This window comes from Periplaneta americana, chromosome 2 (assembly GCF_040183065.1).
Source record: "Periplaneta americana isolate PAMFEO1 chromosome 2, P.americana_PAMFEO1_priV1, whole genome shotgun sequence".
Taxonomy (NCBI): domain Eukaryota; kingdom Metazoa; phylum Arthropoda; class Insecta; order Blattodea; family Blattidae; genus Periplaneta; species Periplaneta americana.
This window is the reverse complement of record NC_091118.1, coordinates 176,320,669-176,464,847: the sequence shown is the minus strand read 5'-3', so window position 1 is coordinate 176,464,847 and position 144,179 is coordinate 176,320,669. Positions and strand designations below refer to the sequence as shown.

General features: G+C 36.2%; 1 non-coding gene across 1 annotated transcript; it reads right to left on the bottom strand.

The window, feature by feature from the left end:
* Positions 1-32,667: 32,667 nt before the first annotated feature.
* TRNAT-CGU (transfer RNA threonine (anticodon CGU)) lies at positions 32,668-32,740 on the bottom strand. The gene has a single exon. It is a non-coding gene; the product is annotated as a tRNA-Thr (tRNA).
* Positions 32,741-144,179: the final 111,439 nt, after the last annotated feature.

Genomic DNA, 144,179 nt, shown 5'->3' with positions numbered 1-144,179 from the left:
GAATGCTGCTTTTAGTTTGGTGGATGAAATACTAAATTCATTAAATTCGAAACTACATGTAGGTGGGATTTTTTGTGACTTGGCTAAAGCATTTGATTGTGTAGACCATAGTATATTAGTAAAAAAATTGAAGCTTTATGGTATTAAAGATGAGATGTTGGGTTGGTTTACATCGTACTTATCAAATAGAAAACAAAAAGTAGAAATAAATGTACCAAATAGTCATAAAGTTACTTATTCAGAATTTAGAAATATTAAACATGGTGTTCCGCAGGGGTCAATTTTAGGTCCATTGTTGTTTCTAGTTTATATTAATGATTTAGCCTTGACCATAAACAATTTATCTAAAGTAATTTTATTTGCAGATGATACAAGTGTAATTATTTCAAGCAAACAATACGATCATTTTATAAACACTTCTAATACAGTGCTGAATCTAATGAATGAATGGTTCCATGCAAATAAACTAGCACTTAATGTTGATAAAACCAGTGCAGTCAAATTTAGTACACACAATAGTGCTCAGGTTTCCTACAGTATTCGATTAAATGGAACTCATCTCAAAGAATCTATAAGCACAAAGTTTCTTGGTTTAGAATTGGATAATCACTTGAACTGGAAAACGCATATAGAATGTATTACTCGTAAATTGAGCTCTGCCTGTTATGCATTAAGATCCTTATCTACTATTGGTGATATAAACTTACTTAAAATGTCATACTTTGCATATTTTCACTCTGTAATGAAATATGGATTAATATTCTGGGGTAACTCGTCTGAAGCTAAACACGTTTTTGTTTTACAAAAGAAAGCTATAAGAATAATGGCCGGTGTGCATGAAAGGACCTCATGTAAAAATATTTTCCGAAACTTAGAAATCTTGACTTTACCTTGTGAATACATTCTTTCCCTAATGATGCTGTATATTAAGAACCAAGATAAATTCAGTACTAATCAAGACATTCATCATTTTAATACAAGACATAAATCAGATCTTCATCTACCCTCTGTTAGTCTAAGCTGTTTTAAAAAAGGAGTTCGCTATTCATGTATAACAGTCTTCAATGCACTGCCTAATAATCTTAAAGATTTGAAGAACAACGAGAAAAGGTTCAGAAAAGAATTAACCAAATTTCTACATACTCATACCTTCTACACAATTGATGAATTGTTTATGCTTGTGAATTGAATTATTCTACTTAAATGACATGTACAATTTTATATAGCTCAACTAAAATATGTTTTTATATTGACTTAATCTGTTTACTATGTATTGTATTTTTTGTTTAGCATAACTGATGAATTGTATGTACTGTATACGTCAACTGATGAATTGTTTAAGCTTATAAATTGAATTAATCTACTTCATATGAATTGTATAGCTTAACGAAAATAAGTTTGTAAATTGAACTAATTTGATGGTATATGTTTGTATAGTTTGGCTGATGAATTGTATATGTTCTTAAAATGATTACTAGTCTGTGTAGCTCTACTGATGAATTGTATATAGACCTACTGTAAATTGAATGGTAATATGTATAGCTCAACTGATGAATTGTTTATGATTATAAATTGAATTAATCTACTTGATATTAATTGCACAAATTTGTATAGCTTAATGAAAGTATGCTACTTTGTATTGTACATATTTGTATAGTTTTGGCCGATGAATTGTATATGCTTTAAATTGAATAGTAATCTATATAGCTCTACTGATAAATTGTTTGTGTTTGTAATTTGAAGTAGTTTGCATGATATGTATTATCAATTTCTGTATATCACAACTGGTTGAATTGTTTATACCTTAAATTTAATTAAATTGTTTTGTATTATAATATAGCTCAACTTATGAATGATCGTTTGCGTTTGTAAATTTAATAATCTGATTGGCTATGTATTGTATACTTTTAGTAGAGCCATCGATGTAGCTCAGTCGGCAGACTCGCTGGGCTGCTGTTCCGGAGCTGCGTTCGGGCTTGGGTTGGATCCCCCTTTGGACTTTGGTTTCTTCCGAGGTTTTCCACAGCCGTGGGACTGAAGCCGGATGGTCTATGGCGAGTCCTTGGCATCAACACCTTTGATTGATTACCCCCTTTGATTTGATTACCTGGTTGGGTTTTTCCGAGGTTTCCCCCACCGAAAATGGCAAATGCCGGGTAATATTTTGGCGAATCCTCGGACCTCATTTCATCTCACTACATCTCGCCAAAATGTAAAAAAAAAAAAAAAAAAAAAAATCAATTTTCTTAGTTCAGTGCAAAGATAATCTACATGTTTATCCCGAAGTAAGTTTTAGTCCATTACAGGCCTAATGTCTAAATATTTCAACTGTTCACATGTAAAAATTTTAGGACTTAGGCAAGCATTAATAACTACTAAATTAGTTAGGCCAAATAGAAATGATGGGGACGAAATTCAAATACAAACCGCTGAGCCATTCATACCCGAACCCACACTTTCTGAAGTCGAAATTGCGATAGAAAAGCTGAAAAATTAGAAGTATCCATGTATTGATCCCGGTTGTTATTGACCCAAAGGTACGTTTTGAAAAAAGCGATAAGAAGAGAAGAGAAGTAGATCGCAAAAACGAGACATACACCTTAGAAGAAAAACACAATATACCTGAAAATCCCTGGGAGGTGATTGGATATTGTTTGGAGTGCTTGGTTTCACTCCTGATGAGCAGCCTAAACCTACGGATTTTTTAAAACAGTCGCGGAGTCAGAATTTTGAGATATGGAGAAACTTACAACATCGTGATGGAGAGGTGTCACAATTTTCCAAACGGTCAAACTAAATCTTCTGGAATACTACTAAAAATTCTTTTCATCTTCTCAATGGACGAATGTCATAAAAATGAACTCCAACGTTTTTCCTATCCGCAGCCTCCCTCTTAGAAGCCAAGATCCCCGCCATTGCAACGAGAATGAAACTCTCCCTCATATTCTTGGTTTCTGTCTCAAAGGGGAGCTATTAAGAAATAGTAAGCACCACATGGTAAGGAATGACACTGCCAAATGCTTCAGAAAATTGAAAAATTTTAAATCTATGAAGAAGTACCGTGTAAGAAGATTCCAATAAACGTGCTTATATCATTGAAATCGACAGACAGATTAACATTGGCTTTGTTATTGACCCAAAGGTACGTTTTGAAAAACATGATGAGAAGAGAAGAGAAGTAGATCGTAAAAAAAAGGCATATAGCTTACGTTAGAAGAAAAACACAATTTATCTGAAAATCGCTGAGAGGTGATTGGATATTGTTTGGAGTGCGTAGAGCTATTTGAAATTCTTTCGCAAATTTTTTCCTTAGGTTTCATATTGATACAACAAATCTTCAGGATATATCTATAACAATTTTAAAATCTTCTTTGTTAATTTTAAATCACCGATTCAATGGTTTTATACAATAATAAATAGATAATTCGCCTTTAGGGATTACTGTTAAAAGAAAAGAAAAAAAGAAAAATGTGTAGAAATATTGTTTTTCTTTTTGTATATGTAGGCCCACAAAGAAATTAATTATGCGGCTGTAACTCTACTCCTCGTTATAGGACAGCTATCCCTTTCCGAATTTCTCTCTCTCCCTCTCTCTCTCTCTCTCTCTCTCTCTCTCCCTCTTTCTCTTTCTCTTTCTCTCTGTCTATCAAATACTTTCTGCAGGTTGAACTTAACGCTAATACTTCGTATGTATTATTTTCGGTCACAATATTAATTTTGTCATATATTCCTTTACTGTCGCTCAGAATTACCATAATGCTTTTGATAATTTCCATCTTATACCACTATACAAATACAATGTAGAAACTACGGTCTAAATCCTTCACTTTCCGTGCGAAGAAGAGGCGGTGTAACAGTTTGAATAAATAGTCATTTAATCAATGAAGCCTGTTCGTCGACACCGTTGAGTTTGTAGATCTGCTTGTGGCTCATAGCAGATACATTTCAAATTGAATATCTTTCATCAAGTTCCTGCAGCGGATTAATCATAGCCCCTCTCTTTCGTCTTCATGTCGGCCACAATGGAATCGACTCATTAACGGAAAATCGAACGCCTGCGTGCGAACTTCCCCACCGCGTGTTGCTGCTGAATACTATTCCAAATAACGGCGAAGTATCGGATTTTGAATCATTAAGGATGTTTCTTCAAACTGGCGGAGATAAGACGGCTCTGCAACTCTGCCTAATCCCTATCAGTGTAGTGCCACACAAACTCAAGGCTTTAAATCTCTCAGCGCTTCTGGTATTAATTTCCTTCTATTTAACTGAAAGCCTATTAATGTCGCCTTGATGATTATTTCTTTTTGTATGTAATCTTATTCCTTCGTATTCTTCTATTTTCATTTTATCACAACATTTCACTCTAGCATACTTTCACTTCTATTATTTTAATAATAATAATAATAATAATAATAATAATAATAATGATAATAATAATAATAATAATAATAATGATGATGATGATAATAATAATAATAATAATAATAATAATAATGGTTTATTAAACTGGCTTTCTCTAACACTCAACTAGGAGTAAAACTGTGATACAAAAGACACTACAAATTTACAAAGTACAGCACACACACGGAACTAAAGTAGATAATCATAACATAACGTAAACAACAAGTCAATAGAAATCAGACATAATATATAATAATATTAAACTACCCCCTATCGATGGTAGCCCTTACGGACTCGGTATATCCTCAAAAAAGTATTATATATATGTAAACATAGATTTTAAATTTTAAAGAAGGGAAACAAAGAAAAGGGCGTGACAAATCACAATTGATATTAATGTGGCACCATGTGATTAATTAGGATTTGGCAGAATTTTTTTAACACAATTATCACAATGTCATCCCTCAGAGATGTTGGCAGAACAAACTGCCGTCGAAATTCTTCGAAAAAAAACTAGTATAGTCCCTCGAGCACCTATGAGCAAGCCTAATACCTCAACGTGAATTAAGGCATATTTCAGCTTGAAATAGTTGACTGTAGGCTCATAGATCGACTTCTTCTCAAGGTGGACCTCGGCTGACTGATGACATTCGACTTCAAAACGTATCGTGGGGCCCACAATGATGCCCTGTTTAGTGTCAGCATTGTACTCTAAAATATCTACTCGTCTCGTTGACCCATTTTCAGCTAGACAGGAGATTTCATCTTCTACTATCTAGCCCTTATTTCTTAATGCGGCAGCAAATTTGGATCTTACAAGATGGTGTCTAGAGTTCCTCAAAAGCAATCCCTGTTCACATAATCCCAAGACGTGTGCTAAAGTTTCAATCTCCGGGCAACCATGTCTGCACCGGGTACCATCGAGGCTAGATATCCATTCACTAGTCGAAAGTCCTTTCTTGTTTGCAATCCAACTGTTGGCGGCTGTTACTTCGCTATACATCTCAACACCTTTTCTCCGTCCTGAAAGGGTCTTCCATGATTCATATTCACGACCTCGCAATTCTTCTCGAAAATTTCGAATTGTAGCTTTAGTAAAGTCTTCGGGAGAATAAAGGCAGAGGGAATCACGACAATTTGAGTTCGACATCTGACTGTCTCATCATGTTAACATGCGGATTATCTGCTCTGATTAATGATAGACAGATATTACAATGTTGAAGAAAAGCTTCCCACGATGCGCGTATTAACTGAAGTCCTTTTAACATTTTTACTAGCGTATAGTATGCTATTTGGAATATCAGCCGGGAGGAAAAGCATTTCTTTAACAGAGCTTCGAAGGATCTTATCAACGTCTTCCAAAAACCTTCGCGATAATTTATGTAAGGGACCCATTTGCAGGGGATATATGAGCTTGGGCCAGATATATTGATTAACAATATCAAGTTTTTGATCAGGTCGCAACATAGGTGTCGAAAGGAAGGAAAAGGTATAAGAAATGTAACTTACTTACTTACAAATGGCTTTTAAGGAACCTGAAGGTTCATTGCCGCCCTCACATAAGCCCGCCATCGGTCCCTATCCTGTGCAAGATTAATCCAGTCTCTTCATCATACCTCACCTCCCTCAAATTCATTTTAATATTATCCTCCCATCTACGTCTCGGCCTCCCTAAAGGTCTTTTTCCCTCCGGTCTCCCAATTAACACTCTATATGCATTTCTGGATTCGCCCATACGTGCTACATGCCCTGCCCATCTCAGACGTCTGGATTTTATGTTCCTAATTATGTCAGGTGAAGGATACAATGCGTGCAGTTCTGTGTTGTGAAACTTTCTCTATTCTCCTGTAACTTCATCCCGCTTAGCCCCAAATATTTTCCTAAGCACCTTATTTTCAAACACCCTTAACCTATGTTCCTCTCTCAGAGTGAGAGTCCAAGTTTCACAACCATACAGAACAACCGAAATGTGAACAATAAGTCAAAATAAATGAGACATACAAAGTATAAAAATATGAGATAATAATAATAATAATAATAATAACAAAATAGTGAAGTATAAAGCTTACAATGAACTCATTATTTTTAGGTACGCACAGTAAGGAAAATTATGATTATAGGCCTAAGTAGCTAAAGTTATCACATTGTAGCTATAACATTATCGGGAAATATGACGAAAACAGAAACAGATAAAATAAGATAAATATCACTAGAATAAAAAAAAATGTAGTGAATACGTGGAAACATGCAATACAACACTTGTCATAACAGTAACTCAGCTTGGCAACTCGTCACAAGACAATTTTCTAACATGGATTTGAAAGATTTCAAGGTTCGGCAGCCCTTGACTTCAGGCGGCAGGAGTTCCAGTGACGAGAGGTAGCAACAGTGAAAGATGAGGAATACAAAGATGATGTGTGAAGTGGAATTTCTAGCGTGTTATCGCGTTTTGATCGAGTATTAATATTGTGATAGTGAGAGCGAGTATGAAAACGGGCAAATAAATAAGAGGGGGATGAAGTGTGCATAATTCGATATAAGAGAGAAATCGAGTGCAGATTTTAATTATTACTCATTAGTACTTTCCTTTCTTCGCTATTTAATTTCGTAGTTACCTACAGTATTAATAGGACAGTCATTTTTATCCAACATTTATTTCAATTCCTTACTCTCTCTCAATACTTTTCTTTATTTCCCGTTTTCTAACAATTTTCTTCCGTTTCTTTTCTCTTCTTGTTTTTACCCTTTTCAATTCTTCCACAGTTCTTTATTCCTACAACAGTTGCCTTCATATTATTATTTTTTCTGGATTTTTCGCTGCCTGTTAACTTCATGGAAATATTCTCGCCCCATCTATTCCAGCTCACAGTCAGGTGTGATGTAACACGTAGCGTTAATCTCTCTCGTTCCACTTCATTTGGTCCAGTGTTAGGGAACAATAGACTCGCACGAAGTTGACAAACTATTACACAATGGCGATTTGTCCACTGCTATTTATCTGATAGCTATTAGCGGTTTTGCGTGGAGAGAGTGGAAGGGTTTGTCGAATTTAACCTCTTCAAAGGGTTCACTGAAGTGAGCAAGTTGGCAGTCAGTGACATACCCATATAGCTAGAATATTCATCACGCAAATATTCGCACTTCTCTTTAACTCGTACAATATTAAATTATTATTATTATTATTATTATTATTATTATTATTATTATTATTATTAAGCATATATGCATGTACTGTACACATATTAATGCTTCCTAGTACCTGAAGGTTATTATATTTCAGTTGGAAGAAGATGAACGAGAAAAATAAATAGGGGAGACTCGGCTAAATCCGCAATATTAGGAAGTAAATATATATTTTAATCAAAATGTTTATTGAAAAATATTATCAAGGTATTTAGACATGGACGAAATCTTTCATTACCAAATGAAATAAAGAGACCTATTAAAATGCAAATATATTTAGTTGTACATACTGTACATTACAGCTGAAAAAGAACTCGGGTAATTCCGCAACATTGCGGACAAATCCGCAATAGGACTTGGCTAATTCCGCAGTTGTAAATAATTATGAAATACGTACATTATGAAAGTAAAGGCTGGTTCACAATAAACCGGTAACGGAAACGACAACGAGAACGAGAACGAGAATATTGTTAAAATAAATGTATTTAAATGTGAGCATTCACAATTCACTGTTGTGAATACTCACATTTAAATACATTTATTTTAACAATATTCCCGTTCTCGTTGTTTCCGTTACCGGTTAATTGTGAACCAGCCTTAACATAAAAGGAACAATTTATATGTAACAATGCTCACTTTCTTCAAAGCTGTGTAGAAAAACACGAAAAACAGCCAACTTTCGATGTTTCACTGTATTGCCGACAGAGGTGTCGACCAATTTCTTTGATTTTTTCTATAGCACTGCAGAGGACATGCCTACTGTTGACAGCCTCTCAAAACTTACGTTCACGCTATTGCAAAGCCGCAGTAAAATCATATATGCACTACTGCGGAATTAGCCGAGTTTCCCCTAAATTACTATTCTCAGAAAATAACAATAAAAGAAGAACGAAATAGAAGACCAATAACAGATTAAGAAGACAGGGACAGAAAGGGACAAAATAAAACCGAGAGAAAGGAAACGGAGGAAAACAGGAAGGAATAGGAACGGAAGAGTTTAGAAACAGTTGAAGAGAATGAAAATAAATAGATAATTAAAGCGGAAACAAAGTGGAAACAGACACAATTAATACAGAATAGAAAGAGGGAATGAAATTAAAGGAAGAATGCAAAAAGAAGAGAATGGGGAATATAAGATATAGGAAAGAAGGGGAAGAAAAGGGAAGTAGAGGAAAATTTAGGAAAATAAAGGTAGCCTAAATGGTAAAAGAAGAAGAAAAGAGGGAAACTTGGTGGAAGAATAGAAGAGTGGAAAAGAAGGAGAAAGATTAAGATTGAAAAAAGCAGAAGAAACAGTGGAAGAAAAAAACAGAGATGAAAATAACCAGAGAAAAAAATAAAGAAGAAAAGGAAGTAAAGTAAAAACGAAAGAAAAAGTAGAAATAATGAGGAAAAAAAGATAAGATATAGAAAAGAGAAAGAAAAAACGAAAGAAGAAAGAGAAGAGAAGATGGAGAGGAAAAAGTTAAAAGAAAAGCTCGACAAAGAAAATGAAGACAAAAGGCGGACAGAAGACTAAAGAAAATCGGACTAAATAGGGAAAAATAGAGAAAATAAAATTGAGAGATAAGAGGGAAAGAAGACGGGGATAAAAAGAAGTGTGAAAGAAAAGTAGGTAGAGAAAAACGATAGAAAATAAGAAAAAAACTATAGAAAGCTATTAACGATTTAAAAGGAAGGAAGACTGTATTAATAAAATAGAGCTGGAGTAGAAGACAAGATAAATAAAAGGAAGAATAAAAACGATAGCAACTAGGCACAAAATGAAAGAGTGATAGAATAAAAGTAAGATAAAAGAACAAGATAAAGAAGGCAAAGGGAATAGAGAATTATAGAAAGAATTATAGTATGGGAAAGAAAAATGAAAGAAGAATTTTAAACAATTAAATATGTAATAGGCCTGAGGAAAGAGAAGAAATCAGGCACGAAGAAACAAACTACGATTTAAAATTGTATAGAATGGAAGTCGACTGCATACTATGCTTTAACTTCGACGTATCTTCAATCTGCGTTACCTGTCCATACGAAGCAACACAGAATCTTCCTACTCTCGATCCTGGGGAAATGTACACACTCTTTCCTCGGCAATCCCGTTCCCTCTATAACAGAAAATGGCCGACGACATTTGCCTCGGCAAAGCTTGTGTCCTGGTGAATGCTCTGCATATCTTCCACTATGTTAATTCCTTAAGGGAAGGTTTAGGACTGAAACACTTTAATCCAATTAAATTTGTCTCTTGTTTTCTGAATCAGAATATATTTTGATAAATAATAAACATAAATATTAGGCAATAGAGCTTCAAACACTTGGGTTGTACTATGAGCAGTAACATGAGCTGCTGCCAAGAAATCAAAAGGAGAATAGCAATGGCAAAGCAAGCTTTTAATAGAAAAAGGAGCATCTTCTGCGGACCTCAGGAGGAAGAATTAAGGCAGAGACTAGTGAAGTGTTTTGTGTGTAGTGTAGCATTGTATGGGGGGGGGGGGGCAGAAACATGGACATTACGACGAAGTGAAGAGAAGCGAATAGAAGCATTTGAAATGTGGATATGGAGAAGGATGGAGCGTGTGAAGTGAACGGACAGAATGAGAAATGAAGCTGTGTTGGAAAGAGTGGATGAAGAAAGAGTGATGCTGAAACTGATCAGAAAGAGGAAAAGGAATTGGGTGGGTAACTGGTTGAGGAAAAAGTGCCTTCTGAAGGATGCACTGAAAGAAATGCTGAACGGGAGAAGAGTTCGGGACAGAAGAAGATATCAGATGATAGAAGACATTAAGATATATGGATCATATGAGGAGACAAAGAGGAAGGCAGAAAATAGGAAAGACTGGAGATTAATTAATTAATTAATTAATTCATTTTATTCCATAGATCTTACATGAGCAATGAAGCTTTAAGATGTGGAACAAGTCAAACATTTTACAATATTATAATTACAATTTTTACAATTTAGTAATTTTCTACAATTTTTACAATTTTGTGCAATTTTTTTATAATATTTTGGCGAGATGTAGTGAGATGAGGTGAGGTCCGAGGATTCGCCAAAATATTACCTGGCATTTGTCTTTTGTAATAAAATAAGTATATATAAATTTCAATCGTAAGACAGATTGAAATGTATATATACTTATTTTATTATATTACTAGGCATATCTGAAAATATAAAAATGAATTGTAAAAAAATTGCCTTTTGGTTGGGGAAAACCTCGGAAAAACCCAACCAGGTAATCAAATCAAAGGGGGGTGATCAAATCAAAGGGGTTGATGCCATAGACTCGCCATAGACCATCCGGCTTCAGTCCCTCGGCTGTGGAAAACCTCGGAAGAAACCAAAGACAAATGCTGAGTTTGCAGTGAAAGACATGGCCTTGGGCAGAACACTATGATTGAATAAATAAATATTAGTCAATTAGCAACATGATAAAGAAACTCAATTGTTACGAAATTTGTAGCACTAAGACGTATAATGAGGAAGTATATGTCATCTTCGTGATACTAACATTTTTGTCTCTCATGAAGATGGAGGGGACACCTAACTTAGAAAAATCAGACGTTTCGATATCTTTCACATGCTGCACAAAATCAAGAACCGCACACCAAATAAAACATAGGCATGATAAGCTGCCTCATATTCTGAACCGCTTTCATTATGGCACGACAGAATACAGATAAGTGTGTGAAACGAAGACAAAAGAATGGCGCTCTAGTTTCAGCCTTAGAATGATTGGCTCATCAGCACGACACAGGGGAGCCACCGTTCTTTGTTACTACTAATTCTCATCAGCGTCTTTTTCCTGCATCAAAGAGCTCACAAGAGAAAGAATGAACGCTGAGTATGTTCGTGCAAGGGCATGAGGTAATGCTTCATGTAACAGTAACAGTATCGATTACGCAATGCTACTTTTTCATAACAGAAATACAGATTCTTATGCTAGAGTTGACGTCTGCAAACTGAGGTTATGGAAGGAAACTAATGACAAAGATTAATAGAAAACGACTCAGTGGCAATTTGCAAATTTAAGATCTACAATAGGGTTTACATACACAGTATCGGAAAAAGATCTTTGCAACTTATGGTTGGGTTTAATAATGGAGTCATATGAGAAAATATGGCATTTTTGGACAAAAAATCTTTTCTTCTGTAAATCGTACCTAACACCCTACTCTACACGTTTTCAAAGTTTCAAGGGCGTAAGACGATTCGAAACCCTCCTAATGATGTCATAATTAAAGTTTCACGCTCTTGAAGTATCAACTTTAAAGTAATCTTCTCCGCTATAATATTTTGTGTAGCCTATTTCTCTTCATTCGAATCATAAAGGCTTCTATAATTTTGTAATTAAGAAACTGATTTTTTTTTTTGTATATTCACTATATTATGCTTAGTAATTTTGTTCGTGATTTTTTCTAACTCTTCAGATTTCAGAAGAAAAATATATACACGGTGTTTCAGAACTACTTTGACAAACCTTGGAGGCATGTTCCCCCCCCCCCAAAAAAACAAGAAAAAAGTTCATATAAACATATGTCCGAAAATCCTTAGTTTTTTAGTTATCAATGAAGGAACGTAATGAAACATCTGTTAGATATTGTCAGCTTGGTAGCAAGTGTTGCAACTTTAATCAAGTAAGAAACGCATAACAATGAAAGTGAAAGGAAGATGAGAACATTTTGAATATTTGTTATGAGTTTCTGAATTTATTAAAGTTGCAACACTTGCTACCAAGCTGACTACGTCTAATAGATGTTTCATTATGTTATTTCATTAATAACCAAGAAAATATGGATTTATATGAACTTTTTCCTTATTTTGGTGTAAGGAACATGCCCCCAAGGTTTAGCAAAGTATTTTTAAAACACCCTGTATGTGGCACACTCAAATAATATTTAAAATGTTGGAGGGTGTTTCACAAATTGTTTGTTATTTGTAATTTGGAATTATTTAAAAAATGAATACACAGTTCGCTTCCTAACATAGCAGTGATACTGTACAAAATATTCAGATTGGTTGAGGAGTAGAATTTTGAAAATTGGTCTCCTTTAAAAAGTTGAATAAGTGGAAAAAAATAAGTATATGATGAAACTAAAATATTGATAACAGTATTAGGTTACTAAGATACAGATATATACTAAATATGAAAGCTATCTTAAAAAAGAGTCCCATAAGGCAGTTCAATAAAGATCTAGAACGCGGCACAACAGAACACCACGGTTAAGACCGACCATTCGTGCATAGTCTGAAGAAGAAATGGCCAATAGAAATGCTGAACGTAAGAAAGTTTAAAGAATAATAATAATAATAATAATAATAATGATTTATTTAACCTGGCAGAGTTAAGGCCATACGGCCTTCTCTAACACTCAACCAGGAACCAAGAACTTATACTTACAAGTTACAAATCACACAGCAAATTACCTAAGATGATTCAGTCAGTTGTTCATTAGGAGTTTGCAGTCGGCATGTCTCAGCGTTTGAATCAAGACGATACATTTTTGAGAAAAAAATCAAATTTAGGGGAGTAATGGGTACAGTGAGACACAAAATATTAAGACATATGTATGCAAGTGATAATTCAAGTATTTTTAAAATCAAGTGCAATAGAAATAGACATTAAGACATGGAGTATAATAATACATAAAAATGTTAATAGATAGAGGACATAATATACAACACGTGGTTGTCAAAAAAATGCAAATGTCTCACTGTTCCCATTCAGGAGGGTAGAGTGAGACACCATTGACATGACATGACATGACATGACATGATTTACATTTATTTCAAAAGAAAGGAAAGCTTGCTGTCTCTTTATCTTGACATGTTCTGTAGGCTTATTTAGAATCATTTTGATGTCTGACTTCGAAACCATTGAAACATCTGGAACATTTGGAAAAGTGAATTTTCCACGACATTTAAAACTTCTGTGAAAAAATTAAATGAATTTTTGGTGAGAACAAAGCTTATAATTATAAGAATTTAATGTAATTCTTTATTATTTTTTAACATTTTCTTAAATTTTGTAAATAATTTTTTATTTATGAAACCATTAAAATGTAATGTATCCATTGTTTTAAGCTACAGTTCCTAAATTAGTTACTAGTATGTTCATTTTTAATGTTAGTTACTCGTAAATGTAATATAATTACAGTTTGTTCTTGCAAATCATTGGTACATGGGAACAGTGAGACGTCTCAGTGTACCCTTCAATGGCATGTCTCACTGTTCCCTTTACGTATAGTTCATTTAAAAATGACGCCATCACTTCAAAATTAAAACAAGAAAGACGAAACTTTGCCAAACGTAATCTCAAATACCACAGTATTAGGTAACAAAACATTCATATTTATATCTCATTTGTATATCCAATATAACCTTCATTAAACACAAGCCAAAATTTTACTTCTAGAGTGAAAAATTACGAATTATTTTTTCATCACTCACCTTTATAACTAGGATCAAATCGAGTATGAAAATACTGTTACTTCACTCATGCAACATGCAACTCCACTGTTACTAAAATCTCAACATCAAAATTTACCATCTAATAAAAAAAAATGTCTCACTGTTCTCCCTGTCTTACTATACCCACTTCTCCCCTACTGGTGATGCAACTTTTCATGTGACACGGAAGGTTAATAAACAAAATATCTTAATCTTGGAGTGGAAAAATCCTAATTCCACTGGGGAGCACATGAGAAACAGTTCGAAAGTTAATATGTGTTAAGTTGTGTTACACAAACAATCGTAAATGCCAACGTTTACCTGGATATTCCCCAAAACTTCGTCTATCTGCAGCTAGAAGGACTGGAATATACTATACGTCAATAACATGGCGTCCTGCCATACTGGGCGATAACGTTCGTGATTTTCTGAACGAGGTAGTCCCAAATCGATCGGTGGATCGGCCGTGGTGGTGCTATCAATTAGCCACAGATATCATCTGACATAAGACAATGCGACGTTCCCTGTGTTTTTTTTTCAATTATCACGTTCACAATGGTATTCTGCTAGCTGACTTGGAATAGTTTAAGAAAAGGATCACAGCAATTATTGCCGAAATTGATGCGGACATGCTGTACTGTACAGGAAAGTAACTGAAATATCTTCTAGAAATTTTATGTGCAATGAATGGAGCACATGTCGAATGTTTGTAATTGCAAATAAAAACTTTGAAGTATGAGTTTTTAACAATATTGTAAATTTAGATAGCATTATAAATATTCTATGAGCACTCAAAGCTGTAAAGATATTTTTGGACATCCGGTATAATATTTAAAAACGTTCTAACATTTACATCAAAGTAAAATTTAAACCACTGATTTTAAATCCATTAATAGAAGTGTTCGATAAGACTCTCCTCTTCCTCAACTACTTTAGTGTAATATTATGTACCTATCTCATCTTTTGTATCCACGAGTCCTACAATATTCACAGTAAATGGTGAAATCAGTATCCAAATAGAGAATACATAATCATCATAAAAACTAAAATAGATATAGGCCTACTGTCTTCGCAGCTATAAATTCGTTACTCATCTCAGAGGACAACATCCAGAAATGAAAACATTACTTAAATATTTTTATAGAACGTAACAATAAGGATATTTCAGTACAAAAATCAAAATTAATGGCATATCAAGATCAACATTCTGAGCGAAGCAAAATTTACATTGGTAGGCTATATAAATTCAGAAAAAGTTAGCCCAACAAATTTAAATTGTTATATACTACCTACGCGAACAAGAAACAGACATAGATAGGAGTCACGACGGCTCTAATATCACATCACATGTTCTGTGATGTCATGTTCATGTCATATCATATATCACACCATATCATATGATATATGATATGATATATGATATAATATACGATATGATATGATATATGATACGATACGAGATACGATGCATATGATATGATACGAGACATGATATGATACGAGACATGATATGATATGATATGATATGATATATGATACGATACGAGATATGACATGATATGATACGAGACATGATATGATATATGATATGATATGATATATGATATGATATGATATATGATATGATATATGATACGATACGATACGAGATATGACATATGATACGAGACATATGATATGATATATGATACGATACGATACGAAATATGTTATATGGCATATGATATGATACGAGACATGATATAATATGATATATGATACGATACGAGATATGATATATATGATATGATATGATATGATATGATATGATATATGATATGATATGATATGATATGATATGATATGATATGATATATGATATGATATGATATGATATGATATGATATGATATGATATATGAAGAGTCCACTGCAAGAATGATGGATGTCATTTGGAATGCATTTTGCAGGAGAAGCAATTGAAAGTTTGAAATGCTTAGCACTCAAAGCTTAACTGAGATTTTCCGATCATTACTGGACAATGACTATCAGTGTTAATGCCATATAACTCTGTATGTACATTCTATATGTCTTAAGCTATGCATTGACAGTCTTGATTCATTTTCGACAAGAAAGTGACATCCATCATTCTTGCAGTGGATTCTTCATATGATATATGATATGATATATGACATATGATATGATACATGATATGATATGATGACATATGATACGATACGATGCGAGATATGATATATGACATATGATATATGATATGATATGAAATGAAATGATATGATATATGATATGATATGATATGATATGATATGGTATGATACATGATTTGATATATTATAATATATTACCTATATTATACCACTTTTATTATGCTATGATGAACTGTGTTATTACAACAATAAAAAATGCAAGTATGTTACATTTCCTACGAAAAATCAAAGTTAATGTCACAAATTTTCAGTTATGAGGCAGAAGAACTAGGCAGAAGAACCTAACGGGATTGTGTGTCTCAAACAATTCTGATCAGTATGGAACTCCCTCCGAGTGTAAGTCTGACTTTGAATTCACTGGAGCCACTAACAACCACAGTAGTAATTATGAGCGGTCATTGTGATGTTAATCCTACTCAAGGAATAATTAACTTTTGAGATGGCTTGGTTCCACGGCCATCTGAAGATTTATCAGAGTGCGTGGTAATTTAGGCAGAGTAGAGGAGTGACCGCAGCCCTGTGGCTGGATCAGGTATGCAGATCGAGCTGCCCTACCCTCTTGGCAATTAAAATGACGTCCGAAGAGCTGTGGCATTGGAATTCATCTTTAAAGAATACCTTGTTATAGCGGTAGTAGGTCACCAGGTAGACAAAAACCATTATAAAATAGTGCTTAATAACCAAGGGCGCACACATGTTGTAGGATACGCGACATTATTCTGAAGAACGCATTTAATAAACACAGAGAGCAAAATAACTTTTTTTGAAAACTGTTGTTGATGGTGAAAGGTGGAAAAGGTGAAACACAGGTGAAAAGTGGGTGAAAGTACGCGCCACCTTGGTATTATCGCCACAATAGCTCTTACGTTTAGCGCCGGGAATCCTTTAATACTCAAGTTTATACTGCTCACTGCGTGTTTGTCATTTTACTCGTGTGTTTCTTACTCGCCGAGCCAAATGTAGTTAGGGGAAGGTCTTCCAGTACCGGACACTTAAGCCTTTTCAACAACTATGGAAAATTTAAGTGACTGATTACAATAATTGTATTTCAAATATGATCAATTGACTTTTACCATGACAGTCTCCAGGAATTTAATGACCTACGTTAAGAAAATTACAGAGACAATTAAAGTTAAACAATCTTGATATTACAGTACCTATAGCAAAGAAAATGGGTCCCAGTATCGGACATACAGTAAATACCATGTATCTTACAATTTAAAACAAATATAAGGAATTAAAAAGAAGGAATCATTAGCATGAAAGTATTTTGAATCGAAAGTGTACATTTCTGATACCAAAACAATCCCCTGCCACACTACTAGAAGACACTGATTAGTGGGACGATCGGATTAACTGACAATGATCACATACAAAGCAATCAATGTTATCTGAATCGGTACAGCCAAAATGCGTCCAATTTGCACATAAAGTTCACCTTATCTAGCATTCATCGCTTGCTTCCAAACAGATTATGCATTCTATTTCATCTTATGCTATTCAAATCACACACACATGTAAAATAATTTTTATGAAAATTCACACACTAAAAAGAATTCGAAATTTCCTTTCGTTGGTTCTTAAGAAGATTTTGATGCCTCATTTTGATTACTGTGACACTCTCTACACTGACCTTAACATGAGACTGACAGACAGACTACAGTGTGTTCATAATGCATGTGTTCGATTTATTTGCAACGTCCGTAGATTTGACCGTATCACACCTTCACTAAATATGCTGTCCTGGGTCCGTCTCAAGGAGCGAAGAACTATTCACTCTCTCACGTTACTCTTCAATATTCTCCAAAACTCTAACCCTAGGTACTTAGCTTCTCGTTTTCAACATTTGTACCCATATCACGAAATAAGTACTCTCTCACAACACCATACCACACTCTCCATTCATAAACACAGAACATCCTTCTACTCTCATCTTTTACCGTCTCTGCAGCCCATCTCTGGAACTCTCTACCACAACATATCAGAGACTGTCGGATATTGTCTATTTTCAAAAATAAACTAAAATTGCACTTTTTCAATTCTGATTCCTTTCAGTTATAAGCCCTTTTCTCTGGGATAGTTTTGTAAAAATATATAAATACCTTTTTTCTTCCTTTCCCCTTTTTGTTCTCTTGATGACCAGATGAATTTATTATCATACCCTTTTTATTGTGAATTTTATTTAATTTTCGTATTCTTTTCTTTTTTATTATTTTAGTACATTCCATTTTGTTATAACCTATACTTCCTTACGTTTTTCATATTAATTATTTGTACCAAATGAGTTGCTTTTACTATATTTCAATGTATTTTACTTCTTTTCTATTATGGTATTATTTTCATGTTGTTTAGTGTCGATTTATTATGCTATTATCAATATTTTTTGTAATATGTTAGTATTCTGGTCTTTAACTTTCTGTTAAATATTTCACTGATTGTATACTTTGTGATCTGGTAGAGTGTAAGAGAAGGCCCTATGGCCTTAACTCTGCTAGTATAAATAAATAATTATTATTATTAAAGTCGATAGTTCTCATTAAGATTCCATTTTCTTTGCCAGATTTGCACTGTACTAATTGAATTCCCTGATTTTAGTTTCTTAACTGTGTCTCCTAAGGTACATGAGGAGTTACCTTTCAGACAGTGATCCCCTCTTCCGTAACTTTCGTATTATTCCCTTCCCATTTGCCTCTCTTATCATTTTCCACGTCAGAACAAAAGCCTTGAAATAAGAAATAGGCTATGAAATCTTACCCTTAATGAAATTCTTTTTTCCGGCACTGGGGGAACAGATGCTGTCCGATTGACAATACTTTTTTTTTAAATTTGATTCCAAATACTTAATGAGTTAATAATGAAAAACTGAACTTGTGGACCTTACAGGCCCCTTCGTTGGTATTGCTAGGGTTAATAATGACCTCTTTGAAATTCGTAAATTCTTTTCAATCATTTCCTATTCGGCATTTTATTTTTATATTTGTTGACCAAACATGAAAGAGTCTTGCTACGCTTACCTACAATATTCAGAAGTTATTGCACCCAATAATATAATACTACTACTACTACTACTACTACTACTACTACTACTACTACTACTACTACTACTACTACTACTACTAATAATAATAATAATAAAAGTAATAATAATAATAAAATTAATAATAATAATAAAATTAATAATAAAAATAAAATTAATAATAATAATAAAATTAATAATAATAATAATAATAATAATAATAATAATAATAATAATAATAATAATAATATTGAGGTCATTTGGATCAAAATAAATTTGCTTCAATTTTTAGTCGACACCTGATATCTACAAAAATAGTTTTAACTCATGTTTAAGTGAACAACATGTCACACTATCACAGTCTGAGACAAATATAAGGCAAGAAAAATATATCCATTTTGTAGGAAAAGGAAAAAAGGAAGGTGTATTTATATGTAGAAATAGAGTAAGGGTCAGCTGTTTTTATAGCTAGAAACACTATTACTTTAAAATTGAAACACAGCAAACTGTGTAAAGAAAAACAACCATTAGATTAACAAATTACTTTACACCCTAGAAGCTATGATACTGTATAGACAGGTGGGCGGAAGGAGCAATATGCATTACTGTAATCAAGATGTACACCGACCGACGTTGAAGGTGGGTGATAAATTGCCTGATACATTTAAGTTGTATGCTAGGTTCCAGACTTGGGTCGCTGTTGAATTCACAGCAGTTATTATTGCTGCCTGCCTCAAGTAGATTTGTGGGAAGCCATTAGCGCCGGCACAATTTAGCGGCCGTGACTTGCTAGATGTCTTGTGACTGCTCAATCCCACACCGACTCGTCAGCATTCCCGCCTGCTTTGCATAGGTCACTGCGGCAGCCTTTCAATTGCTGCTCTGGTAGGGGAACAGCGGCACTCGGTCCAAACTCAGACACTGGATAGTTATAATATACGATGCGACACGATATGATATGATATAATACGATATGATATGATATGATATGATATGATATGATATGATATGATATATGATATGATATATGATAATATGATATGATAAGATATATGGTATGATATGATACGATACGATATGATATATGATATGACATATGATAATATGATATGATATATGATATGAAATGATATGATATATGATAATATGATATATGATAATATGATATGATATATGATATGATATGATTCGATACGATATGATATATGATAATATGATATGATATGATACGATATGATATGATATATGATATGAAGTCCACACCTGTGGAGTAACGCTCAGCGCGTCTGGCCGCGAAACCAGGTGGCCCGGGTTCGATTCCCGGTCGGGGCAAGTTACCTGGTTGAGGTTTTTTCCGGGGTTTTCCCTCAACCCATTATGAGCAAATGCTGGGTAACTTTCGGTGCTGGATCCCGGACTCATTTCACCGGCATTATCACCTTCATCTCATTCAGACGCTAAATAACCTAAGATGTTGATAAAGCGTCGTAAAATAACCTACTAAAATAAAAAAATATATGATATGAAATGATATGATATATGATAAATGATATGATATGATATATGATAGTATGATATGATATGATACGATATGATATGATATATGATATGAAGTGATATGATATATGATATGATATGATATATGATATGATATGATATATGATATGTTATGATATGATATGATATGATATGATATGATATGATATGATATATGATATGAAGTGATATGATATATGATATGATATGATATGTATATGATATATGGTGCACACCTGTGGAGTAACGGTTAGCGCGTCTGGCCGAGAAGTCAGCTGCCCCGGGTTCGATTCCCGGTCGGGGCAAGTTACCTGGTTGAGGTTTTTTCGGAGTTTTCCCTCAACCCAACATGAGCAAATGCTGGGTCACTTTGAATGTTGGACCCCGAACTCATTTCACCGGCATTATCACCTTCATCTCATTCAGACGCTAAATAACCTAAGATGTTGATGAAGCGTCGTAAAATAAGGTACTAAAATAAAAATATGATATATTCCATGATATGATATGATACGATATATGATATGATATGATATGATATGATATGATATGATATGATATGATATGATATGATATGATATGATATATGATAAAAATAAAAATTAAAATATGGCTTATTTAATGACGCTCGCAACTGCAGATGTTATATCAGCGTCGCCGGTATGCCGGAATTTTGTCGCGCAGGAGTTCTTTTACATGCCAGTGATTCTACTGACATGAGCGTGTCGCATTTAAATACACTTAATGCCATCGACCTGGGCCGGGATCAAACCCGCAACCTCGAGCACAGAAGGCCAGCGATATGATATGATAAATGATATGGTACGATATATGATATACGATATGATACACTGTAATATAATATAATATAATATAATATAATATAATATAATATAATATAATATAATATAATATAATATAATATAATATAATATAATAACACATGAGATGTACTATAAGCAATAATATGAGCTGCAGCCAGGAAGTCAAAAGGAGGATAGCAATGGCAAAGGGAGCTTTTAATAGAAAAAGAAGCATCTTCTGCGGTTCTCTGGAAAAAGACCTAAGGATGAGACTAGGAAGTGCTTTGTGTGGAGTGTATCACTGTATGGGGGCAGAAACATAGACGTTACGACGAAGTGAAGAGGAGCGACTAGAAACATTTGAAATGTGGAATGGAGAAGAATGGAACGTGTGAAATGGATAGACAGAAAAAGAAACGAAGCTGTGTCGGAAAGAGTGGATGAAGAAAGAATAACGTTGAAACTGATCAGGAAGAGAAAAAAGAATTGGCTGAGAAGAAACAGCCTATTGAAGGATGCACTGGAAGGAATGGTGAACGGAAGAAGGGTTCGGGGCAGAAGGAGATATCGGATGATAGACAACATTAAGATATATGGATCGTATGCGGAGACAAAGAGGAAGGCAAAAAGTAGGAACGATTGGAGAATGCTGGTTTGCAGTGAACGACCTGCCCTTGTTTTATTTATGTGACAATAAAAATAAGTAACATATTTATGAAAGAGATCTTATCACTCCTTTTTACGCCCATCACTGATCTTAAAAAACGCATTTCTGCTGCTTGTAGTTTACTCTTGTTCTTCGAAGTTAATACCCGATTTTCACTTCCATATAGACCGGTTCTCATGGCCATTATTTTATAAAATATTGTTTGCGTATGCATTATTGTTTTACCTTTTGAAGTTCTTTTAATAGTACCACACATATGATTAAAACTTTCTAATTTATTGCTTATATCAACCTCGTCGTAATATTACATGTGGCAGCCTAAAAATGATATGTATTAACTTGCTCAATCGGCTGATTTTTCAGTATTAATTTTGACCTAACTGGCCATGTTACTGATTATGATTATATTAAACTTATGCAGGCTTTTATGGAGAGTACCTTCATTTTATAAAATAATGACTTGATCATCGGCAAATAGTAAGGCTTTTAATAATGTTTTTCTTATTAAAATCGTTACGAATATTAAAAAAAAAACAACTGTCCATTCCGAGTGCGTACAGAATCTTCAATATATAAATTAAACAATACACGATACAGATTACAGTCCTGTTTAACTCCAATTACTTATAATAATATTTCTCCTTTAGTTGTTTTAATGCATATTTTTAAGCTTGATACATATTTCTGATAATCTCAATTAAATGATGTGGTATGGCTTCATCATCCATAATATTCCATAATTATATGTGTTTCTCTATGAATTTCCGAAGTATGAAGAAATTATCTGTGCAAGATCTACCCTTTCTAAATCCTGATTGTTCTTCCAGGAATAGGTTCTATTATTTTCTGTAATCTATTTGTTATAATTTTCGTATATATTTTATATCCTTCCTTTAGAAGGCTGATGCCCCTATAACTTTGGCATTTGCTTCTATCTCCCTTTTCCTAAATAGCCACTTGGCTTCTTTCCACTAATCAGAAATTTGTCTTTGCTTTCAACATAGGTTTATAAAGTTTAAATAAATATCTATCAAGCACTTTTATAGAGAAATACATTAGGCCTATTAATTCGATATTAATATCATCTACGCCTGGGCTTTTCTTATTCTTACTTTTGTCTTATGCTAGTTTTAATTGTCAAAATTCTATTTTCAAATTCATCAAAAGACACTTGTTTTAAATTCTATGGCTGCTATTCATAGACATTTCGCAGCACGCGCTACGAGCGTACTAAGCTAGCCCCGGCTATCCACTGGTTACTTGTACAGAATTCAAATCATATCCTACCGCTAACACTGGTTTATGAATACGAAAAACGCTGATAATCCACCGAAAGCCCGCGCTAAAACTGTCTATGAATATGGCCCTTTGAGACTTTTTTTTTATCTACGATATATTGTTTAAAGCAATCCAGCTATTCTAAATCTGTTATTAATTGTATACTAGCTGTATCTCTTTGTCCTTTATTTTTAAGTGTTTTAAAATTTTATAAGACAGATTATTCATATAACCTCGTCAAGGAATCATCTAGCTTCATTACAATGTTTCACCATAAAACGCTGCGCTGATTAACTATTTTCCTTTTAACTATAACGTAACTAATAAAAAGTTACAGTGCTTAATCATTCGTCCTACTCACCAGATCTATCTGAATTTAAATATTAATATAATAGAGAACTAATAACAAAATTATATAATTATAAGGCAGCAGTGAACTTCAGTTTTTTAATATAACAATATTTCAATGTAACTATAATTTGTTATATTAAACATCTGCTTGTAAGAAACTTACCACTGAAGGGACGTCTTCAATGCGAGGCGGAGACGACAACCTGGAATGGATAAGCATAACACTGTAAAGCTCATAAACTCACTTGATCTCACAGACAACATAATCATATATAAACATATATAGATAGCTTAAATAGGATTCAGTCGCTTGATACCCTTGTTTGCTCAAGCGAAGTTAGCGGAGAGTATTGGTAATCCTCCTTCTCTTTAGAGCAAAATAGAGGCGTGAACACAGCTCAGTCAGTTGAAATTGTCTCGCCAATGGGAACTAGAATTTTATCAATCTCACATTGTATGATATTCCTGGTGAAAAATCTGAAAATGTATTAGGTTTTCCTTCAAGTATTCTTGTTTCCTCTGCTATTATGATTCCATCTTTGCTCCACTGCTGCCGTGTATACTCATTTGGTCAACTTTTCTGAATAACCATAGTACCGTGAGATCAAAGAAGGCAATATAATACTGCATCAGCTCTAAAACTACAGTATAATATGATGCAAATAATATTTTTAAGATTCGTAGTATACAAAGTGACTGTGGAGCAGATTTTCTTCGAGTGCGTTTTTGTTTTTCATTCATTCTTATAACAGTTCATTACCGCTGAATGAATTCTGCAATTAGAAAGGGATGATGTAATTTATAAAATATAATTAAAACTGCCAATACAACTGGTACTGCTACTGCTACTACTAAAATAATAAATGTAATACTACTAATAAAATAATAATAACAATAATAATACATTAATAAAACAATAACAACACTAATAAAATAATAATAACGCTAATAAAATAATAACACTAATAAAATAATAATAATAATAATAATAATGAGAACGGAACCAGTGTAACTCAAGCGGCAGCGCGTTTGTCTGCTGATACGGAGCTATGCTCGGGCGTGGGTCCGATTCCCACTTGGATTGATTATTTGGATGAGTTTCTTCCAAGATTTTCACTAACTCTAAGGCAGGGGTCGCTGGGGCTAGAGTCTCTTACCCGCGGAAAACGCAGTGCACTAGGGTGCACTCCGTAGCTGATAGCGGGTATGCTCTCTCTCTCTCCCTGTTGCACGACGGTGCACACCGGACAGCACCGCATACCCTTTGCACATTTCAGCGAGTGCTGACGACCACTGCTCTAAGGTGAATGCCAGTTAATAATATGGCGAATCCTCGGCGTTATCTCGCCAAATACCATCTCGCTATCACCAATTATATCTACATTAAATAAAACAGTATTAGGTACATTACTTCTGATTGAGGTTCTGGCTGATATGTACATCTATTTTCAGCCAGTACCGGTACATTTCACTTGACGATATGTGTCAGAGGAAGAACAATTGTTTGTGTATATCTGATTAATGGAATATGTAACTAGTCACCGATGTATGCAATGGAGTGGGAAAGGAACTGGCCACCCTACCCCACTATCTGCTGGCCTAGTTGCCTCATGAGTGATGCCTTGTTGATGTCACTTGTGGGGTCTTCGGACTGTTCACTAAACAACAACAGTAACAGTTACAACGTCGTTAAATAAGAAATAAAAAATTCTCTTGGATCAGGACCCATGCCCAATTTTGATTCTGTATTAAATTTTATGAATGTATCTAAATGTTCTATGAAATATCTGTAAATGGCAGGTTTATTACCAAGCTATGAATGATCGGCATTGTGCCTCAGTGGGGGTTGGAACACCCGACCCATTCTGAAGATGAGTTATGGGGCCCCAGAGCCGTCCTGAACGAAGTGGTCAATAGGAATCCCCTACATTTATGCCGGGAATCGTGCTTCTATCTATGAGGCCCTAGATAGCAAAGCTGGGATGAAATGCATCACTGACCTAAAGTTTGGAAGCGGTTGTGCTGCACTTCTGTACTTGAGACATGCCCTTATAACATGATACTTAGACACTTTACAAACAGCGCAACGCGATTCGGATTAGATTGCAACTTAAATACTGTCAATGGCGAACCTCTCACAAACGATACTGAATACCTCAACAGAATGCAAGGAGTTCATAACGCGACTCGAACTAGTCGCATCCAAAACTGATTTGCCGGGCTGATTTGTAACCGCGCTGTGCCTGTGAAAATTGCATTATCAAACCGTTCTTACAGAATTAATATCATGGGCTGTTGCTTCTAAGTATAGTATACTCCAAAAACTATATTGAAATAGATATAACTAGAGTCGACGGCAATTCGGAAGGCAGTTGTCTGAGTCGAGAGAGACAGATAGAGAGAGCAAGGCAGTGTACAACATTGCCACACCGTACTTCACGAGCACGTGCAATACAAATAGCACAGAAGAGAATTTAAATTATCAAAGGACAATAATGACCTTAGCCGTTGATTACTGTAAGCATGACGCCAAACAAACCCTCTTTCCTTCACTAACAATATTCTTTGCACGGTTCTCAATCCCACACCACATGCTTCTGCAGTCGTTTCTTGCATGTTGGCAACGTTGCTGCCAGCATCAAGATGGCCGGCAGCGTTCTGCTCGTTAATGTTTTTAAAATAATTATACACCTTAAACACTATTTTCCGCTTCTGTCTGTACAATACTTGTCTTTTTACAGTCTCTTTTTCCATTTATTTACCTTACATACACACAGTAAATGTTAGTTTTACTTATTCAATGTATTGAAACACTCGCACGTGAACAAACATACTCGGGAAGTGCTTGTTATAGACTGATTCCGATTGGTTCTACTGTACAAGCTTGGGACGTCATATACCAGAAATGCTACGGCGCATATAGAAGCTAACCGCCTTCCGAAATGCCGTCTAGTCTAGTATAATAGAACTTTACTAATTCAGAGTTCAGAATAATTGTGACAACTTTTTCTGCAAATCAAGCTTTCTGGTATAGCCTAACTCCCTGCAAAGTTGATTTGAATAATTTCGAGGGAAAAATTGTCCCGGGGCAGGGCATCGAACCCGGGACCTTTGGTTAAACGTACCAACGCTCTACCAACTGAGCTACCCGGAAACTCTACCAGACATCGATCCAATTTTTCCCTCTATATCCACAGACCACAAAGTGGGCTGACAACCGCCAAGCAACCAACATTGAGTGCACACTAACTCTGTGTGATTTAAATTGTGGTTTTCTGTTAACGAACAGTGACGTGTATTATGCAAATCAAGCTTTCAGGTATAACTCCCTGTAAATTTGATTTGAATAATTTCGAGGGAAAAATTGTTCCGAGGCCGGGCATCGAACCCGGGACCTTTGGTTAAACGTGCCTCCGCTCTACCAACTGAGCTACCCGGGAACTCTACCAGACACCGATCTTTTTTTCTTTTTACACAAGATACATTGAATGTGAAAGTAAATGCAAAGTGTAAAAAATATGGTGATAAATTCCAATTATCCAACATAAAATTCATTTAGATAAGTGGTTGAATTTGTGGACTGTAACCCGAACTAACAGAAATTTTATCTTGCTTTAAAAGAAATGCATAAAGAACAGCAGCTCAAACATGCAACACTATCTCTTTTTTTTTTAATCACAGTCTGAAAATTTCAAAGTTAGTATTTCCTGGACAGCAATTGACTTACAATTAAGAACTTCAAACTCTTTCGTTTTTCAATAATTAACGTTTTTTTTTTCATATATTTGTAAAAACTAATTACAATATGTACAGTAGTGGAAAAAACCGGACCGACGGAATAATCAAAGTCCCCGAAATGAGCCACTGCGCATGCCACGCCCGCATTCACAAGACAGTGAGTAATCTATTGAAATTTTGTAAGTTCGACTGCTGACGTTAACCATTTCAAAAGCCATTAGAAAATAAGCTGGTAAAATTCATGTTCTGGGAATAATAATTAAGTTAATTAAGTAGTAAAATATCGTTGCAATCGAAAAGTATTGGGAATAAATTTGAATAAGGAACAAAAAATAAGTTTCCTTCCCAGGCAGGATTCGAACCACGAAAGTCTTTAGTTACCAGCCTTTCGTGGCTCTGGACTGAACAAGGCTCTGAAATCAGCTACAAGGGTCGGTCCGGTTTTTTTTGCCACTACTGTACTTTCTGTGCAGTAATTGACTTCTACTAAAAAATTCATTCTTTTTCTAATTGTGCCGTCTTTCGAATGTTAAAAAAAACTGACGATTAAATACAAGTTTGTAATGAAACAACAATATCGTTACTTTTTTCACTTGTCGAAATAATCCTGTTCTAGAAAATCTGAGAAAAATGTTACTATTTTCCCACTACACGCCAAATAGTGAACAAACACACTGGCAACGCACATAACCTACAACAATAATTTACAAAAATAACATTGATATTGCTTTCCACTGTTAACTATTTGCCCTCAAGGCGAATTACTGCGCATTGATACACATAACACAGTCCATTCAATAATTGCTAACAGATTAAGGGAACATGGTGAATATGAAGTATAACAGGAAGTTCAATGTCTTTCTACGGAAGGATCTACACGGCGTGCTGACATCATAATAATTGACCGAGATAAAAAAAAACTGGTCTCATTCTTGACCCCACTGTAAGGTTCGAAATTAATGAAGATCAACAAAAGCAGGTACATGAAGAGAAACGCGCTATTTACCTTCCATGCTGTGATGATCTCAGTCATAAATATAATATTCAAGATTGGAATGTCATTGGAATGTTTGGTGCGACAGGAACAATTCCCAAATGTACATTGGAGATCCTCAGAAAATTAAAGGTTCCTGAAAAGACACTTCAGACAATTGCATCAACCATTTTAAAATCTTCATTGCACATCATCAATCACCATCTCTATTCATCTTTATAATATTCAATGTATATTATTTATTTTCAATAAATTTTTATCATTTTGATAGCTACCACATCTTGTCGTAGAATATTATTTTTTTAAAATTTCATTGTGTATTTTTTAACATTAGTTTGCATTTTATTTTTTGTTCATTTGAATTGATTAGGATGCCGATATTTTAAATCCAAGATTTGGACGGCTATCATTTCGATTATGTATGTAACAAGCAGAAACACTTTTCAAGACAACTTACTAAAGTCGCGACGCTGTAATTTCCGGCGTGACTCCTCCTCTTTGCTTACGTCTTAGAAAGTCAAAGCTCTATAAATTCTAGGTAGGTAATATCGTTCGCCATTTTTGTTCTTTCGTTGCCGAGCTACCAGACGAGGGATCTATTTGCCACACCGTTAAGCATTATCATGTCGTAGCTCCTATGATAATAAATCAAACGCACTGTAATTCAGCAAATAATTGAGCGGCAAATAACGTCCCTGTGTGTTTTCTGCGGACGCTAACGAAAGAGCCAAAATGGCGGGCGATTATATTAAGTATTTATCCAGCCTTAGGAAATGCTTTACATCTTCATCAGCGAATCACAAGACGCACACGTTTAAATGTAGCCGACCTGCAACGTGATTGGCTGCCGGAAATTAGAGCGACGGGACTATAACACTTACAGCAATCCTATTTTTACACTTAAAATTCGTAAACTTTCCTATTACAATATACTGCTTACGCATGCAGTGCGATATCACATTCACCGACTTCAAAGCATTAATGGGAACAGATCTGGCGGCAACAGAATTGTTGCTGGAACGGTAAAAACTGCGAGAATTCAAAATGTCTAACTTCATGAATCTGTCCGACTTCACCCGCTTCTGCCGGTACCATTGGAAATAGAACAAGATAATAGGGGGAAAGAAAAAAAGGAAAATATAAAAATAAATAAGTAAATCTTCACTTCTTTGTTGAAAATCGAAACTGAGACCGTTGCATTTTGTAGCAGGGAACTCTACAACTTGATGTAGAGTGGGAGACAGATATAATTAATTTAGCTAGAAGTTTCCCCCCCTCTTTCGCTCTATATTTGTGTAACAGCACGGTTCTCATAAAGAGAACAGATGCCCTTGCGAGTTGGTTTATATGGTGCTGTTATGTTTCGTTAGTAAATTTTAATCGTGCCTTGCTAAATTACCGCCGGAACAATAAAAAAACTTTTTGCAATAAAAGTCGAATGTGATAATAAAATACACGTTTTATGTTCTATATACGTTTTTGGCGAAACAGTTTGCCGTTTAGGAGAAAAATTCGAACGTTTGTTATAAAGGTTTTTCACTCCTGCATGTGAGTATGAATGTGTGCAGCTATAATGTAATCAAACGCAAAATACTTTCATTAGTTTTTAGATATGTTGGTAGGATAATTCCCGTTTACAAGAAAATATTTGACGAATTGTTCTGAAAGAATAAATTCTCTGATCATTAATTAAAAATTTGTTAGCATTTCTGTCGTTAATAAATTGCGATTTATATTGTTATGTTATCTATATTTCGTTCTAATCCCCCCAAAATGAAATGAATATTCCTTATTCCTCATATACAGAGCGGATTGTAACATCTGCATCAAAATGAAACTGGTGATAGATCATGAGGAGAGATTTGAGAAATCGAAATAAGTTTTTTCTCTAACATTCACCGTTTTAGAGAAAATTGATATGTTTCTATGAAGCATTTGGCAACATCACGGCTGCTGCAATAACTCTAAGCAAGCACGACCTACACTCCTTACCTTCCCCTTCCCCTCCCCCTCCCCCTCTGCTGTTCTTAGTCCGTAACACGATGTGTGCTGCGTTGAAAGATTTATTTCAACGATTTTCGCTATTATTAAATTTAAATTCATGGGTAAACGGTTTAATTTGCAAAAAAAGATTCAAGACATTAAGGTTCAGATTATTTTCACCTATCTGCTTGTATAGCAATCAGCTATTTGAATAATGTCGGGGGAAAAATTGTTCCGGGGCCGGGTATCGAACCCGGGACCTTTGGTTAAACGTACCAACGCTCTCCCACTGAGCTACCCGGGAACTCTACCCGACACCGATCCAATTTTTCCCTCTATATTCACAGACCTCAAAGTGGGCTGACAACCGTCAAGCAACCAACATTTGAGTGCACACTAACTCTGTGTGACTTTAAATTGTGGTTTTCTGTTACGTACAGTGACGTGTATTATGCAAATTAAGCTTTCAGGAATAACTCCCTGTAAAGTTAATTTGAATAATTTCGGGGGAAAAATTGTTCCGGGGACGGGTATAGAACCCGGGACCTTTGGTTAAACGTACCAACGCTCTCCCACCGAGCTACCCGGGAACTCTACCCGACACCGATCCAATCTTTCCCTCTATATCCACAGACCTCAAAGTGGGCTGACAACCGTCAAGCAACCAATTTTTCCCCCGAAATTATTCAAATTAACTTTACAGGGAGTTATTCCTGAAAGCTTAATTTGCAATCAGCTATTTGTCTCGGGCCATGACCGCAATAGAGCGCTGCAAACATTGGAAAAGACTATTTTCTTCCTGCTTAACGGTGCTTCATCGAAGGAAGAGCATAATTAAAGTTTTTTATATTTAACATGTATAATCACCTCTCAAATTTTGGTGCAGAGATTACCATCCACCCCGTATAGGTCGTGAATTCGTGATCTTCTTCCTTTTACTGTGTTATAGCATACGTACGGTTAAAGATTCTCGATATGGTTCATTTTTAACTCAGTCATTTTCCTCATAAAATTTAAGTGAATGTCAATCATAAATAAAACATTATTAGCCAGTTGTATGGCATTAAAATAATTTTTATTTTTAGCAATACAAATAATGGTCGGTACTTACAGATCCCTAGAGGTTTTTGGAATTAATTTTCGTCAATCCTCTGGAGATAAATACAAGTTCTTATTTCAAAACAGGAAATTGAATTACATATTAACGTTTCAGCCGGTATTGTATTTACCCTACCGTGAAATATTGAAATATAATAAGTTAAAATGCATTGCGGAAATAAATACCTTCGTTACGATTTTTTGGTATAAAATGAAAGGTTATAACAGCGCTGCATATTCAAGCCTGGAAGGGTTGAAGCACGCGGCGCGCGGTTCAACTTTCTTCTCCTACTCGAACACACCGGAAGAGGGATATCAGTGCAAAGGTTGTCAATGCATACATTAAGTAGAAGGGCGATACATAGAATAAGGAGGAAACATATTGTCCTTAATATGTGGAAAACATTGCATTATTAAGAAATGAAGTATTCATAGGTACTAAATGGAAATGATTCAACACAAATTAAAGCTCTTCCATTGTTCCCATTTCCCAAATCGAGGAAATTTGCCTCCAGAGTTGCAGCTAAAATTAATTTATCTTTCGCATACTGCACTTCTGTAATCCATATAGGTATTACGACAAGGACTTCTTTAGTTTTTACAATTTCTTAAAAGCTATCTACTGTGTCCGGGAATTCATGAATTTGTAGGGAATATTATTATGATTTTCACTAGGACATATATATCGGTAGTAGCTCGATCGGTTAAGGCGCTTGTCTGTTGATCCGGAGTTGCGCTCGGGCGCGGGTTCGATTCCCGCTTGGGCCGATGATCTGGTTGGGTTTTTTTCCGAGATTTTCCCCAACCGTAAGGCAAATGCCAGGTAATCTATGCGAACCCTCGGCCTCATCTCGCCAAATATCATCTCGCTATCACCAATCCCATCGACGATAAATAACCTCGTAGTTGATACAGCGTCGTTAAATAACCAAGTATACACCGGTAGACAATTAATATTTGAGGAGAAAAATTCGCTCCGGCGCCGGGGATCGAACCCGGGTTCTTGGTTTTACGTACCAAGCGCTCTGACCACTGAACTACGCCGAATTCAATCCACAGCACCGGATCGAATCCTCCTCCTTCAATGTTTCCCTTTTGGCCTGACTCCAAGTTAGGCATATATGTTGACGTTTATGTCCAAGTCAACTGCCATTATACCAGGGGCGCACTCAGCGGAGTGACTTGTTTGGCCGGGATTCCGCAGTTAAGCGCACAGTAATCTGTACAGAATATGCACTGCTAGCTATGAAAATATTAAAGATTTATTTATTTATTTATTTATTTATTTAATGTATTTGTCCTACAGAAAAATCTCTGTAATATTAATTGACCCGGGTTCGATCCCCGACGACGGAACGAATTTTTCTCCTCAAATATTAATTGTCAATTAATATTACAGCGATTATTTTGTAGGTCAAATAAATAAATAAATAAATAAATAAATAAATAAATAAATAAATAAATAAATAAATAATCTTTAATATTTTAATAGGCTATATACCGGTAGGTTTTCATGAACCTACGAAAGCCAAAATTAAAGACCAAGAAGCTATTCGATCATGATAAACGTCCTATGGTTAGATTTGCTTATTTAAATAACATTTTGCGAGATGTATTAAGGGTAATATGACGCGGAAATCGAAGAAGAGATTCTGGCAACATTTTATTTTATTAGGTTTATTTTCGCATAAGAGTATTTCTATTATGACGACAATGATGTAACATTCCAGCAGTTTCGAAGGCTTATATGCAAACACAGTTATTTTTCAATTATTCAATTCGTATTGTAATGTACAAGGGACATTTTGTTGGTTATTGAAAATCGTAGGCCTACATATTAGGCCTATATAACATTTTCTGCTGTGAAATAATTGTATTGCATTTATTAAAAATATGTAAACAAAAATAGAGATAAAGAATTATGTACTACATCTCAACTTCATAATGATAATTTTATTCACCTTTGTATTTTGATCACTCCTATTTGTACAGCATAAGCAGTATACTGTAGCTAGGATGCACGCGAAAGAATCGAAGCTCGTTCGCGTGCCGTTTCTTATGCAACCCTGGGTTATAATGTAATTTATTAGAGATTCTTTAAACAAGAGATGTAACGAATTACAATTTCAGCGAATAATGGTTTTCCTGCGGTGTAGCTAGAAAGTAAATTTGAGTTAAGCCTAAGGTATGGTATGGTATGGACTGCAAGAAAGTATGGTAAGGGCTAATATGATATGATATATTTCGTCACAGCACTTCTTTACATGTAATGGTGTACCTCACATTTCTGTATCCGGCGCCACCATTAACATATTATTACAATAACACATTATTTGCAGTACACGTCTACACAAATACTCCCAATTACACTATGTACCTTTTTGTTACTTGGTCCATCTCCCTTTCAGTATTTCTCCTACATTTCATTTGCTATTCTCTATTTGTTCATTAATTCTAATATACAATATATAATATTATATACTCTTTTCACGCCCCCTTTTTCCTCTAACTACTATTCACTAAAATCTCAATTTCAATTTTTCTCTATAAATTATCATATTGAATTATTTGTCCTATTTGTTCTTTGACCTTTTCTCATATCTTTCTCTTATATTCATTTACTGTTCCAATGTTCAAATGTTAGTACTAATTTTATGCTGTCACTTGTTCACTTCTCTTAACGCTTTCTCACTATTTTCACTCATTCCTAATTGCGCTCACTTTCACTTTCTCACTATTACACTTACACCTAATTCTTTCTCACTATTCTCACTTCCTATAATACTTATATTTTATTCTACACATCTGCTTATACACTTTTTCTCTCTCCTATACTTCTCGATCTTTTCCAGTTTCACTTTACTTGCACTTTTTGATCACAGCCCCACATTTTTTTAAAAAACATATCAAATATCTCTGTTATATCCTCAAGTGTCGCAGGTTCTGACCTTTCTTTACTGTTCGTCTCTGCCTTATTTCTGTCTCTTTCTTTCTACTTATTTCTTCTTCCTCTTTAATTCCCCCCCCCCCCACGCTTTCACTTTCACCTACTAGATTTCCACTTACACTTGCACCCTTATTCTTTACACTACTTTCTTCCCTATCACTTCCTGACTCTTGGATCCTCTTTTTATCACCCCTCGCCTTTTTTCTAGCTCCCGTGTTTCTTGTTCCGGTAAGGGCTAACAGGTACATATTGACATAAAATCCAACTGGGACTTGGACCACTCATGTGGGCCCCTTGAAGCAACCAAACATTTTTCAATTTAGAGAGATATTCCCAGCAAACCTTGCCTAACGACTGTTAGAGTTAGACTGTATACGAATACGAAAGGTATTACTCATTTGTTTATTTAATATTTATTTAATTTCGCCTAATTCTGTTTACAAAAATTACTAAAATCTAGAACTTGCTTCTCAGGAAATCCTCTTGATCTACTGTATAGTTAGCGAAGCTGGCTCGTAACTAGAAGTTTCGGGTTCGATTCCCGACTCTATACATCCGTTTTTTTTACAAAACAATTTCCTTTATGCACTGAGAAAAAACTTTTTTGCTCACTTAGCATGACTAATAATAACAAGATGCCTTGAATTCATTAGTTATTTTAAATTACAAGGGTTGGATAAAAAGTTATGGCAACACCAGCGAATAGGGATTATAAAGAATGGACACTGAGCGAATTTTCCTGTGTTTTGTTTCTCTGTGCGCCAGCGGCTAGTTCCACTTTCAAGCGCTAGAGGTAGTGTAATCGAGCATACGCTAAGATAATTAATTGAGAATAGAGTTAAGGCACAGGATCCAAACATCGCCTACCTTATTGCATAATCCAGTAACGCTTTGCTTCAAATAAATTAAAGTTAACAGCTTTTCCTTATTTCTCAGTGACAAACTATAATAATATTTTATATTTCAGATATCATAAATTATATTATAAAATAATATAATACATTATAAAATTAAGTATCAAATTCGTTTAATATTTGTATATAATATAATACAGGTAGCCTATATGGTTTTACTTCTCGTAAGAGTTTTGTTTTTCCATTTTCAGCGCTATCAAATCATTACATATTTTAATTGTTGTTGGGGTCAACGTCTGAACTCTCATTATAAAGGAGCACTAGAGTCTAGACATTACAGTTATTGAAGGATTTATTATTTTATGGATCCAATTTATTTTATTTGAGTACATAATGTACCTAGATGTATTAATTATATGTGTTATATTTCCGCTGTGTCGACTGCTAGCTGGTGTGATGTCAGCGCCAACTCTAGGGAGAAAGCAGAATCTGACGCTCTAGCTGGCTTGAAGGTCATTGAAATCGGTCCGGCTACATCAAAGGTACCGACGCGAAGTGTCCATTCTTTATAATCCCTATTCGCTGGCAACACCGTTGTCACATGCCGATGGTGCATTCGAGAGCTTCCAGCTGTGCGGGCATGAACAAAGGCTGTTAGATGAGTTAGTGCATCCAGCAGCGACAGTACTCTGTCAATCTACTGCAGTGTGTTTACTTTCATAGGGATAGTGCGAGCGCCCTAAGACCGTGTTCACAAAACTAGAGCAACGTTCCTGCATCAAAATTGATGTGGCACGAGATCGTAGTGCACAAGAATGTTTTCAGGGACTGCGTGAAGCATCACCACCTTCGTCCAGCGATCAGAAGAAAACGACGACACTTGGTGGTACAGAACCCCATCATTCTTCATGATAATGCAAGGAGTCACACCGCTGCTGCTGTCAAGGACCTCTTGCGCCGCTGGGAATGGGAAATTCTGGAACATCCTCCGTAGTCACCCGATATGATCCATGCGATTACGATCTCTTCGTCAACATGAAAGAACCACTGTGAAGACCCGGTACAATACCAGAGATGAACTTATCTGTGCTATAGAGCAGTCAATACGGAACATCAACAAAGATGGACGCGCTGATGGTGTACGACGCCTTCCAAACATTTGACAAAAGGTGATTGAAGGTACGTAAATGTTGTACCCCTGTGAATAAAGTCACCTCAGAAATACCGAACTGTTGCCATTCCTTTTTATCCAACCTTTTGTATTTGCACGATGCTCGTGTTTTCTGCGTTGTTTTGACGAAGATCACACATGCCGCTTAAAGTACTTACCGTCCGTACTTTAAAACTGACAGCGCTGCTCTTATAATATCTATTTATTTATTTATTTATTTATTTATTTATTTATTCTGGTAGACTTAAGGCCTTGAGGCCTTCTCTTCCACACTACCAGAAGTAAACTACATAATGAAACAATGATAAAAATAGGAAAGTCATACTTAAATATAAAAATAATTTCTTGACTATTTATTTGAATATACATTTTCTTGAACCCTATTTTACCCGAAAGTACATTAGGGTTATAGTTATAGCCTGAGTTTATATTATTATAATGAGAATTCATTTGACGTGGGTAACCCAGTCTTGCTACTTAAAATTAACACATATCTACTACAATAATTTGAATTATTTACAGGTTCTTAAATTAATTACATATAAAATTACATTGATGTGGGTAACCCAGTCTTGCTACTTAAAATTAACATTTATATATACTACAATAATTTGAATTGTTTACAAGTTCTTAAATATATTACATATAGACTTACATTGATTTGGGTTACCCAGTCTTTCTATTTACAATTAACAATTATATATACTACAATAATTTGAATTATTTACAAGTTCTTAAATATATTACATATAAAATTACAAAACTCTTTATAGCAGCACGTTTTTGTGAAGAAATTGAATAGTGGTTTGTCATATATTATATTACAAAAATGTAAATGTCCGACCAAAATAAATCTTTTGTTTTCGAACACTGGTCAATGAAACAGAAGGTGATCCACAGTCTGCTCTTCCTCACAGATACATAAATAGCCATTGTCCTTATGCAATTTAAATCGTTCTAGGTAAGCCCCAAATTTCCCATGACCCGATAAAAATTGTGTTAATATAAAATCCGGTATAATTTGGTTGCTATTTAAGCGGGTGTCGACGCTAGGAAAGAAGATTTCTCTCGTAATTGAACCCTTTGTACTGCACAGCCACTGATTGTTCCACCTATTTATTATATGCTTATTTATTTTTCTTTTTGCATATGAATAAGGACATAGACTATAGCTCAAATTTAAGTTCGAAACTGCAGCACTGTGGTTCAGGACTACAATACGAGTTTTCACTCACCCAAAACCGCAACATACTAAAATTTCTTGACTAATGAGCTCTGTAAAGTATTTTGGAGGCTACAATTCCGATTAATTTTGTGAAATATCTGTCGACAATTGAGTACCTCCGTGGAAAAAGTTTCGATGTAATATGTTGCCAAAGTGTTCCATCCACGGAGGTACTCAATTTCAGCAAATAAGTAATGATTATAGTTTTCATTACGGCCAGTTACATGCAAGACGTCTCAGTGACAACTGAAGCTTTAGAGGAAATGAGAAGGGAGTCAAAGGCAGATTGGATAGGAAAGCCAAGTAGACTGCAGGCAGAAATAGACGTCAATTGGATTAGAAATTCTAGAGAGCGGGAGCGGAGCGTGGCTCTGGATACCAATTGTAGCGGGTAAGAATCCAAGTGGAAGTCAAGCAAGAACGCGTATTGTGCTAAAATATGAACACGAAATGTCTCTCTGAAAATCTCCTCTATCTCTCTTTTCCCGTCATTCGATGGTTTCTTTACCTTTATCTGGGTTTATTCTAAATCAAATTTTATATATCGATCTGGCAGCATCATGCCTTCAGAACCAATTCCACTGCAGCGTTTTAATTTTTTAGTCCTTCAAATTGAGAAGAATTTATGTTTCATTATAGAAGGGAAATATATTTTCGTTCAAAAATTATGTTCCGCCATTTGCTGAGTTCTCGCCAATTGAAATTCATGTGTCTCAATTATGCAAAGCTTTGCAGAGAGTATTTCAGTATTGCTGACGAAAATGTTACGTACAGTCTTACAAAAAAGTTTTATCGAACAGATACTTCATGTCCCAAAAGGAAGACTAATTTTATTAGTCCTTCTCTTGTTAACCAGGTCACTCGCTCTCTGATCATGCGCACTGTCTCTTTTCTGAGACATGAATAGGGGCCGGATTTTTATGTAATATCAAGGTGTGAAATATGTACATATTTATGTAAGAAAAATAAGCTGAATATGTACCAAAATATGTAAAAACATGAAAATATTTAATATCAATATCTGGCAGGTAGGCTATAGAGTATGTAAGACTCTCCAGTTGTGATTTCATAGAGCACCCGACTTTTTTTTACCGCACACTTGACACATTACTATTTTTCCATCTGTAGTAAAAGCTTCGTCCATCGCAAACCATGATTTTATTTTTGTAGTTAGGTTGAAGATACAGGAGCCATTTTAGTTAGTTAAAAGCAGTAGATAAACTCACTTGCACTTTATAGGTACTGTAAGTACTAAAACTAGAGAACTGAGTGAAATGAATGACACAACAGTACTGCAAGCACTGTTTTGCTTTACTGGATTAGGAGAAAATAAGTGGAGATGTGGGACACATGCATTTTAGCTGTTCCTTGTAAGAAACAAGTACCTACTAAAACCTAAAACTATAGGCATTTACAAACTGTTGTTTGAAAAGTGACATTCCTGTCTCATTCAGAAGGGTAGGATTATTCCAGCCGAGAACCATACTTTCCAATTGCTCGGAAAAATCCATTTCCGTATAGGTCTACTAAATTTAAAATAAAGAGGTCAAGCAATAACCTGAAAGTCTCATGTCAGACTTGACACGGGTTTTCCCTGGAAGAATTAGGAAGAGGGTGGGTACGGTTGCAAATTGCATGGGAACGGCTTATTAAGACGTGTGCAGAACAATTATAGTTCGAGACAAATCATGTCCCATCCACCGCATGAAGGCAACGCTACTTTCTGAGTGATTTTGCAATACAGGGTAGTTGTATGAGAAAGATTGTCTTTTTTTTTTTACTCATATTTACAGTATGGGGTGTGTGCCTCTATTACTTCCTGCAACTAAGGATGTTATGTTTCGTCCCGAAATATATCCGGCCTTGGGTAGGTAAAAAGGCTTTTTAAATCTATGCATTTCAAATTGTAAACTTCTCCAGCCGAAGTTTTTTTTTTTTTTTTTCCTTTCAGAGAAGTAAAAATGAATAAAACCCTTAAATACATAGATTTATGTACTACCAAGTCATAATATCTAATGTGGGATAAATATGTAAAAATATGTAGTATCAAATTATATATATTAATGGTAATTACATGATTCGCAAATATTTGTTATTTACATACGGTTAGGTTTAAAGCAATATAATATGTAATTACATAAAAATCCGGTTCCTACTCATGAAGTATCCGTGCGACAAAACGTTTTTCTAAGACTGTACAGTATAGGCTATATATATATTTTTTGACTTTATATATTAATATATGAACGTCTTATTATACACAATATAATTTCTACATTCAATTGTTTTAATTCTTCAAAAACAAATGAAGATCACTTCAATGTTCATTTGTTTTCACCGCTTGTTCTATGAATTATAAAATTTATTTTGGGTTCTTCATTACTTTATTCACTTATGACAAACAAAATCCGTTCTTAGTAACAAACTTTTTATTCTATGTATTTCATCTGAACTTTTAAACACCAAAGACTGCTACTTTTTCTGGAAGCTAATACATTTCAATTGCTATTCTAGGAATTTATAAAATCATATTAGGCTATAAGGATAAACAATTAATCATTTATTATAATTATTTTATGAGAAAAGGAAGCGCAATGTAGAATATGAAAATTCTAAAGACAGTTTTAAATCGAGAATAATAGGAAGAAGCTTAGAAAATATATACCCTACGACTTCTAAAACAATTTTGACAGTACCGGATTTTGGAACGTAAATTTGAACTTGAAGGAAATACTACGAACGTAGTAACTTTATGAACGAAATTATAAGATAAATTAACCTTCACTTCATAATTTGACAAGTTGTTGACTAATGTAACTAAATAATAAATCATTTTATATAAATCTTTTGCGGTCCTAGTGTATATAGGTCTAGTATTTCTTCAAGAATAGTTAAATTCCTCAATTTGTTTCTAATTATTAATACTTACTTACTTATTTACTTACTGGCTTTTAAGCAACCCGAAGGTTCATTGCCGCCCTCACATAAGCCCGCCATTGGTCCCTATCCTGAGCAAGATTAATCCATTCTCTATCATCATATCCCACCTCCCTCAAATCCATTTTAATATTATCTTCCCATATACGTCTCGGCCTACCTAAAGGTCTTTTTCCCTCCGGCCTCACAACTAACACACTATATGCATTTCTGGATTCGCCCATACGTGCTACATGCCCTGCCCATATCAAACGTCTGGATTTAATGTTCCTAATTATGTCAGGTGAAGAATACAATGCGTGCAGTTCTGTGTTGTGTAACTTTCTCCATTCTCATGTAACTTCATCCCTCTTAGCCCCAAATATTTTCATAAGCACCTTATTCTCAAACACCCTTAACCTATGTTCTTCTCTCAAAGTGAGAGTCTAAGTTTCACAACCATACAGAACAATCGGTAATATAACTGTCTTATAAATTCTAACTTTCAGATTTTTCGACAGCAGACTGGATGATAAAAGTTTCTCAACCGAATAATAACAGGCATTTCCCATATTTATTCTGTGTTTAATTTCCTCCCGAGTATCATTTATATTTGTTACTGTTGCTCCCAGATATTTGAACTTCTCCACCTCTTCAAAAGATAAATTTCCAATTTTTATATTTCCATTTCGTACAATATTCTCGCCACGAGACATAATCATATACTTTGTCTTTTCGGGATTTACTTCCAAACCTATCATTATTAGGCCTAATATTACACTAATTTCCAGATTACTGGTACAAAATGGAATTTGCGATATTTTGGCGAAATTAGTCCCGAGGGTTCGCCACGGGATTATCTTATTCTTGCCTTACATTTATGACAAAATCAGGAAATCTGCCAAAGCGGGATTTGAATTCTCACGTCCCCACGTCGGTGGGCTAAAATTAGTTTCTTATTAGCACAAGAATGCTTCTTTCCATGCCTTTAAGGCAGCAGAAATTACATCGATAAGAAAACCTATGCTTTACACCACTCTTCCCCGCAACGCAGAACAGATTCTCTTAGCAACGCGCGCCCATTAAGTCGCGTGTCCTGAGGAATGAACATAATAATGTTGATTTCATAGACAGGCCGATTAAACCCGTTCAATTGGAAAAGGCTCTAATGTGTTTTGTAGGCTGCATTCGAGAATTTGTTATCTCCGTATTTTTCATGCTAAGCACGGGGTTGCACTGCCAAATCGACTGTAAATACAAACTCCGGAGGAATTCTGGAGATAACAACCACAGCGCTTCTGTTTACTCTCGGCTATGTTTTATATCGGGACGTTTCTTTCCTTGGGCCGTGAGCATAAAAAGCGAAAAACCTTTAAGATCTTCAGAATAAAACGATTTCCTTCCCTCCCAGGCCGATTTTCTAGATTTGTATAATTCAGGAGCACCGTAGCTTGGACCTTCTTTACTGCTAGTAAGGATATAAAAAATAGCAATGTTTCGAAGGTTGAATCTACTGTCATCTTCGGGAGACCGGTGGTACTAAACGTTCGTTTTGATAAAAGAGGATACATTGTTTATTTATTATTTAATTATTTAAATATACAGAATAAAGAATGTAATTACAACAATAGAAATGGAAATAAAATAATACAATCAATATAAACAGAGGATACAATAATATTAACAAAACTCTGAGGACAGAATGAGCAGCGCTCGTGTTCGGTCGCAGTTCAGATATGAAGAGTCCACTGCAAGAATGATGGATGTCACTTTCTTGTCGAAAATGAACTGTCAATGCATAGCTTAAGACATATAGAATGTGCATAGAGAGTTATATGGCATTAACACTGATAGTCATTGTCCAGTAATGATCGGAAAATCACAGTTAAGCTTTGAGCGCTAAGCATTTCAAACTTTCAATTGCTTCTCCTGCAAAATGTATTCCACATGACATCCATCATTCTTGCAGTGGACTTTTAATATATTATTAATATAAGAGGAATATAAAAATAAAATAAAATAGGAACTAAAATTAAAAATTGTTTAAATTGTTGTGTATCAAAAATAGACGTGATCTATGCAAATTTGTTGTTGTACTTAATAATAAAATATTTCTCCGACTACCGTATTCAGGAGTAATTTCGTGAAAATAATAAGAAAAAACTACATTCTTGGTTTTATTTACGTTCCTCATTCATAAAAAATGAACCTTACGATATTTGAAAATTAATGTGAAATATATATTCATTTAAAAAAATTTGAATAAAATTAAATGGGTTAATATGAAAATGTCGTATTTCATGCATTATTAAAAGAATTGTTCTGCAGACTTAAGTCAGGTGGCGTGTTCTGGAAACATGCCTATTTTCGTATTATGAATATAACAACACTGTAAATCGTTGCTAGAAACTGTTTACAAACATTTTGAACAGAAGTCAAATATTTCAGCACTTTTTAAAAATAATTCTGGGTATGAACACAAATATGACTCCAAATTTTCCCTATATCTGAATATCTCCGTGAATATGGACAAAATTGTTTACAACGTGTCAACAGAATGCAACGTTCCAGGATACCAAAACAGAAGCTCCGGTACATCACAAGAGGAAAAGGATATGTGGGTCGACCAAACCGAAGATGGCTGGGACTGTAACAGGCCACCAGCCCTAATACCTGACAGGCAGATGATGATGATAATTTGGTGAAGTACTGTCGAGTTTCAGGACAGGCGAACCTGAATGACATTTTTAGTTGGTTATTTAACGACGTTGTATCAACTACGAGGTTATTTAGTGTCGATGAGATTGGTGATAGCGAGATGGTATTTGGCGAGATGAGGCCTAGGATTCGCCATAGATTACCTGGCATTCACTTTACGGTTGGGGAAAACCTCGAAAAAAACCCAACCAAGTAATCAGCCCAAGCGGGGATCGAACCCGCGCCCGATCACAACTTCAGACCGACAGGCAAGCGCCTTAACCGACTGAGCCACGCCGGTGGCTACCTGAATGACATAAGTACAGTAGGCCTACTTGTAAGAAGCGAATTCAAAGTTAGGTAGTTGTGCCACTACTGACCAGATATCTACCAGGAGTTGAACAATTTCAGACCTTTATTGCTATAATAAAGGAAGTGGATGAGATAAGCCATTGTGACTGGCTACAGTTGGAATGGAATAGAATGGAAAGGAATTTATGGGAGGAGAGCATTATGGCGCAGTACTGCGACCTGTTACGGCCTATTGCGCTAATCCTCAAGTTAGGCGAATTCCCAAACCCACATCGGCTAACTACACTAAGGTGTCGACCTGGTTGGCGAGTTGGTATAGCGCTGGCCTTCTATGCCTAAGGTTGCGGGTTCGATCCCAGGCCAGGTCGATGGCACTTAAGTGTGCTTAAATGTGGCAGGCTCAGTAGATTTACTGGCATGTAAAAGAACTCCTGCGGGACAAAATTCCGCCACATTCGGCGACGCTGATATGACCTCTGTAGTTGCGAGCGTCGTTAAATAAAACATAACATTTACACTAAGGTTCGCAGCGTATCCAGGCTTCGAGCAGGCAACCCACCTCGTCTCTAGGCCAGCCCCCTCCGTACGTCGCCATCCGGCGATCGGAGAATACTGTGGAATGATGGCGAAATGGAGAATGGTGACGGAATGATGTAGATGCCTATTATGTGTAGTCCTTTAAAAATTCATTATAACAAACATCATTATGCAATTAAAGACAATGATAATGAGTAAGCTTCGTAATCCAGCTACCTATAAGCTGGAATGAAGTTTGCTTGATTCGAAATGTATGTAACGTCACAGCACAGGTAGACCTATGTTAGTATACAAAATAGTTATGCACGCTCTGCCTTTCGCTATAATAAGTCGAAGCCGGGACGCAGTCACAGTGAGTAGTCTTATCGATCACTGCTCTTACTAGTCGTATTATTTAATAACTACATCTTTGTGGCTGATTGAAGGTTCATTGCAGTAGTAAAATGTCTTAGCTAAGACGCTCAAGCGTGTAATATTGCAGGGCATAGTTGAGGATATTTGAACTAATATTTTCACTGTCAATACAGACAACATTACATATACAGGGACATCATTTTATTTTTACTTCAATTTTTATTGTACCTGAGTTTTTGAATGTACTTCACTCCCACCCTCTCTACTAGTAAACTTCGAACTGTTCTCCTCACAGAACCAAGCGTATACAGTCAAAGTCGCCTTAAGGTCATAGTAAACACAAACAGTATTGAGTTAGTGAGTATAGTACGTTCCAGAAATATGTTCGCGTTTTCCAGTGACGAAAGAGCTATCAATATTGAATCATATTTTCGCACAGGTACTGTCGTCCATTTGCCTACTTCGCATCCCGGTTTCCCTCACCCGCAACTGTTTAAAATGACTTAAATAAAAGTAATTAACTGTCACGTGATTTCCCCCCTTTCTACGATCCTGCGACATAACCACTTGTACGGACAGTAGATACCATGTCTGAGTAATTTTATCTGTGCGGGTCGGACAGAGGTGAAGATTAAATTTAAAGTACGTAAGGTACTCTTTTATATAATAGGTATAGAATTATTTCAACATGAGTTACTAGTACGAAGGACGAAACTGGTAATTGGAATTAGATGCAGTAGTCTATAGTTCAATAATATTCACAAAAGAACTGAAGCCTGTATCTAAACGAACGGCCACCATTTTCAAAATATGTTTAAATATCCATATTATGATCATTTTTCAATTTGACTTCATTCTCTATATTGTACGGTAATGTGCTGTAGACAGTATAATATACAATGCATAATGAATACGTTCGCATGGATAACTCAGTTCGTGAGTAAAAATACTTATTGTTAATACTGTACTGTATTTTTATTAAACAAAAACCTAATGAAAATTATCAAACTCAGAATTACGATATCTCCTAATTTACATAAATGGATGAACTACTTTCCTTCCCTCCTATACTTAGTAAAGTGATTTGTTTGTATTTTACGCCAGAATCATCGAACTTCAATTGTGGAAGGGGGTAGCAAACGGTGTTTCCGGCTATGAACCATTAATCCAAAGGTATCGCCAGGTTAATATTAAAAATGTTAGTAAAAATAAAATGATGTCCCTGTATATTATGTAAAATAAACCTGAAAGTGACAAAAAGCAATGCACTGAAAGACACTGCAATTATATCAAAAGGTACGAAATTGTGTTGAACATAATGCAAAGGAACCAGTACCATTAAAATCTGAAAATAATTAGGATAGTAACCCGACGTTTAGCGTGGATTTGTGTAGCCTACCATGATGTTCAATGCCAACATCCCAATTAATAAATTAAATACTCTACATTTCAGGGGATTTCTAGAAAAATACATCGTAAATTAGCGGGTTTTCAGTGATGAGCGACATATGCAATATCCTAATGAAACATGAAAAAATATCAGACAATAGGAATTCTTCTACTAAATCATGGACCAATAACGTCATGTGTTATTGAAGAATTTCTTGCAATATAAAATCATTTCAAGTGACATCCGCGTATGTTCAAGTACCGTAACATACGAATGCACGTTATTATTCACTGCAAAGATGACGATGAAAATGAACATCACGGCTCAAACAAGTGTGTACTAGTAGGCCTATAGCTTCAGAATGTCGAAAGTTGACTGTACACCATGAACACGAAGCGAAGACCTGTTTGTTTATATCCTTATCTATTGCATCACCTGTGTGCGGCGTGCTATATACCCAATGTATCTTTAACTTCAGTCTTTAGGTGGCTGAAATACGAAGCCTAATAATGAGACTTGTGATTTTTATGTTATGGGAAACGGGAACATTTCGAGAAAACCTTCGCCAACACCGTCTTCGTTCATAACAGATTTCACTAGATCTCTTCAGGATTTGAACCTGGATCTCCGCTGTTGAAAACCAACTTCGTAGTCGTTTGGGTAACAGCGCGTCTATAAACTGTGAATTAAACGTATGAAATGGAGTGTACCTACTATCCTTCATGCCGATGTATTGGATTCTGTGGATTACAGTTGAGGCTTTGTAATTTGGGTTTGGGTATTGTTTTACATTTGGCTCGTAAGTCTTCTTGGCGGCAATTAACTCTCTTTCTGCCGCTCTGTATTTTTGTAAAGTGAATGGTCAACTATTAATTGGAATCATATATGGCTTCAACCGCAGAATCCCGTTCAATTGGCTGCCAGCCGCGGTCAGACTGGAAATTAAAACGCGGAGGTAACTACCCACACAGAGCAACACGCTGCTCACAGAATTCCTCCACTCGCCCGCAACTCTGGAATTAGCCCATTGATCACGCGCGTACAGCGGCAGCATTTAAAGGATGTTTCATCATCATCATCATCATCATCATCATCATCATCATCATCATCGTCGTCGTCATCATCATCACAATCACCATTTTCATCACCATCACCAATATCATCATAACAATCACCAGTTTCATCACTATCACCAATAACATCACAATCATCATCAATATCAACTTTATATCATTGTCATTTTCACTAATACCGTCATCCTCCACATCACTGCAATATCACGACTGCCACTATTTTCATAAGCATCATGTTATCATAAGTATCATTAGTTCATAAGGACGCATATGATGAAAGATGCACGGAAATATCATAAGTAAGTTACAGTAGTGGCAAAAAAAAAAAACCGGACCGACCCTTGTAGCTGATTTCAGAGCCTTGTTCACAGTGACAGCACGATAAACAGGTATACCTTATTTTATTTCAAGGAGTGCAGTTCGGTGATTCCTTTGAACACCCATTTACAGATTTATGACTTTCTACACAACAGCTCTGACAATTCCATCCTGTCCCCTAATCCCAACATTGCACAGTTGTCACAATCCTGATGACCTTCGAAATTATGCAGTGAAACTGACGGGATTCTTGGAATTCGGAAACGATGCGGCAACTCTGCCTCCACGTGGATTTGACGGGCACCTGTCAATTCTTCTGAACGAGGGTTGTGATTGGTTACTAACAAGAGAAGACAAGATTTCCGTCATAGTAAGGAAGACATTTATTTATGACAACCAATTAGTGGGGGGCAGTAGAAGGTCTGTCGGCAAAGTCCTTTCTATGAAACTGCACTCCATGAAAAAAAAAAAAAAAGTATAATTAAGGGTCGATTTCTAAAACACGGACGAAATCGTGGTTCCAAACCTCGGCTTTTAAACCCCAATCGAGGTCTGAATTCTTATGCGATTTCTAAAACGAAGTCGAGACGCGGCTTGAGAAGAAACCGAGGTTCGTGGGTTTTATATATGGCAACGCAGCTAAGAATCGATTTTTATTCCTCTACACAGTCGATATTACAAATAAATGAACATCGGGATTCATATTTTTATTGAATTGCAGTAAGTCACGTACTTTTGTTCTCATCTAAGGTATTGTTATATTTATTAATTTACAGAATATACATGCATTTAAAATACTAGCATTAATTATAGGGAACGGATTTTTAGGTATCAGAATGATATTGCCCAAATAATTAGCACAAGTCGAGCGTTTATGTTGTAGTTTATAGTTTGTTCATAAATACTACCAACATTAACAACCTGAAAACCCGGTTCTAAAGAATTAATAACCTAATATTAACTGGATTAAAATTTCAATTGAAACTAAAATGTAGTATAGTTCTGTTTTCACAATATAATAGACTAGTACTATTTGGAAAGCCCCAGTAGCATAAAACTTAAAATAATAAGACAAAATCACGTTTGCTTCTCTTGTAGGCCCACATCATTTTCGAGTATTAAAATATGAAATGTCCAAAACTACTGTAAAGACTAATAATTAAGATTTATCGTCCTATAGGCATAAAGGTATAATTAACATAAAATATTATATTATCTTACTTCCCTGAAAGCAACAATAAGGTGTAAAAAAATTGTCAACCTGTCGCCTCTTGCATTTCGTTGCAGATTATTATTTAGCATTCTTGCTAAATTTTGCATTGATTTCTTCGAAAATCGAAATATTCGCCAGAAATTTTCGTCGTTATGTAGTTATGAAGGATTGTTCCTGTCTCTCATCACTCTAATCCGGAGATTTAATGCTCGTAGACACAAATTTTCCTTTGATAATCATCCAGCTGGTCTACTTCCTCCATCTTGTATACATGAGGCCGTGGTTTCAAACCTACCCCAGCCGTGGTCTCTGCTTCAGACCATGGTTTCGAGCCATGGCTCAGAAAAATGAAAAAGACCTCGTTTTATAAATCCAAGCGCGGTTTAAAGCCATGGTCGTGGTCTAGACATCGTTTTAGAAATCGACCCTAAGACTTTCGTGGTTCGAATCCTGCCTGGGAAGGAAACTTTTTTTTGTTCCTTATTCAAATTTATCCCCAATACTTTTCGATTGCAGCGATATTTTACTACTTAATTAACTTATTATTCCCAGAACATGAATTTTACCAACTTATTTTCTAATGGCTTTCGAAATGGGCTACGTCAGCAGTCGAAACTACAACAATTTCAATAGATTGCTCGCTATCTTGTGAATGCGGGCGTGGCATGCGCAGTGGCTCATTTCTCGGACTTTGATTATTCCGTCGGTCCGGGTTTTTTTTTTTGCCACTACTGTACTTCGGTACATCATAATAATATAAAGAGTTTCATTTTGTCGATAATTTCACAAGTGCAGAGCGCAGCGAAGAGAGAGGTAATTATCTGAAAAGATGAATTCACGGGTGATTTATGCAAAGACTATTTAGATGAAGTACTGATTTTTATTCACAATTCAGTATTACTTGCCGCCTAATGTTAAGAACCTGAACGACAGATGAGTAAGTGAACAATGGAATGATGTGGAGTAATGAATTTTACTATACTGAAATTGATCTAATTGCAATGAAATTTAGTTGTAAATAAAAGTTATAAACTTTATAATATTAATTTTAACATACACTTTTTATTCACCAGCATTATAAACACTCTATATCGTTAGTAAAAATCGCTCATAATATGCCACATTATTAAGTTATACCAGTGCTACAAAATATTTACCATGTCAACTAAAACGTCATGACTTCTATTATGACGGCATAACTTGTATCATAAGTTAATATTATGAAACGATTTGCCGTGCAATAATATTTAATACATCACTGCTGTGACAGCAACTCCTTTCTTCATAGACCATGATATCACAATACTAATCATTACAAATTTGATGTATTTCTATATTAATTGTTTTATAATGCTGTCGTTACATATGATTGAGGTTCTGATTGATATATACTGCACATCTATTGAAGGGCTCAGAGCCAAAGGCGACCAACCCACAATTTTGTATTGTTCATTATTAAGCCTTTTTTTTTTAACTATATACATTGTTGTTACAGATTCATGCTATATTTTTGTATTTATTTAATGTAGACCAATTAAAATAAATTGTGAAACCAATCATTCTTTGTCAGGATCCTCTTAATTTCACTCCTTATTTACTCATTTTGTAATTGTGGGTTAGTCGTCTTTGGCTCTGAGCCCTTCTATTATCAGGCAGTACACTTAACTTGACGATATGTTTAAAAGTCATATTGAGTTCAGATAAGTTTGTGAATGATAATATCAGATAATTAGTTTTTATTTTCAGTCAATCACTTATCATGTTAAGATGGCAGAAGTAGATTCTGTTACAAGTTACAAATATTAATATAATCACGAATATTTTCGACTTACTTTTCAAGTCATCTTCAGGTGATAGTTTACTAACAAACAAGTACATTTGAACGTAGATGAAAAATATAAAGATAAAACACACTTATAAAACACAAGTAAAAAGATTAACCCTGCTTATTTTTCTTAAAGTAGTTAAATGGCGTACATAGTACATTCTCTGAAAACCTCTACTGCACACCTTTCATATTATACCTCTCACAGCGGCCAATAGACCGAGAATTTCTTTCACATCCATTTTACTACAGTCCTCCAAAATATTGAACTTTATAATGAACAAGCCTTAGCCTTCAGTTTTTACATAATAATAATTTTCAAACTATTTTAATTTTACAACTCTGGCACATTGTCTGCCATTTTAATATACTGTATAAATTATAATTACATTTACTGGAAGGTTTTCTATCTGAATGTTATTTTGATACCATGTACTCCATTTAACCACTTTAAGAAAAGTAAGCAAGGTTAAACGTTTTACTCGTGTTTTATAAGTGTGTTTTATTTTATATTTTTCACCTCAGACGTGTGAAAATCATTAGAATAATCTTAATTTTAAAGGTTTTTTAATAGTTCCTTCACAAATATTTATTGAATTGATGAATATTGGTATATAATATTACTATACTGATGTAGGATATTTTTACTACTAACAATGCCGGAAAGCATTGTTGTACATTGGTATTTTTCTTATTTTACAATTGCTATGGGAATTCAGAAATTATTATATTATGTTGGCGGAATTAGAAACATCAAAAATTAATTAAGAAATGCTTTAAACAAATTGTTCTTTGCGTTTACATTGTTGTGAAGGTTCAAATGAACGTATACATCTGTTTTGTGCATATCATTTTTTATGTTTCCACTTCCGCCAACTTAATATAATAATTTCTGAATTCCCATAACAATTGTAAAATAAGATAAATACCAATGTACAACAATGCTTTCCGGCATTGTTAGTAGTAAATATATCCTACATCAGTATAGTAATATACTAGGTTCAAAAAGTTCCCGGAATTTTACTACCATTTTTCGTATTAATATATAACAAGGGATATTATACATTTGTTTTGTTGGTAACATTCATGATGTCATTTCCTTAAAGTTTGCTGATAATGGCAATTATTGGTTTTGAGTTGTAGGCAATTGTTTATCATAGTGTTTTGTTTGTTCGTCGCATTTTGTAATTATGTCCACAGAGCAAAGTACAAACATCAAGTTCTGTGTTTTGCTGGGGACATGATCAGTATGGCTGATGAAGATGGTGATTTCTTAAACAAAATGAAACTGGTGCTACTTGTACGACCCAGTCCCTAAACGACAGTCATCTGAGTGGAAATCGAAAACATCTCCTCGGAAGCAAAAATTTCCTAGGGACACTTCCAAAGGCAAAGTTATTTTAAATGTTATGTTTTATTTAACGACGCTCGCAACTGCAGAGGTTATATCAGCATCGCCGGATGTGCCGGAATTTTGTCCCGCAGGAGTTCTTTCACATGCCAGTAAATCTACTGACATGAGCCTGTCGCATTTAAGCACACTTAAAGCAAAGTTATGTTGGAAGTTTTCTTCGACTCTCAGGGTCTCATGCACCATGAGTTCATTCCAGAAGGTCGTACTGTAACGAAAGAATTGTACGTAGAAACCCTCCGTCGCCTCTGGGACGCAGTGAGAAGGAAACGTCCAGAAAAGTGGGTAGAAAACAACTGGTTCCTTATGCATGACAATGCACCTGCTCATCGCGCAATTATTGTAAAGAATTTTCTTGCCAGGCACAACATAACTGCTTTGGATCACCCACCATACTCTCCTGATCTCTCACCACCTGATTACTTTCTGTTTCCCCGTCTGAAAAGTCATCTGAAAGGACGGAGATTCAATGCTGAAGAGGTTATCGCAAACGCGACGAGAGCACTAAGACGGGTTTCACAAAATGGCTTCCAGGAACTCTACACGCGTTGGCAAAAGTGTGTTGTTGCGGAAGGCACCTATTTTGAAGGGAATGCTGTAGAATAGTGTTTAAAGTACGTTGTTTCTATGATGCTAGCAAATTCCGGGAACTTTTTGAACCTAGTATGTATACCAATATTCATCAATTCAATTAATAATTGTGAAGGAACTATTAAAAAACCTTTAAAATTAAGATTATTCTAATAATTTTCACACCTCTGTACGTTCAAATGTACTTGTTTGTTAGTAAACTATCACCTGAAGATGACTTGAAACCTAAGTCGAAAATATTCGTGATTATATTAATATTTGTAACCTGATGTAACAGAATCTACTTCTGCCGTCTTAACATGATAAGTGATTGACTGGAAATAAAAACTAATTATCTGTTATTATCATTGACGATATGTGTCAGCGGAAGAACAAATGTTTGTATACATCTCAAGTCTGATTAGTGGAATACGTAGCTAGTCAGCGATTTATGCAAAGGAGGGAAAAAGGAACTGGCCACCTTACCCCACTATCTCCTCCCTAGTTGCCTCATATGTAGTGCTTTGTTGATATACTTGTGAGGTTCAGACCTGTCTTCGAACAGTTGTTGCAATTCTCCCTCAATTTCATCCCGTGCACCTAAATCGGTAGGGGGAGGTAATAAGGAAAAATCACTCAGCGAGTCACATTTTTACATCTCTGCGTATATGCAATTAAAAAGTTTTCGCTAAAAAGGTAGATTTTATTGCCAACGGGGCGACTTTTTTCAACAGTAATCTCACTAGACGTTTTGATTTATCTAGAGAAAATAAAAACTCGAGTGGGATTTAACTGACTATTACACGATTAGAAGAAAGTATATAAAGATTAGAAGTAACGAAGTACTCCAATACAATAAAATATTAATTGACTTACGAAAATACAACTGTCTTCAAATGTATTATTGTACCATCTCAACATTACAAATATTACGCTAGATGCATGCTAGATGGCAGTAGTGAGCAATGCCTTCTCGTCGAGAAGTTCTCGATCTATTATACACGATGGCAATGTTACTAGTCAAGAAGGCTTTGTTGATGCAGTTTCATTTTTATTAAAATGCAACATTCCACTTCAATTATCCGAATCCCAGTAATCAACGTCACTTGACAGATGATTTTCAATAAATCTTAATATTAAACAATCTCTGATATGTGACTATCCATAATATCATATAGCAGAAGCTATAACATAACCTAACTAATATACTGTACACAAGTGTTAGAAAAGTTTTAATTAACGACGATGACATAAAAAATAAACATGAATAATTTTAAAAGGAATAATTATTGAATGTACAATTTTCAAATTTGAATGTGGTTGGTGGTTCAATTGATGTTATATTGGACGTGTGCGTAATAGAAGTGGAACTCGTTGATTTAGGCCTACATGGTGTATTCAACTTATTCAGAATTTCCGAATGAATAATTTTAAAAGGAATGATTATTGAATGTACAATTTTCAAATTTGAATGTGGTTGGTGGTTCAATTGATGTTATATTGGACGTGTGCGTAATAGAAGTGGAACTCGTTGATTTAGGCCTACATGGTGTATTCAACTTATTCAGGATTTCCGAATGGTGCTCTTCATTTATTTGTAAATCGGATTTCAGAAGATGCATAGGTATGATCAGTGATTTTTATTAATTCTTGTTCTTGAATGCCAATGCGAGTCATATTTGAAACTGCTGTGCATCGACTAGAGTGGTTTGTAATTATATATATATATATATATATATATATATATATATATATATTTTTTTTTGACGTCCAGACCAGCGCAGTTTCAAATGTTGGCAAACAAAGAAACAAATGCTAGGGACGCGATAAAATTAAACAAATGCTAGGGACGCGATAAAACTGTGTGATAAGCAGCCATGATTGGTTGAAATACGTCCTTTCGTACCGTTTTATTGGTCAAAAGTAGTATGACGTAGTAAGAGTGTAATAGTCATTGAAAAACTAAATTAGTTAAATTTAAATATTTCAGCATTAAATTATATGAGAAAAAGGCAAGGAACAGAAAATAATTTTATAATACTAAATACTAGGCTATGTTGTATTGGCGTTCGTTGTAACCACATTTTACTGTAATTACTTTGTGTTGAATAGCTCATATTTTGTAATATTTTAGAAATGTTCTCGCTAATTCTTCAAGCAAATTCAATTTTTGTCCTTGCTTCAAACTACTATCTCTCAAGTGTCTACATTAAAAACATTCATTAGCTGGCGGAAATAAAACAAATTTCCTTTCTTGATGAAAATCTCAAGTACATACTTCACTAAATGTTGCATATAGGCCTACCATCAATCTCCTGTTAAATGTGCAAAAACATACAGCGGTAATGAGGTAGCCTACATGTTGTCCATCAAGTCCTGCGGGAAATGTTTGCATATTACAACAACATTGCTTCTCTTTGTTTGCTGTGCATTTTCATCTCCATAAACTACGCAGATTTCGAGAGAGAGTTGTATGTTTACTCGTATATTCTGACGGACAAACGAACAAGAATATAGCCAGAAATACAGAAACTGTTTGTGTGTGTACCAGGCAAGACTGGCGTAGTAAAATAACGTAATGATTCAGTTTATTTCAGATGTTGTGGAAATGTATTACCAAAACAAGCAGCAGTTTTATTTCTTAAGTTTTTAATTTGATTAGTACTGCACATCTGTTTAATAATTACATTGCAAATAATTTCCGTTTCCATTTGATTGATTCCACGACAGCTTGATCCGGGATCGATCCTTGCACTTTGGCCGTTTAGGTCTAATGTACGCACTACATGCGATAATGACATTCGTGATTCCGACTCTGATAGGCAGGACATCCTTCCTGAGTCCTGCAGATAAGGTTCCATCATCTAGTGACAAGCCCTGCGCCTCAAGCCATTAGATCTTTAGTACCAAGATAAACATTGAAAACCCGTACTAGCCTCAGACATCATCGCAGTTTATTTTTACTATTACAGATGGTAGGTGGAACGAGAGAAAAGTTACGAGTGTTGATGGAATGAAAGAGAGAAATGGGAGTACTCCGAGGAAAACCTTCTGCAGCGTCTGTTTCGCCCACCACAAATTCCATCCAGACCTAACCGGGAATTGAACCCTTGCCGTCTGGATGGAAGAACAGCGCTGTGGCATTGTAGCCACAGACGCGGCAATGAATTCAGTACACAATAAGAATAGGCTAATAACAACACAAAATTTGTCATTGTTGCATATACTATTTTAGCACTTGTATAATCACTGACTAACTTTACTGGGTGTTCATTTCAAAGTGTGTCATGACGTCACTGTTGTGAGTCAGCGATTTGAAGCGAGTTTCAGCTTTTATTCAGAGAAGTTGCCTATTAATCAAGGCGTTCATTCTGAACTTGAGAACGTGTACGGTATAACTTGAACGTCGTAGCAACAGATGGCGGTCTGTACTGTCTGTGTGCTACCATAACCTCTTTCGAACTGTGTTTTGCGCGGGCAAGTCGTACGCAGGATATTTGTTATCATCGGTTGCGTACGGCAACATTCCACAATACAAATCAAATGCTCCGTGTCCATGTTGACCGTCGAAGTTAATGTCAATAAATACGTAAGAAATCGTCTTAACCCTTTCCCCATATCCCGACAGTAAGAAAAAAACCCACCTTAGTACATGTTTCCAAACAGTTCACATTCCTGCCACTACCGGCGTTACCGTACGTATCAGTAAGTACTCTTCAGAATGAACGCCGTACTTTTTAGGCAACTTCTCTGGCACATAGGTAATACACCTCTGCGGAAGTGTAGGAAGATTGAATTCTCTAGGCTAATCTACTAGCCATATGACGGCATACAGCGAGCCACGACACACTTTGAACTGAACACCCAGTATAACTTCCTTACTGTGTTAAGATTAGAAAAATTACCTGGCTGTCTAGTTTTCGTGAGGTGTGTTTATGATTGTGTAGAAAAGAATGTGCGTTTGTCTAATGTATAATATTGTCTCTATACACAAAATTATGCAAACATTAAGAAAAATAAATCGCGGATATATTGGCAGGAAGATACCACTCGCATTCACAGCTGCAAACACATGGGAACTGAGATAACGAAGGGAAAATATCCATAATATGCCTACAACATTACACAATATCTAATTAGCAATGGTCACAATCAAGGAGGGCCGACTGGAGCGTCTGAGTATCACAGATTTACAAGATTTCTCCTTGCAATCTGCGTTATTCTACGATTTCGTAGATTTTGTTTCCGTGCCAGCGAATGAGTCCGGGGTCCAGCGCCGAAAGTTTCCCGCCTTTGGTCTTAATGGGTTACCTCAACCAGGTAACTTGTCCCAACCAGGATTTGAACCCGGACCCGCTCGTTTCATGGTTAGACATGCCAAGGAATTAATAAAATAAATCTGAATACGTATGATCTAAGTTAAGTTGCGATCTGTATGTGTATATTTCACCTATGGAATAAATTTAATGATAATTCTTGTAATTACTTTTGTGCGAGATCGTGCGTATTTGCTTGTTTTCCGCACAGAACCAATACGCGGTAAGTGTGAAATACCACATTCGGTATTCCCAATGTAACACACATAACAATTTCCCTCTTCTTACCGCTTAAGCGCGACATTCATTTTACTGCTTTAGGCTTTTAACATATTATTTTTAGAGACGTTTAACATAGTAATAATTATAAATTGGAAACTTACCACTGCAATTTCACCTAAATTGCAATGCTAATTATTGTTTTTAAATATTTACAAAAATTAAGTAAAGTCTACTACTCCACGAAACTTATTGCATTCCTGATACAAGTAACATTAAGGAAGCCGTGAAAAAATCAACAAGATTCCAGATGCCGATGTTATTACTGCAATATGTTATATAAATAATATTGTTAAAATTTTAAAATGAAAAATAAATCATTACATAACCTTACCGTTTGTTTTAAGTTCGCATTTATAGACTGGGGGGAAAAAAAGACAGACGTATATCACGGCCTGCTGGAGTATAGTAAACACAGAAAACATTTTATAGCAACAATGTTGAAGAAAGATATTTTGGTTTTCCGAAGTTGCCGTCATTAAACAGAAACCAAGATGGAGATTTCATTGCAACTAATTAGAAATTCCTCTTTCAGGTATGTAATAAACAATCTTCGCACGAAATAATGTACGATACACGAGCGGTATGTTTGTTTTCATGTTCTCGGAAATTAAAAAAGCTCAACTACGTTTCGCTTTTTCAATCTTTTCCTCGACCATGAAAACGTCAACATACCGCTCTTGTAACGTATATTACTATTTTACGAACAATCCTCAGAAGTTGGCAAATAAATATTTACCTTTGATATCGGTAATCTTATTTTGATGTACGAAATATAATGACGTCGGCACTAGAATCAAGACAAGATTAAATTAAATTAAATTGTGTTTTATTTAACGACGCTTGCAATTGCCGAGGTTAGGCCTATATCAATGTCGTCGGTGTGTTGGAATTTTGTCCCGCAGGAGTTCTTTTACATGCCAATAAATATACTGAAATAAGCCTGTCGCATTTATGCAGATTTAAATGTCACCGACCTGGGCCGAGATCGAACCCGCAACCTTGGGAACAGAAGGCTAGCACTACCGACTGTGTCACCCAGGCCGACGAAAGACAAGATGATAATTGCTTATAGAAGATTAAAAGAAATCTAGACCTCGTTCAGAACACTATGGCGATGTAAAAATCCAGCCTCCGTCGTAACTCAAACCCGGACTCCTTCAGTTGATAGACTCCTTCTCTACAGAAGAAATTAATTCGACTATGATGGAAAATAAATTCCCCTCCTCCGTACTGTCCACAATTGGTCTCACAGAATCTACTAGGGACGTAACTCAGTAACTGTCCAAATTGGTAAGAAGTCTTCAGCCTACTGATTGTCTCGAAGTTGAGTCTCTCCTCCTAGCGTCTCTGTTAGTACCAAACATTTTCCTTACCACATTGCCTCCAACTCTAAACACCCTCAAAATTGAGGAAAGTCCACCGGTGGGTTCCCTCCAGCCACTGAAAGTTCTCAACACAGTGGCTACCCCACACAGACACTTCCATAAACCCCATAGAACAATTGTGGGCGCAGTATGCACAAACAAACGAAATCGAGTGTAAATCTGATAGGAATGTGGTACAGACGCGCAGAGTTTGGCAAAGTTTTCGGCACTAACTATTCCTTAGTTTGCACGTTGATATCAGAATTTGTCTCCAACTTGCACGGGTGTCTGTATCGTTACCCTTCAAAGCCCCGGCGGTGTGTCACAGTACTGCTAACTTTCTTTGTTCACTTCGGGAGCGCGAGCGTATTGTTCCATTGTTTTCACTGTCGATGCTCGCAAGCCTTCCTATTGTATCCAAGAATCTTAAGTTCCAAATATGTGTCACGCCGTCCATTTACAGCATATAAGCAAGGCTGTGGATGTAGACGGAACTCTTTCACCTTTTCATTATTCTTTATCAGTTTTTATTTACGTCTTGCATAATTCATTATGGTAGTAATAGTAATAACTAAGGATGTTGCGATACTATCGATATAAGTAGGTATCAATACTTTACTTGCGATACTAACTATAATTGGATTCGATATTGAATTTTCGACAGTGTACTGGTATCGATACAAAAATAGCAGTATCGAAAAAGCTACAAGACGAATCTGATTTGTAGTTAATCATAGTAAGTTATTGTGTTGTGATTAAACAGGTAAAATTCCTTCTTCTACAAATATATTGTAGACTTATTTCCTCCAAAAGAATGTGTGGACGGAACTCGTGGCAGAGAAAAAGTTTCTTGCCTGTAAGTTGAGCAGCGACGTACGCAAATTTTGTCAAGGTAGGGATTATTATTAAAATTATTTACAATTTACATCACAGGTATTTTAAATGTTATGTATTATTATTATTATTATTATTATTATTATTATTATCATCATCATCATTATTATGTTATGATATAGGGTAAAGTTGCCTAATGTGATACACCTAATTCCGTGATAGGCTTATATTTTTCCACTGAATATCACGGGATTGGGTATCTTGCTAGGAAGTTCACCGATGTCTCAAAAGTAGGTGAAATATCCACTCTTATGAGAAAGATGTCTGGCGCTATGATCGAACGGCAAAGCATTGACTGACATTCAGTTGAAAAATGTATCATGGAATTAGGTGTATCACGACATTAGGTAACTTTACCCTATTTATTAATAATATACTGTGTTCTAATATAACATATTCATGAGAAGTCATTTTTTCACAGACATCCAATTTTTAATAAAATTTAACTTGTTTAATATTTTATAAAAAATGATTCTGTCAGTATTATACTTAGGTACACAATAATCATATATATGTATAGGTATGTATGTGTATATATTTATTTAGTCAACAATCTTTTGTATATACGTAAGACACTACTTTATATAAAGGAAAATCCATGGAAACAATCAAATGTATTGGAATAAATTTAATTAAACTTAATTATGGAACATGGAACTCACCAATGATGAAGAATAAAACTGGCATGACGAATATATTGGAGGAGTAGAAGGACTATGCCTTATGTTGATGTAGATTTTGTTACTCTGAGAGTGAAAAATTAGAGAAGGGAAAACGATTATGGATAAAAAAAATACTCAAATATGAATATATCATTTTTAAAGTACAAACATAAAATTGAGAGTGAATAAATTACAGATTAAAAAGTGTTAAATATCTATAAACTCAAACTATAAATTCAATATTTCATTATTAATTTGGAAAGGATTAGTGGTTAAAATATTATTAGAATAAAATTTGTTCAATAATCTAGGACCTTGACTGATGCTTTGATAAAAAGCTGCGTTGATTTTACATTTAGGTTCAAATAAACGTAGAAAATTCATATTTTGAGTTCTATATTTATGTATATATAGTACATTTCAATGTTATATTAGAAGGCTATTTTTAAAAGAGGACATTCACAACAAGAAATTATATCTAATGTGTCTCATGTAGCTACTCTGATCTTCTGCTGTCCTATTTACATTTTTTTTTCTATATTTCTCTTATATTAATATTGTATTATATAATTTCTGTAACTGTAATTTTAATTTTATTTCCTATTTTATTTTATTTTATATTCTCTTATAGGCCTATTAATATTATATCTAAACTGTGACCGAACACGAGCGCTGCTCATTCGGTCTCAAATTTCGTTAATACTACTGTATCTCCTTTTTTTATATTGATTGCATTATTTTATTTCTATTTCTCTTGTTTGTTTGTTTGTAATTGTATTCCGTGGTGATTGTTCTGATGCGGATTTGCGAGTTTGAAGTGATACCCACTATTTTCTCGGTTGTGCACGTACAGCAGTAACTCTTCTACCATAGTTTCTGTGTCGCTTTGTTGTAGTTCTTTCAGCGTTACAAATACGCTTGGATGATGTTTGTCGACAATAAGTTCGAACTTGTTGTGCCAGTCCTCAATAATGTTATTGATATGATCATAATTTGTTGATGTATTTTCATAAAAGAGACCAGATGTGACTTTTGGTTAATATTTATAAACTTTGACATACTATTTCGAACACGATACCCGATTTTCAGTCTCTCCATTTTCAGCAAAACTGTCCATCGCCTTGAAAGGTTTTCTTAAATCTCTCTGGGATCTCCTGAAATTATTGTGTTGGTGATATTGGATTAATTGGTAGATTTTTTCGTCTTTTCTTCCTCATAACTTCCTTCAAATTTCCACGTTACGTTAACAGTGTTAAAACACGCGAAGAAACTTCGTGGAATTCATTTCTCAATATTTGTCCTGAGTTTAATTCAAGATGTTCGTATGCCATACGTTTCAGGTTTGTTTTTACAATTTCAGCCTCAGAGTTAACGTCGCTTTCAATTACTCCTTCTCAAGTACCTTGGCTTACAGTAATGATTCTTGCATTACACTCTCTCTGTCTCAATTTCTTCCAATCCCAGTAAGATTCTCCTTTTGTCCCATTTCTACTTTTACAATAAATGTAATCATTTAATAATAACTTTGTGCCTCTTTTTCCATCAGATATACAGTAATTCTAGATCCGTTGTTCATTTCAAGTTTTAATACTGTGTCACGTTTTATTGAAGATTTTGATACGTTTATTTTGTAAAATTCGTAGTAACATTAAGATACTGTATTATGCTGCTATAGAAACTTACATGCTAATTTTTTAATAAATGATACAAAATAGATTTGGGATAACCGATTTGGGAAAATGTCCATTCGGGAAACCATATTCGGGAATGTAGTTTCGGGATAACCGATTCAAGAAAATATCCATTCCGCGAAATAAATTTTCCAGATTTTTGGTTCGGGAAAATGGATTCGTGAATTTCTTTTAGTGGGTTATTTATCGACGCTGTATGAACTACTAGGTTATTTAGCGTCGATGAGATTGGTGATAGCGAGATATTTGGCGAGATGAGGCCGAGGATTCGCCACAGATTACATTGCATTCACATTACGATCGGGGAAAGCCTCGGGAAAAAAACGCAACCAGGTAATCAGCCCAAGTGGGGATCGAACCCGCTCCCGAACGCACTTCAGACCGGCAGGCAAGCGCCTTAACCGACTGAGCCACGTCGGTGGCTGGGATTCGTGAATTTGGTCAGGAACGTACAGAAACTTACTAACTGTTTAATAAAATTTAACTGATACAGAATTATGCCAGTATTTAAGTATCTCCATACAGAAAGTTCCGCATACAAAAGGGAATACTTATTAATTAATTGCATTTGTTAATTGAGACATGGGTCAATTGTGCTCTTTTGAGATTTTGACGTGTCCGAGAATGGTCAACAAATATTTCCTAGAAAACTCTATCAGGGATAAAGTTTTCATCATTTTACGCAAGTCTGTCACACGGACCCCCGCTGAAATTTGTTCCGAAGGAAGCCATAGAACGAATTTATTTTATCACCCTCGTCCGGTTTGAAACCGCGAACCTCATACCCAACTACAAGAATGCAACCACAACACCACCGAAGACGACTTAACCTAACCTAACCTAATCTAACCTACTCTAATCTAATCGAGACTAACTTAAGCCAAATCTACTTGCAGAATAATGCATATCCATTAATGAAGTTAAGATTTCATTGTTCGTGTTGAATTGTGAACAATTTTTATGATAAACTTAAATAAGTAGGGCAATTCATATCTCCAGTGAATATGTAAAATACTCGACATATTATAGTTGTCCGTGATGTCGCAATAAATATTTTTAGTCAGTGACCATCTATTTTATAGATGCACTCTCTACATTCTCCACAAAGCGTACGGAATAACCAAACTGCGGTTGTGCTTGAGGGATTATGTACACGTTTCTTTTTCCTCAAACACAAAATCTCTTACGACCACATGTCCCATAAAACCTCAAGCAAACGCCACCATTTGGCTTTTACCTTTTGTTTCCTTTCCGTCAAAATAGTTCTTTGTCATATGTTAATTAAAATGTATATTTTGTAGCCTTTAGCATACATGCATTAAATCCCAGGGAATGTTTAACACAAAGAAGTTATGTGCACGAGAGAACAAAAGTGCAAAGAATGTATGGTCAACAACAACTCTCTCACAGGAAATGTATGGAAGGCTGTGACCTATTGGATAAAGTAACAATCTGTGTTACACGGGTTTGTTTAAATTGTTTGTTTGGTCGACCGGATCCTTGCTAGTGAAGAGATAGACCTGTACCTACTTTGTATATATCAAAATACATGCTATAAAAAGCGATGTGTTTTATCCATAATGTTATGTTACGTGATAGTACGAAATTGAAATATAAAAATTGGAAATTTATCTTTTAAAGAGAAGGAAAAATTCAAACATCTTGGAGCTACAGTATAGTACATTATGCAACGAGCCTATAATGGTAGCAATTAAGACGCAAGTATGATTGTTTATGAAACGATCGCATTATAGGCAAGTTTCATACGACTTTTTATGCTCGACCATATTTCTAACTTGAAATTATTTAAAATTAGATCTTCTTATGGCTATGTGCGAACTGACCTGGATTGTGAGATATGCGCAGACGCGAAAGTATTGATTTTTTCCGAGGCCGAATGTCATTGACCTTGGCAGAGAATAAGATGAAGATTACTCTGATATAACCTGAAAATTGATTTAGAATTGAAAAACGAGGTGACAAATTGAATTTATTTGAATATTATTTCAATTAACGCTAATTATTATAGTAACAGAACATAACCTTCTGCGACAGTATTGGATTTCCAGCCTCCGTCACTTTTCGCCAATTGTCTTTCGATTGCATATCCGAGAATAATCGATATAACGGTACAAAGCTGACTTGTCATTGGCTGAACACCTGAACTTTAATGAGTAGGTGTACTTTAATGACATGCATTAAAGGACTGCTACCAGGTGTATAATTACTACATTTCGGCATGGTCGAGCATAAACAAATATAAATGACACTCGGGAGGAAATTAAACGCAGAATAAATATGGGAAATGCCTGTTATTATACGGTTGAGAAGCTTTTGTCATCCAGTCTGCTCTCAAAAAGCCTGAAAGTTAGAATTTATAAAACAGTTATATTACCGCTTGCTCTATATGGCTGCGTAATTTGGACTCTCACTTTGAGAGAGAAACAGAGGTTAAGGAGTGTTTGAGAATAATGTGCTTAGGAAACTATTTGTGGTAAAGAGAGATAAAGTTATAGGAGAATGGAGAAAGTTATACAACGCAGAACTGCGCGCATTGTATTCTGCAGAAAAAATTGCAAAAATATAATGTAAATAGATTCAGTAGTTTCATAGAAAAATGTACCTACTTAAGTTTGAAAGAATATGAACTTTTGAAAACTGAATTAAAAAAAAAGGCATGAATTATTTATATACGCCAACAAATTTTAAGATGTCATTTAAAGGGGTTTGTCTGCAAGATACCCCCATATATATAGGTGTTTAAAAAATACGGGGCATAATTTCAGGTATGTATTTCCCACATGTAGACAATCAAAATAGTTAATTACAACATGTGTCCGGAAATGCTTCATTTCCGAGTTATGACCTTCACAACATTGAAATTCACCGGAACGTTTTTCTTTCCGCAGGTCGTTGTCATTACAGAAGATGTTCAAAATGTCCACCTCCTGCTTGAATACAGACCTCACATCGATGTCTCATTGACTATTGAACACGATTCCAAACTCTAGGAGTATTGCGTATGTCCTCAGATATGATAAAGATACAATTGATACTCTTTCAACAGTCTCCAGACAGTCGTATGAGGAACATTGACTTGCAACGCTACCTTTCCTTCGTGTGCTGATAGAAGGAGTCATGTTCACAGCCTCCAGAATCTCCTCCTGTACTTCTGGAGTTGAAGATCTTGGTCGTCCCCTTCCCAAACCAGGAGAGTTAAATTTTCCATACTCGCACAGACGGTAATGGACACGTACAAATGTCTTCCGATCTGGACATTGTCGCTGTGGGTACCTCTCCTGGTACAAACGACGAGCCAGCGCAGCATTGCCGTCCGCCTTACCGTACATGAAGTGTATCTCTGCCAGCTCTTGATTTGAATACATGTCGCACAGTCTAACGCCTACACAGCACTGAATGTAACCTTCGCCTCGGAATGAACTGTCAGAGTGCCCTCTTAATGTCTCCTTTGACGGCAACGACCTGCGGAAAGAAAAACGTTCCGGTGAATTTCAATGTTGTGAAGGCCATAACTCGGAAATAAAGCATTTCCGGACACATGTTGTAATGAACTATTTTGATTGTCTACATGTGGGAAATACATACCTGAAATTATGCCCCGTATTTTTGAAACACCTGTATATATACACATATATATACATATACACATATATATGTATATATATACATATACACATATATATACACATATATATACATATATATACACATATATATACATATATATATACACATATATACATATATACATATATATACATATACATATATATACACATATACATATATATACACATATACATATATATACACATATACATATATATACACATATACATATATATACATATATATACATATATACACATATATATACATATATACACATATATACACATATATACACATATATACACATATATATACATATATATATATATATACATACACAAGGTGAACCGTAGGTAATGCCATTAATTTCAAGGGGTTATTCTTTGAGGCATTTCAAACAAAAACCTTTAATACAATTTTGTTCATTTTTGCTTCCTTTCCGAGATAAAAATTGTTTTATATGAAATATTTCATAGCGTTCTTTGGGAAAGCCATTAATTTAATTCCCAATATGTTCAGTCAGTTTAAGAAAGCAGTAAATTATGATAATAAATTATTTAAAGAATTTTAGTTTTGTCCTTTAAAATATGCAAACATTTTACCGGATCAAGTGTAGCATCTTGAAATTTCTTTTCAAAACGAAACGTTACATTTATTCTGATTAAATTTCTGCAAATTTAAAGGATAAAACTAAAATTCTTTCAACTATTTATTATCGTAACACACAGCTCTCTTAAACTGACTTAGTATACTGGAAATTAAATCACTGGCTTTCTCAAAGCATGCTATGAAATATTTCAAATAAAACAATTTTTATCTCAGAAAGGAAGCAAAAACAAATGAAATTGTATTAAACTTTTTTGTTTGAAATGCCTCAAAGAATAACCCCCTGAAATTAATGACATCACCTACGGTGCACTCTGTATGTATTGTTTTAAAGAGCAAGTTTTGTAGTTTAACACAAAAAAATAGGATTCTTTACCGAGTCTCCCTAAAAAAAATGGAAATGAGCTACATCTGAACCACAGTTTATTTTTACCCATTCGTCATCATCTTCCATAACTTTGTTCCCAAATAAAATAAAACATGTTTAGTTCTCTATTTCATAGTCAAACCAATTATGAAATATTTTTCCAAGCTTGCATAACTACCTGAAAACAAAAGAAAAATATTGTGCGTGATTGGCGAAATATAAAAAAATCAGAAAAGAGTATATTGAGTATATTTCATTGGCGCACTCAGTACGGAAGACTACGGACTTAACACAATCTGTATAAATACTGTATATGATTACATTTATTCTCCAAAACTAATTTAAATAGAAGGACTTATTTACGTCAGTTCCTACGGAAACGTGCTCCACTTCCTTTTTTTTATTTTTTGGATAAGTTTCATGCGGACACACAATATTATAGTGACTATTACGCTTTTACTACGTCATACTACTTTTCACCAATAAAACGGTACGAAAGGACGTCTTTCAACCGATCATGGCTGCTTATCGCGCAATTTTATCGCGTCCCTAGCATTTGTTTAATTTTATCGCTTCCATAGCATTTGTTTATTTTTTTCACTATCCTAGCATTTGTTTCTTTGTTTGCCAACATTTCAAACTGCGCTGGTTTGGACGTGAAAAAAAAAAAAAAAAAAACAGAAAATTACAAACCACTCCAGTCGAAGCACAGCAGTTTCAAATATGACTCGCATTGGCATTCAAGAACAAGAATTAATCAAGATCACTGGTCATAACTATGCATTTTCCCTGAAACCCTATTTACAAATAAATGAAGAGCACCATTCGGAAATCCTGAATAGGTTGAGGAATACACCATGTACATCAACGATTTCCACTTCTTTTACGCACACGTCCAATATAACATCAACTGAACCACCAACCACTAAAACATTCAAATTTGAAAATTGTACTTTCAATAACTGTTACTTTTAAAATTATTCATGTTTATTTTTTATTTCTTCATCGTTAATTAAAACTTTTCTCGTTTATTTCATAATCCCTAATTAAAACTTTTCTAAAGCTTGTTATATTATTTAGGTTATGTTATAGCTTCTGCTATATGATATTATGGATAGTCACGTATCAGAGATTGTTTAATACTAAGATTTATTGAAAATCATCCGTCAAGTGACGTTGATTACTGGGATCCGGATAATTGAAGTGGAATGCAACTGTTTTAATAAATATGAAACTGAATCACAAAGCCTTCTTGACTAGTAACCGTCCACAGAATTCAATGAAGATTCCATAGTTGGCACAACTGATAACAAGAAAACAGCTAAACATAACACAATACTGCCATCTAGCGCTATATTTGTAATTTAGAGATGGTACAATAATACATTTGAAGACAGTTCTATTTTCGTAAGTCAATTAATATTTTATTGTATTGGAGTACTTCGTTACTTCTAATCTTCATATACAGTACTTTCTTCTAATCGTGTAATAGTCAATTAAATCCCACTCGAGTTTTGATTTTCTCTAGACTATTACACTCTTACTACGTCATACTACTTTTGACCAATAAAATGGTACGAAAGGACGTATTTCAACCAATCATGGCTGCTTATCGCACAATTTTATCGCGTCCCTAGCATTTGTTTAATTTTATCGCGTCCCTAGTATTTGTTTAATTTTATCGTGTCCCTAGCATTTGTTTCTTTGTTTGCCAACATTTGAAACTGCGCTGGTCTGGACGTCAAAATATATATATATATATATATATATATATATATATATAAATTACAAACCACTCCAGTCGATGCACAGCAGTTTCAAATATGACTCGCATTGGCATTCAAGAACAAGAATTAATAAAAATCACTGATCATACCTATGCATCTTCTGAAATCCGATTTACAAATAAATGAAGAGCACCATTCGGAAATCCTGAATAAGTTGAATACACCATGTAGGTCTAAATCAACGAGTTCCACTTCTATTACGCACACGTCCAATATAACATCAATTGAACCACCAACCACATTCAAATTTGAAAATTGTACATTCCATAATTATTCCTTTTAAAATTATTCATTCGGAAATTCTGAATAAGTTGAATACACCATGTAGGCCTAAATCAACGAGTTCCACTTCTATTACCCTCATGTCCAATATAACATCAATTAAACCACCAACCACATTAAATTTGAAAATTGTACATTCAATAATTATTCCTTTTAAAATTATTCATGTTTATTTTTTATGTCATCGTCGTTAATTAAAACTTTTCTAACACTTGTGTACAGTATATTAGTTAGGTTATGTTACAGCTTCTGCTATATGATATTATGGATAGTCACGTATCAGAGATTGTTTAATATTAAGATTTATTGAAAATCATCTGTCAAGTGACGTTGATTACTTGGATTCGGATAATTGAAGTGGAATGTTGCATTTTAATAAAAATGAAACTGAATCAACAAAGCCTTCTTGACTAGTAACATTGCCATCGTGTATAATAGATCGAGAACTTCTCGACGAGAAGGCCTTGCTCACTACTGCCATCTAGCATGCATCTAGCGTAATATTTGTAATGTTGAGATGGTACAATAATACATTTGAAGACAGTTGTATTTTCGTAAGTCATTTAATATTGTATTCTATTGGAGTACTTAGTTACTTCTAATCTTTATATACTTTCTTCTAATCGTGTAATAGTCAAATCCCACTCGAGTTTTGATTTTATCTAGATAAATCAAAATGTCTAGTGAGATTACTGTTGATAAATCAAAACCTCTAGTGAGATTACTGTTGATAAAAACATCCTGTACCTACGTATGAAACAGTTTTTCTCATGGCGATGATACACCAAGCGAAAATGTGGTGACGTTATTACAGTTATAGTTTTCATTATTAGAAACGTAAATTGATTAAAATGAGGGAGAGCTGGCTTGGGAATGTGATTCTGGTTTTTTTGTTATGGAGTCCTGGAATGTACACGCAATGCAAGTTCATGATTTGACACATTATTTCCTAGTCCCAGGGATTCAGGAATCAGGTTTGTTTTGTACTGCCACTCATTAATGGGAGCTGACAAACAAGTGTGATATTGCATTTATCTACGACCATTATCACTGCTATCGAATTGGCGACAGTTTTTCATTTGTGTCTTCATCAGTGTAACAGAATATTATTATTATTTTCTCTGTTAAAATTTGTTGCGTTATAATGTTGTCAATCCAGTGTAATTTGCACATTGGGAATAACGACACAATTATCAGCAACTCCATCACTAGCGATTACGCCATCCACTCATTGACTAACAATGTAATTGGAAAGGTGAATACATCGTGTGTAAAGGGCACCGTTAGAGGAGCAATTTTTTCTTTTTACATTCTATGAAGGCCAAGGAAAGTAGTGAAGCTAAAAACGTATTAATTTTCGTAATATTCATAGATTTCAGAAAGGCGTATGACTCGGTTAAGAGAGAAGTTTTATATAATATTCTTATTGAATTTGGTATTCCCAAGAAACTAGTTCGATTAATTAAAATGTGTCTTAGTGAAACTTACAGCAATGTCCGTATAGGCCAGTTTCTATCTGATGCTTTCCCAATTCACTGCGGGCTAAAGCAGGGAGATGCACTATATCCTTTACTTTTTACTTCGCTCTAGAATATGCCATTAGGAAAGTCCAGGATAACACAGAGGGTTTGGAATTGGACGGGCTATATCAGCTTCTTGTCTATGCGGTTGACGTGAATATGTTAAGAGAAAATCCACAAACGATTATGGAAAACGCGGAAATTCTACTTGAAGCAAGTAAAGCGATAGGGTTGGAAGTAAATCCCGAAAAGACTAAGTATATGATTATGTCTCGTGACCAGAATATTGTACGATATGGAACTATAAAAATTAGAGGTTTATCCTTCGAAGAGGTGGAAAAATTCAAATATCTTGGAGCAACAGTAACAAATATAAATGACACTCGGGAGGAAATTAAACGCAGAATAAATGTGGGAAATGCCTGTTCTTATTCGGCTGAGAAGCTTTTGTCATCTAGTCTGCTGTCAAAAAATCTGAAAGTTAGAATTTATAAAACAGTTATATTATCGGTTGTTCTGTATGGTAGTGAAACTTGGTCTCTCACTTTGAGAGAGGAACAGAGATTAAGGGTGTTTGAGAATAAGGTGCTTAGGAAAATATTTGGGACTAAGAGGGATGAAGTTACAGGAGAATGGAGAAAGTTACACAACGCAGAACTTCACGCATTGTATTCTTCACCTGACATAATTAGGAACATTATATCCAGACGTTTGAGATGGGCAGGGCATGTAGCACGTATGGGCGAATCAAGGAATGCATATAGAGTGTTAGTTGGGAGGCCGGAGGGAAAAAGACCTTTAGGTAGGCCGAGACGTAGATGGGAAGATAATATTAAAATGGATTTGAGGGAGATGGGATATGATGGTAGAGACTGGATTAATCTTGCTCAGGATAGGGCTTGTGTGAGGGCGGCAATGAATCTGCGGGTTCCTTAAAAGCCAGTAAGTAAGTAAGTAAGTAAGTAAGTAAGTAAGTAAGTAAGTAAGTAAGTAAGTAAGTAAGGAAGTAAGTAAGTAAGTAAGTAAGAAAGTAAATAAGTGAGTATTCATGGAACTAGGCTTACATATTTGCAGCATTATTGATCCCTATAAAGTAGGTTCGAATATGCCGTCCGCTGTCGGATTTGTACAGAGATTTATCCTACATTACTAGGCTCATTTTATTTATAAGAGGGAGAATCGGTAATATATTATTTGAACTAGAAATCCAATTTTTTTAATGATGCGCCTGAAGCTAACATCGCTACATGGCAGTATTATTGACATGTAGAATGTAAAATTCTTAAAAAATATTTTATTTTCGCTGGAAGAGTTAAGGACATAAGGCTTTCTCTTCCACTAGACTAGATTTAATCAATACATAGTGTTTCTAAATTAGACAAATAATCTTTTTCAAACAGTTTTTGTTATTGAATCCCTGGGCTGCGACACTTCCTTTCAGAGCAAGAAGGGCTTATGTCATTACATGGTTCGATCGTACAAGAAGGGACTGACGTAGTTAGCTATGTGAAAAGTGCAGAAACAAATCATTAATGTTACATACACAATTTATTGACCCAAACGTATAGAAAAACAGAAACAAAACAAACCGAATAAAAAGGAAAAACACTCACTTCAGTGTTAAAAATTAAATTATGGTTTATTTAACGACGCTCGCAACTGCAGAGGTTATATCAGCGTCGCCGGTATGCCGGAATTTTGCCCCGCAAGAGTTTTTTCACATGCCAGTAAATCTGTTGACATGAGCCTGTCGCATTTAAACACACTTAAATGTCATCGACCTTGTAAGTATGCATTTATGTATGTATGTATGTATGTATGTATGTATGTATGTATGTATGTATGTATGTATGTATGTATGTATGTATGTATGTATTTATTCTCACTGCAATGGGTATATACCCGGTGGCAGTGCTAACTAATTACACTCAATTATGACAATAATAGACACAATTAATATAAAATACAATTAATAATACTAATAATTAATACTAACAATAATTAATAATAATAATCATAATAATAGTAATACTAATAATAACAACAATAATAACAGGGAACATCCTAAATTAAATGTAGCACGATCACTTAAAATAGCATTTAAAGTAAATCTAATTTGTATCTTAAACCTAAGTTCGAACTAAAATCCACGAGTATGATATGTTCATATCTGCACAAGTACCTTTCAACACTAAACTCATTTCGCTGTCAACTCACTCACTGCATTGGAACTACGACACATTTCACTGATTCTATCCTGATTTCACTTCAAAAACATTTCACTGTTCAAATACTTTGCACTGCCACTATAAACTATAAAGCTTCACTGACAGGAACACGTTTCACTTACACAACACACTTCACTGACACAACACACTTCACTGACACAACATAATTCTTCACTGATACAACACTTCAATAACAAAATATCAATTATACCCTTTAAATACAGTGTATAATTACTATCTATTAGTAAAGTCCTTAAGCCTATTTTTAAATACATTTTTGGTTGTTGGTAAAGCCTTTAGTAAGTCTGCAGGTAAAGCATTCCAGTCCCTGATAGTACGATTGAGAAAAGAAAACTTTCCAGTGTCCGTCCTCTGTCTTCTTTCCCTCAATTTATAAGAGTGGCCGTTCCTTGAAGAGTAATTTGGCGGCTGCAACCTATTTTTTTTATTTCTCTCCAGGCAGGCTCACCTCTGTATGTTTTGAACTGTGCGCATAATCGAATTCGCGTTCTCCTGTCCGTGAGTGTGTCCCATTGTGTCCATTGGCCGGGAAAAATCCTCATCCGCCCGTCTTGTCCACCACTTGCATCAATCCAGTCAATAACGGAAATCAAACCTTAATACAGAGAACAAGACCACGGTCTAGCATAGGATGGGGAGCAAAGAATGCATTCTGACCTCCAAAAAGGAAAGTACTTTTCTACTCAGCGACTTTGGAACTTGTGATCTTATTGTATTAAATGTGTTTCAGAGAATACCTATATGTTTGATGTCGTTATGTTAAACCTCCCATCCCGCTTGTCTGTAATGGTTCACTGCCGCCGGTTCGACATCGCTGTCCCACATGATTGATGCGTTAGGTGCTTCGCTGACACTGTATAGACCCGAGCGATACCATTCAGCGTGATGAAGATGTAACCGTGTTTGCATATCGCTGGCGTTCGAGTGTGAACCCCGCTTTGCAAGGTACTAGGCTCGATTCACTCATCACATTATTATCAACTCATCGCTTCGTCGGGGGGACCTCTCCCCTTTATTATCAGCAGATTACGCTTGGATGTCACTCACCAGACGCGCGTCGGGAGGGGCTGCATGATTTGTTAAGGGTCCCTGGTTCGATGCCAGTCCCCGATAATATAATATTTTAAATCCTCGTCGCATGTTGCTGTCATAAATAATATGGATGATGTTAAGATTTAACGATAATCACTGGAAAAGCAATTACATCGGAGTTGTTACAGTGAGTGTGTGTGAAGTCTTGGTGTGCGTACATGGCGCTGATTAATGATTTAGGGATGTGCATCACGTGAATATTGTAATTGTGGGTGTAAATCACTGTCCGGTAGCACACTGCAAATAATTTACACTTAGTTGCAAGTGATACAACCGCAAACAGGGGAAGTTTTTTTCTTGGGGATGATTTAATAATTTTGTAACGCAAAACATACCGGCGAGCTATTGTGCAATATAGTCCTCTGGATAGATTTAAGTTATTCCAGTGGTTGGACAGTTATCGTATTTTCACCGGTGTATAAGATGCGCTCCATTTTGAGGGGAAAAATCTTTAGCGCTGAACATTATAATGAGTTTAAAGTATTTCAAATATAAAGTAATACATAGCTCTATTTCAATCAAAGTACCTAATCTAACTAGCAAATAATACTTTTCAAGTCCACACCTGTGGAGTAACGGTTAGCGTGTCTAGCCGCGAAACCAGGTGGCCCGGGTTCGAATCTCGGTCGGGGCAAGTTACCTGGTTGAGGTTTTTTCCGGGGTTTTCCCTCAACCCAATATGAGCAAATGCTGGGTAACTTTCGGTGTTGGACCCCGGACTCATTTCACCGGCATTATCACCGTCATCTCATTCAGACGCTAAATAACCTAAGCTGTTGATAAAGCGCCGTAAAATAACCCACTAAAATAAATACTTTTCAATCTTCTTCATCAGTGTTTGAGAATAAGGTGCTTAGGAGAATATTTGGGGATAAGAGGAATGAAGTTACAGAGAATGGAGAAAGTTACACAACGTAGAACTGCATGCATTGTATTCTTCGCCTGACATAATTAGGAACATTAAATCTAGACGTTTGAGATGGGCAGGGCATGGGCGAATCCAGAAGTGCATATAGAGTGTTAGTTGGGAGGCTGGAGAGAATAAGACCTTTGGGGAGGCAGAGACGTAGATGAGAGGATAATATTAAACTGGATTTGAGGGAGGTGGGATATGATGGTAGAGACTGGATTAATCTTGCTCAGTATAGGGAACCGATGACGGGCTTATGTGAGGGCGGCAATGAACCTCCGGGTTCCTTAAAAGTCGTAAGTAAGTAAGTAAGTAAATAAGCAAGTAAAGTAAGTAGGCCTAAGTAATCTTCTTCACCAAAACTCAGACATTCACCTTCAGAGATAAATGTAGAGTCACTTGAAACCTGTTCTAAACCAGAACCTGAGTTCTAATACAACAATTGTCCTGTGTACCCCCATCCAATGCATTACTAACCCCACAGTTCTTAAATGATTTAACTACTGTCTCAGTTTTTACAGCATCCCACAATACTCTGACCAATTCACAAATCCAATATCGGCGTATAAGACGCACACTGTTCTTCTTCAAACTATTCACTACTCTACACAGCTCCACAGAATGCCACTATCCGTTGTTTATGTGAACATACTGAGTATCGTCTGTAGCGAACGGGAGCAGGGCGAGGAGCGGGTGACATCTATACTCTTCCTGTACTCAACTGAAATCTACTGTTTTGGTGCGAACTTCTTACCTATGGTTGGAAGTTTTAAGCTGAAAATTGAGGCAAGTACGATTAGCTATATTGATGATTATCGGCCACCGGCGTAGCCCAGTCGGCTAAGGCGCTTGCCTGCCGATCTGGAGTTGCGTTCGGGCAAGGGGTTCGAGTCCCGCTTGGGCTGATTAACTGATTGGGGTTTTCCGAGATTTTCTCCAACCATAAGGCAAATGTCAGGTAATCTATGGCGAATTCTCGGCCTCATCTCGCCAAATATCATCTCGCTATCACCAATCCCATCGACGCTAAATAACCTCGTAGTTGATACAGCGTCGCTAAATAACCAAGTAAAAAAATATTGATGATTATCGCATATACGAATGTATATGGAGTTTTTAACCTCAATTTTGGGAATCAAGTAGGCCTAAGTATTGACTTGATACTTAATATTTATTAATTAATATATAGGCCTATACAAAGTGAAGATGACGTTCTACACGGTGCACCATATAGACACTAAATCTACATGCAACTTAATAAGTGTGTTTTGAACTTTATTATTTCAATATTCTTCCCATGTTGCATGCGAAAGTGTCTGGAAAATTGAACCATATAGAATTACGCATTTCCAACTGCTGGCGCTGTGACATCACACGTCTCTGTTCTTGAGCACCTTTAGAGGGGGAGCATAGCTATAAGAGCAGAGTAGCAGGAATGGCACTGGAAAGGATGGAGATGCTTAAATCACAGTTTAGTATATACAATTGCGAAGCTCAATACTTACTAAATATGCAAACATAGACAGTTGAAATATGCATCCACAGATAGTTGCTAGCCACCAGGACCGCTACTATCATCACAGACTCTTTCCCTAGCAGACGATAAAATGTATTGTACTTTTGATATCGTGTTCTTTTGAAAAATTAACACCTTCCTTCCACTATTGAAATACGAAATACATAAGGTTTATATATTATTTTCATAAAGTATATATTATATTTTATAAACTCACCTTCCTGGATCTTTCGGAAGAAGGATAACTCTGACCTCTTTTTCTTAGAATTTATAGTGCTACAAACGTCTTCTTGTCCCATATTATTATTCAAATTATTGTATTTTAGCCATTTACAGTTATTACAACCGATAACGAACATTTCACAGTTTACACAACTTTTCACAACAATGCGAAATACGGTACAGTCAATGCCTTTTCGATCTAGACCAGATCTAAGTTATATGTTCGGGTTTTCTATTTCAGTGTATGGAGCTCAGTGAAATATTATATTATAACTTTATAGCGTATCATTGTCAAGCTTTATTTAGTGTAATGTGTCCATAAGTTCCCTTTACTTCTTGTTGCATAATAGCCTATGTTGCAGAAATAATTACAAAACTGTGTTATTTTAATGTGAAGAGAATTTTACATGTTAACATAATCTTTTCGCAGCAACATTTTAAGTTTAGAATGGAAGCTATTTTGAGGTTTAATAAAAAAGAATTTATATTGTGATTTAATATAGCACATCTACCTTCGTTAATAAAAACAGAAAATTTATCATACCACTCCTATGAAATTAGTGTACGTACGATTGTTACTTCGTCTCTTAGGTAGTAGATAAATACAATAATTCAATACTCACTTGTAGTATTAAAATACAGACAAATTGAATGTGCGGAGTATCATGCATGACATTATGCTTAATTACAATGTATAATTGCGAATTTAGGAATATAAGATATAGCAAACATAACCTATAATATTTCCATATGAATGGCATGGCATTGGAGACCCATAAGTTAGACAGAAAGGGGCAAGTGGGACAGTAAACATAACCTATAATTTCAACATATCTAAATATCCGTGCGGTGCAACTGAAAATTATTGAATCGTGCATAAATGAATGTACAAGAATTTCGCAATAGGCTATTTAATCGAAATAAAGGCAGGTAGGTCTATTACACATACGAACAACGTAATTTTCACACCAAAAATAATATTTCATCTTAACTCGCAAGTGATTTATGTCTGAAGTGTCTCATAATCATTGTTTTAAATTTTATTCATGCAATTACACTACATTTTAGAGAAATATGTTACTCTTTATGCATTCCAACTAATTTATATAGTTGAAACGCCGCCCTTCGTGATCAGGTTAAGCAAGTTACATGGTCTGCCTTACGGCCTGTATTAGATCACGATAGCAGTGACACAGTCTATTGTTCCTAGTACTCACAGCGCTCCAAGCGGCTAGCAACTATCGCGAGAAATGCAAAAAATCATCCCAAGCTTCGCAACTGTATATACTAGACTGTGCTTAAATAGCAGAGACATAACATTACCCTCCCTCATGTGCTCTATTGGCTCTGCTCCGAGAGGGGAAATGTCAAATATTTTATTTTATGTCTATTGCAACAAACTGTTGCTCATGACTAATAAACGATTGATTGATTGATTGATTGATTGAAACGCGCTCCGACGTCGTCACAGGTTGGCCAGTTGAAAATGACTGATGTAGATGCACCTTTAGACCACGGCGCGGGACATAAGCTACGATACGGAACCATATTCATTATTTCCGAATGAATTGCCTCGTATATTCTAAATATGAACGGAATCCGACCAGTAATTAATGAGATATCGCTGTACATAGAGATATGCAATAAAGATATTGAAATGTATATTTTCGGTAAAATCTCGAAATCTATTTTTTTCAGTATTACCACACTACCCCAACGGGAAATTAAGAGAAGAAGTTGTGTTACACAAAAGAAGTGTTTTAGAAAATAATCACCGCATTCAAAAACAGTCATGAACGTTGCCCTGGCAATTAAAAAATTCGCTTAAAGATATATACCGACATGGGATTCAATTTGATAACGTGGGTAATTGAAAGATGGCAACCTGTGACTATTTCACATTTTGGGGCCTGGCGGCATGTTGCCCGGAGCGTGGTGAAAATAACGTGGCACCTTGCCTGGAGGGACAGGAAATTAATCACCCCATTGTTGTATCATTACATGCCGGTTGCGAAAAGCGCTGTTTGGAAGAGAGAATCACGCCGAACGGGCGGCTTGGCACACAAGCCCAGATCGATAGCAGGGATCGCATGGGACTGCGAACTCCAGATTTGACACACAAGACCGGATACTGTCCGCGTAGCTTCAGGGGACAGTATTCATACTCCGGCTGATGAAGGTCACTGCGCACAGACGCGAGAATCGCGTGGAATGAAGCGAAAACAAGCCGATCTTAAGCTATGTACAGGGCCATCATTTTATTTTTACTTCAATTTGTATTGTACTTGAGTTTCGGAATGTACTTCACTCCCACCCTATCTACTAATGAAGTTCCAACTGTCCTCCACACAGAACCAAGACCGCATATAGTAAACAGCACTGAGTTAGTGAGTACGGTACGTTCCAGAAATATGTTCGCGTTTTCCAATGACGAAAGAGTTTTCAATATTGAATCATATTTTCGCACAGGTGCTGTCCGTTTGCCCACGTCGCATCCAGATTCCCCCCACCTACTTCTGTTCGCCCCTTTGTAAAAACTGGGCTGTCTTAGCTCTTTTCTGAAAACATTAATTTCTGTTAGGAATTGGACGTTTACGTAATATTATACAACTATTTAAAATAACTTAAATAAAAGGGCCTCGTTAAGTAATTAACTGTCACGTGATTTCCCCCTTTCTACGATCCTGTGGCATAACCACTTGGACGGACAGTAGATAGTATGTCTGAGTAATTTTGTCTGTGTGGATCGGGCAGAAGTATTTTTGAATTTACAGTACGTAAGGTACTCTTATATAGACTAGGTACAGTTACTAGTACGAAGGACGAAACTGGTAATTGGAATTAGATGCAATAGTCTATAGTGCGATAATATGCACAAAAGAACAGAAGCCTGTATCGAAATGAACGGCCACCATTTCCAAAAATGTGTTTAAATATCCATATTATTATTTTTCAATTTAACTTCTTTCTCTATATTGTACGCTAATGTGCTGTAGATAGTATAATATACACTTCATAATGAATACGTTCGCATGGATAACTCAGTTCGTGAGTAAAAACACTTATTCTTGATACAGTACTGTGTTTTGATTAAACAAAAGCCTAATGAAAATTATCGAACTCAAAATCGCGATATTTCCTAGTTTACGTAAATGGATGAACTACTCTTCTTCCCTCCTATACCTAGTAGAGTGTTTTTTTTTGTGTTTTACGCCAGTACAATCGAACTACAGTCGTGGAAGGGGGTAGCAAACTGTGTTTCCGGTTCTCTAAAGGTAGAGCCAGGTTAATACTGTATTAAAAATGTTGGTAAAAATAAAATGATGTCCCTGTACATATATCACATCTTTATTTATCATCTCAATCAATACAGACGGGGAGGTATGTTAAACTCGATGATAATCAAGGGCGCGTCGTTGCAAGACATACAGAGTAGTGGCTAACAAATTATGTCTCACTTTGTTGGATACTGGACAGGAACACAGTTTTACTGTGCTGTATACCTTTAAGTAGAACTACTTGTGAGTACGATAATCTGTCGAGAAGTGCATAGATTTAACTATGCTGCGTATATTTACGCAAAACTACGTATGGCGGTGTGAGAAATAAAGCAAGGAGAGTAAGGAGAATACAAGGGGAATAGAAAGAGAACGGGGAAAGACATGGATAACAACGAAAGTACAAGGAGGACAAAGGAGATGAAAGGTTGGCAATGGAATAGGAGGAAAACAAAGGTGACACCAAGAGAAAAAGGGGATTGCAAAGGGAAAGCAAGGATAACAAGGGGAAAGCAAGGAAAACAAGGGGAAAGTAAGGATAACAATGGGAAAGCAATGAGAACAAGGGGAAACAAGGAGAACAAGGGGAACGCAAGAGCACTGGTAAAGCAAGGAGAATATGAGAAAAGCAAGGAGAACAAGGAGAAAGTAAGAAGGATTAGGGTAAAGCAAGGAAAACAAGGAGAAATCAAGGATAACAATGGGAAAGCAAGGAGAACAAGGGAACGCAAGAACACGGGTAAAGCAAGGAGGAAAAGGGGAAGGCAAGGAGAATATGAGAAAAGAAAAGAGAACAAGGAGAAAGTAAGGAGGACTAGGGTAAAGCAAGGAAAACAAGTAGAAAGCAAGCATAACAATGGGAAAGCAAGGAGCAGAAGGAGAACAAGGGGAACGTAAGAACGCGGGTAAAGCAAGGAGAAAAAGGGGAAAGGAAGGAGAATATGAGAAAAGCAAGGAGAACAAGGAGAAAGTAAGGATAACAATGAGAAAGCAAGGAGCACAAGGGGAACAAGGGAAAGCAATAACACGGGTAAAGCAAGGAAAAAAAGGGGAAAGCAAGGAGAATATGAGAAAAGCAAGGAGAACAAGGAGAAAGTAAGGATAACAATGATAAAGCAAGGAGCACAAGGGGAACAAGGAGAACAAGGGAAAGCAAGAACACGGGTAAAGCAAGGAAAAAAAGGTGAAAGCAAGGAGAATATGAGAAAAGCAAGGAGAACAAGGAGAAAGTAAGGATAACAATGAGAAAGCAAGGAGCACAAAGGGGACAAGGAGAACAAGGGAAAGCAAGGATACGGGTAAAGCAAGGAAAAAAGGGGAAAGCAAGGAGAATATGAGAAAAGCAAGGAGAACAAGAAGAAAGTAAGGATAAAAATGGGATAGCAAGGAGCACAAGGGGAACAAGGAGAACAAGGGAAAGCAAGAACACGGGCAAAGCAAGGAGGAAAGGGGAAAGGAAGGAGAATGTATGAGAAAAGCAAAGAGAACAAGGGGAACAAGGAGAACAAGGGAAAGCAAGAACACGGGTAAAGCAAGAAGGAAAGGGGAAATGAAGGAGAATGTATGAGAAAAGCAAGGAGAACAAGGATAAAGTAAGGATAACAATGGGAAAGCAAGGAGCACAAGGAGAACAAGGAGAACAAGGGAAGGCAAGAACACGGGCAAAGCAAGGAGGAAAGGGGAAAGGAAGGAGAATGTATGAGAAAAGCAAAGAGAACAAGGAGAAAGCAAGGAGGACTAGGGTAAAGCAAGGAGAACAAGGTGATGAAAGGGGAATAGAAGGAAAATAAAGGGAAAACATGGAAAAGAAAGGGGATAAAAGCAGAAACAAAAAGCATACAAAGAGAAAATAGAAATTCAAGAAAAACACAGGGTAAGCAAGGATGGTAAGGAGAAAGCAAGGATAATAAGGGGAAAGCAAAGAGATTAAGGGAAAAACCAAGGAGAAAAAGGGGCTAGCAAGGAGAAAAAGGGGCTAGCAAGGAGAACAAGGGAAAAGGAAGTAGTACACAGGAAAAGCAAGGGGAACAAGGCGAACAAATGAATAAAAGGGAAATACGAGAAAGAGAAAATGGAAAAAGAAAATTATACCACTAAGATAGTCTAAATCCAGGTGCTCTACTAACTGAGCGACTTGGCAGTCTGCTGATATTAAAACTGTAACAAAATTTAAAATGTATTAAATCCATTTGGACAGAAAAAGATCTATAGTAACTTTCTTAGTATGAAGTATACTGAAATCGTGCCTAGGCCTGTATATTTACGTAAATACCTCTGAATCGGTTTTGTTGCAGCATCACAATGTTTTTTTTATATATTTTATGGAATAAGAAGCTAAAAGGTCCTTATCTGCGAGTCAATCAGAGGGACGTGGTTTGTCGCGCAAAACAATCTGAGATATAAATTATGTGGCATGTTGGACATTGCAAGTTTTAGGAGGGCAAGTTTCGGCCATAAATAAGATGGAAAAGATAGTAAATATACTTGAATTAGGAGAGTCCACGACTTGGTTCCTCCTTATCCAGCCCCTCTGCTAGCAAAATAGCCAGCCAGCTATTCATCACATACCACAAAGAGAACAAATTAACTACGAGACTCCCAAAACCACGAAGAGCTTATCTCAGTAGAGCCAGACTCTCAACTCTTTCATAGATACTGTCCCGTTCTCTAGTTGGTATACGGTACGAGTAGATCTAATGCAGAACTGTTTCTGATGGCATGAAAACCAAACGTTTAGTAGACTTCTATATTGGAGTAGTAAACATAGACTCAAATTTTTAGTGGCTCTATTCAACAAACTTTCATTTCAGGTTCGACAGCATTGGTCTGAGTACATAAGGAAAAATTATGTTGCATCCCGAGGAACAAGTATTCGTGAATTGAATCAGGAATTTGCAAAAGGGACCAAGTCCATATTTTTTACAAATTGAGATTATACCTATTTCTGGCTCTCCATATACTCTTCTTGGATTTTAGCATTAAAAGGAACCAAGTTCTATAGAATGTACACATTTAAATCGTGTATCAACATGTTTGGACTGATATACATACAGATGCGTACAAAAAGGTTTTGTGTTGTTTTCTTAAAATTTATTTTTTTCAGACTTATTCCCTTTTGCAAATTCTTGATTCAGTTGTCAAATTACCGGTAATATAAGTCGAACTACATATATAATGTAACAAGCAAAGATGTATCTGCAGTTACATCGTACATATTTTCGGATGCCGCTGCTATTCACTATTTAATTTAACCTGTAATTCAACCTCTCTTTTCTCCTACACTGACCACCATTATGCTAGTAATTTTCTTTCAATTTATATTTTAGATAGGTAAATGTAATGTTGTTATGCTGTGCGAAAATTATTCGTTTCGTATACTAATGATTTTGTCAGCTGATCAGAAAATTAGCTGTTATACAGAGTAATTAATTAAAATTGTGAAATAGGGATGCTCTATAGAACATTTTGAGATAGCAAAATTGGGGTATTTCTTTAAGTAGATTATTTTACGACGCGCTATCAACATCCTAGGTTGTTTAGAGTCCGGGGTCCAGCACCGGAAAATTGGGGTCTGCAAAGTCAGATTAAGGAGATATGAGCTTAAACAATTATGCGTAGAACTATCGCTTACTATTTTTTATATTATTTTATTTATTTACACTTATTATTTGCATTTATTTACAACTATTATTTACATTTACTTACAATTATTATTTACATGTATTTAGTCTTATTATTTACATCTATTTACATTTCTAAACTGTTTTGATATATTTACAAATCTGACTTAACAACGTACCATTTTGTACCGCACAACAGATTCTCAAAATGGCGACCACAAACATTTAGTGTTCTGATTTACTATTAACATGTAATATTTACATTTTTATATAAGGGAGACTCGGCTAATTCCGCAATATTAAGAAATAAATCTATCATATTTTTTATCAAAATGTTTATTGAAAAATATTATCAAGGTATGTAGACATGGATGAAACCTCATTACCAAATGAGATAAAGAGACTTATTAAAAAGCAAATATATTTAGTTGTACATACATTACAATTGAAAAAGAACTCGGGTAATTCCGCAACAGTGCGGATAAATCCGCAATAGGACTTGGCTAATTCCGCAGTTGTAAATAATTATGAAATACATTATGAAAGTAACGTAACAGGAACAATTTATATGTAACAATGATCACGTTCTTCACAGGTGTGTAGCAAATACGAAAAACAGCCAACTTTCGATGTTTCACTGTATTGCCGACAGAGGTGTCGACAAATATCCTTGATTTTTTTCTATAGCACTGCAGAGGACATGCCTCCTGTTGACAGCCTCTCAAGACTTACGTTCACGCTATTGTAAAGCCGCAGTAAAATCTTATATGCACTACTGCTGAATTGCCCGTACTGCGGAATTAGCCGAGTTTCCCCTACGTGTAGGTAATCCATCTCGCCTTGTTTGTTCAGCGATCGTCCACCGGGTGGTTTCGTCTATCGTATTTACGTTGCAGCATTACAAATCATGATAGGTCTATGGGTCAACGACAGACCCTTTATTAGATTTGTTCATAGTACAGTAAGAAACAGTTGCCACTGATCGGACGCATGCGCATATCCATTTTCGCGTTCGTATACCTGGTAAGGTTTATCTTGTCTCAGTAGCAATAAAACCAAGTCCCTTCAAATGAGGGTGGAGATTATAGGAGGGTTGTAAATTTTCAGGATTCCTTTCAAAACCTTGTTATTGTACAGGCTGCCGGAACTCAGTTTCTTGAAAGACAAGCTCAGTGACGGAACTACACAGTACGAAGAGAGATATTTTATTTCATTTTGCGCTACAGAATGTATCAACTAGTCCCTTCGGACACTGGATGGATGGATGGACGGCATCGCTCTACTCCCCCATCGCCATAACAGCATAGACGAAGTAAGACATATCTCCTTTCTCTCTCTTTTCACAGTGAGACAAGATACATCACACAGCCTTTAGTAGCGAAGATGATAATTGCTGACTATTAATTTGTTGTTCGTACAATGTTTTCAATAGATTTGAAACGATCATCTAACCGTTGGAACAGTTTTTAACAGTAGAGAAAATTTTTAGTCAGAACATGCGCGCGCAGATTCACTGCCATTTATATACTACCATAACCTTCTCCATGACCAAAGAATAATATAAAGGAAGCTGTGACAAAAAAATACAAGTTGGTTATCTTGCCTTTCACTTCCATTTTAATTTAAATCCAGTACAACTTACACCACAGACAAATTACCTTGAAAAATAAGTGAATTCGTATGAAAAATTAAAAACCGCCAAGTATTGAGTACGTAGATATGCCACCAAGCAGCACCAGGACTTCCCCTTGTAAACTACTTGATATTCGTTCGTAGAGGGTAAAGAAAAGCTAACTAGTTCCAACAGTTCCTAACAGTACGTGTACATGTAGCCTATTAAATCAAACGGTTACGTATTTGTTCTAGGAACAAAGCTATTACCATTCGAAGAGTCAATCACAGTGCTTCCAGTAAGCCTACATTCTTCACTCAGATTTGTAAATAAGATAAAATAATTTTTAGATGTAAATAAATGTAAATAATTGTAAGTAAGTGTCAATAAAATAGTAAATAAACGTAAATAACAAGTGTAAATAGTGCAAATAATAAATGCAGATATTATGGAAACCAATAAGCGATATAACGAACAAGTTTAAGGACATATCTCGTTAATCTGACTTCGCAGGCACCGGGAAAAAATAAACGTGTTACACACTCCTGTTTCCATAATTGTTTAATAACAGTTGAGTTTAATTTTCTTGAATTATGCAGAATATTAACATTACGTAATTAATATAATAATAACAGAATACCTCACTTTGTTCAGAACCTAAAATATTAATATAAATGAACAATATTCTTCAAACTATATAGCCTACGACTCTACACAGCTCCACAGAATGCCACTATGCGTTGTTTATGTGAACGTACTGTGTATCGTCTGTAGCGAGCGGCAGTTGGGCGAGGTGCGGATATCTATACTACTCGCTGTACTGAACTGATATCTACTGTTTTGATACGAAATTCCTATGTTTATTACTTACAAGTCCACACCTGTGGAGTAACGCTTAGCGCGTCTAGCCGCGAAACCAGGGGCCCGGGTTCGATTCCCGGTTGAACCAAGTTCTCTGGTTGAGTTTTTTTTCGGGGTTTTCCCTCAACCCATTATGAGCAAATGTTGAGTAACTATCGGTGCTGGGCCCCGGATTCATTTCACCGGCATTATTACTTTCATCTCATTCAGACGCTAAATAATCTAAGATGTTCATAAAGCGTCATAAGATAACTGGGTCAGGTTTGAACTCCTGAATCTCTGACCAAAAATGCCGAATTTTAAAACTAATAGAGGAAGGATAGGCCAATACATGATTGTTACCGACGAAACGTGTCTCGAACCAAAAACTTAACGGTAAACTTTCAGACCTTAAAAGAAATGCAAGGATTACTTTAATACCCGCTAAATTAACATACAGCGTTAGTTAATTATTTAGAAGATATAACAACAAGCGGTGCAAGTGCCACAGCGCAGAAGCTTTTAATCTGATTCATTCTGTTTCATGATAAAACAACCATTGCTCAGTTTGACATCATCTCGTTAAAGAGCGAAGCTTCGACTCCCGGGCTGTGATGTTTGTTGAACAGCTCGATTAAAGATATGGAGACTCTTGCAATTAGCGCTTACGTTAATGAACCTCCAGAACGCGTTAATTAACTACGGAACCTCTACCCGTGAGTAAACAGACAACTGTGATTAATTATATACCTCTCATACACAACGTCGTAGTCAATATACAGAATGGGAGTGATATAACTGTGCAGGTTGAAGGGCGTTATAGAACACAGTAAACTAAGTAAAAAAAATATACGTTTTGTAATTAAGTGCATGGTTAATAATTATGATATCAGTCTGCATAGTTTAACAGTAGCGCATAGTCAGAACTCATTTACACTAACTTAATTTTTTTATTTTCTTTCGCCGTGCTATTTTTGGTGTACCTCTTCTGTTTTCCTCAGGGCTTTACTCAAAGACATGTTTTGCAATGTTGTCTTGTGGCTGTCTAGGGTATGTCTAATTCGGAAACGGTGAATTGCCACAAAATTGCGGTTGGGTCAGTGTGAGATATGTGAATTGCCACAAAGCCATATGAGAATTGCTACAAGACCATATGTGAATTGCCACAAAGTTATATGTGAATTGCCACAAAGTCATATGTGAATTGCCACAAAGACATATGTGAATTGCCACAAAGTCATATGTGAATTGCCACAAAGTCATATGTGAGTTACCACAAGGCCATATGTGAATTGCCACAAAGTCATATGTGAATTGCCACAAAGTCATATGTGAATTGCCACAAAGTCATATGTGAATTACCACAAAGCCATATGTGCATTTCTACAAAGTCATATGTGAATTGCCACAAACCCATATGTGAATTGCCACAAGACCATATGTGAATTGCCACAAAGTTATATGTGAATTGCCACAAAGTCAGATGTGAATTGTCACAAAGCCATATGTGAATTGCCACAAAGTCATATGTGAATTACCACAAGGCCATATGTGAATTGCCAAAAAGACATATGTGAATTGCCACAAAGTCATATGTGAATTGCCACAAAGCCATATGTGAATTGCCACAAAGACATATGTGAATTGCCACAAAGCCATATGTGAATTGCCACAAGACCATATGTGAATTGCCACAAAGTTATATGTGAATTGCCACAAAGACATATGTGAATTGCCACAAAGCCATATGTGCATTGCCACAAGACCATATGTGAATTGCCACAAAGTTATATGTGAATTGCCACAAAGTCAGATGTGAATTGTCACAAAGCCATATGTGAATTGCCACAAAGTCATATGTGAATTACCACAAGGCCATATGTGAATTGCCAAAAAGACATATGTGAATTGCCACAAAGTCATATGTGAATTGCCACAAAGTCATATGTGAATTGCCACAAAGACATATGTGAATTGCCACAAAGTCATATGTGAATTGCCACAAGGCCATATGTGAATTGCCACAAAGCCATATGTGAATTGCCACAAAGCCATATGTGAATTGCCACAAAGACATATGTGAATTGCCACAAAGTCATATGTGAATTGCCACAAGGCCATATGTGAATTGCCACAAAGCCATATGTGAATTGCCACAAAGCCATATGTGAATTGCCACAAAGCCATATGTGAATTGCCACAAAGTCATATGTGAATTGCCACAAGGCCATATGTGAATTGCCACAAAGCCATATGTGAATTGCCACAAAGCCATATGTGAATTGCCACAAAGCCATATGTGAATTGCCACAAGACCATATGTGAATTGCCACAAAGTTATATGTGAATTGCCACAAAGTCAGATGTGAATTGTCACAAAGCCATATGTGAATTGCCACAAAGTCATATGTGAATTGCCACAAAGCCATATGTGAATTGCCACAAAGACATATGTGAATTGCCACAAAGCCATATGTGAATTGCCACAAGACCATATGTGAATTGCCACAAAGTTATATGTGAATTGCCACAAAGTCAGATGTGAATTGTCACAAAGCCATATGTGAATTGCCACAAAGTCATATGTGAATTACCACAAGGCCATATGTGAATTGCCAAAAAGACATATGTGAATTGCCACAAAGCCATATGTGAATTGCCACAAAGCCATATGTGAATTGCCACAAAGCCATATGTGAATTGCCACAAAGCCATATGTGAATTGCCACAAAGACATATGTGAATTGCCACAAAGTCATATGTGAATTGCCACAAGGCCATATGTGAATTGCCACAAAGCCATATGTGAATTGCCACAAAGCCATATGTGAATTGCCACAAAGACATATGTGAATTGCCACAAAGACATATGTGAATTGCCACAAAGTCATATGTGAATTGCCACAAGGCCATATGTGAATTGCCACAAAGTCATATGTGAATTGCCACAAAGCCATATGTGAATTGCCACAAAGACATATGTGAATTGCCACAAAGTCATATGTGAATTGCAACAAAGACATACGTGAACTACCACAAAGACATACAACTTTCCGGAACAACATTTTCCCTCCCACTTTGTACAAACTTGGGACTGGGCAATCAGCATGATTGGTGTGGTTAAAAATGTTGGAAAGATTCGCAGGCATTAGTAAAGAATGTGACGAGAAACTCGATCACATTTCCGGCGGGAAAGTGCTATCTTCACTTATATAAGTGTCTAATAAATAATCACTATATTTATCCACAGCAGTGTCATTAGGCTTTATTGACGAAGTCCTCAACGAAATAATCACTCACTTCGTCAGGACGAAGAAATGGTAGGCCATAAACGTAATTCAACCATTTCTCAACTTCACCTTCACCATCAGCAAACTGTTTTGAAAGGCCGAGTTGTTGCACTTTTCTGTGTCACGCTTGCCCCAAATGAAATGTACAACCTTTAATTTTACTGTCTGGAAACACTGTTTCGATGGCTATCTTTGTGGGAATTTCAAAATCAATGACAAATTTAATAGGGGAAATTTCAAGATTTTTCAAAACGCCTAACAGCCCAGTATAAGTTTCAAGTGCCAAGTACCAACTCTAAAATTGACCGCAGGTAATTTTGTGGCAATTAACATATCTCGATCTCATAACTATTTTTACCTGTTCGGGTTTTGTGGCAATTCACTCGGACCCATCTAATCCAACGCCAATATCCTTCTCTTTAATTGCTGTCCGACAAGCTTCTGACTTCTAACCTCTCACAATTTGCAATTGAGAAGAAAATATTTGGTGCTGGTCTCATAAGATTTCTCCAACTCCTGCCAGAAGTTTTAGTAGCTATCAATTCACAATTAATAAATCATTCTACTATAATGTAGGCTTATATACACTTCTGATGCAATACGTACTAAGAGCGACTTTTCTGCATTGTGCAGATATAAGGTCTTTAAACATAGCGCAAATTTTAGGACTACATTATTAATTTTTAAAGTATTATTAGTAGAATACCTAGAGTTTCGGCATTCCATGCCACAGACCTGGGTTCATATCCTCTCTTGTGTATTTGTAAATTGAGATTAGTTAGTTTCATTTAGCTTCTAAGTGGAATATAGAGCCTCTACGATTACTTTCCACCCAAGTCTATTTTGAGCCAGGACTTTTATTTACGCCCGTTATAAAATTTTGCATTTCCTTAAATGTTTTTCACCATACCTTCTTCTTTATCTCTAACGTATTCTGTTTCCCTGGTATTTCCACTCTAATGCATGTTTTACAATATGAGAATTCATATACAAGCATTACAACTACTGGATCAAAAAAGATGCGTAATTTAAACCATACCCACATCAAATACTGTCGGTGACTCAGGAGAAGACGAGAGCGGACTGAGGGGGAAGGAATGTGAACAGATAATGTACGACAACACGTCAATATTTGTACTGCAGTAAGCGGAAACATTAGGTCTCCTTCTGTTCAACTTAGCTTTAATTTCCATACGCATTGTTACTCATGTTTGCTGCACGAGTAATAACCTGGCTACTGGGATGCTTATCTGAGCGATGTTTATAATAATCAACAGCGATAGTCAAGAAGGTCACATTCTTGCCCCTCGTCTTCTCCTGAGTAACGGACGGTACTTTGTTTTATAATTGTCTTCTTAGTGAAATATACAACTTGAAGTTACATTAGCTGCAGATCAAAAAAGTATATAAATATTTCTTACAACCAGTTATAGTTTTCTGGATAAACTCGAGGATATTACTTTACCCACCCCTGTTTGAATGATCACAAGGCTGTGCGCTGCAACAGTAATAAATAAGAGTGCATTTGTAGGTGGTCTTAAATTAAAGTTAAACTCCTAGCGCAAATTAAACACAAAGTTGTGTAATTAGTTTTAATTAGTATTCCAGTGAGCAATTTCTCTCTGTAACAATCGAATGGGCTTCAAGATTCAAGGAAGTAAAACAGTCCGGACGGAAGACTGAAAGGGCAAGGAAGAGAACTGCGCATTCGAAATAGAAGGAACACAAAGTTGACACAGATTCGAAAATCATATCAGTCTGAACTCAGTAACTAATGATCCAGTATTAAGTTACGTGTTCTATTTCAAGCACTTATTTTTTCAGTTGTGTGCACTTAATAAACACATTTACATGCAGAATTGACAAAAGCTTTTGTTTTACGAAGGAGGGGCTCAAAGGCTTACACCGCAGCCAAGCCTTGTGTTTACCACTCCCATAAGGGATGTTCGTTGAAGAATGGTGGACCACATTAAGTATCGTTACTTGGTACTATCTGTCGATTCAGTTACATAGCATTCAGCTTATGTGGTAGCTATTAGGTTAGGTTCATTTTCGGCTTTCCCCTTCAAAATTCTCTAGAGTTAATCAGTTAAACGGCTTGGCCTGCTGAACTTATAAGACCATAATGCTTAGTTCGGCATAAACGATCGATTTTGCCCTGCCTCACAAAAAAAGTTTAATAAATTGTAACAAATTAAATATTACAGTACTTTCCCGGTGTACAAGAACTGTGAAATTTGCCTGCGAAATAAACTTCCAAGTGAAATCATTAGCTACTGGAATATAATAATTTAAATTTTGTGCCTTTTTTTTTTTGACTGTGTATTTTGTAGATTTCTAGGATAAGCGATATACAGGGACATCATTTTATTTTTACTTGCATTTTTATTGTACCTGCATTTCTGAATGTACTTCACTCTCAACCCCTTCACTAATGTCCTTGCTCCCGTCAGACACACAAACTTACGACCGCTGTTGCATTCGAAGTCTTCAAGCAGTGAAGTAAACACTGCAGTGTATAGTGTGTTTCATAAATATGATTGCGTTTTCTATAGAAGAAAGAACCTATTTAATAATATCGTACTAAAAAATTATATTCAAGAAACGATAAATTCAATTTCAGAGAATATGCTTCAAAATGTTTTTAATAATATGCGTACTGAATTGAAGCCTGCATTGTAATGAACGGCAACCATTTTCAGCAACTTGTTTAAAAATTCGGATTAGCTTTTTTTGAATTGAGGTGGCTAGAAGCAAAGGAATGCTAGTGACATTTGTAATAACATGAGTTAAGTGCATCCAGTGTAAGCTAAAGTATCTAAAATTTTAGTGGCAAAGGGATATTTTAATCGCATCACACATTAAAATTTAAATAAAAATTTCACCAATTTTACGAAAGCTTAAATATTTAAACCCCATTTTCTCAAAAGTAACTTAAGTGCACTTACAGCCCTTTACTTATGCCCCCCTCAATTTAAATGCACTCCCTATATTGTATGTAAACACCAATGATTAGTATGCTAAATAAAGTAGACATTACATAACGAACATAGCCGCCTGAAAAGTTGAGTTTTTGAAAAAAAAATGTTACTACTCTGCTGTATTTTAATAAATTCCGTAGAAGTGATGATCAAACTGAAAATCGTAATATCGTATTTCCCTACAACATAAATGGATACACTACTTTTCTCTCCTCCTATAGCTAGTAAAATTATTTGTTTACATTTTGCACTAGTAACATCAAACTCCTGTGATGGAAAGGGGGGCAACAGTGTTTCCGAGTATAGCCAGGTTAATGTTAAAAATGTTGGTAAAAATAAAGTGATGTCCCTGTAGTATGTACTGTAGGTATCCAGTAGTTAAAACTTTGTGAGAGAAGGAGCCATATGAAAATGTGTCTGTAAGTGAATAAACCTTTGCTAAATAAAGTGGTTATTTGAATTGATGTGTACTTTAATACATAACAATAAAATCAGTGACTTCCAAGTACCGTTTCCAGTATACTGAATTGGATATAAGAGAACTTAATTTCGATTTTTTGCTCGTAAAGCGCTCGAAAAGCTGACTCAGCTAGAATGTGAAACATACAATCAGTTTTGACTGATATCCAACACACATTCAACATTATTACAGTGGTTAGGACACAGTTGAACCGGATTTTTAAACGAACATTTGTTAGGTCAAAACAGCGCAGCGCCTCCAACTGCACCGAATACAGAACATGTGCGATTGTCAGATGTTTCTGATGACGTCGTTCTTTGTGCCTGATACATAAAGCTATAGGCTACTTTTTTAATGGGCGGCATCAGCTTGGTGGTATCACTGCAAGCTCGCATATTGTATATTTGTTACAGGTTTTTTTTCCCGTTTTCATGGGCGTGTGTTACGTTCAAGATTGCCTTCCTGTGGTGGTCGGCCCTCTGAAATCTTGTTTACGACCGAGGCCCTACACGTGCAGTGTTGATACAGCCATTCTACAGCAATGGCTCGCTTTGGCTATAAACTTACGCCACTTGGATTACCCAAATGGCTTCACTTCCGATTTTCAATTTTAGTTTCGCCTCGAATTCACTTTAACGGCTGCTCTCTAATGTTTCCCGAAAAGAAAATAGAGTACTCCCCTCTCTTCTTGTGGCATTTAATGATGGTTCGGACTCCGCAATTTATGAGAGCTTTGTTTGTTAGCGGTTATCGCCTGTTTTATTAAAGCCTTTTCCGTTAGTCTTGTAGCATTGTTCTTTATTGAACGATTATTTTCAACTTCAAGGATTCTGAAAACGGTGAAATATGTCGAAAGTGAAGCACAATAATTGCAATTAGTGTAAGCACAGTGATCACAAGTGATACGAAATAGACTTGACAAAGAATGCATCTCAGAGCACGCATTTTACACCTTTCACTCTAACATTTCTTGATCTTTTCTTTGATTTTCTGTATTTCTCAACTTTTCTCCAATTTCTTCTACCGTCCCTCCCCCTACTTCTCTGTGTGTCATTTCTTTCACTCTCTCCTCTTCCGCCCCACTCTATTTCCTTCTCGTTCCTCTATCATTACACCCTCCCTCCCTTTCCTTTTTCGATCCAACCTCCCTCGCCTCTTTCGTACCATCCTCCTTCTCTTTTCTCTTCCGCTCTATCTTCCATTCCTTAGCTCTTTCACTTCTTCCGTCCTTTCCTCTCTCCCTGCTCTCCTTCTTTTTGACCCTTTTCACCCTTTCCTGTCTTCTCCTCTCTTCACTGTCCTTCCTTCCTCTTCCTTTGTTGTCCTTTCTTCCCATTCCTTTGTTGCCTTTCCTACCCATTCCTTTGTTTTCCTCCTTCCTCCACCTTTCCCTAATTTGTTTCCCTTTTTCCCTCCTTTTTCTGCTCTTCCTTCTCTTCCCTTTGCACTTTCTTTTCTTCTCTCTTCTCTTTCCTCTGCTTTCTTCCCCTCTATCTGCTCTTTCTTTCTCTTTCTCTACTCTTTCTTCCTCTCCTCTGCTTTTACTATCCATTCTTTGTTCTTTCTTTCTCTTCCCCTACTTTTTCTTCCTCTCTCTCTCTCTGCTCTTTCTACCCACCCTCTGCCCATTCTTCCCCTCTTTCTACTCCTTCTATGCTCTTTCTTCCTCTCCTTCTGTTCTTTCTTCTTTTCTCTCTACTCTTTCTGCCCACCCTCTGCTCTTTCTTCCTTTTCTACTCCTTCTTTGCTCTTTCTTTCTCTCCTTCTGCTCTTTCTTCTTTTCCCTCTTCTCTTTCTACCCACCCTCTGCCCTTTCTTCCCCTCTTTATTCCTTTTCTACTTCTTCTTTGCTCTTTTTTTTCTCTCCTGCTCTTTCTTCTTTTCCCTCTGCCCTTTTTACTCATCCTCTACTCTTTCTAGCCACCCTCTGCTCTTTCTTCCCCTCCCTCTAATCTTTCTACCCTTCCTTTGCTCTTTCTTCACCTTCCTCTGTTTTTTCTTTCTCTCCCTTTGTTCTTTCTATTCATCCTTTGCTCTTCCTTCTTCCTTTCTTCCTCTCCCTCTGCTCTTTGTACTCACCCTCTGCTCTTTCTACCTAAACTCTGGTCTTTCTTCCTCTCCCTCTAATCTTTCTACTCACCCTCTGCTCTTTCATTTCCTCTCTCTGCTCTTTTTATTCACTCTTTGGTATTTCTTCCTTTCCTGCCCTATCCACTCACCCCTTTTCGCCTCTCTCTACTCTTCCTTGCCCTCCCTTTGCTGTTTTTCTGTTTATTTTCCTCTTTACCCATGTGTTTTTCAGTCTCCGTCCCTCTCTCTGTCCACGTAATTCCCGCAGGTGTGGCGACTCACTCCTCTCCCGGTGACAGCGGGATGTGCCCGGGCACGGCGCCAGCCCCTGTATCACAGCCTGCCCGCCTGTCGCTATTAAAACCGGTACAATCGCGCTGCTCGGGCTCGTCCAACTAATTTATAACGTCCAAATATCGATGCAATTGAGCGGGCCGCCCAGCATCATTGCAGCGTTTAAAATAAAATTCCAAGTCATTAACGTCCGAATTCCACACAGAATAAAAAAAATTCTCATATGCTAAAGCAACAAATTTATGGAGCAGTCGATACTGTTAAATTGCTTTTATGTTCCGCTGTTTGGACTCGACCTCCTGCTTTTATTAACGACACAGTGGTGCTGGGAAAGTGACACGAAACAAGATGCATCCTATCTGCGTCTTGTTACAAGGTATAAATGATGGTGTTGCTATTTTACGCAGCCAAAAAATCCACAAATTGCTGAATACATTGAATATTTCAGAGTTTTACAAAAGAATTTTAATTCACGAGACTACTCCAGATCGCCTATTTTGTTGGGTTCGTCATGTATGGTTAGTCTGGACACAGAACACCATCAAATAAAATATTTAAACCACGCAACACCATAAGCAGTGGAAATCTTCACAGACGGCAGCAAAATGGGTGAAAAGAGTTGGAGTAGGAGTGGCTATATACGTACATGGAATCTTGTACAAACAAAGAAAATGCAAATTAGGCAGTATCTGTTCAAACAGCCAAGCCGAACAAATAACAATTCTTAAGAGTCTAGAAAAACTGCGAACACAAACCTTACAAACAACCAATAATAGAACAGCAGCCATCTATACCGATAGCAAAATTACAACAGCTTCCCTCTATACATAGCCACATAATAGAACAAATAAGAAATAAAATTCAGCAACTCGAAAAGAAAAATTGGCAGAAAATGCTTAATTTTGTAAAGTTATAGTACCAATACTCTTAAAGGTAGAATACACCTATCATGCAACAACTAATTGCAAATAGTATTGTATAATTTTTCAACTTATAAAACAAACATATATTCAATATTGCCAGTGCACTTGTAACAATTATTGAATCATTTTGACATTTTAATTTGTAAACACCAGAAGTATTGAATTTATTAAAGTTCTGGTCCAAAATACTATATACCCTTTTTTGCAATGTGTTATTTGTTCTGTACAGTATGTCAATTTCCCGATTGTGAAGCCACATATATAGGTCAAACTGGCAGAACTTTTGTTACAGAATATAAAGAACATGGACAAATTTCACAGAGTAGTAGTGTTCGATCAGCTTTAAACGAACACATTTACAACAATCAACATTTTTTTTGCGAACATAGATTCAGATATGACTATGTTGCATGTACAAAGTAAAGGTCAAACTTTAAATATTCTAGAATCCATAGAGATTTACAAAGAAAAAATTAAAAATAAAAACAATTTAAATGACAAAGCACCGATTGACAGTAACATTCTCAGTGATCTGTATATTACTTTTCAATTTGACCAGCGTAGTCTTAAACACACGCAATCAACGTCAACTTCATACGCTGCATTCACTCACCAACTCACACCGGCGTCACATCTCAGCGAACAATAGCTGATTAGTTGTAAGTATTCACTCTATACTGATGGCCGTTTTCAATTTTCAAACACAATTTAGTTAAACTATTCAATTTCAACATTGTAATTTTTTAGCAACAGATTATTTCAAGAGATTACAGAGGACTACTGAAGATAGGACTGCAGGTCCAGAAACTGATATCAGTGGAAACATGATTTTTAATATTATGTCTTTTAATACTGTGATAATTATAGTGTATTCGTATTTTAAACTTTTAAATTAAGGGCCGTTTTTGCAAAACTTGCTAACTGCAAAATTTGCAAAATTGACATTTTGATGGATTCGTTAACATAAGGCAGGCCTCTACATGATGTTCAAAGCGTCTTAGTAAAATTGGGTTATTTCTCTTCATTGTAGTGTGTCAAAGTGTGATCGTTTTTTCAAAACTCGCTTTCTGCTATAAGTGAGACATACAGCAAAACTTGCTTACTATAGTGTTTTGTCTCTCCTGTAAAATTAATTTTTTTTTCAGTTAGCAAGTTTTGCAAAAACGGTCCTCAATTAGCTTATGTTATGGGTTGGGCAATCAACAGATTACCTCATAATGACAGTAGAATTGCTTTGATGTCACTTGAACATAATTCTAGTGACTCTGAAAATCTTCACAACTAGTAAAAAAATATTACATAAGCAAAATGATGTTCCATAACAAAAGTGCTAACACCTTGTCTTGTAAAATGTCTGATATTTTAAAATACTGTTCCAACAAATTTTTATGTGAAAGCACTCGTGAAGTCAAAAAAAGTTGATGAGGGTTTTAATGATTGAAAGTCTTACTGTAGAAGGTATATGTGATAATTGTATTCATTTATTGGCCAACAAATATTTGGAGTTATGATTAAAGCCTATGTGAATAAAATTAATGATTTCTGTACATAATGAAAGTAAATACGTAAAACTATAGAAAATATCTCACACGAAGGGCCAACAAATACTTTGCAGTTATGATCAAAGCCTATTTAAATAAAATGAATGATTCCTGTACATCAAATAATAATAAGAAAAAAAAAACAGGCATGTAGAGTCCAAATGATGTATGTATACCGGTACTGCATATCATGTAGGCTATTGTTTGGTTATGTCATTTAGCATGTGAACTCTCAAAATAAAGTGATTTTAAACCCATATAGTATGTTTTATTTATATCAAAAAGTCTGTTATATAATTCGTAACTCATATGAATGAAATTACTTTCCGTATAAGACAAGAAATATTAGCATTGTGACACTTTGTGTCTCTTTTGCGTCCTGAAAGTTACAAGCTGAACAATCATGCAAGCGAAGTTCTAACCGCGAACCGCTAGATGGAACTAGGGGCGCTCTCACACGAAACGTAGGCCTACGCATTTTCGTGAAAGTTTATTTACTTACTTACATACATACTTACTTACTTACTGGCTTTTAAGGAACACAGAGGTTCATTGCCGCTCTCACATAAGCCCGCCATTGGTCCCTATCGTGAGCAAGATTAATCCATTCTCGATCATCATATCCCACCTCCCTCAAATCCATTTTAATATTATCTTCCCATCTACCTCTCGGCCTCCCTAAAGGTCTTTTTCCCTCCGGCCTCCCAACTAACACTATACGCATTTCTGGATACGCCCATACGTGCTATATGCCCTGCCCATCTCAAACGTCTGGATTTAATGTTCCTAATTATGTCAGGTGAAGAATACAATGCGTGCAGCTCTGCGTTGTGTAACTTTCTCCATTCTCCTGTAACTTCATCCCTCTTAGCCCCAAATATTTTCCTAAGAACCTTATTCTCAAACACCCTTAATCTCTGTTCCTCTCTCAAAGTGAGAGTCCAAGTTTCACAAGCATACAGAACAATCGGTAATATAACTGTTTTGTAAATTCTAACTTTCAGATTTTTTGACAGAAGACTAGATGACAAAAGCTTCTCAACCGAATAATAACAGTCATTTCCCATATTTATTCTGCGTTTAATTTCCTCCCGAGTGTCATTTATATTTGTTACTGTTGCTCCAAGATATTTGAATTTTTCCACCTCTTCGAAGGACAAATCTCCAATTTTTATATTTCCATTTCGTACAATATTCTGGTCACGAGACATAATCATATACTTAGTCTTTTCGGGATTTACTTCCAACCCTATCGCTTTACTTGCTTCAACTAGAATTTCCGCGTTTTCCCTAATCTTTTGTGGATTTTCTCCTAACATATTCACGTCATCCGCATAGACAAGAAGCTGATGTAACCCGTTCAATTCCAAACCCTCTCTGTTATCCTGGACTTTCCTAATTGCATATTCTAGAGCGAAGTTAAAAAGTAAAGGTGATAGTGCATCTCCCTGCTTTAGCCCGCAGTGAATTATTATTATTATTATTATTATTATTATCATTATTATTTTGGATACTGCTTTGACTACATGGCGAAGAAAATGCAGAAATATTTTAGAGGGTATAAGTAAAAATCTGAATTTGAGTAATAATATAACAATAAAATCATGTAATGAATTCACATATTTAGGAGCAAAATTTAATAATTACAGAAAGATATGAAAATATGATAAATTCAAGAATAATTAACGCCAGGAAAGTTACAGGAACACTAAATTCTATTCTATGGCAGAAGAACATTAGGACGAAAACAAAAATGATGATAGGCTATATGAATCCATAGCTAAAAGCACATTACTCTATAGATGTGAAGTTTGGCAGATACCTGAGCCTATGAAAAAGAAGCTTCTATCTACTGAAATGGATTTCCTGAGAAGATCAGCCATGAAGTCAAGACTAGATAGGGTTAAGAACGAGGATATTAGAAGACTTGAGCATAAAGAGAAAACAGTCATCGAAGAAATACAAAGAAGACAGTTAATTTGGTACGGACATGTTCAGCGGATGGAAAACGAAAGACTGCCGAAACCTATCTTGAAATGGGTTGCAAATGGGAGAAGAAGAAGAGGGCGACCGCGAGATACATGGATTAAAGGAGTTAATAATGCTATGTCACAGAGAGAGTTACAAGACGGTGATTGGGAGGACAGAAGAAGATGGCAACTAGGATCCGAAGGCGACCCTTCTCGCTATGAAGCCGGACATATATATGATTATTATTATTATTATTATTATTATTATTATTATTATTATTACTTACTTACTTACTTTTAAGGAACCAGGAGGCTCATTGCCGCCCTCACATAAGCCCGCCATTGGTCCCTATCCTGAGCAAAATTAATCCATTCTCTGTCATCATATTCCACCTCCCTCAAATACATTTTAATATTATCCTCCCATCTACGTCTCGGCCTTCCCAAATGCCTTTTTCCCTCCGGCCTCCCAACTAACACTCTATATGCATTTCTGGATTCGCCCATACGTGGTACATGCCCTGCCCATATCAAACGTCTGGATTTAATGTTCCTAATTATGTCAGGTAAAGAGTACAATGCGTGCAGTTCTGTGTTGTGTAACTTTCTCCATTCTCCTGTAACTTCATCCCTCTTAGCCCCAAATATTTTCCTAAGCACCTTATTCTCAAACACCCTTAATCTCTGTTCCTCTCTCAAAGTGAGAGTCCAAGTTTCACAACCATACAGAACAACCGGTAATATAACTGTTTTATAAATTCTAACTTTCAGATTTTTCGACAGCAGACTGGATGATAAAAGTTTCTCAACCGAATAATAACGGGCATTCTCCATATTTATTCTGTGTTTAATTTCCTCCCGAGTATCATTTATATTTGTTACTGTTGCTCCAAGATATTTGAACTTATCCACCTCTTCAAAAGATACATTTCCAATTTTTATATTTCCATTTCGTACAATATTCTCGTCACGAGACATAATCATATACTTTGTCTTTTCGGGATTTACTTCCAAACCTATCTCTTTACTTGCTTCCAGTAAAATTCCCGTGTTTTCCCTAATCGTTTGTGGATTCTCTCCTAACATATTCACTTCAACCGCATAGACAAGCAGCTGATGTAACCCGTTCAGTTCCAAACCCTCTCTGTTATCCTGGACTTTCCTAATGGCATACTCTAGAGCAAAGTTAACAAGTAAGGGTGATAGTGCATCTCCTTGCTTTAGCCCACAGTGAATTGGAAACGCATCTGACAGAAACTGACCTATACAAACTCTGCTGTATGTTTCACTGAGACACATTTTAATTAATCGAACTAGTTTCTTGGCAATACCAAATTCAATAAGAATATCATATAAAACTTCTCTCTTAACCGAGTCATACGCCTTTTTGAAATCTATGATTAACTGATGCACTGTACCCTTATACTCCCATTTTTTCTCCATTATCTGTCGAATAGAAAATATCTGGGCAATAGTTTATCTATTACGCCTAAAACCACACTGATGATCCCCAATAATTTCATCTACATATGGAGTTCATCTTCTCAAAAGTATATTGGATAAAATTTTGTACGACGTCAACAAAAGTGATATTCCTCGAAAGTTACTACAGTTAGTCTTGTCCCCGTTCTTAAAGATAATGGACACCTTCCATTGTTCTGGTACAATTTCCTTTTCCCAAATAGCAAGTACAAGCTTATAAATTATTATTATTATTATTATTATTATTATTATTATTTTGTTTTTTCTGTCCGTCTGTTTCTTTTATCTGCCTGCCTATAATTCGTTTATCTCTGTTTGTCTTTCTAACTTTGTTAATGTTTCAATCTCCGCATGCCTATCTATCCGTCCGTTTGTTTATCTCCTTCTCTATATCTCCTGTCTTCCTACCTGTCTAAAGTTCTTGTAAATAAACTTTCACTTGATAACTTATATTTTTACTTTGAAAACTTTGATTGAACTTTACATCTGTGTTGTGCTGCGTACAGTAGTTCAAGAGTAGTAATATAACAGGGACAAAAATAAATAGAACGTGTTATCGCTATAACAGTTCAACATTTGCACTGTAGCTATAAATATAAAAGTTAAAGTATTGGTTCTAAAATCCACCTGTTTGTTTTTCCCGACTAAAGCGTCTTAGACACTTTTAGCCGTATTTCTATAAACTCCTCCAGCTGCATTCTATGTAGGTGAAGTCGTTTATCATTTGGAGAGGTGTCCAAGTCTAATCCTTTGAAATACTCAACTGTAACGGAAGTAACGACTTCTCTCCGTGTTTGTTCTCGTACCTTATAGGCTACATCTCTCCTCTATTCTCGGCATCCTGTCTAACTCCCCGTTTGCATCTTTCTTCTGTCCGTAACTTGTGTTCAACGCTCTTCTTTATACTCTTATCTCTCTTCGATCTTTCCTTCTTTCTGACCTCAATTCTAGCCAAACTTTTAGTCCTTAAACCATTCCGCTACTTTAAAATCGCATTTACTTCTTCCCTTAAACTTCATTTTACATGCTGCCTTGCGCTGGAAAACCGAACTAACTTTAACAGTGATTTATCACCTACGATTTCGAATAATAACGTATTAAGAATTCGGCATTAAACATCTCTTCCGTATTATACCGCTTATGAGTATGCGAGTTTGATAATCACGCAGTCATCAAGGAAATTAGTTACGTATAAGTTTTATATTGTGTCAGTGAGTTTATCTATTCATGTACTTATTTACTAAATTATTTCTTTTATTATTTATTCCAGCAATTAGCCGCCTATTGAAATAATCAATGATTAATTTATTCAGTCATTTCAGCATTTATATATTGACTTGCCATTTGCTCACTCAGATATCTATTAGTTAGTGTTACGCAGTCAATCAGTGCCAGTCGGTGGGTCAGTGAGCCAGTCGCAAACTTAGCCATTAAGTGGCTCACAATTAAGTTAAATCAGCCATTCATTCATTCATTCATTCATTCATTCATTCATTCATTCATTCATTCATTCATTCATTCATTCAAATGAGTAATTCGTCCATTTATTCATTCATACATTCATTCCTTAATTAATTAATTAATTAATTCTTTAATAATTCAGCCAGTTACTCATTTAATCATTTAATTGATTTATGCCACCTATTCACTTTGTCAACCAGCAATTCCATTACTAATGTTATTAATAAACTCAAACTATTCAACCATGTCGACCATACTACCAGCCAATGCATTCAGTCATGCACTCTTCCATCCATCCAATCCTTTGATTCATTCCATTCAGTCATTAGCGTAAGCGGTCTCCTATCACTCATCGATCAACCAATCAGCGAGTCACTAATTCATCAACCAGTCAACGAGTCACTCAATCAGCAATCAGCGAGTCACTAATTCGTCAATCAGTAAGCAAGTCACTCATTCATCAACCAGTCAGTGAGTCACTCATTCATCAACTATTTGGTCAGTCATTCATTCATCAATGAGTCAGGAAATTACTCATTCATCAACCAGTCAGCGAGTCATTCAAACATAAAGTTAGCGAATTATTCACCATTTACTCAGCCGCTCATTCATTAACTACTTACCGAGTCACTCATCATGAGTCACTCATCATGAGTCAGCGAGTGAACGAGTTACTCATTCATCAATGAGTGAGGGTGTTGTTCATTCATCAACCAGTCAGCGAGCCACTCATTCCTCAATCAGTCGGCGAGTCACTCATTCATCAATAAGTCAGCAAGTCACTCATTAATCAATAAGTCAGCGAGTCACTCAATCATCAATGAGTGAGCGACTCACTCAGTCATCAATGAGTCAGCAAGTCACTCATTCACCAATGAGTCGACGACTTATTCATCAATCAGTCAGCGACTCATTCAATCAGCAGTCAGCGAATCACTCATTCATCATTCATACAACCGCTTACCCATAAACCAGTCAGCGAGTCACTCAGTCATCTATGAGTCAGCGAGTCACTCATTCATCATGAGTAATCGAGTCACTCATTCATCTATGAGTCAGCGAGTTACTCATTCATCTATGAGTCAACAAGTCAATCATCAATGAGTCGACGACTTATTCATCAATCAGTCAGCGACTCATTCAAACATCAGCAGTCAGCTAATCACTCATTCATCATTCATCCAACCGCTCACTCATAAACCACTAGCGAGTCACTCAGTCGTCTATGAGTCAGCGAGTCACTCATTCATCAAGAGTAATCGAGTCACTCATTCATCTGTGAGTCGAAGAGTTACTCATTCATCTATGAGTCAACAAGTCACTCAATCTTCAATGAGTCGACGATTTATTCATCAATCAGTCAGTGACTCATTCAAATATCAGGAGTCAACGAATCACTCATTCATCGTTCACTCAACCGCTCACTCATAAACCAGTCAGTGAGTCGCTCATTAATCAGTCAGCGAGCTATCCACACAGTCGGTCAGTCCCCTATTCACATATCAGTCTGAACTCACCCATTAACATATCAATCGGCCAGTAACTAATTCAACTACCAACCAACCAGTCAGCTAGTCACCCATCATCAACTAGTCAGCCAATTACCCGTTCATCAACTAGTGAGCCAATGACTCGTTTATGTACGTGTCACCCATTCATCAACAATTCACTCATTCAATCCACCAGTGACTTATTGAAGTCAACCTGTCACTTATTCAAGTGAATCAGTCACTTTTTCAAGCGAAACAGCCACTCATTCACCAAGCAGTCAACTAGTCACTCATTTAGCCAGTCACTCATTCATTAACCTGTCAGCCAGTTATTGTGTCAACAACCAGTCAGCCAATTCAGAATTTCCTGAATCATAATACGCTTCAACACGCCTTGACACAGTTGCTCTCTAGAATACACATATCATTGCCTCTAAATCTGCGAAGTCCAATGTACGACCTTATTCGACCCTGCGTCAACCAGTTTTGAAAATATTAGCTGAGATTTCAATGGATACATCGATCACCACGAGGCGGCGCTCTGTTACGTGATCGGAGGATCTAATCCCGCACAATAGCATTGGCAGAATGTAATCTTTCATCCGGCGGCGCGGTTTTTATGGCGACCTGTATCAAATTAACCCTTCTCACGCGTACACAAACACGCACACGCAATTGTAACACGCACGCGTTTAATTTACTGAACAATGCGCGCAATATGACAGCAAACACAGGATTAGTCTCACCCTCAGGAAATATCCCCTCAGGTGTCGACGTTATATCAACTGCTGACTTTATTTGCACACGCGAATCGACTGTGTTCTGGTGTGTGATGTCATTTGTCAGCTAATGGGATTATTTGCTCACGGGTTTTATTCTACAGTAATACTCATAGTTTTCCCTCTCTTAATTGCAATTCTCTTCTCGTATTCACCAGTTATCGTCTCCCTTCTGTTCGTCACAATTCTCTCCTCCCTACATAATATCATAATCTTACTTTGCTTTCTCTTCATCACGATTCTCTTTCATCCCCTCTTCACCACTGTTCTCCTTTACGTCCTCTTGATCACAGTTATCACCACCATCCTCTTGTTCAAAATGTTATCTTCATAATTATCTTAACCTAGTCTTCATCACTTACTTTTCTATTCATAACCACTCCTCTCTTCCCTTCAATTATCATCATCATTATTTTCTTCAAGGTTTAGCCTTTCGGTCTATTCCGCCTCCATTAAAATTTATCTCGATGAAAGAGTAAAGGAACGGAGAAAAATTCTCTCCGGCGCCGGGATTTGAACCCGGGTTTTCAGCTCTACGTGCTGATGCTTTATCCACTAAGCCACACCGGATACCCAACCCGGCGTCGGACAGAATCGTCTCAGTTTAAGTTCCAACTCTTGGGTTCCCTCTAGTGGCCGCCCTCTGCACTACGTCATAGATGTCTATGAACGTAGGACTGAAGTCCACACATGTGCTGAGGTGCACTCGTTATGAGTGACTAGTTTGCCGGGATCCGTTCCATTACTCTTTCATCGTATGATGACGCAGAATATCTGCATGGAAATATCATATGTACTTCGGTACATTAAAATAATACATATGATATGTGTAAATCACTTCGTGATTTAAGATGGCGCTTATTCCGTCGGATCCCGGCCAACTAGTCACTCATAACGAGTGCACCTCAGCACATGTGTGGACTTCAGTCCTACGTTCATAGACATCTATGACGTAGTGCAGAGGGCGGCCACTAGAGGGAACCCAAGAGTTGGAACTTAAACTGAGAAGATTCTGTCCGACGCCGGGATGGGTATCCGGTGTGGCTTAGTGGATAAAGCATCAGCACGTAGAGCTGAAAACCCGGGTTCAAATCCCTGCGCCGGAGAGAATTTTTCTCCGTTCCATTACTCTTTCATCGTATGATAACGCAGAATATCTGCATGGAAATATCATACGTATTTCGGTACATTAAAATAATACATAAAATTGATCTCGCCAACGTTTTACTGGTCTTCCTAATGATCTCCTTCCTAATGGATTATAATTCATGGCTGCTCTCGTTATACTTGTTGTTGGCATTCTATTTACACTTTCTTTCCAATTATGTTGATATTCTTTAATAAGTTGAATTATACTATCTATTTTTAATTCTTTTTTAATATCTTAATTTCTTTCTTTGTCCAATAGTGTATAACCCGCAACATATCTAAGAAATTTCATCTCACCTGCTTCAATTCTTCTTTCTTCATTTTTCTTTAGTAGCCAAGATTCGCAGCCGTATAGAAGGGACGGAATTGCCATTACTTTGTAATATTGGATTAATGTTTCCTTTCTCACTTTCTTTCCCAGTGTTCTACGTATTGTTCCACAGAAATAGTTGAATTTATTTAATTTTTCCTCTATTTCACATTTTTTGCCATTAGTTATTGAACAACCTAAGTATGTAAAAGTGTTGATTTGTTCTATTATTTTGTTCTCTATAACCAATTTCACTCTTATTGGTGGAGATCCAATAAATGCCATCGCGTTTGTTTTATTGGTCGATATTTTCATATTAAAACTTGATGCAATTCGATATAATTTGAAGACTGCCTGTTGTAAAGCATTTTCATTCTCGCTAGTGACCACTTGATCATCAGCAAATAAAATTGTAGTACAATTTATGTCATTTAATTTAAAATCTAATGATATTTCAGTCAGCCATATTCGTATGACTTCGTCCTTGTATAAATTAAGAAGTGTCGGTGACAATGGACATCCTTGACGGACTCCTCGATTTATTTCTTCCATCTTATTATTACGGGATGCTTTCAATTGTATTGTGCTATTTATAAAGCGTGGGGCATGGGAACCAAGTGTTTTTTAAATGGCTTGTACTCGGTCATTATGAAAGGGAGAGACGTGCGGCATGTGACAGTCCATTCCGTGGCTCATAGCATTTCACCTGCAGTCGACATCATGGAGCAGTGGAAGCATGTTTGCGTATGATTGTTTTGTTAGAAATGGCGAGTCGGTGACCTCGTTACGGCGTGAGTTTTGCTACAGATTCAATATTAATCGCAATGATTCTGTTCCCGTGCCTGACACAATCTTATGTTGGGTTAAAAAAATCTTAAAAAAAACAGGCGCAATACTGAAGAATAAATCGCCCGGCCCCCAACACAGAGTGCGTACTCCAGAAAATTGTCAGTCAGATAAGCGATACTGCACAGCCCAGGCCGCTCTGCTCGAAGACATTCAGCTGCTCTTGGAATCAGCAATTGTACGGTAAGACGGATTTTGCATGGCGATTTACATTTACACCCATACAAGATGGGTGGTTTCAGCAAGATGGAGCCACGGCGCATATCTCCAGAGCGTCAATAGCAGTTCTTTGCCTCCTGTTTTCCAATCGTCCCATTTCGAGATTTGGTGATGTTCCATAGCTCCCTCGGTCCCCTGACCTGTCCACGTGATTTTTTTCTATACGAGTACCTAAAGACACGTGTTTACGAGGATAAGCCCCGAATATTGGATGAATTAAATAACACAGTACGTCAACACATCACCCAAATCAACAGAGATCCCTTGGAAAGAATAGAGATGAATTTTCGTCAGCGCCTTAAACAATGTGTCAACACAGACGAACATCACATGCAAAATGTAATTTTCCGCTCATAATTGAAATGGGATGTTCTCACAAACGTTGTTCTACGAATAAAATGTGTTGAAAACAAAAACTGTTTTATGATTATTTTAAAAACACTTGGTTCCTATGCCCCACTCTGTATATAAACACTTTATCACTCTTATTAAGTGGGATGGAATTCCTTTATTTTCTAATATTTTCCATAAAATTCTTCTGTCAACTCTATCGAATGCTTTTTCATAGTCATTTACCATGTAGGTAAATTAAACTCTTTTCTCTTTTCAATCAATATAAAGTCTGAGTGAACTTAAAATCATCTGATGTGGGCTTCTAAAAGTAGAGCAAAAAATAACGAATTAAAGAATTTTTTAATTTGTAGAATAAATATTTGTAATTGTACTATCTCACTCATTCAATGATTTGAAACGTTATGTGACTCAATCGTGAAATTGTAAGGTAATTTAAGGTATATCCAATAGCTTGCGTAACCATTTAGTACAGTGTGAGATTACGGCTTGTGGATATTTAACACTAAATGAGACAATAATTATGAAATAAGGAAAGTTTTCCGATAGGCTGTATTCTTGATCCCCGATGGATATAAAACTTACGCAGTTTAGTGGAACAAGGCGAAATGTTGAATCCACCATAATACTAGCGTATTGTATTTATGAGAACAGTTGCAATTCAAGCCAGACGGTTCGAATCAAATAATTTAAATTGTCTGTCAGACCGGAACCGTACACTTGCTTGTCACGCGCGACATGGAGGGATGCAGACAACAAACAAACTCAAACTTGTAGGTAAAGGAAATCAATTGCATTACTGGGAGAGGTTTCACACAACACACAAACTCCAGAGCAACAGGAAATCGATTCCTCCTCATGTACAGAGTTATTCTACAATTTTCTCGATGTAGCATTCCTCCGCTTTAAACACCAATGTTGGTTTCTTTCTTTAAATAGGACTTTTTCCCTATTCCTCTATGCCCTTATTATTAGACGCTTTCTACTACTCCTCCTTTTCCTCGCCACAAGTTTCTTGTTCTTTCTTGTCCTTCTTTCCATAAATATTATGCTGTTTCTGCTATTTCTCTCCATAAGTTCCTTTTTACTACATTTTTGTCCTTTCTCGCCACAATTTTCTTGTTACTCTATTTCTAGCCTTCTTCACCCACAAGTTCCTTGCTATTGCATTTCTGTCGATCCTCACCACAACATCCAGTTACTGTATTTCTGTCCTTCCTAGCCATAACTTTCGTATTACTTCATTTCTATCCTTCCTTATCATAAGTTTCTTGTTACTATATTCTTGTCCTTATTTGCCACAAGCTTCTTATTATTTCTGTTCATCCTCGAAACAAGTTTTTTCCTTTTTATGCTCTTCCTCGCCACAAGTTTCTTCCTTTTTATGCTCTTCCTCGCCACAAGTTTCTTCCTTTTTCTGCTCTTCCTCGCCACAAACTTCTTTCTTTTTCTGCTCTTCCTCGCCACAAGTTTCTTCCTTTTCTGCTCTTCCTCGCCACAAGTTTCTTCCTTTTTATGCTCTTCCTCGCCACAAGTTTCTTCCCTTTTCTGCTCTTCCTCGCCACAAGTTTCTTCCTTTTTCTGCTCTTCCTCGCCACAAATTTCTTCCTTTTTATGCTCTTCCTCGCCACAAGTTTCTTCCCTTTTCTGCTCTTCCTCGCCACAAGTTTCTACCTTTTTCTGCTCTTCCTCGCCACAAGTTTCTTCCTTTTTATGCTCTTCCTCGCCACAAGTTTCTTCCTTTTTCTGCTCTTCCTCGCCACAAGTTTCTTCCTTTTTCTGCTCTTCCTTGCCACAAGTTTCTTCATTTTTCTGCTCTTCCTCGCCACAAGTTTCTTACTTTTCTGCTCTTCCTCGCCACAAGTTTCTTCCTTTTTATGCTCTTCCTCGCCACAAGTTTCTTCCTTTTTCTGCTCTTCCTCGCCACAAGTTTCTTCATTTTTATGCTCTTCCTCGCCACAAGTTTCTTCCTTTTTATGCTCTTCCTCGCCACAAGTTTCTTCCTTTTCTGCTCTTCCTCGCCACAAGTTTCTTCCTTTTTATGCTCTTCCTCGCCACAAGTTTCTTCCCTTTTCTGCTCTTCCTCGCCACAAGTTTCTTCCTTTTTCTGCTCTTCCTCGCCACAAATTTCTTCCTTTTTATGCTCTTCCTCGCCACAAGTTTCTTCCCTTTTCTGCTCTTCCTCGCCACAAGTTTCTACCTTTTTCTGCTCTTCCTCGCCACAAGTTTCTTCCTTTTTATGCTCTTCCTCGCCACAAGTTTCTTCCTTTTTCTGCTCTTCCTCGCCACAAGTTTCTTCCTTTTTCTGCTCTTCCTTGCCACAAGTTTCTTCATTTTTCTGCTCTTCCTCGCCACAAGTTTCTTACTTTTCTGCTCTTCCTCGCCACAAGTTTCTTCCTTTTTATGCTCTTCCTCGCCACAAGTTTCTTCCTTTTTCTGCTCTTCCTCGCCACAAGTTTCTTCATTTTTATGCTCTTCCTCGCCACAAGTTTCTTCCTTTTTATGCTCTTCCTCGCCACAAGTTTCTTCCTTTTTCTGCTCTTCCTTGCCACAAGTTTCTTCCTCTTTCTCTTCTTTCTCGCCTTATGTTTCATAATTTTTCTGTCCTTTCTCGTCATAACTTTTCGCTTTTTTCCTTTCTTTCTCAACAAAAGTTTCTTACTCTTTCTATTCTTTCCTCCTCTTGCCGTTCTCAACGAGTTTCTTGCTCTTTCTGTTTCTTATCGTCACAAACCATTTTATCTTTCACTTTCTCTTCGCCATCAAACTTTTCGTCTTTCAAACAGTAGCGGCTCGCCGTAAAAATAATAGGTGAAATGCTGTTCACATACACAAATGCATAAACAGTTTTACCAATATAATGAGTAGGCCTATTATTCGTAAAATGCGTGCAATTTTAATAGTTCTAGAACACATGAAAACAGAAAAAGTAGTTTATTTCGAGACTCACTAAATTGCTTGCATACCAAGTCAATCCTCCTATCTTTTAAAGCAGTAAACCTGTCGATAATGTCTTCATATAATGTCTGACTTTAACCGAGAGTGGACAGTATATCTCTATGCAAAGCTATGGGGATAATGAGGAAAATCTCTCCTGTGATGTAGCATTCCGAGTGAAATTTTTAATCTCTTCAAACTGAAAATCTTCTTTCATCGAAAAACTTTTTGAAGTTATTTTATACAACTTCTCTATTTTCTTAGCACTTTTTAAAACAAAGAACAAATGGAACTGTAGGTCATCTTTCTTTCTTATCCTCATATTTAAGTCTACAAAACGGCATTTCTAATAAATAACAAACCGTGTCATTTTCGGGATACATATTTCGCACTCATTTATCAACATTTCTATGTACTAGTACCTAAGTATTTGTATAATAGCACTACATACAATATGCACTATGATGTAGGATTAATACACTATATACACTTAACATTAATATACTCTAAATAATAAGTTAATATATACGTACACAGTATTAAACTACATGTGTACATTTACGCGCGTGTTAAACTTTCAAATACAAGAGCTGGAACAAAACTGGCAAGCTCATGGTAAGAAATAATACACGCTACGGAAAACAACTTTTAAACTTTGCGAATGTATGTTGGGTGTATTTCTGATAAAATAACATAGAGTCAGCTAATTTACCGCTGCAGAGGTGGCTGCTTCGACACAAGGAATGAGGATAGTATTCTCGAGTCAGGTAGTACATACTCTAAAATTTCGCAGCCCTTAAACAATAGCCCCCGGCCTTGGAGACCAGCTGCAACCCTTCTCTACCGTTAGATCTGCAAACTGGTTACTCCACCTACAACAAGTCTGACAGTTCTCCGTAACTGAAAGACTCAGAAACGCACTTCACTCATACAATCTTTCTTTAGTGCGTGACGTCACGTTACCATGGAAACCAAGTGCTGTATGAGAATGGGAGCCCAAATAATTTCACCTCTACAGTATTGTAAGTTCCAATAGACACTGCTCGGCACTCGTAACAGTTGACATTCTATTCAGCGGACGGTTACAGGTACTATTTATACAACTAAACACTATTCATAACGACTGAAAATAAAACTTTTTTTTATTTTAGAAATATGATACCGGTAATAACTAGAATTAATTATTAATACGAGATAAAATGTTGTTTTACGCGTAAATAGGTGTAGTCGCACTTCACCTACTTCACCTGAATAACCGCCCCTGCTTTCAAATTATTCTTACAACCATTACTTTTCTCTTCCACTATCTCTCCGTCATCATCTTTGCCTCTTCCCTTTTTTCTCTCTACCATCTTTGTCTCTTTTACTATCTCATTAACATCCCCTTTTCCTCGATATTATCTTTGTCTCTTTACCTCTTTCGTCGCCATCATCTTTGCTTCTTTTACTTTTTCCTCGCGATCATCTTTGCCTCTTCCCCTTTTTACTTTTCATCACCTTTGCCCTTTTCCCTTGTTTCTCGCCATTAACTTTCCCGTCCACACCTGTGAAGTAACGGTCAGCGCGTCAGGCCGCGAAACCAGGTGGCCCGGGTTGGAATCCCGGTCGGGGCAAGTTATCTGGTTGAGATTTTTTCAGGGGTTTTCCCTCAACCCAATAAGAGGAAATGCTGGGTAACTTTCGGTGTTGGACCCCGGACTCATTTCACCGGCATTATAACCTTCATATCATTCAGACGCTAAATAACCTAGATGTTGGTACAACGTCGTAAAATAACCCAATAAAATAAAATAAATTATCTTTCCCTCTTCTCCTTTTCATCGCCATCATCTTTGCCTCTTCCCTGTTTTCCTCACAGCCAACATTTCCTTTTGCTTCTTGCCATCTTTCTCTTCCTTTTCTCTCTTTATTTTCCATCAATCTCTTTTTATTTTTTTCGCTATTTGCTTCTTCCACTTTTCCTCGCTAACGTCTCTGCCTCTTCCCATTTCCCCTTGTCAATAATATCTTCCTCTTCCCTTTATCCTTTCCTCTAACTTCTCATTACTATTTTCTATTTTTCTACTAGCCATTTTGCTCCTTTTCATAACTGTCACAATTATCTTATTCTTCCTCGTCACCATTTTATTACCCTTTCTCATAGCCATTATCTTCTACTTCTATCCTATCATTTTCTGTTTCTTCCATCTGATTACCACTGTCTGCCTCTTTCTCTTAGTTATTCTCCTCTACACCAATATGCACATTCGCCACAAAATCGCACACAGGTTTGAATGAACAATACTTTATATCAGATATAGGCCCTACTCTCGCACTATTCAACTTCACAAACACTGCGGTTTCTAGTCTGAGACATCGGAGCATAAGCTGGAGTTTCATCCATTCCACGCTCTGTGTGCATCAGAGAATTCCATTCCGGATTACTGGTGTGCTTGGCGTCTCACAAAAGCAGCGAAATCTTTATTAGACGCTTTTAAGGTTAAGAAAGAGACGGGGGTTTTACTTTATTCAGACGGCTCACAATGGGAACTGAACTACGGACGGCGAACTACGCCCACTCGCTGCCGTAGCGGAGGAAATGTCACAGAGCGCTATCGTGACGTGCGGTACAGTATTCCGCTTTCTTAATCCCGACATGAAGAACACTTCATGCTCTGATAACTCTGAAAGGCTTCCTCACACCTATAGCTGGAGTATCTACAGCGATTCTACTTCAGATCCCCAGGAATTCAAGAAGTGTTACTGTACAGAAAGTATTCAGTGACGATGAAATAATGGTAAGGGAATAAAAGAGAGTTATTGGAAGGAGAATGGTAGGGGAAACAGAAGTACTCACACTTTGTCAAGCAGATAAAATTAATATCCATTTATTTTCTGGAGATCGAACTCGAATATTCATGATTTCTTAATAGAAGGCTGTCACTTGGGCAACATAAATTATTAAAAAAATCTACGTATCTATAATAGTTATCATATTTCATACAGAGTGTCACAAAGCAGAATAGAATAGAATCGCTCTTTCCCACTTCAGTCGACTTTCTCGTTACAATTTTATGTTTCCATAAAACAATTTATTTCTTTATCATGTCACCAGTTTATTCGTTTGAACGTTCATTTAAAAGTATAGAGAAATGAAATTATAATATACTTAATGTGTGTCTAAACGCTAATTACTAGGGACCGGATTTTTATGTAATTACATATTATATTCCTCTCAACCTGACCGTATATAAATAACAAATCTTTGCGAATCTTGTAATTATTAATATATTAAAATTTGATACTACATATTTTTACATATTTACCCCACATTACATATTATGGCTTGGTATTACATAAATCTACATATTTGGGAGTTTTATTCATGTTTACTTCTTTAAAAGGAAAAAGAAAACTGCTGCTGGGGAAGTTTACAATTTGAAATAAGCCTTTTTACCTACCCGAGAAAGGATATATTTCGGGACGAAACATAACATAACAGTTCCAGGAAATAAAAGAGGCACTCACCCCTTACCGCCCACTGTAAATATGAATGAACAAAAGGCAACCTTCCACTGTAAATATGAGTGAACAAAAGTCAACCTTTCTCATACAACTACTTTGTATTGTAAAAATAAAAAAGTGGATAATCTCAATACGCATAAGCGGGCGATGTAGTAGTAGGGTCTCAAGACCTTACAAAGTTACAAGAAAAAATAAACATCGTGGTAAAATGGTGCAATAGAAACAAATTTGATATAAATGTGAACAAGACAGAAATGATGACACTCAGAAACGGCGGAAGAGCACCAGAAATAGTAGAAATCGTCATGAAGAACAGAAAATTAAAAATTGTACCAGACTACAATTATCTAGGCTTAACAATACAAACCAGCGCAGATATTGATATTAAATATTTTCATGATTTTACATATTTTGGTACATATTCAGCTTATTTTTCTTACATAAATATGTACATATTTCACACCTTGATATTACATAAAAATCCGGCCCCTACTAATTACAATGTTATTTCTGTACTGAACACGAAACAAATTTGTTGTACTCGTACTCACAAAAATTGGATGTCTGACTTCAATTATAATTTTTTCGTGTACTTTTATTGCGCACAAAATTTCGCTAATACAGCTTTTCTCTACTACTAGGCTTATTTTAAAGGCTTCCCCACACCGACGCGAATTATTCGCAGCAGTGGCGAATGTTTCGCTTCGCTAAGTTGCCACCGTCTCAGTGTACATTGCGGTATAGGCCTTTGAGTGTTCTCACACCGGCGCGAAATTATTCGCAGCAGTGGCGAATGTTTCGCTTCGCTAAGTTGCCACCGTCTCAGTGTACATTGCGGTATAGGCCTATGAGTGTTCTCACACCGACGCGAATTATTCGCAGCAGTGGCGAATGTTTCGCTTCGCTAAGTTGCCACCGTCTCAGTGTACATTGCGGTATAGGCCTATGAGTGTTCTCACACCGGCGCGAAATTATTCGCAGCAGTGGCGAATGTTTCGCTTCGCTAAGTTGCCACCGTCTCAGTGTACATTGCGGTATATGAGTGTGCTCACACCGGCGCGAAATTATATTTTTAACATATCTTAAGAAAAAAATTCTAGCATGCATACGGCCTGTCTGTAAGCGAAAATTTCATATTCGCATATTTGTTGTCTTTTTATCAGCCCTTCAGAATATCGTAGCATTGTTTAGAACAGAAATGTTATTAGAGAATTACATTTGTATGAAATTTGTGTCCTTTAACTTCTTACTAAGGTTTAATAAGTAGTTCAAAGTTAATAATGTTCTCCTTTACGAAAGGTTTCATTCTTAAAACCAAATATAAAACTACATTTAATTGCAATTTTATCAACAGTAATCTCACTAGAGGTTTGGATTTATCTACAGAAAATCAAAACTCGAGTGGGATTTAGTTGACTATTACACGATTAGAAGAAACTATATAAAGATTAGAAGTAACGAAGTACTCCAATACAATAAAATATTAATTGACTTACGAAAATACAACTGTCTTGTACCATCTCTAAATTACAAACATTGAGCTAGATGGCTGTAGTGTGTTATGTTTAGCTGTTTTCTTGTTTTCAGTTGTGCCAACTATGGAATCTTCATTGAACTCTGTGGACGATTATTAGTCAAGAAGGCTTTCTTGATTCAGTTTCATTTTTATTAAAAAGTTGCATTCCACTTCAATTATCCGGGTCCCAGTAATCAACATCACATTGACCTACCAATCATAAAAATAACACTGCGATTGATTGAGCTATCACAGCAGCTACGACAAGATATGCCATTCCATACACGAAATTTTCGTCTCCGTCACCGCTGCGAATATTTCGCTTTGGTCTCGGGACAAGTGCGAATTTCGATGTCTCTGCACACGCAAAATATTCGTTGCCGTCACCGCTGCGAATTTTTCACGTTGGTGTGGGGAGACCATATAATCCCATTTAATGTCTTTCTTTACATCTCTAAATGATATAGAATTTAAATAAAAATAGTCTGTACCAATAATTGATCGCTACATAGCCATAAAAGAACGAAATTTAGGAGCGTTATATTTCCATTTAATGTCTGCTTCACGTATCAAAATCATATAGGATCTAAGTAACACTAGTCGATATCAATCGATCGGTACGTAGCCATAATAGAAAGACGACTAGGAGCGTTATACTTCAATATAATAACTGTTTCACATCTTTAAAACATATAGAATCTAAATAATAATAGTCTATAACAATCAATGGGCACGTAGCCATAATATCACAAGATCTAGGAGCGCTCTACTTCAATTTAATGCCTGTCGCCTGCAGTCATATCAGTCTTACTTATCATCTCTATCTGAAGCTGATAATACTCTTTGATACGCTACAAAGCGTATTCTACGCGAGCCAACAGTCATCCCGACACTTCGGTTAGACTCTCAAATATCCACAGACACAGAGTCGAAATGTAACTTGCTTGCATCTCATTATCAACATGTATTCACCCCAAACGAGAATAAAAATGAACAGATTACCTCTGAATTAGAAAAAGAACTTATAGAAAATATTAATAAACCGACTGTGCCAGAGAAAATTTCCTATACTACTCCACAAGAATTGTGTCACTTCATTCAAAGGTTTCCAAATAAAAAATCTCCAGGCCATGATCTTATACCCAACATTGTACTAAAGAAGCTCACCAACAAAGCTCTTACTTACTTGACGATAATTTTCAATGCTTCCCTTTTAATTGGGTACTTTCCTCGAGCCTGGAAGCTTGCTGAAATCATTGTTTTTCATAAGCCTAACAAACCTAAGCACTTGCTATCAAGTTATCGACCTATTAGCTTACTGCCCACGCTATCGAAATTGTTTGAGAAGGTTATTCATCATCGCATTTGTAAATTTACGTTCCAAAACAAGATAATACCAGATTTTCAGTTTGGCTTTCGTCCAAAACATTCTACAACACATCAACTGCAAAGAGTCACTGAATCCATTATAAAAGGCTTTGAAGAAAAACAGTATACTGCTACTGTGTTTCTGGATATTGCCCAAGCATTTGATACTGTTTGGCATGATGGTTTAATGCTAAAATTATATAGAATTGGTTTTCCTGACTATCTCACACGCATCGTGAAAAGTTTTTTTTTTCTGAGCGTCAGTTCTCAGTACGTATAGATGGCATTAAATCAACACTTCGTCCAGTTTTAGCCGGAGTACCACAAGGATTTATACTGTCATCACTTCTCTTCAATATCTTCACATATGACATTCCATGTTTACAACCGTCACACATAGCTATGTATGCTGACGATACAGTTCTCTTTTATTCTCATAGTAACCTAAATACTGCAATCAGCACTCTTCAGACATCCTTACAGGAGCTGTCTAAATGGTTCTCTGACTGGAGATTAGTACTCAACATTACCAAGACAGAAGCTAAAATCTTCTCTTTAAGGCCTATTCATAATCCACCTCCTTTGGTTCTTCTAAATCAACAAGTTACATAGCTCTCTAGTCAAGAAGCTGTCAAATATTTTGGAATATTATTAGACACGAAACTTACATGGAATGCCCATATAACTCGCACTGTTACACTAACCTCTTCTAGAATTCGAAAATTATACCCTTTGGTTAACAGACGTTCACAAATTGGATTGGACTGTTCAATGCTACTTTACACCTCGCTTGTACGACCTCTTTTAACTTATGCAGCGCCAATGTGGGGGACTGCAAATAAGACAAACATGCATCTCCTACAAGTTCTCCAGAACAAGTTCCTGCGTACTGCAACAAATGCCCCCTGGTTTGTAAGAAATCAACAACTGCATCAAGAATTGGGAATTCTTCCACTAGAACAGTACATCCATTCAATGTCAAAATCTTTCTTCAACAAACTTCCTGGTGTTTCTGGAGCTGTAACATATAACATTGGAGCAAGATCTTGTCAGCCATCTCGACTTAAAAGGAAACTCCCTCAAGACATCCTTCTTAGTGATACTGACGACTCTTCATAATTTAACACAGAAAATCATCATATTTTTGTTCACATAATTCACAACAATGTTCAATTAATTAATTTAAATTATTAGAGGAGCCTTTAGAGCCAACCTCAGCATGATATTCTGCATGTGATATTCCATAATTTAACAGTGGTCTGTATAGCAAGTTTGCTGGTCGACCAATATTAAACATAAAAAAAAACAAAAAAAAAAAAAGAAACAAAAAATAAAAATAAAAATTTAATGCCTGTTTCACGTCTCTAAATCATATAGGATCTAAATAACAATATTCGATAACAATCGATCTGTACGTAGCCATAGTAGAAAGAATTCTAGGAGTGCAATACTTCCATTTAATGTATGTTTCACATCTCCAAATCACATAGGGTCTGAACAACAACAGTCGATAACAATCGATCGGTACGTAGACATAATAGAACGAAATCTAAAGAGCGTTATGTTTCCACTTAATGTCTGTTTCACACCTCTAAATTATATGAAATCAAAATAAAAATAACAATCAATCGGTATAAAGCCATAATGGAACAAAATCTATGAGCGCTATACTTCCATTTAATGTCTGTTTCACAAGTCTAAATGATATAGAATCTAAAAAATAATAGTCGATAACTATCGATCGGTACATAGCCATAATAGAACGAAACGTAGGAGAGCTATACTTCCACTTTATGTCAGCTTCACATCTCTAAACCATATAGGATCTGAATAACAAATGTCGATAAGAATAGATTGGTACTTACCCACTATAGAACGAAATATAGGAGCGTCATACTTCCATTTAATGTCTCCGTTTCACGTCTCTAAACCATATACGACCCACATAACAATAGTCGATAACAATCGATTGGTACGTAGTCATATTAGAACGAAAAGTAAGAGCATTATACCTCCGTTTAATGTCTGTTTCACATCTCTAAACTATATAAAATATAAATAATAATAGTCGAAAGCAATCGATGGGTACGTAGCCATAATGTAACAAAATCTAGGAACGTTATATTTCCATTTAATGTCTGTTTCACATACCAAAACCATAAATAGGAACTAAATAAAAATAGTAGATAACAATATTTCGGTACATAGCCATAATAGAACGAAACCTTGGAGCGTTATACTTCCACTTAATGTCCGTTTCACGTATCAAAACCATATATGATCAAGTTACAGTTGTCGATATCAATCGATAGGTACGTAGCCACAATATAACGAAGACTAAGAGCGTTATACTTCAATTTTATTAACTGATTCACATCTCAAAAAGATACAAGATACAAATATCAATAGTCGATGACAACCGATGGGCACGTAGCCATAATATAACAAAATATAGGAGCGTTATATTTGGATTTAATATGTGCTTCACCAATCTAAATGATATAGAATATAAATAACAATAGTCGATAACAATTCGTCGGTACGTTGCCATAATATAACGAAATTTAGGAGTGTTATATTTCCAATTAGCATCTGTTTCACATGTCTAAATTATATAAAATCTATATAAAATCATCATCATCATCATCCTTCACGAATTAGGCCTCTGTAGACCTGTTTCGGCCCCATCTAGCAGTCTTCTTAACGGTCTTCCTGGTCGACGATGTCCTCTAGGTTTATATTGCATCATAATTTTTGGGAGTCTTGAATTTTCCATTCTTCTTACATGATCTAGCCAATTGAATTTGTATCTGGTGATTTTTTCTTCTACTGACTCTACTTCTAATTGTTCTAAAATTTCTTCATTCCTTTTTCGGTCTAAAAGAGTATATCCTGCTATATCTATATAAAATAGTCGATAATAATCGATCGGTACTTAGCCATAATGGAACAAAATGTAGGAGCGTTATACTTCCACTTAATGTCTATTTCGCATCTCTAAATGATATAGAATCTATATAGAATTAGTTGATAACAATTGTTCGATACGTAGCCGTAATAACATTAAATCTAGGAACTTTACATTTCCATTTAATGTCTGTTTCCGATCTCTAAGTGTCATAGAATCTAAATAACAATAGTCGACATCAACCGATCGGTACGTAGCCATAATGAAGCAAAATCAAGCGGCGTTGTACTTCAATTGAATGCCTGTTTCACCACTCTAAACAATTTAGTATCTAAATAATAATATTCGATAGCAATAGATAATAATAATAATAATAATAATAATAATAATGATTTATTTTAGCTGGCAGAGTTAAGGCCGTAAGGCCTTCTCTTCCACTCAACCAGCAAAAAGTGTATATACATATGCATGAACTTACAAAGAATCAAACAATTTGATTTAGATGAGAGTTACATGTATACAAAAGTTATTTACAAATTAAACAACAAAATACTATGAACTATTAATTAAACACTGAAATAAACTGTGTAGCAGAATTAAACTAAAATACATAGAATGTTAATATATTTCAAATAATATTAGATAATAGAAAGAGATTATTACGAGACAATTAAAATACAGCACAATCAGGATGATGTCTAAAGAAAAAAGTAACAATGTAGTCAGTGATAGTTTAAATCAGTATGATTGGAGTGAAATGCTAATAAGGTTATCTTTTAAGCTGTTCTTAAAGGTGTTTATTGTCTTGCAGCCCCTAATACTTTGTGACAAGGAATTCCATTGACGCGAGGTGGATATTGTAAAAGATGATGAATAACAAGATGTTCTATGAAGAGGTATAGATCGGTACTTAGCCATAATAGAACAAAATATATGAGCGATATGCTTCCATTTAATATATATTTCACGTCTCTAAACCCCATTCGATCTAAATAACAATAGTCGATAACAATCTAACGGTACGTAGCCGTAACAGAACGAAAACTAGGAGCGTTATATTTCTATTCAGTGTGTTTACACATCTCTAAACGATGTCGATAACAGTCGATCGGTATGTAACCATATTAGTACGAAATCTAGGAGCGTTATACTTCCACTTAATGTCTGTTTGACAACTCTAAACGATATAGAATCTAAATAACAGTGGTCGATAACAATCGATCGGTACGTTGCTATAATAGAACGAAATCTATGAGAGTTATACTTACATTTAATGCAAGTTTCATGTCCATAAACCATATAGGATCTAGATAACAATAGTCGATAACAATCGATGGGTACTTAGCTATAATATAATGCAATATAGTAGCGTTATACTTTCATTTAATGCCTGTTTCACGTCTTTAAACAATATAGAATCTAAATACCAATAATGTGTAACAATCGATCGCTACATAGCCATAATAGAATGAAATCTATGAGCGTTTATTTCGATTTATTGTCTGTTTCACATTCGTAAATGATATAAAATCTTAATAACAGTAGTCGATAACAATCGATCGGTACGTAACAATAATGGAAAAATATCTTGGAGCGTTATACTTCGATTTAATTTCTGTTTCACAAATCTAAATGACATAGAATCTAAATAACAATAGTCGATAACAGTCGATCGGTACGTAGCCATAATACAACAAAATCTAACAGCGTTATATTTCTATTTAATATCTGTTTCATATTAATAATGGGAAGGAATCTAAGCAACAACGTCTCTAAGCCATATGGGATCTAAATAGCAATAGTCGATAACAATCGAGCGATACTTTGCGATTATAGAACGTAAAGTAGGAGAGTTATACTTCAGTTTAATGTCTATTTCTCATCTCTAAACGATATAGGATCTAAATATTAGTTGATAGCAAGCGGTGGGTACTAGCCGTGACAAAGCGAAATCTAGGAGCGTTATACTTCCATTTAATGCCTGTATCATGTCTGCAGCGTTGAACTTTAGATTCGCTTACGAAAAGCAGTAACATTGCAATCTAACTGGAATCTTTCCTCACGTTCATATTTTCATCACAGCAGAGCATATTGCTATCCAATCAACATTCTAGATTTGCCTCTACATCTTATTAACCCTGTGCATGGATTTGTTGTTAAACTTATTTCCTTATTATTCGAATTCGCAAATTTCGACTTGGGATCGTAAGTAGATTTGTCAGACGTATCATTATTTCCTGCAGTTAGGATATCAGGTCTAGGGAACGAAATGAGATTATTCAGACCGAGTTTGTGTGTTTTCGTAGGCGAGTCGGCGATGCACTGTTTTCAAACTACACAGCTTTCAGTCTAATTTTTAATTAGCCATTCACCTAATTACAAAACGAATAATAGGTTTTATTTATTTCAATGTATTAATTTGCCCCCTTTAATCTGTAGAATTACCAGTAATCAAAAAATAACCGAAAATGTGTAGATACCTTTGTTGCAGATGACATGTAACAACACCACCTTCAAAGTACGCCCTCTGGGCAGTGACACATTTCTGCCAGCGTCCATACCACTCCTCGAAACATTAGATTAGATTAGATTTATTTATTTAACCTGGTAGAGATAAGGCCGTCAGGCCTTCTCCGCCCCTCTACCAGGGGATTACAACTATAACATGAACAATAAGATTACAATTAATATTAAATTTACAATTACAATTACAATAAAAATTAAAGTACGACAAGAATACCTGATTAATGAAAGCTAGACATTTTATCATAGAAGTTAAGAACAAAGAATATTTTTGTATTTACTAAATTACAAATTAAACCTACAATAACAAAATTCTATAGTGATGAAATTATCGGATATTGAGATATTTTGTGGTAGATTAAAAGAACTATTTACAAGAAACCATGTCTGAACGAGTCTCAATTACTGACCAAGTGCCTAGTAAGTTTGCGTTTGAATTGAATTTTATTTCGACAGGCCCTGATGCTAGCTGGTAACGAATTCCAGAGTCTTGGCAGGGCTATTGTGAAAGAGGATGAGTATGAGGAGGTGCGATGGGATGGTATTGTTAGTATTGTTTCATGGCGAGAGCGTGTGTTCAGATTGTGGTGGGAAGAAAGGTAAGTGAAGCGAGACGACAGGTACGAAGGAATAGAAGAGTTCAAGATTTCGAAGAGAAAGAGAAGTGAATGTAAATTTCTTTTCTTATCTAGTTTAAGCCAACCTATTGCTTCCAGGGATGGGGTAATATGATCATATTTACGAACATTGCTTACAAAACGTACACACAAATTATGAGCACGTTGAAGTTTCATTTTGTTGTCGCTGGAAAGGTCAGTCAGTAAAATGTCAGCATAGTCAAAATAGGGAAATACAAGGGTCTGCACAAGGGACTTTTTTAAGCAAGAGGGAAGATGAACATTTATCCTTTTTAGCACATGAATAATAGAATATACTTTTCTGCAGATTATTTTCTGCAGTCCATCTTTGGTCACTTCCCGCAGAGCGCGCATCGCATGAATTTTCACCTCTTCGGCTGATGCAAACCGCCATCCCTTGTGCAGGAATTTGACTTTTCGAAATAGGTATAAATCTGCTGAAGTAAGTTTTGGAGGTCATGGTGACTGTGGATAGACAGGTATTTTATGTTGTGCAAGGAATTCGCTACCGATGTGCTGGGGGTATTGTCATCATTGTCCTTGCTACAGATTAGGTCTTTTTCGTCGAACTGCGTCATGAAGATGTCGAAGTACAATGTACGACTCCTTACTGACAGTTTGACCCTCAGGAATAAACTCGAAATGTACGAGACTCTGGATATTAAAGAAGACTTCAAGCATTACTTTCCCCTTTGATCGGTCGGTACACTGAATTTATACGCCTGAAGAGCAGGCCACATACCACACAGACGAGGCAGAGAAATTGCCTACAGAGCATGGCGTTGCCACCCGAAGTTCGAGTAATTTCTGACTGTACTAGAATGTCACTTTTTACTCTGTATAAAGTAACGATAGATGAACTCATTTTGCGATTTGAGTGATGTTGACGTAATGAAACGGCATCGGACAGAAAGTCATTAACATGGTAACCAATATTTAAAAAAATAATGCTGTTTATTATAAGCCCAGTAATGATTGAAACAAAAATATTAAAAATAAATTAGACGCTTAGGGTATTCTACAAAAAAGTTAGCAAATAAAACTTTTCTTGAGAGTAATATTTTATATAAACATTCCTGAGTTAGAAGTTATAAATTAAATTTCGGATTCGGGCAAGTTTTTTTTAACAAGTTCAAGTAGCTAAATAAACATGTTACGAAAGTTCAGTAAAAATATGAAATTTCGCTAATGAAGATAAAGGTTTTAATACACTGTAAAAGCACATCGGCGGGGGAAGAGTTGTGCAGGAGTAGACAGACAGACAGGATGCAACTACGAGAGACCCTACCGTAGTTTCGTAATCGCGAGAAATAAAACGAGAAACTTGTGTCAACAAAACAGTGTCTGAAAATTACATTTTTCTAAAGTGGCAAGGAGCTTCTAGAACTTTCTGTTCTTCATATGTACACAAGAAAAGTTTCTTAAACTCTGGGGACAAGCTACAGTGAGACGTTCTAATTCAGGGGATTTTGAAGCAGTGTACAAGCAGCCCAATTTAAATTTTATCTGCGCCTTCTCAGATGAAAACCTCAGCCAGAGACGAGAGGAGACGAAAGAAAGAGCCCGAGGGGAAGTACGGAATAAGAAAAGTGAGCAGAAGGACTGGCAACGAAATACGAGGTGATAACGTGGAGAGACAGAGGATGAGGAGGCAAGAATTATCGTTATTATTGTAAGTTGCCAGTAGTTTTCATTATAAAGTTGAGATGCTCTTTTCTGAGTCGCTGCCAACTTGCTGGGGACCCAATAATCCTCACCTTCTGCTTCCCTGCCTCCAGGCATTTCGTGTTACACTCACTGCCTAATCCCAACATATAAATTTCTATCTTTGTTAACGTATGTCTGCTTATTATAACTATCCTACTGAATATTCATTTGACAAAAAAAATGCGATTACGTTTTGAAATGAAAGGAGAGCATTATGTGGTCCAGTATCGCCAAAAATTATCACTTTCAGGTCAGTAGTTTTAAAGAAGCCCATATTTCTTATTTCTATATTTCAAATTTTTTGAAATCAAATTGAAAGAGAAAACAAATCTAATTTAATTTCGTATGTTCTGGTAAAACTTACAATTTAATTATTTTTCTTCAACACACTATAAAACAGAATTTTTCAGGAAACCAAATCTTTCCATGTCCAAGTCGCAATCAACTTCTGTAAATACTTTTGAAGTAGGACTACGTATTTTCCCTCACTAGGTATGGAGGAGTATGCTTTGAATATTAAGCGTCGCATAAAAATGCAACTGACTCTCCTAGTTCTTCTTATACTGGATGTTCAGTTCAAAGTGTGTCATGGCTCGCTGTATGTCGTCATATGGCTAGCCGATGAGCCTAGAGAATTCAATCTTCCTACACTTCCGCAGAGGCGTAATACCTATGTGCTAGAGAAGTTGCCTAGCAAGTACGGCGTTCATTCAGAAGAGAACTTACCGATACGTACGGTAACGCCGGTAGTGGCAGGAATGTGAATTGTTTGGAAACACGTATTGAGGTGAGTTTTTTCTTACTGTCAGGATATGGGGAGAGGGTTAAGACGATTACTTACGTACAGTGTTTGTTGACATTAACTTGGACGGTCAACATGGACACGGAGCATTTGATTTGTGTTGTGGAATGTTGCGGTACGTAACCGATTATAACAAATAGCCTGCGTACTACTTGCCCGCGCAAAACACAGTTCGAAAGAGGTTATAGTAGCACACAGACCGTACAGACCGCCATCTGTTGCTAAGACGTTCAAGTTATACCGTACACGTTCTCAAGTTCAGATTGAACGTCTTGATTAATAGGCAACTTCTCTGACATAAAAGCTGAAACTCGTTTCGAATCGCTGACTCACAACAGTGACGTCATGACACACTTTGAAATGAACATCCAGTATTCCCATGTTCTCCTTTCATTACCCTTATTCTTATTGCCTTCCCCTTCTCCTTATAGTAACGATTAGCGCGTCTGGCCGCGAAACCAGGTGCCCGGGTTCAAATCCCGGTCGGAGCAAGTTACCTAGTTGAGGTAAGAACAAGACCTTAGATAATAATAAAGATAATACAATACAAACACAAGGCAATTGGACTCGAACGGTCCCTGTGAAAGAGAATTGAATTTCCTGCGAGGTTTTGCAGGCAATACGAGTGAGAACTAGTTTTATAGTGACTATGTGAATGAAATGGATGTTTACTATACAACAACGCGTGTTTATGTTTCTCGCGTACGTACTCACTAGGACTTGCGGCTTGTCGCGGGGATGCAGTCGGTAATGTATTTAAATGGAAAACGCCGGTTGCTTTACACACGAGCGCTGACCTCGACGGCAGACCGACTGCAGCCGCTGTCTTGCAGTCGGTCCCCGCGACCGGCGCCAGCGTTTTCTGCTTACACACGGACGACTTTTAGCCGCCAAGGTCGGCGACACGCAGTGATTCAAAACATCAATTTTGATGGATATAATTAATTACTTTTCTCCTATTTAATGGATATTTATCAAACTTTGTACAGCAGTTACAAGTAGTACATTTTTTTTTGTATACAAACTCTGATTATTTTTGTGTAAACGAAACTACTCCTACCCGCTATAGGGGGTGCGTTTAGAGAAAATTAATAACTTTTCTCCTTTCTAACAGATTTTCATTAAACTTTGTACAATAGTTATAGATAGTATCTTTGTTTTGTATACAGACTTCATTACAATTGTGTAAAAGAAACTGTAGGGGTGAATTTAGGTAAAATTAGTAGTTTTTCTCGTACGAAACAGATTTTATCATAATTGTACAGTAGTTAAGGTTAACATATTTGTTTTTTATACAAACTCTAGGTAATTATATATGTAAAAAAGGAAACTAGGCTCCCTTATAAACATTTTTTGTTCCAAGCAATGTTTTGAATTTTGTATATAAATTATTATAGGCGCGAATTTAGACAAATTGAATAAGTTTTCTTCTATCTAACAGATTTTGATCAAGTTTTGTACAATAGTTATAGATAGTATCTTTGTTTTGTATACAGACTTCATTACAATTGTGTAAAAGAAACTGTAGGGGTGAATTTAGGTAAAATTAGTAGTTTTTCTCGTACGAAACAGATTTTATCATAATTGTACAGTAGTTAAGGTTAACATATTTGTTTTTTATACAAACTCTAGGTAATTATATATGTGTAAAGGAAACTAGGCTCCCTTATAAACATTTTTTGTTCCAAGCAATGTTTTGAATTCTGTATATAAATTATTATAGGCGCGAATTTAGACAAATTGAATAAGTTTTCTTCTATCTAACAGATTTTGATCAAGTTTTGTACAATAGTTATAGATAGTATCTTTGTTTTGTATACAGACTTCATTACAATTGTGTAAAAGAAACTGTAGGGGTGAATTTAGGTAAAATTAGTAGTTTTTCTCGTACGAAACAGATTTTATCATAATTGTACAGTAGTTAAGGTTAACATATTTGTTTTTTATACAAACTCTAGGTAATTATATATGTGTAAAGGAAACTAGGCTCCCTTATAAACATTTTTTGTTCCAAGCAATGTTTTGAATTCTGTATATAAATTATTATAGGCGCGAATTTAGACAAATTGAATAAGTTTTCTTCTATCTAACAGATTTTGATCAAGTTTTGTACAATAGTTATAGATAGTATCTTTGTTTTGTATACAGACTTCATTACAATTGTGTAAAAGAAACTGTAGGGGTGAATTTAGGTAAAATTAGTAGTTTTTCTCGTACGAAACAGATTTTATCATAATTGTACAGTAGTTAAGGTTAACATATTTGTTTTTTATACAAACTCTAGGTAATTATATATGTGTAAAGGAAACTAGGCTCCCTTATAAACATTTTTTGTTCCAAGCAATGTTTTGAATTCTGTATATAAATTATTATAGGCGCGAATTTAGACAAATTGAATAAGTTTTCTTCTATCTAACAGATTTTGATCAAGTTTTGTACAATAGTTAGAGGTAACATTTATTTTGTAACAAGAGGCAAAGCTTTTTCAGGAGTTAGTGGAATACGCTTTATGGCAGCGTGTCACGTCTTGATGTAGTAATTGTACTTTCCTTGACAACATTACAGCATCTCTCTTTCCCTGCTGTGTAAGAAAGGGAAGTTACTCGTTCTTTTGAGACTGCAATGTGTTTTTAGTTGGTTATTTAACGACGCTGTATCAACAACTAGGTCATTTAGCGTCGATGAGGTTAGTGATAGCGAGATGATACTGACGATTCGCCATAGATTACCTGACATTAGTCTTACGGTTGAGGAAAACCTCGGAAAAAACTCAACCAGGTAATCAGTCTAAGCGGGAATCGAACCCGCGCCCGCACGCTGCCCGACGGGTATAAAGAAGGTCTGTAGAGAGTTTTCCAAGAATGAAGCTGTCAGCTATAGATTTGTAAGATAAATGTATCATGCCGATGCTTATCTGTGTAGATCCCGATCGCAAACTCGTTGCACCAACATGCACGAACTTCTTTCTGAGACTTCGGAGTGGGGGGGGGGGTTCTGTGTGAGCGGGCGACTGCTTACTCATAGAGACTACTGTTCAATCACCCCCTCCCCAGAAAGACTCTTGGGCGAGTCCATGTAAGTTGATGTCAATTCGTCTTTCGCGCAGTGCCACGAATTAGCGATCGGGCTCTACATAATGACGCAATATTTCGTTTCTATTCTATATGTCTTCAGCAAGCATGAACAGGGCGAAACCCCTTTCAACTTTTAAATCATAAACAGAGTTTTTCAAACGCAGAGTTGCAATAGTGTACATTCATCACTAAAACAAATGTTTATCACAAAGTTTCTATAGTTACTGGCTTTTTCCAATTTGAAAGCAAAACTCTCTTCTTCTTTCCGTATCCCTTTCCATTAGTTTTTGGTGATACTGATATTTATATGAGTGGAGCTTTTTTTTTTCAAACTTTTCAGTGATGTTGTATAATATATATCATGTCTATTAGCTAATGTCCATAAACTTACATTTCAATTTTCAACTACTGAAGCCAAAACATTGAATGCATTCTCATTTTCTTCTTGTGGGTGAATATTTGGAGGTTTGTTGCATTTGCAATTTTCTAATAGGCAGATCCAGTGTTCTCAAATTTGCTGATAATTCTAGAAACGGTTGTATGACTTGGTGCCGTCTTAATGGATATTCCTCACTGAACATCTCTGTTTCCAGTATAATTTGAACATTTTCTTTCGTGGAATATATTTTCTCAGCTAAAGAACAAATGAACCACAACCAACAATATTCAATTGTTTTTACTAATCCATGAACAACTATGATCAGCATACATTAGAAATTATTTATAGTTTCTGTGGCGGAAGTATTTTCTATTATTTTTTAGATATTTTATCCTCAGACAAAAATTGTTTTAGAAGTATTTTTATTTATTTATTTATTTATTTGTTTATTTATTTATTTAATCTGGTAGAGATAAGGCCATCAGGCCTTCTCTTCCCATCTACCAGGGGATTACAACTATAATATTAAGAATACAATTACAATTATAATTACAATTAATATTAAATTTACAGATATAATAAAAATCAAAGTACTAATAGGTTAACTGACTAATAAAAGCTAGACAGTTTATTGTAAAAGTTAAGAAGAGAGAAGCATTTCTTTTATTGATTGAGTACAAATTAAACCTTCTCTAGGCAGTAAGAAAATTCTTAATAAGCTTGCTTTTGAACGCTACTAAATTCCGACAGTCTCTGATGTCACTGGGTAGGGTATTCCACAAGCGCGAGAGAGAGATTGTGTATGATGATGAATACGATGATGTCTTATGTGTTGGTATGGCTAGTATGCGGCTATTTTGCGTGCGTGTGAAGAGATTATGATATGATAACAGGTAACTGAAACGGGAGGCAAGATAGGTAGGTGTATGACTGGATGGAGAATTTTTTTCTCTACACAAAACTTTAATGACATTTTCTTCTATAATAATTAGGGGAGCTAATATACCAAAATATAATTTTTAGCATTGAAATCCTTATGGTGCGTGTTCAAAGTCGCCACTCTGTAGATGGTTGCTTGAATTGTACGCCAAGTGGAAAAGCATGTCATGCAAGCTACTTAGGAACAGGTAACCAAGAGTGATATTTACTTTAAGGTCCGCTTCTGCTATTGGGGTATGAGGCAGAAATCTAGTTAAGCCGGCGTGGCCGATATATTCCTCCTGCTAATTTATAATGCAGAAGCCATCTCGGCGCTTAACGACACACGGGAGATCGCATTGTTACGCTTTTACTGCTTATCGAGAAGAACACGCATGCCCATAAATCCTGATTACATAACAATTATTAAAAGTTCAATGACCACAGCTGCTACTTCGTGTGCAACCTGAAACACTTTCCAAGAAAGAGAGGATTCATATTTTAAAACTCAGATTTTTAGTAGTTAATTTGTTCTGCAATTACTTCAACATCTTGTTTACACATTTCCTCATTTTAATTATTCATTTGAGTAGCAATTCATTGAGACACACCTTAATTTTAATAATCTACAGGTCGAATTAAAAGTCTGAAATTACCTTTTATATGTCAGACACCACATGCTAGGTGGATATAGAGTAGATGTTCTAATTTATTATAACACCAATAAATATACCAATTACGCATAATTGCAACGCTTCGTCATTTTGATAGCAACATTACCATACTGATTTTAACTATGAAATATCAAATTAAATTGTACAACATTTTGTGACAAAACCGATGGAAAGTCGATTTCAAGCATCTCAGTTCACGTACAAAATATCACAGATTAAAGTGTCCATAAAATTGTTACTGCACTCACTTTTAAAGATTACCATTAACAGAGAAGGTCATTGATTATGTGTGTACTGTTAACCACAAGAAGAGTAATGTCCGCAGTGTGAGCTTATCCTCAGTGTGGGTCAAAAAATATACTCCCCCCTACATCTCGAAAGCCTCAATATTCAATGCAAGTTTGATGTTTGTTTTATATTATTAACATTTCGTAACATTTTCTTCATTTTCTACTCTGAATTTCAAAGTTGTCTCTAATTTAATGTGACGTATTTTCTGCAGGAATTGAATATTCTAAAACCTTTCAATGTTATTGTTGTTGTTGTTTTCTAATGCAAGGCATTTGACAATGAAGTCATTTGACCTCTTGCACTCCAATATTTTTCAAAGATATTATCATGGTCAGCCACTGAAGCACAGATTTTGAGGTGTTCCGAATCCATTTCTTGGTTTGAGTTGCACAATGGGCAGTTAGGGGACTGATATATATTCCAATTCTATGCAGGTGTTTGGCAAAACAGTCATGGCCTGTTGCCAATCTAAAATGCAGGTACAGACGATTTTCGTGGTAAATCGGCAATTAACTGTGGATTATGATGCAGAGAGTTCCATTTTTTCTCTTCAGATTGTGTTCTCAAATTTTGTTTGTTGAAGTCTAAGTATGTAGATTTAATAAATATTTTCACAGAGTAATATGTAGATTTAGTAACAGGTCTGTAAGTAGCAGTGCTGCCCTTCTTTGCTAAAACATCCGCATTCTCGTTTCCCAGGATTCCACAATGGGATGGTATCCATTGGAATACAATTCTTTTATTGAGTGATATTAATTGAGGGAGCATGTGGTTCTGTGCTATGCTAACCACAAGACCAGTAACGTCCGCAGTGAGACATCGGTGTGAGATAGTACAGGACAGATAGTAAATGATGATCAAATGCCTAATTCCGAGGACGGATAAATTTCTTCCATTGCCCACTCCAGGCTTCCAGGACAACACATCCATTGGTACCATGTCCATGTCACTAATGCCCATACACATTAAATTCATTTTAATTTGTATTCATTTTTCTGTATGTCCACATTTTTGGGTCCATGTGACCTATGTCCACACACATTTATACGACCATTCTTATTTATGTCCACTTTCGATGTAGGTCCACTTTTTATATATGTCCAATCGTGGAATGTGAAATGCATATGTATTTATTTATTTAGGCAGTAAGACACTCCACCAGGCTAATTTGTACAAATGCCGTACAGTGTCTGCACAGTCACACGATCTGGAAATTCATGGAATTCATATGAATTAAATGTTATAACCCAATTATTTGGCGGGGATCGGAATTTGCAATATTAAATTAAATCAACCATTTTCAACCGGTGTGCAATAATCTCACGGTGCGAAGGAAGCCACTGAAGAACAGCGTCTTTGCCACAGCTTCAGAATTGAGAAATAATGTCATAGCATTCTTTGCAGTCAGACATTTTTTTGCCAGTATAGCTGCTTTCGAATCACAGAGGAGAAATAATTTGGAGAACATGAATTTCTGCGTTAATAAGTTTAGGAACGAGATTTTTATGGCGTGAATTTCTGGTACCACCGAATAACGATTGGAATGTATACGTGAGACACTATTTCGCGAGCTTTAGGAAGAGACTTATCCTATGTATTTACATGTTATCTTTCAAATGAATATTACTAATTTTTAAATTACTATTTTAAAAATATAGTGTCTGATTACTATTAAAATAATCTTCTCCCGGTTTTAGGCAAAATCCTCTGTGTTGCAGGACATAAATTATGCTCTAGAGTAGCAAGCAATGTCTCAAATTTAATTCTTGTTATGCGAAACTTTCTTTAAACAGTAATTCTCTAAAACAAATATTTATTCTTGATCTAAATGTTATCCTCCGTATATATGTGAATTCTTCTTCACTGTCAATACTTGAAGACGAAGACACATTATATTAAAATATTATTTCTACTCTTTTAACAACATTTCCCAAGAATAAAGGATTGGTAGAAAGCATGCTAGCGATTCTATTTTATATATGACAAATTTTTAAGCAACAATTTGTTGGTAAAACAATATGAAACTGTTAGTAATTACTACTGCTTATCACTTGTCGTGACAAACATATCAGTACTCATTTATGCAATGGAAATGACTGGGTTTTCACTTATTTACTAATTTGTCGCTAGCAAACTAGTAATTTAGCTTTATACAATAGATTTCTGATGATGATTGATAGAAAAACGATGGAATTCTGGTAAAACAAACGGGAACACCTCGCGAAAACCTTCCACCGAGCACCGTATTATCCACTACGAAATTCAGTTGGCCCTCGCGAGAATCGAACCCTGTTTACTAGCGTGGGAAGTCTACGATCTAGCAGTTCGACTAACGGTTCTAAACAAATAATTATTGGCTAATTTCAAGGAAAAATTGTTCCGGGGCCGGGTATCGATCCCGGGACGAGCTACCCCAGGAACTATACACGACATCGTCACAATTTTCCCTTTATATTCACACAACTCAAATGGGCTGACAAGACGCCAGAAATCAACTTTGAGTGCACACAAATTCTGTGTGACTTAAGTTCTGGCTTCCTGTTAACGTACCTACATTGACGGTGTCGTTTATAGTTCTTGGGGTAGCTCAGTCGGTAGAGCATTCGTGCGCTAAGCGAAGGGTCCCAGAATCGATACCCGGCCCCGGAACAATTTTTCCTTGAAATTATTCAAACCTGCTTTACAGGGAGCTACTACCTGAAAGCCAGATATGCATAATATAATTATTTCACACAGAATATGTGTGCACTCAAAATTGGGTTCTGGCGTCTTGTCAGTCCAATTGAATTGTGTGGATATAAAGGGAAAATTATGACGGTGTCGTGTATAGTGCCTGGGGTAGCTCAGTCGGGAGAGCATTCGTGCGGTATGTGAAGCGTCCCGGGATCGATACCCGGCCCCGGAACAATTTTTTTCCTTGAAATTATTCAAACCTGCTTTACAGGGAGCTACTACCTGAAAGCCAGATTTGAACAATTATTATTAATGCTTCAGGAAAAATGTTGAGATAGAAAAAATTAGCCGTTTATCACAAAGTATCATCAGCTACTCTGTTTGTCATTTGAAATTGAATCAGCTCAAGTATTTTGTCATAAATAATGCCTCTCCTATGTGCCGAAGGGTATGTCACACTGAAATGAGAGATTAGGCAGTGTAGGTGGACGCAGGGAACTACGAGTATGAGACCATTACGCAAGGGGAGTTGCCAGCATTAAGTCATTCAAACAAGGCAGCGCGCGAGCTAGGGCAAGGAATCGAAATTTACGACTGTTGCTTGTAATGCTCGCCTACTGCTCATTTTGTTGTGTTTTATAATGATGCTAATAGATGCACTAGTTGGTCACGTGACAGGATAAACAAGGCTGCTGTTTAAAATGTTCCTGACAGCTCCACCTCAGAATTAAGAAGTCGGAGACATTAACCCAAGTATAAAGCAGATCTGTGTTTGTTCAGCTAGACAAGGACGTCCTACAAATTAATTTAAGGGTTCTTTAGTGTCAAAATAAGTTGAACGTCTTCATGCTTGTCTAGGATGCTATACACTTTCCATTATATCTCGTGCACTGTACTGATAAGTTATGAAGCTACTCGTGTTTGTGAGTTTTATAATTTATTAAAACAGGTTCAGACAGTAGAAACTGTCTTCTTTCAGATAGGTACAAGAAATTAACTGTGCTAGAAAAGATGATGAGAAGGAAATAGCCTAAATATAAAATAATAAAATTACAGATAATAAAACTTAAAGTAATGAGGAAAACTAATTGATCATGATTAATTGTGCCTGACAGGACTCTCACGAATATGTCTTTAAAACATTAAAATTGAAGACAGATCGAATGATCATTTAGTAAATACGAACACTTTGAAATTTGAAATAGAAAGACACTTAATTCGCAATGTGAAGAAGTGAATGTTCAAATATGGGAAGAAGTAAGAAAGAAAAAGACTAAAAATTAATTAATAATTAATATTAGGTTTATTAGTAGAAAAAGGGTTAGTTGCATTAAATAGGAGAAATAAAAGAAGAGATGCAAAGAAAATAGAGGTGCAAAGAAACTAGAAGTGGCGCAAATCAAGATGTAGCGCAAAGAAAGAAGAAGAGGTGCAAAGAAGGAATAGATCAGCGTATTCCGAATCTCACCAGACCGGTGGACAACAATGATGTCGCGCTGCAGCGAAATAGGAACAAAACTGCTGGAAAGATCGATGGCTGTCATGGCGACTGTAGAAGTTGTTGTCTGTGCTACGCTAGCAAAATTTGCGAAATTTCCGTACTGCCATCTCGTTCAAAGAAAAGAGAGCATAAACAATTTATTTCTTGAACCGGTAGTAATAACTGGTCCGTTGACATGTTCGCTCATAAGCCATAACATATTGTTCTTACGTTGTGCTCATTACAAACAATACATAAGAACACACCGCCATGACACAACAGTGCACGATGTCATTCGTCTGCTAATTCCCATACAAGAACCAATCAGATTCGCTGATGGCGGCTGATGGAGACTGCCACCACCTCTGCAAGCTGATGGCACCGGTGAGACACCGGTCGAGCATTAGTGACTCCATCGGTGAAATTCGGAATACCGTGATGCCATCAGATTGCTCAGCGCTGAGATTCGGAATACGCTCGATGCGATGAAGTAAGAAGAGGTGCAAAGAAAGAAAAAGAGGTTCAGAGAAGAAAAAAAGGTGCAAAGAAAGAAAAAAAGATGCCAAGAAAAAAGAGGCACAAAAAAGAGGAGGTGCACAGAAAGAAAAAGGGGTACAAAAAGGAGCAAGAGGTGCAAAAAATAGGAACAAGAGGTGCAAAAAGGAGAGGTGTTGAAAAGGAAGAAGAGATGTAAAGAAGGAAGAAGAAACATTAAAAGGAAGGAGAGGTACAAAAATGGAAGTAGAGATCCAAAAAGAGAAGAAGTGGTCTAAAAAGTGTAAAAGGGTACAAACAGGAAGCGGGATAAAAGAAGAGGTACAAAGAAGAAGGACCAGCACAAAAGAGAAAGAAGTGCATACAAATTAAATGAGGAATAGAGAAAAAGTTAATGAATACTAAAAGAAGAGGGACAAAAAGAAGAAATTGAGGAGGAGAGTGATATGGAGAAAATAGAATATGCTGTGAAAGAGGAAAATTAAAGATCATAAATGTTTACAATGTACAAGAAGACGATGAGGAGGCAGAAACGAAGATGAAGAAAAGGAAAGAGGAACTAAAGAAATGAACCTAATTTTCTCTTTCTGACTTCATATATTTCTCTGTTTTAGTATAATTTTTTCCAATCTTCCATCGTAATTATTTTGAAGAGATTAAATAAAATACATTTCAACTGTTGTACAGAAAATACCTTTCCAACAACAGCATTTGTGCAGCCACAATGACTGTGCTGGGATTGGAAGTGTTCTCTCTTCCAATGAAATTAATTATTCGCGCCACTGCGTGCTCCAGTCTCTTCGTTACACGCCGTCGGTGGTTATAGTTATGCGCTATCATATTCACCCTCCAGCCCCAATTCTTCCCTACCAGTAAGTGACTATAAAGTCTTGGTTATTATACCACTTTATCTTCTCCCCTGCGCCGTTTTACAACGGGTTCGAGAAAGATCAGCATCACATTGTGACGTCATTACGGAGAAATTTGGTAGTGATAACCATGCACCCTGAGATACAGTAGTAATTTTCTTGAACATTATTCCAGTGTGTTAGCTGATGTACTCTCAATGTACATGGGACAGGATCTCGATCTCGGACAGGTCCTATAAGTTTCATGATATACGAGAATGAAGTGAATTTTGGGCTTATTTCCTCCAATTATTTGGTTTCTATTGGGAAGATTCTACAGGGACATCATTTTATTTTTACTAACACTTCTAATTTTAACCTGGCTATACCTTTGGATTAACGATTGAGAACCGTTTGCTACGCCCTCCCACGACTGGAGTTCGATGATACTGGCGTAAAATACAAACAAAACAATTTACTAGATATAGGAGGGAAGAAAAGTTTTTACTCACGAATTGAGCTATCCATTTGGACGTATTCATTATGCAGTGTATATTATACTGTTTACAGCACATCAGCGTACAATATAGAGAATGAAGCTAAACTGAAAAATGATCATAATATGGATATTTAAACGCATTTCTGAAAATGGTGGCCGTTCATTTCGATACAGACTTCAGTTCATTTGTGCATATTATCGCACTGTAGACTATTGTACCTAATTCCAATTACCAGTTTCGTCCTTCGTACTAGTAACTCATGTTGAAATAATTCTGTACCTGCTCTATAAAAGAGTACGTACCTTACATACTGTAAATTCAATATTCACTTCTGCTCGATCCGAAAAGACAAAATTGCTCAGACATACTATCTACTATCCGCCCAAGTGATTTTGTCGCAGGGTCGTAAAAAGGGGGTAAATCACGTGACAGTTAATTCCTCAACGAGGCCCTTTTATTTAAGTTATTTTAAACAGATGTATAATATTACGTAGACTTCCAATTCTTAACAGAAATTAATGTTTTCAGAAAAGAGCTAAGACAGCCCATCAACTAGCCTTTACAGAGAGGCGAGCAGAAGCGGGTGGGGAAAACCGAGCTAAGACGTATGCAAACGGACGACAGTACCCGTGCGAAAATATGATTCAATATTGAGAGCTCTTTCGTCACTAGAAAACGCGAACATATTTCTGGAACGTACTATACTCACTAATTCAGTGCTGATTGACTGCATGTACGCGGCCTTGGTTCTGTGTGGACAACAACGGTTGGAAGTTTACTAGTAGAGGGGGTGGGGGTGAAGTACATTCAAAAACTTAGGTACAATAATAATTGAAGTAAAAATAAAATGATGTCCCTGTACATGGTTACATGAACGCACAGTAAAATAATCGTGGCGGAAGGTTTACAAGATAATAAGACTCAGTATAACCTAACAGCGATGTATACCATGCAGCGTCAAATATCGTAGTTGTCGCTGCCGGCAGAACCGCGGTCTTTCATCCACACAGTTTTCGATATAACCGAAGTCGTCCAAACAGTTTGCGGTATAATCAGGATCGCTGTCTGCATCAGAGTTTACGGTACTATTAGTCTTAACAGTTCTCACACACGTCATTAAAATGTTCAGTATAATATTGCAATCACCACAGTTTTCAGTACAACACAGTTGTCAGTATCAGAATTTGCGATACGATCACAATCGTCAGATTAAATTTTTTTGGTATAATCACTATCATCACAATTTTAGGCATAATCACAGTTTTCATTATAATCACGTTCATTGTCAACACTGAAATTTTCGTAACAATCACAGTCACCACAACAGTTTCTGGCACAACTACAGTCATCGTCGTCATTACCACACATTTCGGCACGATCACAGTCATCAAAATAGCAGTTTTCTGTACAATACAGTCATTACCATTAAGTTTTCGGTACAATCGGTCTTGTCACACTAGATTTAGGTGCAACCACAGTCATCACTATAACGCTTTTCGATACAATCATACTCGTCCTCACCATATTAATCTTAGGTGCAAGCACTATTATTAGCAAGATAGTATCCGGTACAATCAGAGTCATCGTCACCACAGTTTTCGGCACAAATAGAGTCGCTGTCATAATAAATGTAACAGTTTTTGGTGCAATTGATCATTCTCACCATTACAGTTTTCGGCACAATAAGAACCGTTATAACCCTAGCATTTTTTAGTATAATCGTATTGTCATCACCAGTTTTCAGCACAACTAGTAATCACTACAGTTTTCGGTAAAATCATAGTCATCGAAATTTTCGCTAGAATCACAGTCGTCATGACCAGTTTTCCGCAGAATCACAGTCAACTTCATGACCAGTTTTCCGTAGAATCACAGTCGTCTTCATGACCAGTTTTCCGTAGAATCACAGTCGTCTTCATGACCAGTTTTCCGTAGAATCACAGTCGTCTTCATGACCAGTTTTCCGTAGAATCACAGTCGTCTTCATGACCAGTTTTCGGTAGAATCACAGTCGTCTTCATGACCAGTTTTCAGTAGAATCACAGTCGTCTCCATGCCCATTTTGCCGTAGAATCACTGTCGTCATGACTAGTTTTCCGTAGAATCACAGTCGTCATGACAGTTTTCCGTAGAATCACAGTCGTCTGCATGACCACTTTTCGGTAGAATCACAGTCGTCTTCATGACCAGTTTTTAGTATAATCACAGTCGTCATGACCAGTTTTCTGTGAAATCAGTCAAGACCAGTTCTCAGTAGAATCACAGTCGTCGTCATGGCCAGTTTTCGGTATAATCACAATCAACTTAAGAGTTTCGGTACTCACAATAATCGTCACGACCACAGTTTCCGGAACTTTCATAATCGTTATCGCCACTAGAGAATTTCGGTACCTTCACAATCGTCACCACAACCACAGTTTTCGATGCCTTCACAATCGTCATATTACGATCAGATGAAGAGAAACAACTGGAAGCATTTAAAATGTGGATATGGAGAAGAATGGTGCTTGTGAAGTGGACAGACAAAATGAGAAATAAAGCTGTGCTAGAAAGAGTGGGTGAAGTAAATGTGATTAAACTGATTAGGAAGGGAAACAATTGATTTGGGTCACTAATTGGTTAAGAAGAAACTGCTTACTATAAGATTCACTGGAAGAAATGGCGAACGGAAGAAATATTCGAGGTAGAATAAGATATCAGAATGATAAAAATTAAGATCTGTACGTCAAATGCGGAGTTCAAGAGGAAGGCGAGAAAGAAGGAACGTTAGAAAATGCTGAATTTGCAGTGAAAAACACGTCCTTGGACAGATAACTATGACTGACTGAATGAATCATCACCACAGTTTTCGATATGGCCTATGCATTCACATTCGTAGTCACCACCACATTTTTCGGTACATTTTTACGGTAGTCGTAGTCATAAGCTTTCAAGGATTTGTTCTATACCAACGTCACTCTTTCGAGATTAATAAACTAATATGAGACATTCATTGGTATAGCATAATTGGCAAAAGATTATTACAAAACACAAAATTTCCAAGTGTGCCCACATGTCCAGAATCTACCTGAGAGAGCTTATTTTGATGTTCAGATTGCTTCAGCTTGGATCACAGCGAACAAAGTCAAAGATAATTAAATCATAAATCTGATATAACATTTATAACTACAGGAAATAGCATTTAGCATCTACGAGTCATTTAAAAATACATCTGCAGTAAATATCACAGTAAATGGAAGCAGTTCTCTTCCCCGTAATGAGACGGAACCTCTGATGACACGACAATGCCTTCCTCCTATTTCCGCATACAATTCACTCAGCATATTAATAGTCTCTTTGTCGTCCTACCTACACGGCACGGGAAGCGCTGCGTCGCTGTTTCAAGGAAATGTTAATTGGTGTCACGGCGTCTCCATGGGGACGGGAAAGGCAACGCGCGTAAGATGCGTCACAAAAATGGAAACAGAAATGAGACGACAGTCGCGTGTGTAGGCCACTAATTTGCATGAAATTGGAAACGTTACCAGTGGAAACGAGAGAGAGGGAGATGGGCGCTCACAGTGGGAGATACTAGATGGCATCTTGTTGCCGTTGCCTTCACTATGTCTGAAGAAGCGGCTGCTCTCACGCTGACAGCTCTAATGTAATTTTGTGTACCACGGTCGTATTCCCACGTGAACTGCTGTATTAAACCTGGTCAGTTGACTTCTGGTTACATTATGAAATCTCAGTGGGGAAGGATATGTGTGCAACAGCAATTCCCGTACGAAATGAGATGGCTACTTTCCCCAAATTGCATACAGAGTGTTCCACAAATGTTTATTGGATGTATGTTATTATTGATTCTTATTTTCTCTTCTCTATTATTGGGTAGTTAGGCCTATTTTCGTTTCTGATGAATTGTTGTAGGGATAAACTGTACGTATACTTGTCTTTAAGCAGAGAGTCTCAAACTTTTTGAAGGCACTACCCACTTTTGAACGAGACTTTTCTTTGCGGCCTCCCATTACCGTACCGGTACTTGACCCCAATCGAAAAATACAAATTCGTGTGAAATAACAACTAACAATAATTTTATTCAAGACCAGTGGGTACCACCCAAAGAATGACAAAAATACAAGTAAATACAGGGCGATTCACGAGGAAAGGTAAAAAATTTAGGATGTGAATTCTGAAGTTATTCTGAGTCTAAAAGTTCATATGAATATAGGTCCGTTTTCGAACGGTTACGGAGATATGGCTCTTTGATTTCACAAAAACTTCTAAGATTCCATTGTACTAACTCGCATTTAGACACAGATAACGGACAAATTTAAAGTTTATATTCATGTATGCATACATACCTAATATTCTAGACGTCGGGGTCGATGTTTTCGCACATTTTCAAAGGTACCTCCTTCTGCTTCAATGCACTGTTGCGCTCGGGCGTGAATCGCGTTCATCACTGGGAGAGTTGCAGGTAACTGTTCTTTATGCCGCATCCAAAATACGGTCGATTAGCGCCTCTCTCGTTTTCCCCTTCCTTTGCTATACCAAGTCTTTCATCCAACCCCATAGACAGTAAGTACTCTTCGATATGGTACCCTTCTGTTCGGAAAGCGTCGTTCATATTCAGCGACGGCACACAAGGAACTTCCATCGCACAAACCATAAACATTCACAATATCGGCGTATTTTGTAGTCGAAAATTTATAAGGCATCTTGAAAAACACAACTTAACACTTCCGGTAACTGTACCTGTATAACTACTGTATGTAGGTAGCTGACTGAACTGCTGTTAATTGATAATAGTGTAGGCTATTTGTGTTATCTGCGGGTTCTATGTCGATACATCAGACAAGGGCAGGCGATTGGACATTTGTAATGCCCCACCACCCGGTTTCTGCCTCTTATCTACATCGGTCACAATGCAGAATCCAATGTTACGTCATTCATTGCGACCTTGACCTTGTCTCACGCCTCGTCTCACGTCAGTAGCATATAGTAACGTCTGATCCACATCGGGGCGAGACGTTTTACCAATAATATATATATATATATATATATATATATATATATATATATATATATATATATATATATATATCTAGCTTCGCCATCGTTCGAAAACGGACGTATGTTCATATGAACTTATTCATTGAAAATGGCCTAAGATATCGTATCCTAAATTTTTTACCTTTCCTCTTGAATCACCCTGTATATGGTGTAACAATGACACGAAATATTACGTAAAAATCATGTCTAGTATTCAAACTGTTACCACCAAGGTGCTGAGGTAATAGTTCAGTACAAATGGAAAATGATTCTGCGCTGTTTTACTCAACAGATTTATAAAGAAATTTGATTGCTAATCGACTTCACTTGACAAAAAGAAATTAATTCATTTGATGGTATTAAAAAACTCAAGGAAAATTTAGCTACATATTATAAGCCTACAACAAATACTGAGTTTGTTTTTACGGACACGAAACAAATTAAGTTTACACAATTTTAAACATCAGCATTTCAGTGTTTCCGGAAGAAACTTAAAAAAAATACGACAGTCATAGTCGATTTTACTTTGTAAGCCTACAATATTTCACGTAGGCATTTCTAAATAATTTTGCGTATGGAAAGAAGACGTTTTCTGAACACCGTACTACCGAGTTTTTTTTAATATTTGATGACCAGTTCTATTATATCACTTATCACCACAGAAATAAAACGCTCCCACTATCATTGTTATAAAATAGATCCACGACTGCTACAACCTATTGTTGCATTGCAGATTACTTTTTTTAATTTAATTAAATTTCTTCCTGTAACCACTACAGGTTGCCATCGACAAAGAGTACCATGATACAATTGAGTAAAAGCCTTGAGGCTTAGCGATAAATTGTTGTTAGAGTGAAAAATAAACAATTTGAATTATATTGAAACACATGATGTTAAACTAAGTAACGTCAAGGAGATGAGAATTAGTCATGGTCCATATGTATGATGCCTGAAAATAGCTATTGAGCCTTTGAGTGCTGCAATTGTTAGATCTCTTAAAATACTTTTATGCAGGCCAAAAGATTTACAGAAGTCGACTAGGAACCGGGGTATGGTCCCACGGGCTCCTATCATTAGTCCCGTAATGACGATGGATTCCAGATGGTATTTGTCCTTATAAAAACTGATGGAAGGTTCATATATACCGGTATTCCTTTTTTCCTCGTGTACTTCTTCTGGCTGGTGTTCGTGCGATTCGAATCTCACAGTAGGGTCTATGATGTAACCTTCAAGAGAGGGAGGTTTAAATGCAATGATGTCAATTCTTCGATTACTTCCCTCACTGGATATGCCGTGTACTTCTTCATATACTGAATAAGTTATAGGAATAGAATACATTCTTATATAAAACGTGTCATTTTGTTATGGTAATAAATAAAATTATGTTGAATATATTTCCATTCATGCAAAAAATTACACTTTTCGCACAAGTTACTTTTGCAACATTACATAGGCTACTGTCTGTCTAATGTTTCATATATTGAGAGAGTAAAGATTACAAGATTGAAAGCTATCACATTAAACATTGCGATAATGACTTTGCAAATAAATAGACAGTATAAAATGTAGACCGATAAATCTGTTTGAAAGCTCAAAACTTGGATACAAAAAAAAATAATAATAATTTTAATGTCGTGTTCTTTACATTTACTAGTCATCAAATTACGAATATTACTGCATGCCGTGATGGATATCTTATTCAGATTGATATTAAATCAGTTCCATGAATACATCGCTCCTTTAAGCTACAGCTGGGCCACACGTTAAATCGAGCACGCATTCCACGCAGCATGCATAGAAACAACTGGACCATCTGCAGTAATCTCGCAGCGATCAATGAAAACAGAAACAGTAACGCATAACTGCCGGGCCGGCCTGTTTTGAATCCGCTGGCAGCGGTAATGGAATTTAATCTCATCAAAAGAACACTTTGAAACGAATTCTGCGAGGGACACGTGGACAACATGCGGATTTGTAACTTCGTACGTACGGGGATATCGGCTCGACCCAGATCACGGGAGTTACAATGTGTCAAAAATGAGTGTAAAACTAAAGCCTGAAACGTTTATAATTTCATTGCACTAGGAGCTCTAGTAACAATATAATAAAATTAGACAAGTTATTATTTGTTTTATAACTCCTTTAATAGCACTGCCTGTACCCGTAAGTCTAGTGTTGACATCACTTAGTTCATATCCATAATACACTACTCCGTTGATATAGGAGAAAGCCAATGTTTACCTACTTAGATAAGACAATCGGAGCAAGTCCCCTGTAATCCGCAAGAATTATGTTTAGGTAGAGCATGAAAGCTATTTAAGAGTTGTGCGATATATGCAATGGAGGGGGAAAGGAACTGGCCATCTTACTCCATTATCTCCTGGCCTAGTTGCCTCATAAGGGTGCTTTTTGGTATCACTTGTGAGGGTCAGACTTGTCTTTGGAAAGTTGACTAAACAACAACAATTCATTATGAAGAGTGAATCTGACACAACGTTAACACAAATTAAGTTTACTTCCTACAATATATCTATCTATAAATTGACAAATCGAACTGAAACCCTGACCGAGTTACTACGTGAGCGCTGGCTGTCTTGGGGAGGAGCAAGTGAGAAAGCACGGGGGGAAGGGAGAGAGCACTATGCACTATGTACTTGCAGGTCCACTCACAGTTTGTCAAACCTGTTAACAAAAGCATTAAAAGGTTGAATAGTTGCCTGCAATGCTAGCATAATGGAACCTTCCTAGCCGACAGTCGAGGCAAAAATGAAGAATCCGTTATTGTGGTAATACTGGAGAGTGGTTCTTCTATTGGTCGCGATGCTCACACACACACCCTCTCAGATATTTACGTGGTGATTGGTGACTGAATGACGAGGAGCGAGGGAGAGAGAAGAAAGAAAGAGAGAGATTCCAGAAGTTGGCGTGTTTTACTGGGTTTCACTTGAAGTTGTCAATCTATACACAATTCAGTAATGAGTAAATAAACAGACAGATAAAGAAACAGACATATAAATAAATAGGTATAGAAAAAAGTAAATAAAT